This window comes from Ammospiza nelsoni, chromosome 18, assembly GCF_027579445.1.
Source record: "Ammospiza nelsoni isolate bAmmNel1 chromosome 18, bAmmNel1.pri, whole genome shotgun sequence".
Taxonomy (NCBI): Eukaryota; Metazoa; Chordata; class Aves; order Passeriformes; family Passerellidae; genus Ammospiza; species Ammospiza nelsoni.
The window spans coordinates 3421324-3543219 of record NC_080650.1 but is presented as its reverse complement, the minus strand read 5'-3'; the positions used below and the strand labels follow the sequence as shown (position 1 = coordinate 3543219).

The 121896-nt window shown below is 50.0% G+C and overlaps 4 protein-coding genes and 2 long non-coding RNA genes across 24 annotated transcripts; 3 read left to right on the top strand and 3 right to left on the bottom strand.

The window, feature by feature from the left end:
- The first annotated feature begins 1419 nt into the window (after positions 1 to 1419).
- Positions 1420 to 50915, top strand: ATXN2 (ataxin 2). 14 transcript variants are annotated; one of them, XM_059485127.1, is made up of 24 exons: positions 1420 to 1656; positions 8122 to 8158; positions 9691 to 9750; positions 10451 to 10522; positions 10729 to 10879; positions 17371 to 17495; positions 18697 to 18788; positions 21353 to 21550; positions 22053 to 22231; positions 23823 to 24032; positions 26208 to 26390; positions 27847 to 28035; positions 28796 to 28903; positions 29802 to 29872; positions 30547 to 30854; positions 31282 to 31345; positions 31463 to 31615; positions 32525 to 32585; positions 34488 to 34672; positions 35319 to 35451; positions 44599 to 44744; positions 45692 to 45919; positions 49225 to 49393; positions 50271 to 50915. In XM_059485127.1, the coding sequence occupies exons 1-24, from the start codon at positions 1544 to 1546 to the stop codon at positions 50297 to 50299; spliced, it is 3264 nt and encodes a 1087-aa protein (XP_059341110.1). In that variant the 5' UTR covers positions 1420 to 1543; the 3' UTR covers positions 50300 to 50915. The 14 variants fall into 14 exon arrangements, with proteins under 14 accessions (XP_059341110.1, XP_059341109.1, XP_059341113.1 ...); XM_059485126.1 differs by having other exon boundaries at positions 32525 to 32591; XM_059485130.1 differs by having other exon boundaries at positions 26208 to 26267; positions 32525 to 32591; positions 49225 to 50915.
- On the bottom strand, positions 2718 to 8266 carry LOC132081424 (uncharacterized). The gene is made up of 2 exons (XR_009419678.1): positions 8097 to 8266; positions 2718 to 4837 (listed from the first exon to the last, which is right to left on the bottom strand). It is a non-coding gene; the product is annotated as an uncharacterized LOC132081424 (long non-coding RNA).
- A 500-nt stretch (positions 50916 to 51415) lies between the features above and the next one.
- SH2B3 (SH2B adaptor protein 3) lies at positions 51416 to 75571 on the bottom strand. 5 transcript variants are annotated; one of them, XM_059485101.1, is made up of 8 exons: positions 75168 to 75571; positions 68301 to 69083; positions 57551 to 57652; positions 57218 to 57309; positions 57036 to 57130; positions 56644 to 56858; positions 56232 to 56403; positions 51416 to 55512 (listed from the first exon to the last, which is right to left on the bottom strand). In XM_059485101.1, the coding sequence occupies exons 2-8, from the start codon at positions 69054 to 69056 to the stop codon at positions 55217 to 55219; spliced, it is 1728 nt and encodes a 575-aa protein (XP_059341084.1). In that variant the 5' UTR covers positions 69057 to 69083; positions 75168 to 75571; the 3' UTR covers positions 51416 to 55216. The 5 variants fall into 5 exon arrangements, with proteins under 5 accessions (XP_059341084.1, XP_059341082.1, XP_059341080.1 ...); XM_059485099.1 differs by lacking the exon at positions 75168 to 75571 and adding an exon at positions 69374 to 69797; XM_059485097.1 differs by lacking the exon at positions 75168 to 75571 and adding an exon at positions 69403 to 69561.
- Positions 59005 to 64908, top strand: LOC132081404 (uncharacterized). Its single transcript, XR_009419677.1, has 2 exons — positions 59005 to 60356; positions 60991 to 64908. It is a non-coding gene; the product is annotated as an uncharacterized LOC132081404 (long non-coding RNA).
- Positions 75572 to 80265: 4694 nt separating the features above from the next.
- Positions 80266 to 82642, top strand: PHETA1 (PH domain containing endocytic trafficking adaptor 1). Of its 2 annotated transcripts, none has more exons than XM_059485379.1 (2): positions 80266 to 80342; positions 80839 to 82642. In XM_059485379.1, exon 2 carries the CDS (start codon positions 80850 to 80852, stop codon positions 81609 to 81611), a length of 762 nt encoding a protein of 253 aa, XP_059341362.1. In that variant the 5' UTR covers positions 80266 to 80342; positions 80839 to 80849; the 3' UTR covers positions 81612 to 82642. The 2 variants fall into 2 exon arrangements, with proteins under 2 accessions (XP_059341362.1, XP_059341361.1); XM_059485378.1 differs by having other exon boundaries at positions 80284 to 80548.
- A 2703-nt stretch (positions 82643 to 85345) lies between these two features.
- Positions 85346 to 110960, bottom strand: CUX2 (cut like homeobox 2). The gene is made up of 19 exons (XM_059485377.1): positions 110862 to 110960; positions 101264 to 101342; positions 96221 to 96361; positions 95992 to 96106; positions 95062 to 95138; positions 94913 to 94979; positions 94185 to 94233; positions 93380 to 93484; positions 92687 to 92878; positions 92490 to 92548; positions 92145 to 92392; positions 91326 to 91961; positions 90340 to 90441; positions 88941 to 89716; positions 88323 to 88482; positions 87620 to 87889; positions 87199 to 87387; positions 86813 to 87086; positions 85346 to 86412 (listed from the first exon to the last, which is right to left on the bottom strand). The coding sequence occupies exons 1-19, from the start codon at positions 110958 to 110960 to the stop codon at positions 85758 to 85760; spliced, it is 4293 nt and encodes a 1430-aa protein (XP_059341360.1). The 3' UTR covers positions 85346 to 85757.
- Positions 110961 to 121896: the final 10936 nt, after the last annotated feature.

Sequence of the window (121896 nt, the reverse complement as noted above, 5' to 3'; positions counted from 1 at the left end):
AATGGGAAAATTCTTTATGCTGAGCCCATTTTGGGTAGGAACTGTCATCTAGCTCATAAAGCATTAACCACAAGGTTACTTGGGCCTGTGAGGTAAAACAAAACAATCAGTTTAAAAGGTAAAATGGAAGGAAAATGCTAATTTAAGAAAGCTGTTCAATATTTTATCTTTTTACCATTGTGTGCTGCCGCCCACAACTCTTCCAACTGCATGGGAAAGCTGTTGCTTTAGGAGCAAGGTGTATAAATAATGCCTGCCTAAGAGCAAGGCTCCTTTTTATTCCATTGGAATCCTGTGGGATTTCTAGAGCATTTCTATGAATAGATTAAACTCTGAGCATTTCGAGTAACCATGGCTATAAATCAATTTAGCTTTTGGTTTTCAAGTTGCATCTGCTCTTACTAATCCTGTATGTGCATTTTTTTTTTAATAGGACAGACCAGGCTTTTATTTCTGTGTATGGGTTTGGGTTTGGTGAAATTCCCACTCTGCACTAAGCAGGTTCCACACACAACCACTGCACCCTGCGTTTCTGCAGGGAGCCTGCTGATGGTGGACAGGCAACACGGAGTGAGGGGAGAACTGGCATCTCGAGCTTAAATATTTTACACATCAGCACAACGCACATTGAAATTTCTTTACTACGAGGGGAAGCCCTGACTGCCCCGAAATCTGTAAGATGGAGGGGCACTGCAGGGAAAGCAGCCATCCTCCGGCCCCATCTTGCTTTCCCCCAGGAGCAGGGATGTGTTTGGCACCGATGGTTCGGGCTCTCTGCGGATCGGGGCCTGGCGTCCTCCACCGGCCTTTCGCAGCCGGCCGGGGCTCGGCCATTTTTCCTCCATTTCGTTGTCTCTCGACGCTTGGTTTCTTTTGAACGATGCGCTGCGGCCCGAGCCCGCCGCCCTCCCACTGCCGCTCGCTGGGGCCCGGGGAGGGGCGAGCGCGGCCAGGCCCCACCAGGCCGCGGCCTGCGGGGAGCGCAGCGCGGGGAGCGCAGCCCGCGGGGGCCGTGCGGGGCCGGCCCGCCCGGTGTCACCGGCGGGCTCGGAGGGGGCTGAGCTGGGCTCGGGGACTCTCCCGACCCTGCCGGGGCCTCACGGCCGGGCCGGGCGGGCGCTGCCGCCGTCCCGCGCCGCCGCCGCCTCACGTGTCCCCCCCTCCCTCCCCGCCCCTTCACCCGCCGCAGCACCGCCGCCGCGCCCTCCGACTTCCCGTAAAGAGTCCGCGCCGCCGCCCGCCCCGCGCCCGCCGCCGCAGCCCCGCCGCCCCCCACCGGCCCTGCGGGGGTGCCCCGAGCCCGCGGGTGTGGCCGCCGCTCCCCCCGGCCCCGGCGCTGCCCTCGCCCCGCGGCGCGGCCCGGCCGCCGCCCGCCCCCCCCCCCGCGGATCCCTCCGCGCCGCGCTCCGCTCCCTCCGCCCCGCTCGCACTGTTTGGGAGCAACCGGCCGAGCCAGCGGCGCCCCGGCCCCGCCAGCGCAGCGCGGACCGGCCGAGCGCACCCAGCCCGGCGCGACCCCCGGCGCTCTCCCTCCCTCCTCGCCATGTCCCTCAAGCAAGCGGCGGCGGCGGCGCAGCCCGCCGGCAACAACCGCAAGCCCCCCGGCGGCGGCGGCCCCGGCCTCCCGTCAGCCGCGGGGAGGCAGAACATGGGCAGGTGGGTGCGCAGTGCCGCGGGACCGGCCCCGGCTCCGGCCCCGGGCCCGGCGCGGGCGCCGCTCGCCCGCCCCCGCCGCCCCCCTCCCCCCCGCCCTCGCCCCGCACCGGCCTCCATGGGCGGCGGCGGCCGGGGAGGGGGGGCGCGGGGCCCGCAGCATGGCGGGGCCGGGGCGGGGGCCGCGATGGCGGCGGGCGCGGCGCTCGCGGCCCCGCCGAGGGGGTTCCGCAGTGCCGGGGCGAGGCCGGGCCGCGGCCGGTGCCCTTCAGGCGCGGGGAGGGCACGGCGCGGAGGCTCCATTTCGGCCCCCCGCGGGGCCCGGGGCGGGGGGCGCCGCTTCCCCCGGGCCGACGTGACCCGCCTGCTGAGGAGGGAGCGGGGGGAGCGGGGGGCGCGGGCCGCACGTGTCGGGGCCGGCGCGGGAAGGGCCGCGAGCGATGGCGGCGGGGCCGGGGGGCGGCCCGGGCGGGGAAGGGGGCGGCGATCCGGCCCCGCGATGGCGGCGCAGCGCCCTCGGCTCACCCGGGGTGGAGGGTGGTGGGGGGGGGTGGGTGGTGATTTTTAAATTTATTTTAATATTTAGGGATCGTTATTATTTGTAATATTTTTAAATTTTTTTTTTAATTTTTATGATTTTTTTTTTTTTTTAAATAATGGAAATCGCAATAAAATTCTCGCGGGAAGGCGGGCCGCGCCGCGCCGCTGGATGGTGGCTCCGAGCGCGGCCTCGCTTTTTCCCGGATTTTTGGGGCAGGAATCTTGCAGAGGCTGAACCCTCTCCTCGCCTCCCCCCCTCTCCCCGCCCCACGCTCGCTGCCTCTGGAAGATTGATCCCGCTCCTGCTCTCAGATCATTAGCTACGCAAATCCACTCACATTTTCCCCCTTTCTTTCCCTCAAATAATAAACTCTATAGTGCTGTGGATTTTTCCGGGGCTGCGGGGGTCATAACAAACGATCAGAGCAGGACGTTAACAGTTCTGAAGGTCACAGTCACTCAGAGCAGTTTCATTTCGAGTTTTATTCATCTTCCTCTTCAACTGGACGTTTATTCCCACTCGGTTTTGTGCACTGGCAATAAAACAGAATTTACAGTGGCCCCATTGTTGGACATCACTGGAAATAGGGTTTTACTTTGTTCCCAGCCAGTGGAACTGGAAGCGGAAGAGCTTTGGAATGGTATGAGAAGGACAAAATAAATAACAACAACAATACCTCAGCAGCTCAGAGCACCCATTTAATAGTTTTTACATATGGCATTAGGTGGGACATGATGTTTATTGGGCTCTGTCCCTGCCAACACACAGTGGCACTGTAGAGGGTAACGTGAAGGGCAACAAAACCTCCAGCTTATATTCTGAAATTCAGCCTGATGGCAACCACTTGCCCCCATAGATTTGGGCACGTGGGCTTCAAATTGTCTCCTAAGCTTAAGATTAAAGCCACTGGATTTCTCCAACCAGTGTTGCCTTTCTGGTTCCATTGGATAAATTCCATTTCAGAACTCCTTAGGTAGTTCTGATGGGGCTGCTGAACAACTGATGAACTCTCAGAGGTGTTGGTGCTCTTTCTTTCTTAATTTTTCAAGTTATTTCTGAATGGAGGATGTGTAAAATCACTGCTGGAGCCCCATGGAGCACCTTCAGAGAACTTCCCCTACACCTGCACTTGGTCTTTTGGGGAGTGCAAATTCAAAGATGGTTCATGCTGTAAATCTGGCCACGTGAATGATAAGCTGAATGGCTTTTCTGTTCAGAAAAATGAAAATTTAAGTGGCCTGCATCTTGGTATTAATATTCTTGAATAAAAACTTAAACATCTCCAGTGTATGTCAAGCTTTCTGCCCAGCAACTGGTTTCCCTGCAGCACTAACATTCCCATGCAGAAAAAAAAAATTACTTTTCATGGCTAAGTTGCTTTTGAAAGCTTAGTTTGGGCAGAAAACTCATTGATAATTAACTGTCCTAGGCCTAATTTTGTGTGTTGCTGGAAGAATTGGGCTGAGCACTTGTCCTTGTACCTCTGCTCATGAGGGAAGGGTCAGCTCTGCTCTCCATGGCTTCACACTGCTGCACATCTGTATTTCAGATCAGAAAAGGTAAAATCCTGTGTCAACAACCAGTGTTCTTTACCACCCTATTAATTGCTTTTAGACAAAAGGAACAATCAGGAATGAAGGCATCCTTGAAGGTGTTTGGGACAAAAAAGAAGGATTAATACCTTTATGATACAGAGGCCCCAAGTGAGATGCTGTGTTTGTTTAATGTGCACTCTGGCAGATGGGCTTGGGCTGCAGGGGAGATGCCAATAGCACAGCAAGCTGTAATTAGGGAAGATGTAGACTTGGTTCCCAAACTTGCTCCCTGTGCTATCAGAACATTATCTAACATCCACTTTCTGTGTTGGAGTGGAGTTTTGCTGTTATGCAAGCACAGGAGGGTTTGCTGTCCTCTGGCTGCAGGTTGCATCTATCCCAGCCTTCCTCCATCTCCATCCTTTTTTTGTTCATTTTTCCCCATTGTTATTTTATCTGAAGGCAAAACACCTTAGGGTCAGGGTTTGATGTTTCTTGTCTTGTTACAATTTTGGCAGAAGGGATTTTTCATTTTGGTAACTTGCTTGCCTAACTGGGCTTGGGGAAGAATACATGCAGTTACTGCCCTTTAAAAATGGCTTTTTCCCATAAAAACCTAAAACTGAAACCACCCCATTGTTCAGTTTTTAAAGAAAATGTCACAAACTTCTCAATTTATTTTCATTTTTCCTTGACATCCCTTTCTTGAGAGCATGGTGACCATCCTGTTCAGAGGGAAGGGAAGGGGAATGTTGAATTTCAAGGTGCTGGAATTTCAGGGCAGTGGCTGTTCTGGAGATCTGCTCACACGTGCCAGCCCCTGATTTTTGAGTTGCTTCTGACATCTTTGTGTGGGTTTTAGTGCAAGTGTGCTAAACTGCTGAGCAGAGTGACTGCTTAACCTGCAGGCCTCTTTCCTTATCACTGTGAGAGCACTTTGGGGTGGTTTTACATCCCTGGTTTTGAGTAACTTTTAATTTAACAACTGATTCATGGCCATGTCTGTGAAGGTTCTCCAGTGACTAAGCCCATCAAGAGGTTCCAGGTGTGCACTGGGCCAGATTTGAGTCAGGTTGTTCAATATCCAGATGCTGTAGGAGCTGTCACCCTGTGTGGAGACAGGAATTGACATTACTGATGTCAATATTGGGGAAAAACTACAGAAAATAAAACTGCAGGACTTCTTGCATAATCTTCACTTGACATCTTCGATTCATTTGACTTGATAGAGCCAAACACTGCAATGAAATAAAACCTTGCATTTCAGATTTCTCCCTTAGAAGAAAAGCTTTGCCAGCTCTCTGCACTAAAGTTCTTTAGAGTACCCTGTAAATTTGCTTTCCAAGCTGCAGCAATGTCAGTCAATGCTCCAGAAACATCCATTCCCACTTTAAATTCAACTCTTTGTAGCTACATTTCTGCTCCAGTCATTAATTGCAGCGTGGCTGCATTTATTTCTTAGTTTCAAAGTGCAGATGCTGCTGGAAGGAAAACTGGAGACTCTTTCCCATCCAGGAGTGACTTTGTTTCCCTTGCATTAACTGGGAAAATACAAATGCGTGACCTTGTTTTGCTTATCCAAACACTCCACTTGGCATGTAAACACTAAGGAGGGAGGTGAGGGATGCTGAGGAAATACTCATAAAAATAGAAAAAAATGTGCAAGTTGCTGCTGGGAAAAAAAACATTTATAGTGCAGCTTTTGGGCCCTGATGGAGACTTTGCTTCTTGGGGTGGAACTGCTGGAGCCAAGGGGTTGGCACTGAGTTTAATTGCTCAGTTGTTACTTTGTCCTGAGTTTGTGACTTTGCTACCCCCAAGCAAAGGGTTTCCAGCTTGGATTGCTAGGCTGTCCTGCCTTCCCCCAGGTTTACCTTTAACCATGTATCTGCAATGCAAAATGAATTCTTTTCTAAATTTTGCCATATTTACCCTAATGAAAATGGGGTTTTAGGTAGCAGTGCTAAATTGCTACTGAGCCTTCCTAGATTCCCCCACCTCCATTTCTTTGTGTTACTCTCCTGTTCCAAATGTTGTTAAACATCTGGCAAAACCCATCTACCTTCTCCTTTTGAAAGGTCTTGAGGGTTTTTTTTCATATGTTGCATCAAAGATGTGTCAAATGATACTTTGAACTTGATTCTTCACCTGTTGGAATATGAAACTCAAGTTGGTGGCCTTGGTTTTAGCAGAAGATACAGTTTTGGCTAAATTGTTGCATTGGTAGGATTGGTAAATACATTTCTTTTCTCATCTTGGTGAATGTGTTGGTTTGGGTTTTTTTTTTCCCCAATGGTTTGTGATTAACAGTTGTAGCTGGAAAATAAGAGGTCAGATCTATAAAGAGACCTGGTAGATCAGAGAATTTCTGCTTTAATTTTTGGCTGATGTAGAGGCTGGGACTTCTTGCTGATGTGGATGTGCACAATCAGTTTATTTCTTGAAAAAGTGTGGGTAGGAGCAGTAATTTTGGAAATGTGGTAAGAGATGGAAAATCTGGAATACTCTGGTTGATGCTTAGAGGGAATACTCCAAACTTTCAACCCAGTTATTTTCAGGTCTAAGAATACTTTGTCACTAAAAATGGGAGTGGTTTCTCTTGCAAAGACACAAAACTCTTTCACTTTTGATCTATAGCTGATGAAGGAAAAGGAGGAACTTCTAAAATCTGTGAGGGCAGCAGATGGAACTGGTAAAATAGTTTGAATTTGGCCAAGTTCTGAATGACCATGGTGATCACATTTCTGATTGTAGTAGAAGGACAAATCAAACTGGGCTGTGGGGGTTCCACATCTGGTGAAATTGGCTTTCAGATAGAGAAGGGTCTGAATATTATGCAAAAAATGCTGTTCCGTGCTCACAAAGCTTCACTTCTCTCAGAGGCCATTTAACAAATGTCAGATTTGGTAAATGGTGAGATTTGCTCCAGAGCAAGCCTGACATTGTGAAGCTGCCCTATGGAAAGTTAAGGTAGTTAAATAAAGGTTATTTGCATTAGAGCTTTTTTTTTGGGTGAGATTAGCTCTCTGCAATATCCTGAAAATGCCTGCTGGGCACCCCAAATCTGCAGTTCTGCCATCAGCCAATGCCCTCAGCATGTGTGATGCTCTGAGCCCACAGTTCTGATGCAGAAGCTTGTTGGAAATGAGTCAGGTGATAGTTTAGTGGTTTTTCATTTTTTCCTCATTAAGGCCTTTCATGGCTCTCTGATGGCTTTGCTTATTTCGGCAGAATTTATTGAAGGGTTATTTATGCTCACTGAGAGAAGTTCCTTTGATTTTTTGACTACCCTCTGAGCTCTCTTTTATAAGGGCCTGTTATTCTGGGGGGTAGGGTGTATTCAGCCCCAGCTTGGTGTTTTTAAAAGCATTTCAATGCAGTTGGCATCTAATGAAGGTGTTCAGGAGCTCTGAGCAGCCTGCTCTAGAGGAAGGTGTCCCTGCCCATGGGATGAAAATGGATCTTCAAGGTCCTTTCCAACCATTCCATGATTCTCTGACATCCAGCTGGATTTAGATTTCAGTGTTGTTTAGATAATACCAGGCATGATTCTTCGGGTGTCTTTATTGAAATGGTTGTGTGTCAGTAAGGTGAGTCTATTTAAAAAATTGAGGAGTTTTTTTAATAGAACAGAAGATTTATTTTTGCCTCACATTCCAGTGAGTGCTCCTGAAGTCATAACACAAATCTAAATCACTACAAGGAGTATTTGAAACTAGGACTTCTTGGTACAAGGGAGGAGCTTGGAATTAAGGCACACCAGTGGAGTTGAAGAATTGGAGCTGTTGGGGACTTTTTTAGCTGCAGGGATGATTTGGGGCTCAGGTCCTGGGGTGGAGGGCACAGACTGAGCCTTGTCAGGGTGTTCTGAGCATCCCCAGGTGTCCTGAGTGCCACACACTGACAGACTGGCATTAGGAGGAGCTGGTATTTCTGGGGAAATGGACAGAATTAGTTAGAAATGAGCTGTGTAGGTGGAACCTCACAGTCAGGGCAGGGTCAGTTGTTTGGGTGGCCCAAATCTGACACAGTGACAACATTTGGAGCCTCCTGGCTCAAGGATGGGACCCTGTGCTGTGTAGGGCTTGAGCCTGATCTTGCCTTTGTGTGCCATTTTGGAATTTACTCTTATTCTTCCTCTGATTTTATAAATTGAGTATTTTCTTCATTTTATCCTTTAAATTATGACAGGTACCCCGCTGCCTGCTGACAGGTCAGCAGCTTGGAGATAAACCCAATGGGTCCTTGTCAGGCTCTGCTCTCTGGGAGTGCTGCTTTTCCCAAACCCATTCTCAGCCCTAAATTGGGGTGGGTTTGGGCTTCTTGCTGGGTAGGAAATGGAGCAGTTTCAGCAGCTCTTTACTCACCTGCCGTGTGTGTGTTTCATTGCAGAGGCCGCAGCAGTGGCAAAGGACCCCCTCAGCCCACGGTGAGTTTGTGCTTTCTGCTCCTTGTGCCAGTGCAGGGTTGGGGAAACAACTTAGCAGAATGGCAGATACTGGAATATTCTCTCCATTTTTTCCTTGGTGGGTGGATACTTTAGAGTGAAATATAATTTTTTCAAGAGTAGCATCTCACATTCATTTAAATCGCCTGGGAGGGTGAAGGGGGGAAGGTTCACTTAAACTTTTGACTGCACTAATATAAATATTCTGCATTTTCTTGAAATTACAGCTGTAAATATAAATAACATTTAACTTAAGGCAGTGCTTTTTGAATTAGTTCCTATCTGAAAACTCTAACATTGGCTTCTCCAAACAGATGACAGTAAGGCAGCATTTAATGAAATAAAAATAACTACTTTGTTTAGCTTTACTATAAAATTGCTGAGCCATTGTTCTCAGTAGCTCCAATGTACAGCTTTAGTTGTGCATTACTGGAGCATAGATGTGACTTGACTTGCAGAACATCATTTTATCAGAGCTAAATTCATGGATCTTGATTGAAAGAGTGAATCTTTGAACTTCACTAATCAAATATTTGCCAATTTGTTGCTGGCCTGGTTTTCAAAGATGCCTAATTTTGGAGAATGGAGCAGAAGCAGGAAGATCTAAAAGGACTGCAGTTTGCTTACATAAATGTTTATTGAAGATACCAGGACACTTGAGAAAAACTAAAGAAGCCTTGAGGAAAATTGGTGGAAAAGGTCATAGGCAAACACTAAACATCCCCAAATGTTGGTCTGGAGAGCTCGAGCTGTCCCCAAACTTGTCTGTTCAGCCCAGAAAAGTGGGTGACAGTTAAAAATACATTATCAGTTGAAAAACTCAGAATGTGGTGAGATCCCAGGAGCTGTTTTAGCATCAACACAAAAAAGTACCAGGTATTGCAACAAAGCAGCTGCACTGAGGTGAACGTGTCCTCCAGCAGCCTGGGGACACCTGCCCAGCTCTCCCAGTCAGGATTGCAGGTCCTGCTGCTGCTGCACTGAGTTACTTTGGACTAAATTAATAATAGGCTTTGTGGCAATTTAGCACTCCACAATTTGATGGCTTTAGCTGCTGTTAATGTGTGTAATCAGGGCTGGGAGATGAAAGGATGAGCTTGAGCAGGCCTGAAAACACCTTTTTGCTTCTGCAGCTCTGCAAGTGCTTTATTCTCTTGATGGTTCTTAAAACCAGCAGGGCTTATTTTTTTGTTTAAAAACAAAGGCTTGCTGACATCCCTCAAATCTGAGCCTATCAGCTGCACTCAGCCAGCCAGAGAATTTCCTTAATGGAGTGACATTAGGGGCTCTCCTGGGATTTTTAGCTTGTTTGGGAGGGTGTTAGATCTTTAACTGGTCAGAAAAAAGTCAAAGGCCCTCTGAAAATCCCCCCTGGCATGTTTAATATTAATATTTAATAATAAACATTCCATCTGTCTTGCCTGAGTAAGTTTCTGAGATTTTCTGTGTGCTGGGTTGGGTGCTCTGGTTTTTGGAATTTCTTCAATATTCATGATGGCTTTCTTATTTTTCAGATTTCTTTTGATGGCATCTATGCAAACATGAGAATGGTTCACATACTCACATCAGTTGTTGTAAGTCTTCATATTTGGAATAATAGTTCCTAGGAAATTGTTAACTGATCCACTAATTGTAATATAAAGGAGTAAATATTAAACTTGAAACACTTTTTGCCAAGGCTGAGCTTTAAAGGATCACAGAAATTTTAGGCTTGGAGAGGTTTAACTCTGATTTGCAGAGCTACAGCAGATTTCTTAGGTGCACTGGTTGTATTTTGAATTTCCTGTCTTTGGAGAGGTTATGGATAAATAAAATTTATTTTATTATATTCATTTTATAGGGATTAGAAACCTTTCTCCCAAGATTTTAAGGGAAGCCCTGACTTGGCAAAATGAAGTAAGGCAGACTGTCCCACATCTGCTTGAGGCCAGGATAAGCTTTTATCCTTATTTGTACCCACACAGGCACAGATTTGGGGTTTGCACAAAACCTCCTTTGTGTGTTTAACTGGTCAAGAGTCTTGTGAGACCAAATATTCTCCAGTGAGTATCTTAAATCCCTTCAGAACTGCCCATACACACCCAGCTATTTGAATTTGCAGAGCACAGCAGTGGATTTATAAATGGGCAGATGCTGAATGAGGAAATTTGGCTAAAAATTGAGCTGTATTTTTACATTTTGGACCTATGTAAAGAACACATGTTTTAGAAAATCACTGTAATGTTATTTGTCATGTTGGTAGAAAGTTACATTTTCATTTTCCTTGCATTCTAGGGATCCAAATGTGAAGTACAGGTGAAAAATGGTGGTATATATGAAGGAGTTTTTAAAACCTACAGTCCTAAGGTAATTTTTTACATTTTGACTCTTCCCTGTTGTTAAAATTCCTAATACCAAATAACCAACATTTCATAAAAAATTAAATATTTACCCTGAATTATTTTTACTGTTCATGCCTAGATTTAAAGCAGATTGTAAAAACCTGGTTTTTGCACATTTTTGAGGGCATGGCTGTGCAATAAAGCAGTGCCCTGTGTTTGTATTTCCCACAGTGTGATTTAGTGGTTGATGCTGCTCATCGGAAAACTGCAGAATCCAGTTTGGGGCCAAAAAGGGAGGACATCCTGGAGAGTATCTTGTTCAAGTCTTCAGACTTTGTTATGGTGCATTTTAAGGATATGGATACCAATTATGCCAGAAGAGGTATATTTGTTTTAAATTTTTTGTTCATATTTTAAGTTTATAATTCAAAATTTTTCATAGTAGATGCTTTAGGATCCAAATACTGAAGTTCATATTTATATTTGTAATTCTTAAAGAGTACAAAACTTCAGCACCTTGTGAAATCAGAAATTCATAAATTAAAAAAAAATGTATTTTTGTGTAGCTGTTTTGGTGTCTGAAAAGCAAAGCCCTTAGTGGTTTTACATAATATTTTATAGATTCTATGGGAGGCAGACACATTTTTGGAAATGTCATTCTAAATTTCTCTGTTAAGTGTTATACAAGAATCTTTGAATACAAAAACTCTTTGGAAAAAGGTAATTTCTCAGAGTTAGGATATATCGAGTCTATACTGAGGTAACATCTATGTCTAAACATGCATTCATAGAAATATTCCATAAATACTCCTGCCAACAAAGCTAGAAATTCTTTTAAAATCCTCTATTTGTGTTTTAATTTCTCCTTTACTCCTTGTAGACCTGTAGGTAAAGCTCTTCAAAATACAGAGAGGTGAGAGACAGATCTTAAAATCTTGAAGACATTGAAACTGTTCAAATCAAACAATTTTGCAGGCAGTCTTCATACTTCTAATGTCTGACCTCCAAGCCCCTGATTATTCTTCTGGAACCTGAGAGCTCATGAGTCAGTTCTATTCCTTTGCAGATTTCTCAGGTTTTGGGCAGCAAATCTTCAGAGTCTTTATGCCTAATGTTGCTGATTTGCTGGGATAAGGAATAAAAGGAAATACAGGTTTTTATGGCATGGGGTGAAATTATCTCTGTGTACATTTACAGGCTGATTAACAACTGTCACAGGAGCTCAGTGGTTATTGGAACATAGGTTTTATTCCCATTAGCAGGGACTTAGAGATGAGGACATTTAATGAGAATTTCTCTCCTCACCTTGTGTTTGTACCTGTTCTTGCCTGATCTAAAGCTGCAGAATGAGAGGTTTGTTGTTTCAAGGAATTTTTTGCTTTTCCCAGATGATGATGCATAATGTCAGAGCAAATGCAGCATTGAAATGCAGATAAGTTCCAGGTTCTGGATGGGACTTGGAATTTAAATTACATGAGAGCTGTTTTATAATGGGTTTGGTATGAACATCACTTTAATGTAAATGCAAACTGGGCTCTCCCTCACCCAATCTTTATAGATTTTGAGCAGACTGAATGAGGAGTATGCTACTGCTTCTAGGAATAATTGCTCAATGGATATTTTCTAGAAGAAAATTACTGTTTCAGGTTGAACAATCCCTCAGTTCACTTTATTAGGTGGAATGACTGAGTCTAAATCTCTTAAATACTGGAGAGCTGAAATAAAGCCATAAAAACTTGGAGCATGATAAACTGGAAGGCTGCAGAACTTGATAAGTCAGAGTGGGTGAATTAATCTGCTTTCCATTTTGTCCCAAAAATACATTATCTGGAAATGACACTTGAAAGTGTACCTCAGTCTCTGATCACACCTTCACATTAGAGCAATGAGGGGCTCTCTGCTTCCTGGGAAATTAAATAAGGATTCAAAAGGTTGGAAGTTTGGGAATGTGCGTGAAGGAACTAGGAACATGAAAGGCCTTTCTTCTTGTAAATAAACCCAAGTCTTTGTGGTGCTGGAATGATTTAAAGTGAAAACTGACTCTGAACTCCTGCCTGAGGACTTGGTGCTCCTTGTTTTGGGGATTGTCCCTGCTTGGTGCTCTGGTTACACTTACCTAGGAACAGAGACTTTTGAATTGTCTAACCCTCAATGTTTTTTTGGCTTTCACAGACAGGTGAGGAGAATTTGGGAATACTTGGTTGGAAAGGCTTTAAAATCATAGTCAAATAAAAGATCTTTTCATCAGCTCTCCTTTGGGAGACTTACCTGGTGTCTGATGATCCTTGTGGGTCCCTTCCAGCTCAGAATATTCTGTGATTCTCTCTGTGTAGTTTCTTACCCTGTAGGAGACTTCTAGATTTTGTGGAGCCCTTGAACTAAATAAATTTCTGCAGAAGATACTGTTTTGAAAATTTTAATGCATTCTGGTCTCCCAATAAGTAGCTGTGGATTTTATTCTGGTGTTTGTTCTCTGCTGGGCTGGAGGAATGTGGGTAAATGGGTTTGAGGAGCAGAGATGTTCTCTGGAGACTGGAAGGGGAATGGGGAAGAGCAGCAGGTGGGGAGAAAGGGAGCGGGATGGAGTCTCCTTTCAGAAGAAGGAAAACAGAGTTGTGTGTGAAAAGGCTCTGCCAGAGGCTGCCAGGCAGCTCCCTCCCAGTGCTATCACAGCCCTGCAGCTTTGGGGCAGAGCTGATAACCCCCCCAGAGAGCTCAGGGAGGGAGCAGCACTGCAGGCATGGGGTGGGACTGGAGCAGCACAGTGGGGTTTGTGCCAAGCATGACTCTGCACCTTCACAGGCACCCCTGGGCAAAGCCTGGTCTCTTCCCAGATTGTACAAATTGGGAGAGAAGTTGGTAAGTCTGCAGAGAGAGAGGTGTTGTGGCTGTGGATGTTCCAAAATTCAATGTGTCCCTGTTTGCTGGGCCTTCATCTGCAGCTCTGTCAGCCTGCACAGGCCTTGCAGCTCCTGGGGTGCTTGTTTGGCTTCCAGGGGAAGGGGAGGGATCACCTGAGGGTCTCTCTCTGTGGAATTGAGGTTTGATGCAGTACAGGCAGGCTGATGAATGAAACATACACTGGAAAGCTCAGCTGAAGCTGTATAAACACCCATCATTCCCCTTCCAGACTGTTCTGTCTGCTCCTAAAGAGGGGCTGACACTGATTTCTGTATGATTTTAGCAAATCAGCTGCTAAAACCCCACTGTCAGTGCAGGCTGAAATCCTTGGCTGTACATTAATATCAGCAAATCTTTCTGCTTCACCTTTGAGTGCTGAGATCCTGCTGCTGCTGCTGGGAGATTTGGGCTCCTCATTGATGACAAACAGAATCAGGTTCTGTTTGTCCTGGTTCTACACCAGAATTGTTTCCTGGGAGCCCTGAGCACTGATCAGTCCTCAGAGCTGGTTTGCTTGGGATTCAAATTTCAGTCAGGCTTTGGAGTTGCCTTCTTGGCTTCTCTTTAAAGACAAGACAATTCAAACATCATAACTTACTGGTAAAGTAAAAGACTTCTGCAATGTTTTTATGGTTTTTTTGACATGCTGAGGAAAATACTACAAATGCAATGAAAAGAAAGGCAGAAGAGAATTAGCTATTTAAGTTTTTCCTTGAATTAGCTCTGAGAGTGGCATCCTTCCAGAGAAAGTGTTGCAAGGGGAATAGCAGAAGGCATCTTCTGAACAAAGGAAGGAAATGTTGGCTCTGCAGAGCCGGTGCTAACTGGTTTTAATGTTTCAAATCAGTAGTAAGGAGTTACAAAACAAATCAGAGTTTGCTGTTGAAACCTTTGAGGTAAAACCTCAGTTTACTTTGCCTTGATCAAAGCTTCAGTGGGTGCCATCAGCACCTTTGGCACGTAGCACTGATTGGTTTAATGGCATTTCAGCTGCAGACTGGCACTTAATTGCACATTTGTGCTCTTCACCAAAATCTGTTTGTGAAAACAAGCATGTTAGACATTGAAATTAATTAAACCCGGACTCTTAATTGCTCTGCTCTGGCACTTTTTGCTTTAACTCAGTTAGCAGCACACACTTGAGGAATTTGCCCCAGCTGAGTTTTTCGCAGAATGTGTATTTTTAATTTGCCTTAATATGAATTTCCATTGCATAGAGCTGTCCTTGGGATTTTTTTCCATTCATGAAAAATGATTTTTTTACCAGGCTTTAAAACAAGGTCTTTGATACCCAGCTCCTGAGCTTAGGAAATGTCACATTAAGCAGGTACAGAGGCAGTGGGGGCTAATTGAGTGTTACAGCCTCAGCCCCTTGTTTCACCAGGTCCCATTTGATCTTTAACTCAGGTTTTACCATGTAGAAAAGAGATTGATTAAAAATTTGGCCTTGTCAAGGTGTCATGTGAACTGCTCCTTCAACAGCTCAGAGATAAGAGGCACCAGATAAGGGAGAGCCTGGGCAGTGTCTTGTCAGCTATTGCTCTGCCAGTCAGCACTTCCAGCAGCAGCTCATGCTTTACCTTCTACTTCATTAATCATCCTAATTGCCACATTTTTGTTTTGGAAACTGTTATTTTTATAGATTTTTACATTCATTTTCAAGTTTGTTGCTGATTAATTTTGGGAGAGGCTTTGCTGGGTTTTTAATTCTGGTCTCCCATGTGCCTGCCCTGCTGTTTGTTCCAGGAAAATTCTGATCTGTGCCTTGAGGTACCATCCTGCTGCATTTAAACTTTGCCTGGATGCTCTTGAGACCACATTGTCTGGCTGGGAGTGCCTTTGTAACTTGAATTTCTCCTGTCTTTGGGTTTTCTTTGAGTTGTAGAGGTTAAACAGGCAAAGCCTCACTTGTGATTTTAATTGTAAAATGAGAGAGGAACTCAGAGCAGTGGAGCTTCCTGAGATATCCTGAATTTACTGGGAAACTCAGCAGTGACTGCACACATCCTACTCAGACCTGCAGCACTTGCTGATAGTGGAGTTTTTGTTTTGACTTGGGTGTTTTTTCCATCTGTATCATTACAATAACAGCGCTTCTGAATGTTTATGTGGCTGTTTAAATAAGAAAATTAGTGGGTTGAGTGGATGAGTCTTGTTAAGCTGGTATTTTATTCACAGTATCCAAAATGGCACAGTTGTGTGGAGTTTGCCTGGAGGAATTTAATAGAAATTAAGGAAACACCCTTCTGAAAAACAGATTGCCTTCATCAGGTGCTGCCATCAGTCTCCTAATTCATATTTATTTAATCTCACTGGAGAGGAGCTCCCTCCATTCCCAGAGACACAAAACAAATTTCAGTTTCCTAAAAGACATAAACAGCCTGCAACTTGGGTTTGGTGTGAAATGTCCCAGTCTGAGCAAAAATAAAACATGGAATTAATGATGTTTGGGGCAGGAACAGTGCTGGTTTATCTGAGCTAAGCCATGGGGTATTGATAAGGTAAATGCAGAGTTTACATTTTAAAAAATTCTTAAAAATATCCTCTTTAGCTAGTGCTTAACTATGAGTTATAGCACTGTGTTTCTGTGTAGTTTCAGATGACATTTGAATACATATATATAGTACATATTATAATAAAGTATATTTTAAAAGCTGTTTGTGTGAGCATTTCATGGGATAGTGCTGGCTGTTATTAGAAAGATCAAGCACAATGAATTTTTATCCAATTTATGTGCAGAATTTCACTGTGAGATTGGGTAAAACAGGAATAAAAGCAGTATCAGCAGTCTCTCTCCAAAACATGTTCAGTGATTGTGTAAAAGCTGTTACATCAGTGGCCAACTTCATATGTTGGGAATTCTTTTCATAATAGCTTTAAAGTTCATTTTATTTTTTTTCAGGCAGATTTTTAGATCTTGCCAGAAGTTAATTTAGGCCACGTTTTTCCTTATCTGGCACTGCCTGGTGGTTTGATTTCATCTTTTCTAAAGGTCTGCAATGTTTGCTCCTTATTTTATCAGCAGAATGATGATAGGAAATTCTGGATTGAAGACTTATTTATTTTAGGCTGATTTATTTATTTATGAGCTTACAACAAGCTTATTTGATTTTTTAAAGTTCTTTATGTAGTTCTGAGATCCAGTTGCTTGCAAATACAAAAGCTTAGTGAATGGCTTTAGATATATTTTTACAGCAACTGAAATACTCTGATATTATTCCTTTTTAAGTCTGGCTTGAATGAAACATGAACAAGTCAAAATAAATGTTTGTGATCTTTATTTTTTGATGTTTTTATAATTTTTATAAACAATAGAAGAACCTTACTGGTTATTTATTCTCTTATGTTGTTGAGAACAAAATATAGAGAGTTTCTGAATTTTTCTATGTGATTTGAATAAGCTGCTGCTTGGAAAAACTCTGGCAGGAGAGGAAACCCCTGTGTTCATGTCACAGGAAATGGGAGCACCAAGCTGATGGATAATTGCCCTGTGGTGTGTTGAGGAATTGTGGAAATAGAATAAATTTGGAAATAGAATAAATTTGGATATTTGAAAGGCAAATTGCATTTTGCCCATTTAGGGAATTGCTTTCCTGTTTTTTTGGTATTTCCACACCATTGTGGCGTGCAGTTGTGTGGGCTGGTTGGAAAAGAATTTTATACAAGTCTTTGGATTTCTAGAAGAATAGGGATCCTTGTGTTGTCTTTTTTTCTCGTTTTCTCTCCCAAATATACATGTAATCATAGAAAACACTTTGAAATAACTGAAAATAATTTTATTTGCTGATATGGGAGAAGTTAGTCTGGACTTTAATCTGGAACAGGCACCTTTCTCAGCAGCTCCAAGAGAAGGGCAATGATGATATTGTGCTGTGATTCAGCTGTGTTTGGGCTGTTCCTCAGCTCAAAACCAGTGTGCAAACTTACCCAAACTGGTCTCACTGGTCCCAACCCTCCCCATTTCTGTTGCAGATGCTTTTACTGATTCAGCCATCAGTGCTAAAGTGAATGGAGAGCATAAGGAGAAGGATCTGGAACCTTGGGATGGAGGAGAGAACACGGCCTCCGAGGAGCTGGAGGCGCTGGAGACCGATGTCGTGAGTGATGCTTTGATCATCTCTGGCCAGCAGTACAAAATGAGCTGTTTCCCTGGATATGCCTTGAAATAATTCCTTAATTTCAATTTACTAATGAGCTTTGGAGGAGCAGAATTGCTGTCCTGCATTGTGCTGGTGGATGTTCAGTCTTTGCCAGCAGCTGCCACAGCCCTTTGGAGCGATCTGGCTGAGAATAGCTGCCTTTCAAATGGCACTTCTGGCAAATTCTGAGCAATGGCAGCTGCTGTGGTGAGAGCTGTGTTGGACTCCAGGAGCCAAAGAGCAGCTTTTGTTAAGGACTCCAAATCCAGCAATGCCCCAAAGTGATTTATGTTTAATCAGAGCATTGCTGTCTGACTGTCATTGCACTTGGAAATGATGGGGAGATTGTGCTCAGCTCAGTGTCCCTGGGCTGCAGAGGGAGAGAATTGATGGAAGCCTGACCCAAGCACAGGGACAGACTCAGATTATGAATCATTAGATGGAGAATGTGGCCTCAGATGCCATCTCCTCATCTATCACAGCAGTCAGCTTTTCCTCAAGCAGAAATTCTTGTAGCCAGGTGTCCAGCCTGCAGTGTGTTCAAGGAGATAATGTTACTGATAAGAGCATATTAACTATGGATAGAACAAGTCTCCTGTCAGTTTGGGTGTCCATACTGTAGAGCTGAGATTTATTGGAATATCCAGTACTCTCAGTGCCTTTATAAATATTCAAAGCATTTATTGTTGTGCTTGAGTGCTGTGATAGCAATTTTACTGAAGTGGGGGAGTTGTGCAGATCAACAGGAGTCTTCTGCCTGTGGTGCATCTCAGGTAATTCCATCAGTGCTTTTGAAAAGTTTCAGAAGTGTTAATTTGCACTTTTTGGAAAAAGCAAAAAAGATATTAATGTATGTATATCTTGCTAGCCAGTAGTCTTCTAATACAGAGTGAGCATGTACTTAAAAAAACCTCAAAAAACAATACAGACTCACAACAAACAAAAAAAAAAGGAATTTTGAAGGTAGGATCTGTGCAGCTGGTGAACAAAGCTCCCTGAAATAAACTGTGGCATTAATAACTTTGTTATCTGGACAGTGAATTCATAGGCCCAGGAAAAAAAAAAAAGGGCAGAAGCTTCAACTTCTGCCATCAGCCCTTCATTTGAAGGGAATGTGTTTCCAGTGTCATTTTGAAAAACAAGCATCATTTTCTTCTAGTCTAATGGATGGGATCCCAATGACATGTTTCGTTACAATGAAGAAAATTATGGTGTAGTGTCAACTTATGACAGCAGTTTATCTTCTTATACGTAAGTTCCAAAATATTTTGTTATTAGATTTGTATTGAATGTTCTCCCTGGTTTGACAAACTTTATATTCTGCAGCTCCTTTTGCATAGTTTCTGAAGTTGTGGAATCAAATAACTGCAAAAGCAATGAATGAATGGTGCTTAAGAAACCTTGCCAGCTTTCTGTGAATAGTTAGATGTAGAAATCTTTATATATTCCCTTAAATGGGCACAGCTCATTGCCATTGCAGAGTTTTCTGAATTTAGCCATGCAATAAGGCTTGTTTCTTGCAGAAACTTCCAGGAATAGGGTGGAAAGCTGTGAATTAATCTGTATGTAGCTGCTATACCTACAGCTTTTTGTTTAACCTAGCAGAGCAGTTTGGCTAAACCCTGATTTTATTGAGACAATTGATCTGGAAGATCCTGGAATGCTGAAAAGCTGCTGATAACCAGGCTGGGGGTTGTGTGCTTGTTTAGCAGACTTGTCCAGCTCTTAACTAAAGTTTTAGTTAAATATAATAACAACTGGAATATAGAAGTAGTATAAAGGCTGCTCTGGCTACTCTGGCAGTGATTTATTCCCCAGAGTCTGCAGCTCTAATGTTCACTGCAACTGCAACACAAATGGACTGCAGATGTTCACAGCCATTGTGAAATGGCTTCAGTATTTCCCCACTCTTTTAACCCCCAAAGCAGAAATCTATTTTTTCAATATCAAGGAATAGCAGTGAATATTTTGATTTTTTTTCTGTGTGTATGCACTTCTCTACAATGTGGTTCAACAATGTGATTTCTGTGTTTTGTGCAAATGGACCTGTAACATGGTGATAATCAAAGTGTCCTAATCAGCTTATGTTTGAATCCTGGGGAAGCTGTTCTTTCCTTCCCTTCACTGCTCTAAGTACTTTTTGTACTTTTGAACTTTAGTCTTCCATCTTTCTGCTTTCTGGATATTAATGGAAACAGATTAAAAACATGAAGGTGGCTTTAAATTAATTCCATTTTCCCCCCTCTAGTCAAGCAACTTGCTTTGCATATCAGTCTGCTAAACTGGGAAGCTCTTTTGCTGATTTTCCATGAAATGCTTAGATGTGCAGCTGAAGGGTTTCTTGTTTGATTGTTTTCTCTTCCTAGAGCTAAGCAGTAGCAGGTAGAGTTTGTCAAACTGCATCAAGGTACAACTTTGTGTTCCAGCAAATGTATTGATCATCTCCAGGGTTCTGAACAATGTCATCCTGTCCATCCCCTTCCTCTCATCTTTAATGCCCTGGTAGAAAACATGAAATCATTCCCTGCCTCTTTAGGTTGCCATATATCCCTTCATTTTTTGCACTCACTTGAAATAAATGAGGATTATTGGCTGTTCTCCTTCATTTGTTATTAACAGAGGTGCCTGGGACCAGGTTTGCATTCTTGTAAATCTTATTTGAGCCAAAGCTTTATGCTGAAGGATTTTATTAAATATTCCTGCAGTTACCATTGATAAGGCCAGTAAATGTTTTGACTGGCCAAAAATGTGGGGGAAATCTTGTGCTGCAGTAGCTGAGTGCTGGATTGGAATCTGGCAAAGCCACTTGTTTCCCTTGTTCTGCCACCAACACTTGAGCAATTTTGCATGTATTATTCTATACCTGGCTTGGATCTCCACCCACTTTCTTTGTTTTTCTTCTTTATATTATTCAAAATATGGGCAGTTGTGGTTCTATAATGCCCAAGCCTCAGATCTGTTCTGCATTTTTATGTAGCTTATTCTGAAGTAAGGTTGGTGGAACAACTTTTGCAAGTTAAAATCAGGGAAAAATATTGTTTTTTTAAAACCTGAGACAAACATTAGGACAGGTAAACCCCAAAAATGGGTGGCAGAAGGAAGTGCCAGGTATGATCCCATCCCTGGTTGGGTTTTTCAGTGTTTCAGTGCTCATGTATTGAATTTTGACTTGGTAGCTTTCCTGTGGGGTGATTTTTGCAATATTCCATTGCCTGCCATAGAGAGAGACATGGAAAGAATGGGATTGAGGTCCTGGCACTCACAGATGATTCAGAAATTTCTGGTCCTGGGCTCTGAAGTGTTGCATCCATCTTTTCTGCAGTTCTTCAGAACTGGGAGAGCTGAAATTCTATGGCTGGAATTATCAAAGCAGTAAGGATGTCAGTCTCTAGTTTCACTAGGATTGTGTCTGCTGGCAATGTGTAAACAGCTCAAAAAAATTCAAATTTGGGCTCTTGGAGTAGTTTCTTATGTAAACAGCAGTCTGAGGCTTTTTATTCCTGATGTTCTCAACCATGTTAAAAGTTGGAGGCTTTGCACAGCTTTAGGGGCTGGGGATTTTACAAATCCTGTAGAAAATTCTACACCCTGTCCTCAGCTCTCTAAGCAGGTAAATGACCCTGAATTTGTCCATGATATCAAACCAGCCCAGGAATTTTATATTAAAAAACAGACAGCAAGTCTACTGGCTTAGGAGCAAGATTTTTTTTTTTCCTCCTCTGACTCGGTTAGAACTAACACTGTGTGATTTTTGTAACTCCTTTGTGCTTTTGAATGCATTTCAGAGATTCTTTTCCTTTCCATTGTCTTTTTAGGGTGCCATTAGAAAGAGATAATTCAGAAGAGTTTTTAAAGCGGGAAGCCAGAGCAACTCAATTAGCAGAGGAAATTGAATCAAGTGCCCAATACAAAGCTCGGGTTGCCTTGGAAAATGATGAAAGGACAGAAGAAGAAAAATATACTGCTGTTCAGAGAAATGCTAATGAAAGAGAAGGACATGGTGTGAACACTAGGTACTTGAGTACACTATGAATAGTATTTTTATTTAAATTATGGAGGTATTTTGGTGCTGTAGCAGTTTGCTCATTGATACTGGGCTTTTTCAGCAGGCTTGATTAGGTTTGGAGCCTTGTGTAAACAATCCTGTGCTGCTTTTGGCACTCAGGCTGACTTGGACACCTCTGCCTGGCCCTGTATTATCTCTGTAGTGAAACAAACTTCCCCATTCTGACCTGTCACCGTGGTGAATTTGTCCCAAATTCCAGGAAGGGGCAGTGGTTTCGGTGTGTCCTGGAGAATTTCAGGCATTACTGCTAATCCTTCAGTGCTGTGGGCTCATAAAGTGGACTGTGTGGCCATTATCAAAAGCCAATTCATGAGGTGACTCTTGGGTCAACATCTGATACTATTTAGACTTTCCCCCTTGGCTTGATGGGAGAAAAAGAGAGAAAATGGGGAGCTTTTTGTTGCCTCTCAGTTGTGTCTCAACACTGATAGAAATTTGGTGTGTTTCAGAGAAAATAAATACATTCCACCTGGACAGAGGAACAGAGATGTCCTGTCCTGGGGAAGTGGAAGACAAAACTCACCGAGGATGGGCCAGTCTGGATCAGGCCCACCCATCTCAAGGTCTGCATCCCACACTTCAGAATTCAGCCCTAACTCTGGAGCAGATCAGAGAGTAGTTAACGGAGGCAAGTATCTGAAATCTGAGTGTATGTACCTCATAAAACTGCAGAAAATCACCTCATTTTGTGTTGAAATGGTGTGGGATTGGTTTGTGTATTCCATAAACCAGGTTAGCATTCATCATTTAACACAGAGGTTGTGAGTTGGATTTGGGCTTAACTCACAAAGGAGCCCTCGTTGCACTGCTCTGTCTGTGGCTTTGCAGAGCAGAAATGTCATTTATCTTCCTCCTCAAACGCCTTTGTCTTAGATGATGGTGCACTGTGTGGTTTTAAAGATGAAAAACTGCATCAGCACTGCAAAGCTCTGGGTGGAGGAGCAGCAGTGCTGACACCTGCTGAAAGGCAGTGGCAGGAGGAAGCTTCTCTTCCTTTCTGGAAAAGAATAAAGCCACTTCCTTGCCTTGATGAAAATGGGAGGGGAAAATAAAAACACTGTTAGAGAAAATGAATCCAAAGCCTTCCCTCCAAATGGGTATTTGAGTATTTTCTGCTGGACACATGGGAGGTATTTCTAACCAGGCACTGCATGGCAGCAATTGGTGTCCCAGAAGCCAAAAACATTTCTGGAGATGGGTTTCAGCAGTGGCCTGTCCTCAAGGCATTATTTGTAGAATTTAAAAATGCTATTATAATGAATTGCTGTGAATAAATGAAAAATACATAATACTTGAGTGATCTATCTGGAGAGGGAGTCTGAGAAGCATCCAAAGGTAAGTGAGACTTCCTTTCTAAAGCCAGAGTCAGCTCTGTAAAGGATGGACAAACTGAGCCTTGCCCAAACAATGCTAACCTTGAAATTTGTCTGTAGTATTTGTGGTTTCTCTCACCCTATTCCTCTGCTGAATCAACATCATAGACCTAAAATATTCCGAATGGCTTGTAAATTCAATTAATTCTGCTTTGAAAACCTTGAGCCCTATATCCTAGATTAAAATCCTCCATCAATACCTCAGATAAGTGATAAAGGCATAAATGTCAGCATTCAGACACTGAACACCGCTGGTTTTTGTAAAGATCCAGCTCCTGGATGGATATTTACTCATCATTTGGTTTTTGTAAAGATCCAGCTCCTGGATAGATATTTACTCATCATTTGGTTTGAAAGTAGCAGTTTGTGTGGTCAGTACTGTTTGTGAACAGCTGTTTGAGAACCTCTGGTAGCTGTTAAGGACCTTGTGGAGTGCTGGGTGCTGTGGAGCATTGGTATGCCAGGCTAACAGATCAAACTTTTCTGTCTGTTCCTTAGTAGTGTTTGTAGATCCTAATTAACCCTTTGGGGAGCCTGTGACATTCACAACTTCAATTTGACCCCAAAAACCAAGGCAGACCCAACCGTGCAGAAACTTTTATCTCCTTAATTACCGCCTCAATCCATCCCCAAAGGGTTAAACCACAGAAAAAAACAAAAACAAAACAAAAAAAAACAAAAACAAAAACAAACAAAAAAAATCATTTTGTCATATTTTACTTTTTTTTTTTTTTTTTTTAAATTTCTGTTGCCCTCCCCTTCCCCCTTCCCCCAACACCCCAACCCCCCCCCATAATTTTTTTTCTTTAGTTTTTATACTTTCCTTCATATCATTTGTTCTGTCAGGTGTTGCCTGGCCATCGCCTTGCCCATCTCCTTCCTCTCGCCCACCTTCTCGCTACCAGTCAGGTCCCAACTCTCTTCCACCTCGGGCAGCCACCCCTACACGGCCGCCCTCCAGGCCCCCCTCGCGGCCCTCCAGGCCCCCGTCTCACCCCTCTGCTCATGGTTCTCCAGCTCCTGTCTCTACTATGCCTAAACGCATGTCTTCAGAAGGTACAAATATACCACGATTTGTTTTCATGGTTTTTTTTTTTTTAATTTATTTATTTTTTTTTTAATTTTTTTTTTTTTTTTGTTTCGTCGTTGTTTAACTCCTCCGTGAGTTGTTGTTGACAAGTTGTTTTCATTTCTTTTGTTGTTTTGTTGTTTTTTATTTTTTTTTCTCTTCATTACTTAACCTATAATTTGTGTTTAACTTTAGTTTATCAGACTATTTCTATTAACCTTTTGTTTTTGTTTCGTTGGTTTGGTTGGTGGTTTGTTGTTTTGTTTTTTTTCCTGTTTGTTTGATTTGAAGAGCTTTACAAAAACGAAAGAAAGCTGTGAAATTTCCCGAGTTTTGGTATGAAATTAAACTCAGCTTTGTAAACGCTGCTCAGTGTCTTAAATTAACCAACAGCAACATGCAGGACCTGATAACTTGATAACCTGATAACTAGGGAGCATTTTTAGGACTATTAATTTGTATAAAATACCAATTTAAATAAAATACCAATTTGTATAAAATACCAATTTATATAAAATACCATTTTAAAAAAATACCAATTTATAAAAAAGACCAATTTATATAAAAGGCCAATCTATATAAAATACCAATTTTAACACAATTATTCCACAAAACACATAACTAAATCATCGAATCACCTCTTGTAAACAACTAATGGTAATCATGATAATAAAAATGCTGTATTCAGAGAAATGAACTGTAGAATGAGGTAGGATGAACTGCTTTAAAGGTGAATTTGTAGGAAATGTTTATTCAGGACTATAAATCAGCTCCCTAGCAGTCAATAATATGCAAAGAAAGGCTGACCTGTGAGTCTTTGGTAGCTGTGTGCAGAATTATCCCAACTAAATTTGTCCTGGGAGGGTGCAGTAAGGAACGTGGTTTATTATTTTTATTTCAAGTGCATTTAAACTCTGCACAACATGGTGTAGCAAGCCTAAAAAATGCAAAGTAGTTGTACTGAGCTCCCTGGAAACCTGCAGTGGGTGCTGTACCTGACTCCACTGGAGCCATGGGAGAGAGAGGAATGATCCCTGAGACTCAGCAGGAACACTGGGAAATGCTCCTGACCAAAAAGTGGGGGGTTGCCACATCTGTCTGGCCTACTGTCCATTTATTGTGGGTTTTTTGTGGAGTAAGGAACTGAGAATCCACCTGCAAACTGAATTATTTCTTAGCACTTGTGGTTGGTTTGTCAGGCATGCAGTGAACTGGGAAATGTGTGTTTAAAATATTCACCTGTGTGAGATTTGCATTGAAGTGGTCTTGAGATTCATGGTTAAAATAGAGGCTGACATTTAAAGATTTATGTAACCAGGAAAGGTACTTGGTATTTTAGAAGTTTTTTTGAAACCTAAAAGCCATTATCTGAACTTGACCCTGTTACTGACCTGTGTTAAAAAGGAGCTGCAATCAGCCAGATTCTGTTCACACACAGTTTTTCCTCTTGAATATCAACATTTGAGTCTAATCCTGTAAAGAAAATGTTTATTAGTATGTTATAATTGTATTGCTGCTTAGATTTGAGCATGTAACCATGGTGTGGCGGCTGTGCAGAATTCCTGTATTCACTTATGACTTTGGCTTCTGGTGTTAAACATGCATGAGTTGAACCTTGGGATAACAATCCCTTGTTTAGTTGCAATTTTTGCTGACTTGTAAATGAATTGTGACCTGCTGCAGGCAATTGAGCCTGGCTGCAGAGAATGCTCTGCTGAAATTCCCCAAGAGCATTGGTCAGCCAGTGGTGGGATCACTATAAATGGTTGGGATCACTGAGCACCTGACAAAAACACTGGGAATTCTTTATTTTCTGGAAAAATGTTTGATAGCCTGGAACTGTGCTTATCCAGGGGCAGCTGCACCACTTTGTGGCTTGGCAGCAGTGGATGCTTGGATTGAAATATTTTAAATCCAGACCTTGCACACCTGTTTCAGTGCTGATAAAACCTCAGAACACCCAGGAGCTGCCCTGGGGAGGTGATGAGCTTGGCAGCTTGGCTGAACCAATGCCTTGGCCTTTTCAAGATATCATTGCCAATTTTATTGCTGCTTTGTTGAGAGTTTTAAGATGAAATGCAATTTGAAGGAGAGATATATTTGAGTTTTCTGTGGTGAACATCAAGCACTTATTTTGTGGGGTTGTCTTTTTTTCCCCTCAGGGCCTCCACGGATGTCACCAAAGGCTCAACGGCACCCTCGAGGTCACAGAGTCTCTACTGGTAGGGGTACAATTTCAAGTGGCTTAGAATTTGTATCTCATAATGCACCTGGGGAAGCATCTACTGCTGCAGTGGCACGAGGCAGCCCTTCAGGTGGGACGTGGTCATCAGTTGTCAGTGGGGGTAGGTAAAGCTTGGCTTATTGCAGATGGCTTGCAGGGGGATCCTTAGAGTGGGAATCTTGCCTTTTCCAGGCAATTCAGGCTCTGAATAATCATTTTCCAGGCAATTCAGGCTCTGAATAATCAAATATTGGGTTAAAGTTGGAGTGGGGATGTTCCCAGCTAGCTGAGTGAGAGTTGGTGCAATATTGTCCTTACTGTAGAGTCAGGTGTGGAGAGAAAGGAAGGAAAAGTGTGGGAATTAGTTGTTGAAAGGATTCATTTTTAGGGGATTTGTTGGAGGAGTTAGAGATTTGCCACTGCATCCCTGAGTTTGGTTATGGCAGCGTGGCTGGATTGTGGTTTGCAAATGAAGGAGGTGTTTGGGTAGAGGTTTTTGGTGTTAAAAGATGAATTGATACTCAGTTGGATGTACTTCTCCTTTAAAATTTATATGGATTTGAAGTGGTGATGCTGTTCTTGGCTGCTGTAGGAGCAGTTATAGTGAGTGTTATTTTTAATCTGTTAATATTTTTTTTTTTTAATATTTGACTTAAAGCTCAGTCTTGTGCCACAGGTCTAGTCTGGAGCTCTTGAGTTGAGGCCATGTTCTGGTGGGCTGTCAGGAGCTGAGTGTTTCCTTGAGGGCAAGAGAGCAACAGTTTGGTCCTTTTTGGGTATTTTTAGCAGTGCAGGATTCTAGAGGAGCATAGAGAACACATTTCTCAGAAAGAAGGTATAAATTAGACCCACATAGGCTTGTTGTCTTGTGGAAAAAACTTCAACTCTTCTATTGTGGCATTATTTGTGATTCACCTTCCCTGTTTATATATTATTAACATGCAAGTAGGACTGTTAAACCACTTACCTGCCTGTCTGCTCACTCACTGGGAGTTAATAGATGACAAAAAGCACAAGTGGGATGAGCAGGAAGCAGGAGCTACAATTTGCTGTCCAAAGAATACCCAACTTTCCTTGCTGCTTTAACACGGGGGCAAAAATATACCTAAAACCTCTCTTTTTTCAATAGGCTGTGTTGTTTTTTTTCCAGCTGGCAAACCTCCAAGAGAGGACACTGTAAAATGGATGTGTTTTTTCAGCCCTCTTAAAAAATATTTTACATCTCTTTGTATGGAGACCTGACCACCTTTTGTGTTCTGCCTGAAACTGGGTTAATGTGAGCTGGTGTAGTTGCACTGCTGGGGATTTGGGGAAGCATTTTGCAGATTCTTGCTGGAATTAGAGGGCAGGGATAAATTTTGGGGGACAATCTGCAGAGAAATCACCCCATTCTCTATGAAATGCTGTGCTGTAAAGAACTAGGAGATGTGCCTGAAAGGTAAACAGGTTCTCAGTTACCACATAATATCTCACCAAGTATTTCAAAGCATGTTTTGTAGCCATTTTTAAAACTAAAACAAACTGCTGAGCAGATGGGGAAGCTCATCCTATAACTGCTTTTTCCTGTTTGTTTCTAGTTCCGAGATTATCCCCTAAAACACACAGGCCTAGGTCTCCAAGGCAGAGCAGCACTCCCATGGGACCAGCTCTGCCTTCTCCTCAGCCTGGTACAATTCCCACTGAATCTGTTGCCATGCCTGTTCCAGCTGCCTCTCCTACACCTGCCAGCCCTGCATCCAACAGAGCAGTCACCCCCTCCAATGAAGGTAAGTGCCCCTCACTGCCTTGCAAATGCAATTTTTGCATTTCCCTAATTCCTGACAAGAAATGTGCCCCCCAGGCAGGAGCACAGCTGCTTGCTGAATCACAGGAAAACTTGGGATACATTGAATTTTACTGTGAGTTCCCATTTCTCCAGCTTTAAATTAAGGTTGGAGAGAGGCTTTTTGACTCTATGTTTAGTTTCTTATGCCCTTAAGGAATATGGGTTTATAGGTGTCTGACTTAATTTTTTTAATATTTAATTTTTTTTTCTTAATTTTTTTAAGAGGATTTCTTTTTCCAAACTGAATTTTTGCCTCTTTTTTAATTCAAAGAAAACACAGGCAACTGGTTTCAAGCACAGCAGAAGGAATGGGGAAAAAAAAACATTCAGGAGCACAGTCAAATATCTAAGAACTCTCAAGTCTTTGTAGCATTCTGTATGAAGAGCTTGGACTGCTGAAAATAATTGGCTCTAAGTTTATAGTTTGTTCAGTGTGGTTAAGGTTTTGTGTATGATGAGAGGGATGAGTTTAATTGGGTTTTTTTCATTAGACAGTGGGGTGGGGAAGGAGGATGAGGGAGGGTGATCCTCCAGGCACCAACTTGGTAGCAGAAAATGTGTAAAGGTTTTAAGGTTTTTTAACCTTTTAAAAGGTTTTTCAAGCTAAAAATGGTTAAATCTCTCCCATTTCTCTCTTGTCTTCTCTCTTTGGTCAGTTGGAGTTGTGTGTAAAAGAATAACTTTGGCAATTTCTTTTCCAGCTAAAGATACAAGGCTTCAGGACCAGAGGCAAAATTCTGTAACTGGAAACAAGGAGAATATAAAGCCAAGTGAGACTTCTCCTAGTTTTTCTAAACCTGAAAACAAAGGTTTGTATCCAAAGCTTTCATGTACTGGAGTGATGTAGGCATTGTGCACACTAAACCTGCTCTCCTGGCTGCTTTAGTTGGCATTTTAAGGAAGGCTTGGAGGCAGTCTGGTGTTCTACAGTGAAATTTGGTCATGCAGTTGTGAAGTGGCACTTTGAAATGTTGTTTGTGACTCATTCCATCAACACCAAATGTAGAGATGCTCATGTGAATGGTGTGATTTCACTTGTTTTTTTTCTTTTTTTTCCTCCTTTCTTTCCCCTGCTCACAGAGCTGCTTTTTAGCTGCCTTTGGACTGAATATGTTTCTGCTTAGAGCTGTGCTCACAATACTTCTGAGCATCGTGGTCAGCAGAGCTTTTCTAACTGTGCTTTTCCTATTATGCCTCACATTTGTTTGTCTCTGTAGAGCTGTTTGTTCATTCAGTTCTCAAAAAAAAAAAAAAAAAACCCAATCTTTTCATGTTGTTAAACTGAGAGCCAGATTCATTCATTCTCTCATTGGAGAGACCTTTAGGATGAGTCCAGCCATAAAACTCACCTTGGTCAGTGTTTCTCCTTCGCTTGGTGTGTTTTGAAATGCTGGCACAGGCTGGGCTGGGGCTTTTGTTGCATGTTCTTTGTGTTCAGTGAGTTCTGCAGTCCCTGCACCTCGGGGCTTCTGCCTTGGTGTGGTGCATGAGAACTAAAGATAAATCAGTTATGTAATGCTCTGCTTTCACAGAGAATTTCTGTGTGCTCACACACATAGGTCATTGGATTCTACCAAATTAAAACCCAAAATAAGGGGCTGGATTTCATTTTTATATCTGCAAAACCATTATATTTCTGCAAACTTAGTGATGTGTATAAAATTTGTGTTAGGAATGCTTGGACAATGTTGATCTTGTGTTTGGCAGGTGTCTCTCCAATTGTTTCAGAGCATAGAAAACAGATTGATGATTTAAAGAAATTTAAGAATGACTTTAGGGTAAGTTTGTCTCTGTTAATGGTGTCATCATTCTCATGTGCATCCAGATTATTTTAATGAATTGAACACACTGCCCATGTTAACAGGTCTTTATGCTTTTGCCTAATGTATGAAAATATCTGTAAGAATTCATGTTATGTATTGTAAAATCAATGCTGACTCTTGTTTGTACAATTGCCTAATGCACATAAATGTGAATATTGACTGCACTGAAAACAGGACTTGAAACCTGTTTGATCATTAGGCACAAATAATTATCTCACACTCCATATGGAGGAGCTGTTGCAAAATTAAATGAAGAGTTTTGCAGAGGAAAATTGAAGATGAATTCATATGACTTATTTCCTGGTTATAAGGGTTTATTAAATCAGGTTAGCTTTTCAAGTGGTGCTGTTAAATCACTCAGGGGATGAGTCCAGAGGGTTGTCTGGAGCTTTCCTGTCACTCATTAATCAACATACAGGTCACTTGAGTGGCTCAGCAGCTCCTTACACAGTGCCAGCTTAAACATTCTCAGTGCCCATGGATTTCTTTCCATGTAGAAATGGAAATGAGTGTTTTAAAAGGTCATTTCCCTTGTGGGACTGTGTTTTACTCTGTGTATGTGACAGCATTAGATGGTCTCTCCTGAGTTTTGTATCAATTTACTGAATATATCCCTTGGGTTTTTTCAGTTACAGTCCAGTTCCTCTTCAGATGCAGTGGATCAGCTGCTAAACAAAACCAGAGAAGGTGAAAAATCAAGAGATGTAGTTAAAGAAAAGACAGAATCCACCCCTAAAGAATCTATCATAGAAGCTGGCAGTAACACCAACTCCAGTGGTGGCAGTAGCAAACCCAACAGTCCCAGTATTTCTCCTTCCATGAGTAACAGCTCTGAGCAAAAGCGAGGGCCTGAGGTCACCTCCCAAGGTGTGCAGACATCTGGGCCTGGAAGTAAACAAGACAAAGAGGATAAAGAGGAGAAGAAGGATACTTCAGAGTGAGTAACCATGCCTTTTGGGAAAAGCACATCTTTATTAACAGCAGACCTTGTGTAGAAGTCATGGCTGGGTGACACATTCCTGGCTCTAGGTGCTGTGACACAGGAGGAGCAACAGGGGAAGGGACTGCCCTGAAAGTCATCTCCTGACTCAGTGCAGAGCTCTGCTCCTGTTGATGCCTAGTTCACATCTAAGAGCTTATTTCAATGTTTTCCTGGCTCACATGAGCTGTGGTATCAACTGGAAAACTTTTGTGGTTAGTTGTAGTAAGTCCCTCAAGGAGAGTGGCTTTTTGCATGCCATGAGGTGTTTGACTTCTCAGAAATGTGACTCACAGGTGGAAATGAGGTGTTTCTTAAATGATTAATTGCAGATACTCCTGTAAAAGAATAATGCCCAACTGAATTTTTTGTTCTTTATGTTTAGGCAAGTTAGAAAATCAACACTTAATCCCAATGCTAAAGAGTTCAACCCTCGATCTTTTGCTCAAGTAAGTGATTTGCTGCTATTTATCAATGCCTTTGAGTAGATCTTTATTGAACCAACCTTTTTTTTGGAGGATACTCAAACTAACCCTGCCATATCCATTGCTCACCTCTGTTTGCAGCCGAAACCTTCTACTACACCAACCTCCCCTCGTCCTCAAGCTCAGCCCAGCCCCTCCATGGTGGGGCATCAGCAGCCAACCCCCGTGTACACACAGCCTGTTTGTTTTGCACCAAATATGATGTACCCAGTTCCAGTGAGTCCAGGCGTGCAGGTAAAGTGCTGCAAACTCCTCAACACTTCACTGAGATCCTCAGGAAGCTGAGCAGGGCTTAGGAGTCATAGAATGGGTTGGGAAGGACTTTAAAGATCAGTTTGTTGCAGCTTGGGAGCTGGGAGTTAAAGCAGTGAAATAGTGCAGCTTGTATTGCTCTTGTAAATATAAATCATGTTGTTGTTAAATTTTGACTGTGTAAATACTGACTTTTCCCAGTGCTCCCCCAGTCTGGATGTTCAAATACTTCCAAACACTTGTAAATGGCAGCAGCCCACGTTTATTGTGGATCTGTGCAGGTTTCCTCCCAGTTCTCCAAGCATAGTCTCTCACTCTGCAACTGTTTCTTTGTTCCAGCTGTGTCCCCCTGGTTGTTGTAGGGATCACTGGGATTTCAAATTTAGCTCCATTATGGAATATCCAGGGGTGGAGGGGACCCACAAGGATCTTCATCCCAACTCCTGGCTCTGCACAGACACCCCAACAATCCCCCCTGTCCCTGAGAGCGTTGTTCAACCTCTCCTAGAGCTCTGGCAGCCTCAGGGCTGTTCCCATTCCCTGGGGAGCCTTTCAGTGCCCCAGCACCATCTGGGGGAAGAACCTTTCTCTGATATTTCATCCTAACCCTCTCCTGAGTCAGCTTTATACCAAAAAGCTGCTGTGAGGCTGTCAGGGAGAGCCCAGTGCCTGCAGTAGCAGCAGTAGCATTCCTGGGCTGGTTGTTGCCGACCATCTGGTCTGAGTTGTGTGTCCGTGCAGACTCAATGTCACTGATCCAAGAAAATCTCATAGGTTAGACAGAGTTCACTAAACCCTGTAGCAGAACACATCAAAGCTGAGTGGGGCCCCCATCCTAGCACACAATGAGTTTTTAAAGGAATATCATACCTTCAACTTGTTCTGTTTCAGCCTTTGTATCCTATTCCCATGACGCCCATGCCAGTGAACCAAGCCAAGACATATAGAGCAGGTAAAGGTGAGAATAATACTGCCTGTTTGGTTCTCAGTCTGCATGCAGCATGGCTAAATGACAAATGTTTGTGTGTTTTCTAATCCATGGCAATTTGGTTTCAATCAATATTTTAAATGCTATTTTTATTAAAGGGAAGTAAGTGGAAATACTAATGGATTTGTAGATAAACTAATTCAGCTAAAACATGCCAGGTTTGAGTAATGGGGGGTTGCTTGGTTTGGAATCTGATTTGACAAACAGGAAAACATCTCTGTTACTTGGAGCATTAGGGTGAGCTGATCATCTCCTGTATTTCATAAATATCACAGGTTTGTTTAAAGGGAATTTCTCTGCTGGTTTTCTGTACTGGTTTGCAGCAGTGCCCCAGTTGGTGCTTTATAGAACGGTTTTTAACAAGATGCAGAGTCACTATTTCTCCAGAAAGAGTTTGCTGTGCTGCTCTCTGGAAAGAGCTGGTTCCAGTTTGTTCTTGTTCATTCCTGCTGCACCAGTGACTGAGCAGCTGGACTAACAATGACAATGCCACGTTTTTAAGTGACACCCGTGGCTGTGCAGTCATGGTGGGTGGTGGGGTGTTCCGTGAGCTGGGCAGGGCAGTGATGGAGCAGAAAGTGCTGCTCTTGTTCTTGTGCTGCTGTTCCAGGGCTGTAACTGTGCCCAGTGAATGCTTCTGCAGTGGCAGCAATGCTGCAGGACAGCAGCGCTGCAGCTCCAGGCACTGCAGGAGGAAATTGTTTCCTGCTGGTCAGAAACAAACAAGGGGCCTTTATCAGCCTAGGGGAGACAAAACCCTGCAATGTATTTCTGTGTTAAAACACAGTGACTTCACTGTGGCCTCACCGTGAAATCTCCTGGTTAGTAACACTGTTTTAATCAGAAATACATTGCTGAGGGCTCCCTTGCTGGGTGCGGCACCTCCAATTCTGAGTTCCTTTTAAAGTTCCAATATTTCCTGCATATCCATCTGTGTGCAGCACAGCCCTGTGGGAGCTGCCTGGGTTGCAGCTCTGTGCCTTTACTCAGTTCAAGTTGCCTCCTGTATTTACTTCTTTCTGTTGTTGATCTGCAGTGTAAATAAAATCATCGAGTGAATTTACGGATGTTTTCAACATTTCCTTCTCCTCTCCCTAAGAGGTTGCCCCTGCAGTGGAGTTTAGAGGAGCTTGAGGTAGCTCAGTTAATAGTTGCAGGAAGCTGGAGCTCTCCTGGAGCTCCCATGCCTGTGCTTTATAGACTGAATTAGTTTGTTCCAAGTGAGTTGGGTGTCACCTTCCCATGACAGCTCAAGTGATCCCACACTGCTCTGCTTTTTTCATCTTTCTTCCTTCTTAATTATTCCTACTCCTTATAGATTTTATCTCCCTCAGTGTTGTCTGTGACGTAAAATTTGCTTTCTGCTGCCCTGAGGGGTAGCACAGAGCTCAAAAGATGTGAAAACCTTGAGTTGTGGCTGGGTGGAGACCTTTATTGTGCTCTCCTCAGCCATAAGCACAAGTCATTTTAACATAAAGTATCAGATTTCCAGCTGATGGAACAGTGGCTGAGTTGTTTTCATAGAAGGTGAAAAAGCCTTTTAAAGGGGGCAGGATTAATTGGTTAATGTAGGAGTCCTGATATAACCTTTCTCTTCCACTTCTGATTCTGGTCAGTCTTTCTCTCCTTCACAAAAAAGGCAGGGCTGGGTTTGTGGCTGTGTATGTCCAGCCCAAAGGCAGTGATAAAATCATGTGTTTCCTGGAGAAATTCTTCTTCATTTTTAACAGAGCTCTAACCCATGGCTAAAGGTGTGGGGTGAGGATATTCCACATGGTCCCAGTAACATTTTTATAACGTAGAACCTTTCAGAAAGGTTTAATTTTTAATCTGTCTTTCTTACATGAGACAATCTTTGTTTTGCAGTACCAAATATGCCCCAGCAGCGGCAAGACCAACACCACCAGAGCACCATGATGCATCCTGCCTCAGCAGCAGGCCCTCCAATTGTAGCTACTCCACCTGCTTACTCTACACAATATGTTGCATATAGCCCCCAACAGTTTCCTAATCAGCCTCTTGTGCAGCATGTGCCACACTACCAATCTCAGGTAAGAGTCCTTTCCATGCTCCTCATCAATCCAAGCACAAATAATGAAGTGGTTCAGAGCTAAATAACCCCCTTGTGTCCAGTCCTGAGTCACCCTGAAGAGTTTCTGTGTTCTGGAGCACACGTGGTGATCTTGGAATGTGCTTCAAAGCCTGTAACAAATTTTAAGGTCCTAATGAATTTTAATGTCCTAACGAATTTTAAGGTCAGTTTAGAAGTTGGCATTTATTATTGATATGGTTTTTTAGCTCTTTGAAGAGTTTCTTTAGGTCATGGCCAGCACATCTTCTGGTTAAGTGTTCTAAAAATAGCTTAACTTGGTGGACTGCTCTTACTTCAAAGGCTATTCAATCTACATGTGTAATTGGATAAATGTATAAGCTTAATGCATTATTAGAGAGGCAAAAATTGGACATGCCAATGATTGCTGTCAGTTTCTAGCCCTTAAATTTTGGAAACAATTGGGACAATCCCAGCAGTGTGAAATCACAACAGTGAAATCACAACAGTGAAATCCTCAGCTCGCTCTGCTTTGAGCAAGGCCGAGCTGCCGCCCTTCAATCCCGACTGTTTAAATGACAAAAATTTCTTTGGAGTTAATTGTTAACCCAATTAACTGTGTGGTTTTTCCTTTGTTCTGCCTGCAGCATCCTCATGTTTATAGCCCTGTAATACAGGGCAACGCTAGGATGATGGCCCCACCAGCACACGCACAGCCGGGTTTAGTATCTTCCTCTGCAACACAGTACGGTGCGCATGAACAGACACATGCTATGTATGGTAGGAAACGTTTTGTGTTATATGTAACTTTTTAAGTCCTTACCTTGTGCAGGGGATGTATTTAATCTCAGCCTTCCAACGTGGGTATCTCAGTAGATGTGGTTTATATTTCATAAAATGATGATGATGATGATGATGATGATGAGCAGAGCATTTGAAAACTGAGCCAGCTGGTTCAAATGAAAACTCAAGTGTGCTGATTTCGGTAGGATGCCAGTGACCAAGATGAGATTTCAACCTGGGAGCTGCTAAAGAATATCTGCTGAAAGAAGTTTGTTCAAGTTCTCTTGATGCTCTTGATACATCATCCCTTGTTTGTTCCTTGATTATAATTAGTACTTGTTTTATTGCAAGGTTATGACCTCAGTTTCAAACTTGACTTTAGTTCTGGCAACTAGTGAAATGCTGTCTTTATGATACTACTGGCATTATTAACAGTATGAACACTGCTGTTTAAGCAAAATAAACCATGTGTTGCTTACCTTTCTCCTTTGGTAAGTCAAGAATAAGTAAATGCAACAGCTCATGTATTGCTCTCACTTGGACAATTAGTCTCTAGCATTATCAGATGGGCATTTTTCACTCACAGTGAAGTGCTGAAAATGTGGGTTACCTTGTGACAAAAGTAAAATGTGCAAGAACTTTCTAAAGCATTATAAATGTATGATAAATCAAGGCCCAGTTTGGAGGAAAAAGAGCTCACTGCAAAACATGCTGTTGAAAGAGGTAGAGTCAAGGTTGTTTAAGGCTTGGAAATTGTCATAAAATGTCAAAACAGCAGATGGTCTCTTGAAAACATGGCATTTCAATACTTGTTATAGCATCTGAGGAGAAGTTTTATTGGGTCACATATATTATTGACTTAGATTCTAATAAAAGATTTTCTGTACCTTTAGACATCTTTGTATGTTTTCGGGTGCTTAGTTTTACACTGCTACTTAATGGAAGTCCATGACATGTCATGAAAACTTACAGAGAATCTGGAGTTTAGTGGGAAATTAATTCTGATTTTAAGAGGTGTCTTACCCGTCTGAAAACATCTTGTCAGCTCTCTGCAGTGGTGTGGTAACAGAGTTAAGAAACAAAAATAACTTATTTTGATGCTCAGAGGAAGAACATTTGAGCTCATTTGTGCTGAAGCTGAAATGGAAGTTACTTGTAGAGATTAATCTTTCTCTCACAGGTCCTTGCTAATTGTATTACTTTGATCTTTTCAACTCTTGTGCTTGAGGTGTCCATGTAAACAGATCTTCTGTTTGCTTTTTCATTAGATTAAATAGAATTCCGATAAAGAGAATGATCAAAGGCTTTCAGACCTTTATTGGTGAAAACCCTCCTCCCAAATTCTAATTAAAATAAAACCAAACATGAGATAATCTGAGATTTGATTCAGAATGGTTGCATGTGACTTTCTAGCAATTTCCCATTGTGCACCATCCTTATCTTCTGTGATCAGTGGGTTCTGCAGTACAAGCCTGTTGCCTTGCTTGGCTTTGATCAGATGTCTGTATAGGTTTTTTTCACTGATATTCTAACTTACAACTGTTAGATCTCATTTTGTGTTGGTTTTGCAGCTTGTCTGTTGTAGATATGTGACTACCTGCCAGTGCAAACAACTAAGTTGGGTCAAACTTGAGAATTCTTTGGTATTTCCTGCCATGTAATTAAATATTACTTTCCCAAGAGCACCTAATTTAACAGAAATGGCCTGTCCTCCTGTGTTCTTTCAAGTAGCTGCTTGGTGACTCTTCTAAATATTCTCCCACCTTCCAGTAAATGATGGAGTGCTTGAAATTTTTCTTACTGAAACCACTGAACCCAAGAGGATCATGAACTCCATGTGACAGACCTTTTTTAAGGGTGTGTTCTTGCCCCTGTGCAGACGTGTTCAGTGAGCATGAACTGTCTCAAATGTACCCTTCACCTTCCAAGGTGACAGTGACACATGGAATGACTCCTGATGTTCTGCAGCAGCCTCTCAATTCACATTTTTGCAAAGCTTGCATGTGCTGAGTGCCTGAAGACCTGGCCCAGATAGACTGTGCTTCCTCAAAGTGTGTCCAGCTGTATTGTGTCCACTTCAGCTTCCATTTATCCATGTGTGGGGAAAGGCAGGAATGCCAGAGGTGACCAATCTGAGCTGCTCATGGAGCTAAAGAACATCATGCTGGAATTGTTCACACCTGACTGAGTGACTATGAGAAAATACCCATAACTTATGTGCTGTCTATTGGAATCTTAAGTTTACCCACATTTGAACTAAATATACCTGTGCACTTTGATTCTGGTCCTCTCTTAAAAAATAATTTGAAAGTACAGAATTACAACTTCCTGAGAAACAACCACCGCTGCTGCTTTTGATTTTGCTCAAACAATTTCCTTTTTGGCTCTTAAAAATTGCTATCTGATTTTTAAAAGATACATTATTACTTAATTTTAGCACTGATATCAGGATTCAGTGGGGCCACGTTGCCCTTTTAACCCTTGAAGGTACTGGTGCTTGCTTTGAGTTATTCCTGCAAAATTCACTCAGTTTTTCTCCTGCATATGTGGTAGAGAGAAGATGTCTGCAAGAACTACTGTGCTGAGACCTGGGGGTTGGGGGGAAACTGCTTATCAAGTGTTCCTAAGGTGTGAAATGTTTTCTGGTAAGATCTGAAACTCCACCTTCACTAATGGTTTGGGACGAGTTGAAAATCTGTGGCAAATAGTAACAGCCTGACAGCCAAGAGAAAATCCTGTTGATTTAAGGGAGCCACCCTCACTGCCAGAATTTTGGGGTTGTTTTCCTTCCTGTCTTGTGAAGAGATAGCTGAATCCAAATTACATGCAGTGAGCTACACTTGGTGATAAGCACTCTTCCATTTTAAAGAAAAGTACTTTTGTCTGATGCCGTTTAAGGGGATATTCCTGCACTTCTGGGATTTCCTTGCCAGTTCACAGTGTCGCAACCCCGCTGTTGCCAAGAGAGAGAAGCAGAGCTGCATGGTCCCAGTAACCCCAGCCAAAGACAGGACAGAGGAGTGTTCAGATCTCTGGGGTTTTCCCCTCAAAATGGGGAAGGACAAAGTCCAAACAACTTTCATCCCAGCCAGACGATAACAACGTCTGTGACACTTCAGCTGCGGAGCCACCATGTCCAGGAGAGTTTGAGATGTGACACCTTTACCTGGAAATGTGACACCCAGCCCACCTGGAGGTGTCATCCTTCCCCTGCTCAGCTGCACCTTGGGTTCAGGAGGTTCTGTGTCTGTCTGGCAGCTCTGGCTCGGGGTGGCCTCCCAGTCCTGTCCTTGGGCTGCTGGAGTTTGCTGGCCACGGTCCCAGTTTGGCTCCTGTGTCACACAAAGCCCAGGCCAGGCTTCTGCTGCTGGTAGAGAATTTGGTTACCAAGTAGAGGGGTGGATCTGTCCATTCCTGTGACAACGAACTTGTGGTAGTTTTCTGTGTGGCTGATTTGTTTCCAGATAATTGGAGTCCTCTGAAAAACTCAACTTTTGTGTTTAAGAACTTGTGTAAAACCAGACCTTGGTTTTACACAGATGCATTTCCTGTTTTTTGTGCTCTCATTCCTGTCCCTGTTCTCCCTTCCCTTTTCCCCTTGTGCTATGTTTTACTGGTGTGGTGTTGTCTCTAACTTTATCTGGTTTCTGTCTCAGCAGTAGAGTAAATTCTATTCCCCTGGTAGTACAATGGTGGATATAATATAAACTTCAGAGGATTCTCCAGGGACTAAGAGTGAACCAGTCACCAAAATTGTCTTGGAACTGTTCAGAATGGCAGTGCTATAGCTGAAAAAGCAAGGGCCAGTTTCTGCTCTAGTGTTAATTGCATTTTAACCTTCTTGTTACAGTGGACAGTAACAGACCATGAATTGACATTAAGTTTCTTTTTGTGTTAATGAAGAACTGCAGACCTCAGTGTCAGAGTTAAGAAGGAAGGCTTACTCAGACTTGTGTTTCATCTCCACTCATTTGTAAAACAAAATATGTAGCTCTAATAGCAGCTAAGTGAATAAAAATATCTGCATGGTTCTAGAGTCTTCAAAAAAGAATTAAAAAAAATATTAAAACTGACACTGACCTTTCCAGAAGATGGGAAGTATGCACGTGGCAAGAGGCTAATTTACCTTTCTATTTCCCAAATTCAGCATGTCCCAAAATACCATACAGCAAGGAGACAGGCCCTTCTTTCTACTTTGCCAGTGAGTTGGGTTTTTTGTACTAATTTTGATTGTACAGAAAAGCACTTTCTAAAGAACCACATGTTAAAGGAATGGGACCTGTTGAGGGAACAAGTTTCCTTGCACCAAACCAGGATGTGGAAAATGCAGGAAGGTTCCTCTCAGTGGGCAGGAATGGAGATTTATATAATCACAGGAAGCTAAGTTGTTAAAATCTTCAAAAATTTATTTTGAATATGGAATAATCTCTGACTTCACTACCCAGTATTTTCATGTGCAGCTGGAAGTGGGCTCTAAAAATCCTTCTCTGTGAGGGTGCTGAGGCCCTGGCACAGGGTGCCCAGAGGAGCTGTGGCTGCTCCATCCCAGAGGTGTCCAAAGCCAGGCTGGATGGGGCTTGGAGCATCTGGGATGGTGGAAGGTGTCCCTGCTATGACAGGGGGTGGCACTGGATGATCTTGGAGGTCCCTTCCCACCCAAACCACTCTGTGATTCTGTAGCTTCTATTTAAACCTGTGGGAGCTGCCTTGCTCCCTTTCATGAGCCCACCAGGATTTTTACACCTGATGAGTTCCCAGCTTCCTAAAAGGAGAAGCAACCTTGGGTGTCATCCCTTTTGAAAGCCATGGCTCAAGTTCTGAGCCCCTGGGAGGAAATAACTCGAGCTGCAGCTGGGGTGGAGGAAATTTTCTGTAGAAATGCCACTGAAGGAGTGCTGGGAACAACTTGTGGTGATCCTTGTGTGACAGGGATGAGATGAGGGCTCCTTGGGACTTTCTCAGTTCCATTCCCTGGCTCAGGTGGGGCTGTGGTGGCATCACTGGAGGCACTGGGACAGGATCTGGTGCTCTCTGGACACAGCAGCCTGATCCAGCTCATCCAGGAAAGGCAGAAAGCTGCAAAATCCTGCCTTGTCTGCCCTGCCGGTGTTCAGCAGCTGCTTTGAGGAAGCTGAGGTTTGATTGAGGGGTGTGTTTGCAGGATGAACTCTCACCCAGGACATGGGAAAGGAGGAGTTGCAGTTTCAGGCTGTTTCTGTTCTTGCTCCTGTCCTGCTGTGGCACTTGTTGCTGTGTCTGTCTGTCAGTCTGTGCAGCCCATGCCAGGCACTCTCCTGGTTTGGTTTTTTTTTTTTTTTTTTTTTTTGCATTAGCTCATGCAAGAGGGATGTGAGAAAAAGCATTTGTTCTCCAAAAAATCTCCTCTGGAGCAGGTTTCCTGTGTTTCTTGTGCCACACTGGTTGTGCCTGTGTGGGGGCTGTAGGATGCTGCCCTGGGCTGTGTTCATGCCCTTGGTTTGGTGCACTGAAATTACTTCAATCACCTCATTCCTTTCTTGGATATCTTTGAAGTCAAGTCCACTCTACCTGTGTAAAATGACTTCTTGAAATGTTTGTATGATGAAAGAAACATTTGCTATTTCTTTGCTTCCTACCATTCAGGTCTTTTAAATGTAGTTATCCTCACCATCTTACTGGCTCTGGTAATGGTTCTGAGGTTTGTTCACTGGTCAGTTCTTGAAAATAGGCTCTTCAGTGCATCTTTGGGCCGTGACCAACACTGACCACCATTGGCACCATTGAAATTCCAGGGAAAAAAACAAAATTACGAAATGCCACGATGTGGTTTCACATATTCCCTTGTAGCTGGGAGTTCTGCTTGATTTCTGCTGCTCTGACCTCTTCTGATTTCAGCTCCTTCTGTGGCTTCTGTGGCTGACTGCTTCTTGTTTGCTCTCAGAAATGGGGTGCAGTTCTGTAGGGTTGCATTCAGTAATTCAATCCCTGTGATGTTTTTCTCCCATCCCGTGACTGAGTCCCTCCCCTCCCCGTGTGGCTCAGTGCAGTGAAATATCTCACATTAGAGCCAATTTGATTAGAAAGCTGCAGAAGTGAAGCAGGGCAGCCCAGGCAGAGGAATTTAAGGCATAAAGGCACAGAAACCCAGTGTATTTGTGCTGGAGAGAGCTGAGGTGACTTGCAGCAAGGTGTGTCCTTTCCTAGAGCTTATTCTCAGATAATAGGTGGCCATTTGAAAAATCTCCAAAATACTGACAACTGGGGGAAATGTTGGATAATGGGTCTTTTATTTGATTTTTTTTTTTCACCTCATGTCTTGTCTTATTTGCTGTTAATTTGTGTAGTGAGCTGTTTTGATGAGCAGGCAAAAATTCCTTTTAAAAATCCCAGGGAAAGTGCTTTAGTTCAGGTGAATTTTTCATTACTTTCACAAGACTCCTTTGACAGCCCTGCTGGTCTCAGAGATTTCATTGGCTTGGCAGGAATTACTTGCACTAACTAAACATGAAAAGCCATTTACACTGCTGGAGTTGGAGTCTGAGCTCTGGTTTTGAGCTGGGAATGCATTTCAGACCTGCTGAGTTGTCCTTGGTTTGTGTGCAGGGACTGGCCAGGATGTGAAGAAGTGCCCGGATAACATTTTTTGAAAAGCATTTTTAATATTACTATTAAAACATAATTTGCAGCAGCATCTGAAGTGGTTTTAAGCTTTATAAATTTGGCCATTAGGGTGACCTGCTAAAGACAAAACGAAGGAGAGGAGAAATTGAAAATTAAATATTTTCAGTATACAAAAATCCAGTGCTTCAAATCCAAAGCTGTGGATAAAATATTAGGTGGTTTTGGAAAAGCTGCCACTAAGACAAAAACCTGATCCTCCCCCTGGTTTATATCTGTTCTTTGGGGTGCTATTCCTTGGTTTAAATGGTGTCTTAAGAGAGAAATTCCTTATTGTGAAGTTTTATTGCAGAAATATCTGCTTCAGAACAACTGAGTTTATTATTCTCTTGGCCATAAAGAACCAAAAGATGAATTGCACAAATGGTTTAATGGAGTCCCACATTATTTTGGGGGCTCTTAACGAGTGATGTGGGAAGCCTTGAGTATCTTACAACTTGGAATTAAATTTCACATACATTTTAAAGCCTCTTGAATGGAGTTAAGTTGTAGTCAGGATTGCTGCCCTTTGGCAAGCAAGTAATCCCTCCTTCCATTTATTTCTATTGCTTTAACAAAGATAATAATTTCTGGCCTTCTTCAGAGTGTGTACAATAATGAGGTTGAGAAATTGTCCTCCTGTAGAAAGCCATAAACTTGGTACTGTAAAAATGATCAGTGTTGCATTGATAATTTTGGTGTTGTCAGAGGAGAAATGTCTGAAAGTCAAGTAGGAGCATGGCAGGGATGCTGCTGCAAAATACATTTTAGTAGTGATACCAAAAAAAAAAAATCAAAAATACTTGGATTTAAAGCATAACAAAATGCTGTGGCAGAAGATCCTGCTGGCTTTGACAGCGTGCTTAGAAAATATTGAGGTGTTTTTGAAACCCCTCTCAATCAGGAGGCCTCAGAGTGCACAACTGTGCTTGCACATGTGGATAAGAACATTAGGATCAACTCCAGGCTGCAGGAATTTAGTTCATCTGCATTAATAGCCTGAAACTGCTCATCACTGCAAGGCCATTTGCTCAGTGAAGATTTAATAGAGCTTGCCAGGGATTAAGTTAAATGTGGCAGGCAGTTATTTTCTAAAGGAGGAACCTGCACAGGGGAGAAAAACCTCAATTAGGCAAAAATATCCAGGCTCTCTGTATTCTGGTGAGTTGGAATGTGTCAGAACTTGGATTTTTAAGGTTTACAGCAAACCAGACTGGAGGAAAACTGCAGTGGCCATCAAGTTCTTATATAATACAAACCTCATTAAAAAATATATATATATCTATATATAACCTGGTAGATACTCATCAGTAATTAACTTCAGAACCACCAAAAGACACCAAAACAAATAAGGAACAGTTGAAGGAAATATTGAGGAGCAGGCTGATAATTTTCTTTGGCTGTTTGCTTTTTTAGCACTTTGTCAGCAAAACTCTCCTTGGTCTTTCAGGCTGTGACATCAGAGGGATTGACACGAGTTGTCACACACAGAAGTAGCTGCAGACAAGGCTTGCTTGTTGCACAAGACCTAAAAAAATAGGGGGAACATCCTCATTTTTAGGGTCCTGCCTTTGCATTGCATGCTTTGTGTTGAAAGGAAGACTTCTTGTCATTATGGCTTTTCATACTTGCTGAGATTCCCTGAAAAATTTAAAAAAAATAGGATTTAGTGTGGCCCATTTGAAGCAGGACAGAGCAGGATCCAAGAAGGAACTGGGTGTTTGTTGTTGGAGACTGGCACAGCTGTAGCAACAGATGTGGCTTCACTGGGGTAAAACTTTTCTGTTGTTCAGTTTCTTCCTTTTTGGGAATTTTGTACCTTATTTGCTTCTGGTTCAAGGAATGAAGAATTCCATGGCAGTGTTGGGGAGCTCACAGGATGGTGGTGATCCAGAACAGATTGGCCTCGAGGGCAGAGGCAAAACGGGTTATTTTAGCACAAGAAAGTGGCTTCAGCAAAAATCTGATGCTTGAGCAGCCTCAGTTTTGTCAGCTGTGATGTGTTTATTTACTCTGGAGTGCAAGGGCAGAGTTTGTGCTTCCCTCTGACTGTTCTGTGAGCAATTTCCAGAAGAGTAGCATGGTGAGGTTAGCCAGGTATAAGGCCAAAGAATTTTTTTTGGATGGTGGAAATAAAAATGGCTCATAACACCTTTGAAAAGTATATCTCAGGAAATCCTAAATTGTATGAAAATTATAAATTTGATCTGTTTGACAAAACAAAAGATGAAATACTGCTTTTCTCTATGTAGTATCTGTTACATTGTCAAATTAGGGAAGATGAACTGTCTAATTATGGTTGTTTATAGACTTTCCTGCCAAACCAAACTACACAAAAGCAAGGTAAGATCATCAGCTATTTGCAAGATAAATATATATTTTTTTTTTAGAAGGGGGAGGGAATATATTTACAGACTGAGTTGTAGTGAAATCTTCAAGTGCAGCTGGTGATTTGATAGAGGTGCATGTCCTGTACCTGGTGTTAAATATTCTTCTTTTTCATCCTAGTTTCCACTGGCTCACTTGCTCAGCAGTATGCCCACCCTAATGCTACCCTGCACCCGCATCCTCCTCATCCTCAGCCTTCTGCCACCCCAACTGGCCAGCAGCAAAGCCAACATGCTGGAAGCCACCCTGCTCCAAGCCCCGTGCAGGTAACACAAGCCTGAGTGGCTGCAGATTGTGTGGAAGGGATTGCAGCTGTCCAGTGCTTGTTGTTGATGTATTGATTTCTCTGAGGGGGAAAAGGGGAGGATGGAGCAGAGTCCAAGCACTCATTTCTCCCTGTTCACAGGGGATGGGGGATGTCTCAGTTTAAGGATTAAGGAAGGATCATAATTGTGTCAGTGCTTTCATATGAGAGAAGTGGAAATAGCAGATAAATGCTGAGAAATGTTTGATTGGATTTTGTCAAAGCAGCTGAAAACAAAGTGATCCTTGGATAGTGCTGCATTCCTTAATTCCCTCCTGGGAATAACTGAGGCACTCCCAGCTCCAGGTCCTGCATGGTTTTACCTGGCACTCTGGGTTCTGTGTGCCAGAAGCTGAGCCTGGTGGGTGTGACCGTGCTCACAGGGGTTTTCAGATGGAGGAAGAGATGAGGATCTGACTCCGTGTTGCAGAAGGCTTCATTTATTATTTTATGATATATGTTACATTAAAACTATACTCAAAGAACAGAAGAAAAGGTTTCATCAGAAGGCTGGCTAAGCTAAGAATAGAAAGGAATGATAACAAAGGCAGCTGTCTTGGACTCTCCATCTGAGCCAGCTGGGCTGTAATTGGCCATTAATTACAAACAATGAACATGGGCCAATCACAGACCCACCCGTTGCATTCCACAGCAGCAGATAACCATTGTTTACATTTTGTTCCTGAGGCCTCTCAACTTCTCAGGAGGAAAAATCCTAAGGAAAGGATTTTTCATGAAAAGATGCCTGCAACAAGTGGGGTTGTAAAGAGTTCCCCCACGAGCACAGCTGATCCTTACATTCACCATTTCCAAATTCAGAATTAAGAGCGGTTTCCCACCCCTTTCTCCTCAACAGAATCAATACAATTCCTCAGCCCTAACCTAAATAATTTTTGTGTTTTCTTGCAGCACCACCAGCACCAGGCTGCCCAGGCCCTGCACCTGGCCAACCCCCAGCAGCAGTCGGCGATTTACCACGCAGGTCTAGCTCCAACCCCTCCTTCCATGACGCCAGGCTCCAACACGCAGTCTCCACAAAACAATTTTCCTACAGCACAACAAACAGTCTTCACCATTCATCCCTCCCATGTTCAACCTGCATATACCAATCCGCCACACATGGCCCATGTCCCCCAGGTAAACACAGTTTAACAACCTTCAAGACTTAAATGTCTTAATGCCACAAAAGTTAGGACAGTCGGGCCTGCTGAAGTGATTGCCAATCTGTCACCTCTCAGCACAGACTTACCTGTTGTTGTTATTTAGGTTTCTGTCTGTACATTGCCTTTTATTTAGAATTTTGACAAGGTGTTCTTGGACCTCAGCTTCCAACACCTAGTGCATCTACAACTGTAGTTTAATGAAGACATCTTAAGCTGGCACTGCTACTGAAATAAATTGAGCTCTCTTCCCAGTTCCTGGCTCCCATCCTTGTCCCTGCCCCACCACTCTGCTCACAGAACTGCTTGGCCGTGGAGCAGAGCAGGCTGGGGACACAATTCAGCTGAAATGTGCCTCCCCTACCCCCTTTTTAGGCTATTTCTTGGTCACATCAGTTCCCTGCTCAGTCAGGTGCCTGATCCCAGGAAGAGCTGGCATACAGAAAGGTTGGAGGTGGGAGGTGAGTGCAGAAAGGCTGAATTGCTGCTTTTGGTGGCAGTTTCAGGCTCTGCATCCTAGACAAATTTTATACAAATACATCCAGAAAAGGACATGAGAGGATTTCCAGGGAGAAGCAAGGCAGTGCAAGGGAGAGAGGAAAGAGTTAAGGTGACTGCAAGACAATCCTTGCAGAAAGAAGCCTCTGTGTGTGTGGTGTGAGTGTGGTTCTAAATGAACTGCTTGTGCTGAAGCTCCCCAAAGATTGTTGGCTAACCTAAACAGTCTTGGCTTCAGAATCAGAAACTCACTTCTCTTAACTGCTCCCTCGTGGTCAGCTTCCTGAGAAAAAGGATTTGGGGAAGGGAAGCACATGATAGATTAATCAAGAGCTCCATGTAAAGCAGTGTGACACAGATTTTCTGATGTTTACTAAATCTCCTGGATTTAGTGTCCTTTGTCAAGGAATGGGCAGTTCAATCAATAATTTGCCTGCACAATTTTTTCTTCAGACCAAGAACTTGGTGTCTGGTTTCTGCCTTCTCCTACAGGTTAACAATAGTTTGGGATAAGGTGACTAACTGTGATTAGGGATGTTAATCTGACAGCTGTCCAGTCCCTTGCAGAATTCTGATAAAATCTTTGCTTTGGTCCCTGGGACAGTCAGTTAAGCCAATAAATCAATAGTTCTGTAGGAATCCTTTTACTGATGTTGAGTTTTTACCTTTTTGATTCTCTTAGGCTTTTGATTTCTCTGCTTTTTTTTTGGGGGGGGGGGAGGATAAGGAGAGGATGGCCAGAGCTGATGATTGCTGTGGCATCTTGGCTCATCCTCCCCTTCTCTGGTTTCTGCCAGAAACAAGACTCCTGCTCTGCTCTGGTGTGAGGACACTGCTGTGAATGCCTGGGTTGTGTTTAGAGCTTCTCAGAGGGGTCTTGGCTTAGTGGCATGTCCAGTGCTGTGATTTGAAACGTGAAACATTTGCTTGAAGGCCATGAAAGGGTAAAGCTGTGCCCTGGCCAGGCCAGGGGTGTGCAGGATTGTGACCATTGCCTTCCTTTCTGTGTGCCAAGCAAACCAAATTAAACAAATCAGATGCAATTTGGAGTCAGAACTGACTGCTCAGGCAGCATTTTTAGCAATCACAGACAAGGCTTGCCTTGCCCTTGATTTTAACTTGTGCAGTCTCTTCTGCAATTTTTTTAGAATGAAAGCTGCAATTTGTGATATTTACACCAAACTAATTGACTTTCCCAATGAAGTAGTTCCCTCAAAAATCTCTAGTGAAGGCATAACTACAGTTCTGTCAGAAATGTTAAATGCATGTAATTATTCCATCGTGGGGAAACTAATCACTGGATTTAATCATTTTTTAGCAGCCTCATTCCCAGCTTCTAAACACAATTCTGAAATACCACGTAGTAAAAATTTCAGTTAGGCCAACACAGGGGATCAATCCAATTTCCCTTCAGGTTATCAGATGAATCTTGAGCTGGTGGATATCTCACTTGAGAAGCAGTACTTTAAAATTCATTAGAGAGTGCTGTCAGCTGCCAATTTGCAAAATGTTTGAGCCACAGCAGAAAAATTTTATCCACTGTGTGTATTGACTCCAGCTGCTCTATGAATAGCTGCTTTATAATGATGGCTTCTACAATAGCATGTTTGTCAAAGTCAACGTGGAGCCAGTCCTGGGAGGTATTTCTGTTCCACAGCCTGATCTCCTAAAGCTTTTTTAGAGCAAGAGTGAGATTTGAATTGCAGTTCCTGCCTTTAAAGGCTTCTGGGGTGCTACTAACACGTGCAAGTCTGATCAAAGAGTTTGGGGAATGTCTGTGATGAGTCAAGTAACCCTTTTTGTCTTTAAGAAATAAAATTCTAGCCACTACCTGCTATTTGTCTTTACTGGCATGGGAGACCTGTGAGGCTGCAGTGCTGGGATATGGTAGAAGGACAAAGCAAACCTTAGGTACAAATGATGGGGTTTTGGGGCTGCTTTTTTTTTTTCCCAGGAGAAATCCACCGAGAGCTCTGAGTTCCTTTGTGCTTTTAAGAAATGAATGTTTGCTAGGTTTTTAAATAAAATAAATTGATGACCTCTAGAGACATGAACTGCTCTGAGCTAAAGAACCCACCAAGTTCCTGAAGTTGTTTGCCAGAGGTGATCAGCCATGGGAAGGAATAATCTCCTTTTCCACTGAGACTTAGCCCTGATTGCTCAGATTACACAAGAACTGCGATGAGCTGAACTGGAAGCAGAACAAAGCTGCCCTGAGAGTGTGAAGGGATGAAATCACTCGTGTCAGGAGGACTTGGCTGAGCACTGTGTGGGCACAGGTCACTGGAGAGGACAGGGAGGTTCCCAGGGCAGGGAGCCAGCACAGAACATGGGGTTGTGCAAGGAGAGAGCTGGGGAAGGGATGCCAGACTCCCAGTGCCTGTGAAGTTCCTATCTGTACCCTCTAGGAAGTGCTTTGATCTAAGGTGTCTAACAGAAATGTTTTGAAGATTTGTTGCTGAATTGTTTTTTATTTTTTTAATACCCCCCCCTGTTTAATGCTGGCAAAATGGCTAAAATTGAGAACGCAGCTCAGAGCCAGCAGTAAGGAGCGCTTTTTTAATTATTATTTTTCCTTTTTGTTGTTATTAATTTTTTTTTTGTGTTACAACTTCTGCCTTAATCCCTAGTTTAAATAAAAAAAAAAAAAGAAAGAAAAAATAATTTAAAAAAATCAAATAAATGAAGAGTAAACCTTTGCTGACGGAGCAAACTTTCGCCAGTCATGTGGCCAGGAGTTGCTGCCTCCTTGTGACCATGATACTAAAGAGCTCTTTGTTTCAGGCTCATGTACAGTCAGGAATGGTTCCTTCTCACCCAACTGCCCATGCTCCAATGATGCTAATGACGACACAGCCTCCCGGTGGTCCCCAAGCCGCCCTCGCTCAAAGTGCACTACAGCCCATTCCAGTCTCGACAACAACACATTTCCCCTATATGACCCACCCTTCAGGTGAGGAGTGTGTGCCTGGGAGACCTGCACCCTAACTGAGCCAGGTCGAGGAGTGAGGACTGGGAGAAACCAGATCTTTGGGGAAAAAAAATTCAAAAATAATAATTAAAAAAACAAAACAAAACAAAAAAACGACAAAGAAAACCAACCAACCTTAAGATGTCCTTGTGTTTCACAGCTGTGCTTTGGCAGCCTGGAGGAGAGTAGGTTTAGCTGAGATGTACCTAATTCAGGGAATATTCTTGATTTTTCTCTATCTGGAGTAGAGGAATGAGGAGTGTGAGGCCCTGGCACTGTGGGACTGAGTTTTCCGTGGATTTGCCGTGGGGGATGGAGTGTGTGCAGTTTATAATGATCAGAGGTTGGATTAAATCTTGAGGACAGCAGTGAAATGTTGTGTGGGGGTAGGGCTGTGCTAGGCTGCTGTTAAAGTAAAGTGACAACTGAAATCTAAACTTTAATTCAGAGTAACATTCTGCAGCTTTGCTTTGGGGGAAAAGTAGGAGTTGTGTGACTTCTTTCCGCTTTAAATTTAACCTTATTTAGGTTTCTTTGATTATTCAAGTTCAAACAGCCTCTGAACTTTTGTAGTGATTTAGTTTTACCTGATATTTCTTGGGGAATGTGTGAGCAGAACAAAGCTGCTCTCTGAGGGCTTTCTGAGGGCTTAGGTAGGGAAAAAGAAAAAAATAAAACATCCCAAGGACATCTTGATGTGCAGGGTTTTGTTTTGTTCTCTAAAAAAAAATAAAAGAAAAAGAGAAAAAAATAAAAATAAAAGAAAGTTGAGCTCAGTAGTTGTCCTGTGACCACTTTACTAGCAAACTGTTGTGTGGCTTGCCAATTTATTATTTACATTTGAACTTTTTTTTTACAGTACAAGCCCACCACCAACAGCAGTTGTAAGGCTCATCTGGAATAACTGAAAGGCTGGATACCTTTTGTAGGCCAAATACCCTCCTTCTACTGCTTCTGCCAACTGGAAGCACAGAAAACTAGAATTTCATTTTATTTTGTTTAAAAAAAAAAAATTTGATTTCTTGTAACATCCACTAGGAATGCTAACAGTTCATCTTGCAGTGGGAGAGATTCGGACTGAGTAGAGGCATTTAGGAACTTGTGGGCTATTCCATAATTCCATGCACTGTATCTGAGTCCTGCAAGTGCCCCAACTCTGCTTGCTGAAAAACTGGAAGTTATTTATTTTTTAATGACCCTTCAAAGTTATGAACTCGTCAGCTAGCAAAAGAAGTAACAAGAGTGATTCTTGCTGCTATTATCACTAAAAATCAAGACTTGGAGATCCCTTTTACTTCTAACTAAACTTGAAACAGGTTCAGTAAAAAAAAAAAAAATTCTAATCGTCAAACGGATGAGTTATTATTTATAAATCACGTTTGATGAGATAATCACTATCGTGAGACAGTGATGTAACTTTTAAGTTAAGAAAACTTTTACTTTGTAGATAATATAAAATAAAAACTTAAAAAAAAATTAAAAAATAAAAAAAGTTTTAAAAACTGACCCTCCTCGGTGTTTGTGTGGTGATTTTTGGATCGCTTCCCATACCAATCCCAGCTGGAGCCAGGGTTTGAGTCTGAGTCTATTGTGTGCTGCAGGGGCATTGCAGGAGTAAGGGAAAGGTTTGGGAATCCCAAATTCAGCTGTTTTCTAATGAGGTTTTGTGTCCAGGTGATTTTGTGTTGCTGATCCCTCAGCCTTGAGCTGCTCCACACGGGCTTGGGGAAGGTCCCAAATGGGCCTTTAAGGTGATAGAAGTATAAAAATCAGTGATGCTGCTGGAGAAGGAAAGGAAAGGTAAGAATTCCCTGGGAAAACACCTTATAAAATGGGGAGATAAAGTTATTCCTGCTCCAAGTGCCCTGTCCTGTTGCAGGCATCATCCCATGGGGATAAACCAAAGGATTTTCATGTCCAGGAGAGCATTCCTGCCTTTTAGCACCCAGTATCCACTAAAACAATGTCCAGGCACCTGGAGAGAACCAGACTGAAGACCACAAGTGAGAAACAAGTTCTAAAAACAGTTTATTAAGAGCAGATTTTTTTTTTTAATATTATGGTAAAATCGCATTATTCAAGAATAAGTTACTTGTACAGTACATACAGAAACAATATATAGAAAAAAATTTACTATACAAGAAGAACTTTTCTGTGCAGGTGAAAAGTAGAACTTTCAAATTAATACACTCCCAACAAAACTGTTGGCTTTAATCGTCCTGCTGAAGGCTGAGTTAGGGAATGCAGAGTGACCTCCCTGCCTCTGGGAGCTGCTGGGGAATGTTGGGGCTGTTGGGATCAAAGCTAAAAGTTTGGAATGCTGGATGACACCAGGCTTTGGTGGTCCAGATGAGGAATGAGAAGTTTGGCTTCTCCCTGGGTGCTTTCCTAGAAGTTTCACCCCAAAATCGCTTCAATCCAAAGGGGTGGGTGAGGAGTGGTGGTGTCAGTGTTTGGTACCTGCTGGGCTGGGAGGGAGAGAGGGAGAAATCCACTAATGCTTCGTGTCAGGAGCTCCTTCAGAACCTGACACCCCTGGGGACACAAAGGCCACCAAGCAGGAGTAGCCATCAGCAAACAGCAAGAGGAAGAGGAGGGGGAGGAATTCTGGCAGGGCCCAAGTTTTGGATTGTGCCCTAAACCAAGTCCCTGCTGTCACAGAGCAAAGGCACTGCTTGGTTTTCATTTTTATTGCTCAAAACTGTCCTGTGTAGCTGGATGAAGCGGGGCTGCCCACCCCCAGCTCTCCAGGGGGACACCTTAGGGCAGGGCCAGCTCCAAGAGCTGCTCCTGAGGCTCCTGCCTTCCTTAGGTGGGATCCAAACTCGTGTTCCATGTGCCCTTCTCCAGGGCCAAGGCACAAACTGCTGACTACACCTGACCAGGGGCCACCTGCCCTTGGCTTCCCCTCCTCCCAAAACTCCCACAAATGCCAGTAAAAACCCACAGGGGCTGGGGAACCAAACCTGCCCAGCCCTGGGCTCTTCTCTCAAGTCACAACAACATAAAAATCCTGAAAAATGCTTCTATTCCATAGAGTGGAATGGCTTTAATGCTGTTTGCCCACTGCTGTAATGCAGAGGAGTGAGTACCTTAGGGCTGCAGTAACGTGCTGGCAGGAGCAGAGCTCTGACCTGTGTCACAAGCCAGATGTTTTCTAGGAGAAATGAGATTTCAAACTCAGCTCCCCCTGGGAGCTTGGGAAATAGCCCAAAATTCCCCTGCAATGGATGTGAAATGAGGAGCTGGTGGGGCTGGCAGGGCTGGACAGCCCTCGGCTGCCTGTGGGTGAGTTTGGGGATGGAATCAGTTCAATAATTATTAAATTAAATAATCAGAGGGACTCTCCCTCCTCACTGGTGGCGAGAACAGGAGTTCTCCCCCACTGGAGTTTGTTTGCATGGGAGAAGTGGCTGGCAGGGAGATAATGAACCCAACGTGTATTTTACTAATCAAGCACAGCAATTTCCATTTAAGCTGCGGAGAACCCCCTTGTAATTAAACTGCAGGTTAAAAATACCACATGCACACGCGTGTTTCAGTTCTGGCACCGGAACAATAAAGTCCTGGCGTGCCAAAACAACCCACCCCAGCAGCATCTGATTTATCTGGCAAGGATTTCTCTGGATTCATCTGGCAGGGGATGTGAATAGCGCTGCCTTTTCCCAGCCCATCCTTTCTTTGCAGATGTCGGGAGATCTGGGAGATTACACCTCGCCTTTTGGGGGAAAACCCCTTTGAGCACAGCTCCCTGGAGCTCAGTGGGACTAAAACCAGCAATCTCAGCAAGATTTAGCACACCCCTGTGTTCTCCAAGGCTTTGGGAAGCAGGCAGCCAGCGAGGAAAGGAAACGACAACTTGTGCTGCGCCGTCCCCCCTTCCCTTCCCCATCCCCATAAATGCAAGAGCACGGGGAGTTATTTATGAGCCTGGGAGGGAGCTGCCTTGCCTGGCACAAGGCAGCCCTGGGGATGTGCTCCTGCCTCTGGCTGCAGCCTTTGTGCTGCTCCAGGGAGGAGAACGGGATGCGGATACAGCTGAGGAGCCCGGCGAGGACAGGGCTGCCTTTGTTCCTGCATCAGCCTCTCCGGGGCTGGCACGGCTGCAGGACCAGGGCAATTTGCTCTTAATGCTCCAGTTTCAGGCACAAGTGTAGAGAAAGCAGGGGGAAAAAAAAGCCTTTGCCTGCTCTAAATGCACAAAGCCCAGGAGAGAGCAAGAGCAAGCAAAGGGGAGGCACAAAAGGAAAACCTAAATGGTTTCTCCAGTTGATGGTTCCCAGCCTCATAGTTTGATTTATAAACCCACATTTGCTCTCATGGCTGCTTCCTGGGCTGTTTGCCTTTCATCTCCTGAACTTGTCTCCTTGAACCTGCAAAACCCTGTCCTAGAGGCTGGGTTTTTGTGCAATTCCCTAACTCAGCCCAACGAGGCTTTTGTGTTTGCTGGTTTGCAAATTAATTGCTAAATGTTAATGCTCCTGAGGGCTCCCACCTGTATTGCAATTTTAAGGAAAACAGGAATAAAAAAAGCTTTCTGTAAGGCAATCTCAAGGCAAGTTTTGCATCCAAAATCCCAGGGAAGGCTGTGCTGGGAAATCTGGAAGTTGAACACTGTGAACATCCCCTCCTGTGTGGCGCAACGGCTCCAGCCCTTCCTCTTTCCTAAAATAAAGGCAACTTCTCAGAAGTGCTTCCTCTCTCACGGCTGCCCCAGGCAGGTGAAGCAGCCCTGGGGGCTCAGGAACAGCAGCAAGAGTCTGGGGACAGTTGGGGGTTCAGGGGATGCTGAGACCCAGGGATTTGGACCCCAAATTTGGTCCCCAGGGACCCCCATTGCCTGCAAGAGGCTTTAAATGCCACCAAGCTCCTGGTGACAGGTTTTGGGGGGAAAAAGGCAAGCAAGAGTAGGGGAAAACTGACTTATTTGTGCCTAAAACCACTGGGATAAAACGGTTCCATCACTGGGATAAAACTGTTCCATCACCAGGATAAAACAGCTCCATCACCGGGACAAAAACGCCTCCATCTCCAGGATAAAAACCCATTCACCACAGGGATAAAAAAGCCCCCATCACCAGGATACAAGGGGATAAACCCCTCCCTCACCAGCAGGAGAGGTTTGTGTCAGTCTCTGTGTTAGTTCTCAGCTGGTGCCATGGCTAAGGATGGAGCAATTAGTGTTCAGTCTCAATCAGCTGGGAGAGCAGGGTGAGGATCCCTCTGCCTGGCAGTGACCAGGGCTGTGCTGGGTTAAAAAGGAAAAGCAAGAAAAAGCCAGTTTTTGCCTTAGCTATAAAAAAAAGCCCAAACCCTGCTCAGGTCAGGCTTTGCTGGTGGGTTCAGCAGCCGGGGCAGGAGGATGAGGCCTGGAGCAGCAACTTGGCAATGGATTTATAATCATTCTTTTGTTGTTATCCTGGGTTTTTTTTAACTTCCTCCAATTCCACGGGTGGAACACAAGCCCCTGGTTCCTTGGCTGGGCTCTGGGGTGTCAGGGACAGGCAGGACACCGGGCCCAGCGCAGGCACAAGTGGCATTGTGTAAACAGTAACGAGAAAGCTTCCATAAGAACAACAAAAAACAACAATAAGAGGCCCTTCAACAGGCCAACGAGAGGGAGCACACCCGTACAGGAGTGAAAAATTACCCCCTTCCTTGCAAAAAAAAAACCAAAAAAAAAACAAACAATAATAATCCCTAACCAGAAGGAAGAAACAGGTACATTCTTTCTCTCGATGGATCCCCCAGAAGGTCTCCAGGATTTCTCCACCCGAAAGTGCATCCCAGTGCCGGCCGTGCTGCTCACAGTGGCGTGTACTGGTTGTCAATGGCACGGACGTGGCCCCTGCCCGGTGCCTCCACCTCATAGTCCGAGTCGCGGGGCCGGGCCGTGGTGGCCGGGGTGGCCCTGGCCGGGCGCAGGCTCTGTGCCAGCTCGGCCGGTGGTGGCACCAGGTGGAAGATCTGCTCTGCTGGGGGACCCCCGGGGGGCTCGTCGGGGCCGTGGGGGCAGGAGGAGCTGGCGGGGATCAGGCTGAACTCGGGGCTCCAGCCTGGGAAGGGCAGGGGGAGAGGGACCGTGGTGCTGGAGCCGGGAGCTGCGGGCAGAGAGAGGAGGTGATGGTAAGGGGGATGCTCCTGTCACCCCCTCTCTGGGGCTGTGGCGTGCATCCCATGACCCACCCCCCCAAATGGTGGCTGGGAGCAGCTTCTCCTTTCTCAGAAGGGGAAGTTGGGAGCTTGGGAGTCACCTTTTGTGCCACTGCCACGAGGCTTCCGCTTCCCCACTCCAGGAGCAACCAAAGGGCCCGGGGATAGCACCCACACCCAGCCCGGGCACCCTCCATCCCCGCATCCCAGGGGAACATCCCTTTCCCTTCCTGAACACCTTGTGTCCCACAGGAACACCTTGTATCCCATGGGAACATCCCCTTCTCTTCCTGCACACCTTGTGACCCACAGGAACATCCTCATTCCTGCACACCTTGTGTCCCATAGGAATATCCCCATTCCTGCACACCTTGTGTCCCACAGGAGCCTCCCCCTTCCCTTCTTGAGCACCTTGTGTCCCACGGGAACATCCCCTTTCCCTTCCTGAATACCTTGAGTCCCATGGGAACATCTCCCTTCCCTTCCCTTCCCTTCCCTTCCCTTCCCTTCCCTTCCCTTCCCTTCCCTTCCCTTCCCTTCCCTTCCCTTCCCTTCCCTTCCCTTCCCTTCCCTTCCCTTCCCTTCCCCCTTGTGTCCCACAGGAACATCCCCATTCCTGCACACCCCCTGTGTCCCACGGGAACACCCCCTTTCCCTCCCCACACACCTTGTGCCTGTGGCAGCACCACGACGTAGCTGGAGAGCCGCACGTCGCAGGCGGAGCCGCACTCCAGCGGGATGGGGTAGCGGTGGAAGTGCTGCAGCATCTCCATGATGGAGGAGAAGCGCAGGTGCTGCACCCGGCACTGGCCCCGCTCCGTCAGCGCCAGTCTGAGGTGCTGTGGAGAGAGGCAGGGACCTGTCACCCTCCCTGCCACCCTCCCTGCATCCCCTCCTGGAGGGCACAGCGGGGATATTTGGGATGGGGGACACGCCGATGTGCTGCATCCCCAGCCTGCGCCTCCCTGGTCGGGGCAGAGAGCAGCAGAGCATCTCCCTGGGGTGGGATGCAGTGGGACAGGGGCTGTCCTGCCCCTGTGAGATTCCCCCTCCCTATCCCAGCCCCGTCCCGCCCGTACCTTGGCTCTGCCCTGGAAGTTGAAGGTGAGCACGTACTCGCCGCGGCGCGTCTCGCTCTGCCGCACCAGGAACACGCCGTGGCCCTCCAGCCCCCCCAGCTGCACCAGCTGAGCTGCCTTCACGCGGGAGATGGGCCCGTGGAACCAGGGGCAGGAGGAGAGGAACTGCTCCATCTTCGGCCCCGCCGCCTCCCCCGGGCCCCCCGGAGTCGCCCCTGCCAGGCACAGGGATGAGTGGCCCTGGGAAATGGGACCCCTGCCCATCCCTTCCCCTCTGTCCCCTCCCCTCGTGCCATTTGGGGAAGGCTGATCAGCCCAGCCATGGCAGGATGTGGTGGCCCCCCAGTGAGGGATGCTCTGTCCCCAGGGTCCCCTGGGTGTCCCCAGCTCACCTTGGCTTACAGGGTCGGTGCTGGTGGCGAGGCTGGCGGCCGTAGGCTCGGGGTGTCGGCACGTCAGGAGCTCAGGGTCACCCGTGTCAGACCTGCTGGGGACAGGAGAGGCCAGGCTGAGTGCTGGCAGCGGGGACACAGAGTCACCGTCCCCAGCCCCAGGGACATCCAGCAGTGCTTACCCCCTGTGCACACACTCCCGGATCTCGGCCGTCCAGCAGCTGAGCTGCTGCTCATCCCCTGCCTCAAACAGGATGTCGGTGGCATTGGTGACCTGGGGGACATCAGAGAGGTCTTCAGAGACAGAGAGAGATGTGCATCCCCCACCCACCCACACTCGGGACCCCAGCAGGGACAACTCATCCCCCCCCCTGCACTCCACATTCCCCTGTGCATCCCCTCCCGTGATGGGAAGAGGAACTGAAACTTGGCACCGGAGCTTTTGGGAGCCACACGTGCCCCAGGGGCTGGGAAAGGCCTCGGGGGTGGCTGCAGACCCTCCCAGCAGGTCCTACCTTGAGGACAAAGGTGTGGAGGTTATCGGGCATCTCCAGGCGTGTGCACCTCCGCACCTCCTGCACGGCAGAGCAGGGCACGAGCAGCTTGGGCTTGGAGCCCTGTGGGGGGAACACGGAACCTGAGCCAAGCCCCAACTCCCCCAAACCCCAAAATACTCCCCCAAACCCCAAAATACTCCCCTAGATCCCAAAACACTGCCCCACACCACACTGCTCTACCCAGTCCAAGAGCCACCCGAGGCACAGCAGCCAGCAAGGAAATACCCTAGGGAAAGGGAAATACCCCAGCAGCAAGAAATACTCTGTGTGGTGAGGAAATACCCTGTGTGGTGAGGAAATACCCCCCCAAAACACTGCCCAGTCACTGTCAGGACACCCCAGGGGGGCTGAGTGACATCCAGACCCATCCCAGGGGTCCCAAGGAGGAGAGGAGGGAGAAGGGGTTCCCAGCATGGCAGCACGTCCCAGGGATGTGGCACCAATGGGGAAATTGGGGTGCAGGCAGGGAACGTCCTGCTCATGGCTGAGAGGGTCAGTGGCCTGCCAAGAGCTCCCTGGTGGCTTTGGCACCGACACAGGCACGTGACAAAATGCTGAGCAAGCACTTCCACAAAGGCTAAAATATCCCTGCGGCAGCTTTCGGTTCCTCAGGAGGCTGCGGCACGTGGCACAGGATCCGGGGTGCCAGGGGGGCAAGAATTCCCTGAATTGGGCAAAAAAATCACCCAGTGGGGCTGGGTGATGGAGCCAAGGCTCTGTGCTCAGCTCCACGGCCAGAGCCACCCTGTGCATCCTGGCAATGCCCAGGCAATGCCACCACGTGCCAGACCCTGTCATCCCCCTGTGCCAGGCTTGCTGCACCACATTTGGGCTGGCTGTGATTCACACAGTGGCTTCATCACCCCACGGGATGCTGGTTCCAGTGTCCCTCCTCACTCACACTGTCCCTACACAGTGACAGTGTCCCTACACCCTGTGCTGTGGCACTTCAGCAACTGCCAACCAAACTGCCCTGAGCTCATGAAGCTCACAGCAAACCCACCCCAACCACCTGAATGACACTCAGAATGTCCCCACCGGACACTCCTCAGTCACCCAACCACACCATCTTTAGCTTTGCTTTTTTTTTTTTTTGCTTTTTTTTTCCGTCCCCCCCTCCTTCCTCCCTCCCTCCCTCGAGCACTCGGTGTTCTCTGGGGCCGGAAACGCAGCGCGAGAGGGATCAGCCCTTATCAGCTCCGAGCTGCACCGAGAAGAAAGTTCTTAGAAGTCGCTCGCGTACGGCGTCATGCACGGGGCTGGTGACACCGCGGTGGCTCCGGCAGCCCCGGGCCCGCTGGTGACAGTGATTGCAGCTGTGCTGTGCTGCAATCACTGTCACTGGGCTGCCGTGGGGCGCCGCCGCTTTATCCCGAAGGAATTCGATTTTTCTGCCACCTTTGGAACGTAACCGTGCCCCGTGCAAAGTCCTGTGTGTGGAGAAGGTGACAGGATCTCTCTGGTCCTGGCCACTTTCCCACACAAGGAGCTGTGACGTCCAGCGTGACCCTGAGAGGGTTTTATCAACATCCCAACCACAGAGCTCGGGGTCGGCTTCTCAGGAAACGGAGAAATTCCAGGAAAAGGGAGTTCGGCGAAGCCCCCCGCGTCTCTCGGCGCAGGGAGCGCAGCTGGAGCGTGGAGGGAGAAGGAAATGATGCAGCACAGAGATTAGGGTGCCCAAAAACCAGGCTGGCTTCGGGGAAGTGCCTGCCGCAGGCACGGTGCCCCCGCTGCCGCACCTGACCGCAAGATGCCCGGCGCGATGCGGCCGCTACCGGGAAAGGGAGTTCTCAGTAAGCAAAAGTGCACACTCAACACACCAGGGGTTCACCCACGGGCTCCTTCTCGGCAAGAGGTGCCCCAGCAGCGCCGCAGGGATGGGTAAAGCCTGCTGCTGCCTGGCTCAGGATGCTCAGGATGCTACAGGTGTTGCTCCAGTTTAACCCCAAACCCCACCAGCATCAGCTTCCCCACTGAATGTCCAGCAAGGGCATTTGGGATTGACGGTGTTTTTCACAGCAAAGCTCCTCCCAGCTCGCCCAAATGTGCCAGGAATGCTCTCCCCACGAAGCTGCGAGCTGCTGCCACAAGGAGCACGTCCTGCCTGGGTGCTCAGGGGACACTGAGGGTGCTGGGGGAGCTTTTCCCACTCAGGTGAGAGGGAAGGCGGCTCTCCAAGAACGAGAGTGGCACGATGACGACAGCGGTGGCAGTGGCTCGGTGATGATGGCAGTGAGGAGGGTGGTGGTCTGGCAGTGGTGGCACAAAGATGACAACAGCAATGACGGCAGTGTCGTGGTGATAGCGGCAGTGGAAGAATGATGATAACGGTGGCACGATGACGACGGTGGCATGGTGATGACGACAGTGGCACGTTGATGATGGCACTGACAGTAATGATGACAGTGGCAAGGTGATGATAGCAGTGTCTGGGCCATCAGGCCAAGTTCATGCAGAGCAAATCCTTCGAGAGCAGCAGGAGCTGCCCCCGGCCCCTCCACGCTCCGGGGTTTCCCCAGGCCGGCTCTCGGCTCTCGCTTCCACTCTGAGTCACCCACGGGAGGTGGGGAAGTGCCTGAGCCCTTGTGCAAGGTCCCCAACGGATACGGGCGAGATTTGTCACTTCTTGTAAATCACTGTGGCCCTTACGCAAGGGACAAACCTCAGCCAAGCTGCAGGGCCAGGCCTGGCTGTGCTGGATGGACACAAAACCGTATCCTGTGCCTGCAGCCATGGGGAAGCTGTGAAGTTTTCCAGGAGTGTGGGTACACACAGCTCTTTTCCAGGGAATGCTGAGTGAACTGGGTGGGAAACATCCCCTGGTGCCAGGGCAGGGCAGGGGGAGGCAGCAGGGCCCTGCAGGGTTCCAAGGGTTCTGCTGGAGAGTCCAAAGTGTCTGCTGGAACAGCCTTCATCCTCAGGAGTTTGCACCAAGGGTAATCCCAGCCTTCATCCTTGGGGATTTTGTGTGGCAGGAAATACCACAGGTGGTTTCCCTTGGGAGTTAAACCCAAGGCTCACCCTTGAGGACTTCAGCACCATAGATAATCCCAAAATGTGTCCTCAGGGTTTTGCACCAGAGCTAATCCTGGTGTTCATCCTCAGGGATCTGCACCATGGCTAACTCTGGTGTTCATCCTCAGGGATCTGCAGCTGACTAATCCCTCTCTCCAGCAGCTAATCCCAGTGCTCTGGGGGAGCTGACAGCACAGTTAATCCCAGTGCTCTTCCTCAGGTGTTTGCACCACAGCTCATCCCAAGGGCAGAGATCCACCCTGGACAGCCCCTGCCAATGCTGGTTTTTGGGACAGGCACTGGAATCCCATTGATTTGTGCCTGCTGCAGGGACCCCTAGCTCAGGGTGACATTCCCAAAACATTCCTGCCTCTCTGCAGGTGCAGACTGCTCACTGAGAAACCCGACAGCAGCAAGCACCACCCTGGGCTCTGTTCTGCATTTGGGGAACTGGAGCCTGGACTGTCAAACAGGAACATGGGAGGTGATTCCCGCTGCTGTGTGAGCTCAGCACCCCCCATCCAAAAATCCCCAAACCCCTCCAGCATCCTCCACCCAGCACACAAAGGAGCCCCCAGGACGCGGTGTCTCGGAGCATCCCGCGGGCTGGGCAGGGACAGCGCTGTCCCCAGCGGTGACAAGGGACACCGTTGTGCTGGCCCTGCCACAAAGACCCCTCTGTTCCTGCTGGGTGAACGGCGACGGGAGAAAGCACAGCCCCGATCCCAGTGCTCCCCGAGCCCCCATCTCCTGCTGGATTCACCCGGGGGGCTGCGAAACAGAGCCCCAAAACCACGGGGGGAGGCTGGGGGTGGGATTTGGGGGGTGCAGGAACCCCCACCCATCCCTGGATGGTGTTCATGGATCATCTGTTCATGGATCATCTGTTCATTGATCGTCCTCCCTGCTCTGCTTGAGTGAGCCAACGTTCCCAAACTCTCCAAACCTCTGCAAAATCCCAAATCCCTGCAAAGCCCCCCAAAGACCCTGCAAACCTCCCCAAAACCCTGCAAAGCTCCCCAAATCATTGCAAAATGCCCCAAAACCCTACAAACCCCCCCAAAACCCTACAAAACTCCCCAAAACACTGCAAATCTCTTTAAAACCCTGCAAGGCTCCCCAAAACCCTGCAAGCATCTCCAAAACACCCCAAACCTCCCCAAAACCCTTGAAAGCCTCCTAAAACCCTGAAAACCTCCCCAAAACCCTTACAAACCTCCCCAAAACCCTTACAAACCTCCCAAAAGCCCTACAAACCTCCCCAAAACACTGCAAAGCTCCCCAAGACACTGTAAAGCTCCCCAAAATCCTGCAAAACCCCCAAAAACCAGCGAGCCCAGCACCTCACAGCAGGGCTGAGGGCGATGGGGGGCTATAAACAAGATCTGTAAACAGCTTTCGCCAGACCCTTGATTTTTTAAAATTTTTTTAAAATTTATTTTATGCCAGATTCGGTTCCAGCGTGGGCTGCTTTAATAATTTCCTGGAATAAATAACGAGCATGGAAAGTAAACAAGGTGTCTGCGTGCAAGTGGGAGCTGCTGCAGCCAGCACTGAGTCACCCCAAACCTCAGCCCCACGGGAATGAGGGGGTCCAGCACAGGCTCTGCAGGATCCCCACAAGCCCTGGGGTGTCCTGGGATTTTTCCCAAGTTTTTGCATCACCCAGGATGATGGAAAAGGTTCAAAATTCCCACAGAGGGTTTTTGGTCCACATAAGAGCGTTCAATCCCACTGGATGGGTGTTTTCATTCCTGCCCTTTGCCTGGGGCTGGGGGAAGTGAGTTTGCCCAAAATGCTAATTTTTAACACAACCCCAAAATGAAATTGAACATCACAGACACTGGATTTGGGACCTGCCTGGTGGGAAGGAGCAGGGTCCACCCCAGCTGAGCCCCCAGCAGGGCTGGGATGAATCCTTGAATCCTTCCAGAGCCGGTGCTGCCTGTGCAGGCTCTCATAAATATTTACCTTTGAAAGAAGCAGCTCTCAGCCTCGAAACAACCACATCCTGGGCCGTGAAAAAAGAGAGAGAGAGAGAGAGAGAGAGAAAAAAAAAAAAAAGAAGAAAAAGGGGGGAAAAAGAGAAGCAACCACCCAACAAAACCCCACTAGGCTTTTCACATCAGCTGCGGGGACGCAGCACCCACAGCTCTTGCGGAGCAATGCATTCCCTGAGTGCTTTCCCAGCCCTTTTTCCTGTGGTTTGCCCAATATCTCCATGTTTTGCATTTTTTGCCCACTTCTCAGCTGGCACGTGGTGCTTTCCACCCCGAGCAGCTCTGCAGCATCCCTGTGAGTGACACTGATAAGCAGGGGCAGTAGGACAACAGCTCCGGGAAGGGCAGATTTTAAAGGATGGGGTTAAAAGGACGGAATCCTTCCAAGCCCAAAACCCCAGAGTTCAATGAAGCAGATATTGGGGTCCATCCTGCACCCCTCCCCTCCCACCCAGGCCCTGGCAAGCCCCCATCCCAGCAACAGTTTCCAAAATAAGAAACTCTGCTCTTCAGCAATTAACGCCGGGGCTGTGGTTACGCTGCTAAAAGTGTTTTTTCCGTGCATGACCAAGGATGGAAAAAGTTGTGGTTAATAAATGACAAATAACCTTTGTCTCCTCGCCCTCCTTCCCACCCCCCCTCGATACCCAAAAACAGAGCTGGGGGGGGAGGGGAAAGAGAGCAAAAGTCGCCACCAAAATCTCACAAAGCCCCGAGGCCGCCGGTGCCTTCGAAGAACAGAGAGGATGCGCCCGCCCTGCCCCGGGGAGAGGCTGCTGAGGGTTTTGGGACAGCTCCAGGGCAGGTTTTGCCTCTCCCAAGGGATTTGAAGGACACCCAAACCCCTCCAGCGTCATCATAGATGTTTTCCCAGCTCCTGGCTGTGTGGTCTTTGGGGTTGCCAAAAGAGGGATGCGATCCTGGAGGATGCTGCTGGGAGCAGGATCTCAGAATCATAGAATGAAATGAGTTGGAAGGGATCTTCAAAGGCCACCCAGTCCCACCCCTCTGCAATAAGCAGGGACACCAAGCAGATCAGGCTGCAGCCCCTGGGAATGCCAAAAAAGGGATGCAGTCCCTGGGAATGCCAGGAGAGGGATGCTGGGAGCAGGATGCTTGGAGAGGGATCATAGAAGAACAGAATAGTTTGGGTTGGAAAGGATCTTGCAAAGGCAACGAGTCCAACCCCCTGCAGTGAGCAGGGACATCTTCAGCTGCACCAGGACAGGATGCAGCCCATGGAGATGCCAAGAGAGGGATGCAGTCCCTGGGAATGTCAGGAGAAGAATGCCATGAACGGGATGCAGCCCATGGGGATGCCAGAAAAAGGAGACCAAGAGAGGGATGAAATCCCCAGGAATGCCAGGAAAAGATGCCAGGAGAGGGATGTGATCCCTTGTGGATCCAGATCGGCACAAACCTGCCCTTTCCTGGACCAGGGATGGGATGATGGGACACTGAGGTGCTTCCCATCACTGGGAAAACTCTTCCCAAGGTGCTCCGGGGAGGAAAACTCCCCCTCCACCACTGCCCTTCCTTGGCTGAGTCACTCAGGCCAGGTTTGAGCAGCTCCAGGAGGAGCAGGGACAGGGAATGGGGACCAGAACACTGGGATGTGCCCCATCCCATGCCTGACCAGCTGCCACTCACAGCCCCAAGCACCAAAAATCGGGGACAGGAACCTGCTGGCTCAGGAGGTGGCAGTTCTCAGAAACCAGATTCAGGTGAAAGGTGTAAAAAAAGAGAAAAAAAAATTAAAAAAAAAAAAAAAAAAAAAAGAGAAAAAAAGAAAAAAAAGGAAGTCAAAGCAGGCTCACACTGAGCACAGATAAAAATACTGCTCCTCCCGTGGCTTCAGCAAAGATGTTTGAGCTGGGGCAGAGGCTCCGAGGGCTCTCTCCGGAAGGAGTCTCCGGGCCAGCCCCGGCGTGCCATCAATTTGCGGGACGCGCTGGATTTCATTAAAATGCTGTAAAGAAGGCAGCACAAATGCAAATCCCATTTCCCTTCCCCTTCCTGTAAAAACATCTGGTCAACAGAAACGGCTCGGGACATTTCCGCTGCGAGTCACGGCTCTCGTGGAGTTTGGGATTCGGCCACAGAAAAGGGATCCGGGGCTGGGGCTCAGCTGAGGAACAGCCCCAAAGCTGACAAAGCTGGGTCTGCCAGCTCTGGTTGAAATTTATCAAGGTGGAGAGACCTCAGAGTTACTCTAAAGGGTACCCTAAAGTAGTCCTAAAGGTGGCATGGGATAAAATGGTGTGGGAGAGGAGAAAACTCTTAATGCCTCCAAGGAAATCAGGGAGGATTGGTGAGCATTGCCCTCATAGCAGAGATCAGAGAATCCACATGGGTGCAACTCCAGGACCATGCCCAGGTTTCCAGGTTTTCCTGTGGCACATACATAAAAATGAAAAAATGTGTGTGTGTGTGTGTGTGTATAATAAATATATATATAATAAAAATATATATATAGCCTTATATAAAAATATTTTTATGTATACTATATTTTTATATATTATACATATATGTGTGTGTACATAATAAATATATATAATAAAAATATATAATATATAATAAAATAGTATATATAATAAAAATATATGCATGTGTATATATAATAAATATATATAATAAATATATATAATAAATATATATAGCCTTCTATATAAATATTTTAATGCATAATATATTTATATCATATTATAATTTTATTATATATATATATATATATATATAGCCATATAGAGAGAGAGAGAGCGCCATATATACAAGTCTGGCCTCCAGAATGTCCCCAGGGTAGGGTTGCCCCCCAATCCTGTGCCCTGCAGCCAGGCACGGACCCTCTCCCAGGAGAGATCCCATCACCCCCAAATCCCTCCTTGGCAGCATCATTTTTCCAGTGCTGGAGGGAGGAGGGAGCGATGCCAAAACCAAGCCAGCTGTGGCTGTGAGCACGGGAAGGGGAGCTGCTCCCTCTCCCAAAATCTTCCCAAATCCAAATCCTAAAGTCCTCATCCCTTCCGGCACACACCTGGGGCAGGGGATGCCCACTCCAGGCAGTGCCACAGGTGTTGCCCCATTCTCCAGCACAGCTCCCTGACCCCTTCACCCAGCACAGCCACCCAAGCAGCAAATGGGATCAGGGCTCTTCAAAGCCCCCACTCCCTTTGATGCCAGGCACGTTATGGGATTAAGCTCAGAGGCCCCATTGGAGCACCAGGAGAAAGGGGGGAAAATGAGATAAAAGCTGCCAAAAGCAGCAGGACCCCCCTCCTTTCTCTGCACACCTGCCTTTTCCAGGGTCATTCCAAGGGGATGGATATTTGGGGGCTTGGTTTGATACTGTAAAGCTCTGAGGCTGAGATGAAATTTCAATTGCATCCTATTATTTATAGGGTGAAAGGGGGAAGGAGGAGGAAGGGGAAGGAAGAGAAGGAAGGAGGAAGGAAGAAGAGGGGGGAAGGGGGAAGGAAGAGAAGGAAGGGTGTTTCCAGAAAAACTGAGGGTAACCAACCTCACAGTCCAGAGATCATTTGGGGTTGAAAAATCCCAAGAACAGATTTTACAGTTGCTTATTTAAAACCATCAATTTTCTATGGTGATCAACAGCATCCACAAATCAGACCCATGAGATGGGGAAAAAGCAGTGGAAAAACCCTGGGAGCATCCTGGGGCAGGAGGATGGCAAGGAAGGGGTTCCTCACAGCCGAATATTCCCAGGGGGTTGTTGAGTGTTATTCAGTTATTTTAAAGGAAAATAACCCCCCAAACAAACTGTTCTGTTCTCACTGCTCTGTGGTTTGCCCCGTGCTGGGTTTGGGGAGTGGGAGCCACCAGCACCGTGGGGGATTTTCCACCGCCCCCAGAATCCAACCGCAGTGACTGGGAAAGGGTCAGGATTGATTGTGCTGTAAAGGAGAAGGGAGCTGGCCCTGGCCCAGGGAATTGGAAAGGAAGGAGCCGCCCTGAGAATATTTGCACAGGAAGCAATTTAATCCAGAGACTCGCAAAAATCCAGCAAGGAACATCCCCCCCGCTTCCGCAGGCCTGGCTGAGAAACCCCCCCCGCTCCAGGCTCGGGGGTCTCCAGCCCTGTGGGGATGTGGAGCTCCAGGAAATCTCCATCCCATGGAGACTGCAAGGAATAATGCTCAGAGCACGGGGGGAACATGGTCAGTGCCTTGTTTGAAGCGTCTCCCACCCCTGGGTCACAGCTGGGCAGGCAATGTGGGGAGAGGAAAGGAAGAATGTGCTGGGCTTGCTTCCCAAGGGGGAGGGAAACAAAGAAAGAAAAAGGAAGGAGAGCAAAAAAATAGGGGGGGATAGGGAGAAAAAGATGGGGGTAGTTAAAAAAAAAAAAGTGTGGGGGAATTGAAAAAAGAAAAGGGGAAGTGAAAAAAGAAAAAGGAAGGGGAAAAAAAAAAAGGGGGGGAAGAAAAAAATAAAAGGGATTTTAAAAAAGAATAAGGGATTTTAAAAAATGGGGAAAAGGGAGAAAAAGGATGAGGGAGGGGAAAAAGGCAGTGCTATCCAGCTGCTGGAGGACCCTCCAAGTGCCCCAGAGTGCCTCTGACCTCCTTGTGCCCCAGGATGGGGACACACACTCCCACGGGGACAAACAACTGCAACCCTTGACATGACGGAGCAAAAGCAGCTTTTACTTTCAGATGTTACAATTTTGATGTTGTTTCTTTTTTCAAATATTTAATATTGGAGCCGTTTGACGGAAATAGCAGGAATTCAGCCAGCTGCTCCCTGACCCTGCTGCCCTGAAGGCAGGGACAAGGCTCCAGCTCTACCGGAGGTTTCCTCCTTCCAAAGCACAAGTTTGCCATCAAAGTTAAACGAGAACAAAAAAAAAAAAAAAAAGAAGAGAGAGAAAATTCATCCCATCACGGCCTGTGCAAGTCCTGCCATGTGGAGGAACCATCTTTTTACAGATTAAACACCCCAACTCCCCCCACATCACTCCCCACTCCCTCACATCCTGCATCATCTCCACTCCAGCCACGTCTCAGCACCACGGGAGCTCCCTGCAGTAGCTGGGAGCTGAACTTCCAGTCACAAAACTCACAAAAAGCAAAACTATGGGTCCCACAGGGAGCAGAGAAAAGCACAGAGCCTAATTCCTATTTTCCCTTTTCCTCTCCCAGCTTGCCCAGGCGAGCAGATGCTCAGGCTGCCAAAGGCACAGCACAAGGGACAGGGTGAATTTGGGGTTCATCAGACTGGTGGAATCAGGCTGGGATGAGTGGGATGGAGGCCACCAGCCTCTATCCTCAGCTCAGAAGGCAGGCACTGTGCTTCCAGCTGGAAAATTCAGTTCTGGATTCCCAGCAGGGAGAAATGCAGTGACACATTGACCGACTGCAGCAATTAGCACACCTTGGTCTCAGCATCTCTCACTCCCCAGACAATACTCACAGGGGCGTCTTTGTTTCTTTCCCAGAGATATTAAACAAACAAGGCCCAGCCTCGTGTGGCTGCAGCAGAGGGCGAGCAGTGGCAGAGCAAACCCATCCAGGCCCCTCGTGGTGAGAAACCCTCGTGGTACTGGGTGCACCGTGGCCCGGCTCGTCCCTGTGGGATGCACTGGCACCCAGGCATCATTCCCAGCCGAGGGACCCTCAGCATCACAGGCAGACCCTCAGCATCGCAGGACCAGGCGAGAGGCGGCAGGTCCTTACCTTGGGCGGGTCGAAGAGCTCCAGCACGAATTCCTCGTTGTCGGGCGGCGCCGCTCGCCGCAGCACCAGGCGGCAGCGCTGCCAGCGCGTCCCGCTGTCCAGGGAACGCTCGTCCAGCAGCCCGTACTTGAGCAGCCCCTCCTTGCGCACCTCGGGGGGCTGCTCCCGCGACAGCCCCCAGGGCAGGATGCGCTTCCCCAGTCCCGGCTTCAGCGCCGCCTCCGCCGCCTCCCCATCGCCATCCCCGGGCAGCGCGTCCGAGGAGCGGCGTCGGAAGAGGCTGCGCCAGCTCCGGCGCAGCTGGCTGAGCGAGAACGGCCTCCGAGCCGGCCCCGTCAGCTCCTCCGAGCTCCAGGACTTGCGCAGCCCGGAGGGAGCGGCCTCGGAGGCCCGGACGGGCTGCTCGGGGCGGGCGCCGGGCTCTGCCTCGGCCTTGGAGGCCACCGTGCCCAGCGAAGCATCGGTGTGGCGCCGGTGCGTGTCCCGGTAATCCCGCGCCGGGCCGGCGGGCAGGATGCGCAGCTGGTTCATGGCGATGCCCTCCTTCACCTCGTGGCAGAAGTACTGCTGGAAGAGGTCGGTGAACTGCACCGAGAAGTTCTCGGCGGCCAGCAGGTCATGGTGCGGGTGCTCGGTGGCGAAGCGCAGGTAGTGCCGCGCCAGCTCCTTGGCCGTGCTGATGGCGTGCAGCTCGCAGAACTCATGCCAGCCCCGGGGATGCGCTGGCGTGCCGGCCGGCAGCGAGTGCCCATTCATTGCCGAGGCTCCAGCGAGGTGGCGGCGCTGCAAGACAGAGCACACGGATGGTGAGGGCAGCCCAAGGGTCCCCATGTGTCCCCCACCCTGGCTGGAGTGGGCACACCCCACTTGGAATGTGACTCCTCAAGGGAACGCTATGGTCAACCAGGCCCCACTTTAAGCTACCTCATTCCTATGGATACATTGGTCAGGAGACGCTGCTTCCCAGCGAGCAGCATGGCCCTGTGACCAACCACTGTGACCAACCACTGTGGCCACCAGCAGTGGCCTTGCAGACCCTGAGCCCCCCAGCCCCTTTATACGCCCATCCCCACCTGGCTGGGCTGTGCCTCAGTTTCCCCACCTGCGCGGTGGGAGCGGGCAGGTCCCGGCTCGGGGCGTCTGCGCGGCTTCCTGCCAGCACAGCTGCCTGCAGCTGCCCGCCGCCCGCGGGGACGCCTGGCCCGGCCACATCCGCTCGGCTCCTGCCAAGGCTCCGCAGCGCCGATGGGTTTCCCTCCAGGGACCGATTTCAACGGAGTTGATAAAACTGGAACGGGGGCGGGAGGGGAGGAAGCGACATGAAAAGCTGCAGAAATCCAGGGATGGAGCTGCCTCGCTGCCAGATCCTCCCGGCCCCAGCGGCCGGAGAGGAGGCGGCCCCGCTGCCCGGGGTGAGCAGTTCCTGAGGGGATGCTGTGCTGCCTGCGGCACCGAGGAGCTGCCGGGCCCTGGCAAACCACACCGTATCTGTGCCCCCAGCAGATTTCGCAGCCAGGCTAATCTGGCAGCACCGTGGCTGGCGTGCAGCCGGCCCGGCGTGCCCGGCTCGGCCGGCAGTGGTGCTCCCCAGGGCCGGCCCCGCTGCTCACCAGAGAACCTCGTGCTCGCCCGGGGCACTTATCGGGGCCGTGCACTCCGCTCAGGAAGGAAACATCGGCCAACCCACCCGGATCCTGCCGCGCCGGCAGAGGCGTTGCTGCCTGCCCGAAACTCCTCCAGCAGCAGCACCCCGGCTGCTGGGAGGGGAGGAAAAGCGGATTTGTCATGGGGAAGAAAAATAATAATTAAAAAAAAAAAAGACAAAACAAAAGCCCTGAGGGGCCAGGAGGAAGCGAGCGGGCGATGAGGAACGTGCGGGCACCGGGGATGGTGTTTGCAGCCGGGGCGGCGATAACGCCGGCAAGCGGAGCTCTATCTCTGCCCACCCGCTGCCCTGCCGAGCACGTCCCGCCAAGGTTGCAGGCGAGGGAAGATGCTATCAGCCCTCCGCCAGCCCCGGCTTCTCAGAAGAGCCGCCCAAAGCTCGGGGCCGTGCGGCGAGCCGGCAGCGCGGGGCATGCGCCCGCCGCAGCCCGGCCGAACCCCGGCAGGGCCCCGTCTATCAGCGCCGCCAGCCTGCCGGTGACTCAGCATCCCCCGCCGCTGCTCTCCCGCTTCCTCCCGGCACCCGGGAATCGCCGCCGCACCGCCCCCGCCGCCGGCACGCTCGGCGGGATGCTCCGCTAAACGCGGGGGGAAGGAAGCGAGGCGCTTATGGTGAGAACGGCTCCTCGGGCAGGTGGGAGATTCCCAGGATAGGGAATTCGCCTTCCGAGATACCAGGCTCGCTTTGCACCAGCTTTGGGAGAGGTTTGTGGCGCGGGAAACGCCGGGCTTCGTCTGGGCCACGCGGTGGGAAGCAGCCGAAGGCCGTCACCAGTGGCAACGCGCTTTTCCAGCCCGACGATGGGAAACGCTCCCCAGCGCTTCCTCCGCCCAGCACGGGCACGATGCCGACCTCACTGCTTCTGCCTGGCACACTTCCCGCATGGAAGGAGCTATCCCGGGTGAATCCATGCTGGAGTTACCACAGCTCTGCTCTGCCCCAGGTTTCAATAGTGACAACCACAGGGATGCGAGTTCCTGCTGCTGGGTGAGCTTCCCCCTGCTCCAGCCCGCTGTGCTCCACAAAGCTGGAATGCAGCAGCCAGAATTTACGTTTTATTCCTCATGTGTTCCTGTGAGGAGCTCCTGGCCATCCTGCAGGTCGGATGAAGGACTTCTGATCGCTTTAACTTGCTCTGAGTGGAGAATCCTTGGATACACCTGGACTAGTTGGGGCTGGGGGCCTTCCATCCCCTGCTGACTGCTGCAAGAGCTGTACTGCACCAAGCCCGCCCCACCTCGGGGCTGTTTGCGGCTGCTGAGGTTGTTTTGGGGTGCTGGGATTGTTTTGGGGTGCTGGGCCAGGAACTCGAGGAAGAGCAGGACAGGACAGACCAGCCACGGTGGCTTTGATGCGGGCTGGGACGGCGAGCTGGGGCTTGTGCAGGATCCAGCCCTGCAGCCCAGCCACCCCCAGCAGCTTCCCTCAAACTCTTGCCCAACCTGAGCGTTGCTGCTGCTGCGGTGCCAGCACCGAGCGGGACGGGAATCTGGCAATGGGTTATTTGTCCCAGTAAATGCATTTGTTGTTTGATTGCAGCCACAGGAGCTGCCAGCACCAAGCAGTGCCAGGAGCCAGCGCCGCAATCCTGCCACCCTCTCCCGGAGGATGAGCATTCAGAGGCAGCTGGACTCGCCACAGATCCAACTCGCCACCTTCCCACCACAGAACAGGCACCCAGGGGCGTGGAGGGCACCCTCCAGCCCCCAGCACCACAAATCAGCCTCGAGGGGAAGCGTGAGGGAGCAGAGCCCACGTGCCCTGTGCCCAGCCCTGCTCACACGCTCTGCATGTGCAGCAGCACCACCTGAAAATGAAACCGGCCCCACTCGCCACCAGCTCCACGGCAGGAAAATGCACACCAGTGACGTGAATGGGAAATGTGATTGATGCCCTCCCAGAAATAACTGTTCCCAGCTGGAGGAGAAGCATCCTGAGGCATTTTCAGCTCCCTTTATAAGCACAGAAATACTCAAAACTCATCCCAAGGACTATTTTCAGGAGACGGCAAAGCGAGGGGCCGGGAGACGCCCTGGTCGGGCCCTGGAGCTCCCCATTTCCTGAGTGGCAGAAATACAAAGTTCCCACAATCCCAAGAGCGGGAACATTGTTCCTTCCCAGGATGTCCTCCATGAAAAGAGCTATTCTGAGCCGGCTGCAGCCTTTCTTGGCATGGCCCCGCGGCCGCTCCGAGGCAGCTATAAAAGGCCAGGTTACAATGAACGGCGCTTCTCAATGGAGCTGCATCTGGCACGGCGAGCTCGGGGGGATGCAGCTCCCTGCAGGGGGCTCAGGGGGATGCAGGCCCCTGGGGGATCCAGCCAGCCACAGGTGGGCTTGGAAGGGCTGGGGGATGCAGAGCCTCCTGCCAGGATGGGGGTGGTGCAGCTCTGCATCCCAATCCCCCAGAGATGGCAGAAGAACATCTGGATGCACCCCTGGATTGAGGGGGACAAGCGGGTGCTGCAGCCATTTGGGGGGGGCATGGAGATGCTGCCATTCAGGAAGGCTGCAGGGGTTGGTGCAGGGGGAGAGGTGGGGAAAGGGTCTGGCAGCAGCCTCGGGATGTGGGAGACACCCACACATTCATGGATACACCCACATACTCACAGCATCACCCACACATTCACAGCATCACTATAAACCAGCCAAAGCCAGTGCCAGCACAATCCACAGCAGAAACTGCCCAGCATTCTCCTCCTCCTCTTCCCTCTGGAGCAGCCCCCTGTGATGGTGAGGATTCTCTGGGTCTCACAAAGGGTGGTGGCACAGCACCATCGCTGCCTGTGACCCTCTGGCTGTTTCCACTCAAGCTGGAGAATCCCACAGGGTCTCAGGAGTTTCCTTCTTTCTTTTTCGGCTGAATCAAACCAGCCAGACAAAAAGCAAGAAAGGAGCAGGACAGAGAGATCCCCCAGTTCCACATGTCCATTACAGGCTGTAGGAAATCAGTTTAAAAGCCAGTGTGGGAAGGCAGATTTTGCCCTCCTTCTCCCCCTTTGTCACAGGACGTACACACTCCTCTCATTTCACCTCCTGGCACTACACAACTTTCCATATTAAAGACCCAAACCTGCCTTAATTTACAGCTCCATGTGGACTGAGCAGCACCACAGACCTCTGGGCATGTGGGTGATGTTACAGCACTTCAAATCCAAGGAAAGTTCACCCGTTTGGCTTTCCCTGACCACTCCAACAGGACGGAGACAACCCAAACCCATCTCAGGTCAAATCCAAGCTCCGCTCTGGCTCGGCCCACAGCAACCCACCAGCACAAACAGCTGTGGCCAGCCCAGCTCCCCAAAAACCCCTGAGCCTGCCTCCATACCGTGGTGTCTGGCACCTTGCAGCCTGGTTTACACCATCACACTCTCCTACACCCACTGCCTGCGGGGAAAAGCCCGGCAGCGGGGTGGCCTCTTTCGACAGGGCTTGTTTTGTTGCATGAAATGAATCGCTGCGGTGTAGGCGTGGGAGCACCCGGGTGCAGGGAGTGCTCCTGGGGGGGAGCAGCTGCCCGGGGGTCCCTGGGGACAGCAGGGAGCAGCTGAGCTCCCAGGCAGCCTGGCTGACCACAGCAGCCCCCGGGGATTGCTGGATTTGGGCCTTTCTCCTCGGCGAGCTGCGGCGGCACCACAAACCCCAGCAGCGATGAGCGCTTGCACTTTCACTTTGTGTCACCCACTGGGATTTGTCACGACACCTCCACGGTGCCCAGCAGTCCCATGGGTGTGTGGGTGGGGAGGATTTGCTCTGGCAGAGGATGGAAGAGCCCTCAAAAGCCGCTGGCACTCGCACCCCAACCTTTCCAACACAGCACAGACCTGCAGCCCTGTAGGCTCTGGTGAAACCAAACCAGACCTTACCAGAGGCAATAAATATATAAAAGTTAGAGAAAATAGAAGAAGCTTTGGGGAGGGGAAAATGCACAGGGATGAGTCTCTCCTGCCCCAAAAACAAGTTAAAAAGAAAGCCAAAGCATTGTTCTAGTCCCAAACAAGTAAAAGTGAATTTGCCACTAATTCCGTAGGCCTTAAAACAGCAATCCTGCCAGCAAATCCAAGTGCAGTGAGGACACGCAGGAGCTGGCAGTGCCAGGTCCCCTCACAGGCCACCTCTTCCTCTGGCTGTCGCTCCACTGAGTCTCCAGGCCACCAGCCCACAGCTCCAGCACATCTTGAATCAATTTACAATAATATCGAAATCGCAGCTCGGCAACTCATCCCGGTTTCCTTGACAGTAAATCCCAGCCCGGGCTGCAATGACCGTGTCACTGCCATGAGCCAGCGGCTCCAGGCTCTCCGTGGGTGACCCTGACGGGGTTTGGCACAGGCAGGACCGGGCACGCTGGCAGGGCATGGGAGGGCTGCGGGGATGCTGACCGCGGGTGCATCGGCCCCGTGCTCCGAGCCCCTGCCAAGCGGCGGGGCCAACAAAGTCTGCAGGGAGCAGAGAGTCAGAGGAGCTGCCTGGCAGGCTCCAGGTGCCAGCTCTGCTTGGCACTCGCGGTGGGCACGGGGGCAGAGGCGAGGCACGGCCCCCTCGGGCAGCGCAGGGCCCCACAAATGGGGCAGGTGGGCATCACCCCACTGGTGCTTCACCCCCCCAGAGGGGTCACCCCCACGGCAGGGGCTGCGGGGCTCCGAGGGGAGGCAGAGGAGAGGAGCAGGGCTGGCTCCCTGCGTGCTGCACCCCGGCTCTGGGATCACCAAAATGCGGATGCTGGGAAATGGGGACATCGAGAGATCCTAAAAGAAGGGTGCTTTGGGGTCCTGTGCTGCTAGAAGGACGGGGGTCCCCACGATGGGGGCACGCACAGAGGAACAGGGAGTGCCCACGAGGAAAACGGGACCACGGGTCCCCACGCGTGAGCAGTCCCTGGAAAGAGGCAGCCCGAGGAAAAGGCACTGAAAAGGGGTGAGGGGGACGGGGCTGCTGTGCGAGGAAGGGGCTCACGACCCCGGAACGGGGGCACCGGAGTTCCCCGGTGAGCGAATCCAGCCCGGGGCAGCTCCCGGGGGCTGCACAGGCGGAGCGGCCGCCTCGCTGCTTCCTCCCGCCGCTACTTTCGCTTTGCCGCGGCCGCTTCCCGGGGCCGCCCGTCCCGTCCCGGCGCAGCCCAGCCCGTCCCGGTGCGGTGCAGCCCAGCCCAGCCCAGCCCAGCCCGTCCCGTCCCGGTACGGCCGCTCGGTCGCGGTTACCTGCAGGAGAAGGCGTCCGGCTGCCGCTCGCCCATGATGGAGCGGCGGAGCGCCCGGGACGGGGCGGGCGGGACGGCGCGCACGGCTCAGCACAGCACGGCTCAGCACAGCACGGCTCAGCACGGCTCGGCTCGGCTCAGGCAGGAAACCGGGGCAGGCGGCTCCGCATTTCCGCCGGGCGGAGGCGCGGGGCGCGGACCCCGGCCCCGGACGGGTTATGTAAAGCGGAGCGGCGCGGCCGGGGGCGGAGGCTACGCGGGGGCGGAGCGCAGGGGCCGCCCCGTCCGTCGGTCCGTCCGTCCGCTCGTGTGACTGTCCCTGTGTGTGTGTCTGTCCGTCCGTCCGCTCGGGCTCCGCGGGTGCGCCCGGCTCCGCGCCGCCCCTCCCCGCTCCTGCCTTTCTTATCTTATCGCATCCGCGCCCGCGGAGCCAGCGGCACAAACAGCCCGGCCGCGCTCCCCGGGGTGGATTTAATTTTAATTTTTACATATATCTCTTCAGTTTTTATGAATTTCTAGAATGTTTTCTCCGTGGATTTGGGGGTGTCCGCCCCAGCCCCCCGGGAGTCGGGGGGGAGCCCGAGCGTGGGGCTCTTGGAGGCTTCTTGGAGGCTCGGGAGGAAAATTCCCCTTTCCTGCTCCTGCTCCACCAGCTCCGCGGGCTGGGACCCGAGGGACCTGTGCGGTGGAAACAGTGGGCCAGGTGCCGTCTCAAACCCCACTTCTCATAATTTTCCCAATTATCTTGTGGCGAAAGGCAGCGCGGGCTGCTGCCCACGTCCAGCCAGAGCGGATCAGGACAGTTGTCCCACAGCTGTCCCGCACGGTGGGCGAGGGGCTCGGCCGTGACAGAGCGGTCACAGCCGAGCAGGACTGGGGACTGGTGTGGGTGGGCAGGGGTCAGGCTCAGCCATCCCGGTGCCATCTCATCCCAGGGGAGCAGGGCCCCCACGGCAGAGCCGCAGCCGCCCACTCTGCCGTGGGAAATGGAGCAAAAATAAACTTCCACTGCACCTTTTTCCAGTAAAGCGCTGGACTGTGGTCTGTACTGTCACGTCTGGCCCATTGACATCCCCCACTCGCGTTACTGATGGTTCCAAGAGTTCCTACAAAGCCTTGTCTGGAATGGCAGCAGTGGCAGGGACAGAGGGACAGATCCCCGCGCAGAGGCCACTCACACAGGGCGGGCAAAAGTCACGGCAGAGCCCAGGATGTGGCACTGGGATTTCACACACACCACACAATGGATTTGCGGGTGGTGCGAAGGTGGAAGCTGCAGGAATTTGCCCTTGGAGAGTGGGCTGGGACACACTGAGCCGTTTGTGAACATTTGTGAGGGTCCGTCCTCTGTGGTGCTTTAAATACACCTCAGTTGTTCACCCCATCCATTCCCAATCCATTTCCAGCGAAGAAAAGACTGAAATGCGAACTCGCTGCTGGAGCTGCGCCACCCCTGGACCGCAGCCGGTTTGGACAGAAGAGCCCTGCTGCCCTTCTGCAGCCTCAGCAACCCCCCGGATCAGATTTGAGCCATAACCCCGCACCCCTTCGGGCATCGCCAGGGATCCAGGTGGCTCTGCGTCCAATCAGCCCTTCCCAAACCCCACAAGGAAGTGGCTGGGAGCAGCTGACACGATAAAATCTTACCTTGAAATCAGCTTTTTAATTCCTCCCGCCGTTGCTTTATGCATAATTGCCCCTTCTGGCTCTTTTCCTGAGAGCGGAGGAGCGGCCGGCGGATCCGGGTGCCCGCCCCCCTTCCCGCGGGCGGCTGTCCCAGCTCCCAGCGATCGCACTTTCCTTTATCAACTTCATCTACGTCAGGTCATTTTCACATCTTTTCCCATCAAAACGCCCTCCCAGCGCCCTCAGCCCCAGTGGCCTGAGATTTCTCCTTTGTTTTGCTTCCTGTATGGATTTTTCTCAGTCTCCAACTGCTAATTCACTACCTCCGACTTGTGCTTTTTTGTTGTTTGTGTGTGTGGAGCTGCGCAGATGCTCTTACACTCACTCACTCAGGCGCTGCTGCTTCCCTTCCGCTCTGCACTGCCCTCAGCTTTTAACCATTGCTGCTTTCTTCTGCTGCGTAAAACCCTTTACCAGCCTCCAGCCTTCCCAATTCCCTCCTTAACTGCTCTGCTCTGCCCCATTCTGTTTGCAGGATGGGTGGAGTGGTTTGGAAGTGGCTCATTAGCACATCTCGAGGTGCGATGTGAAGGGTTTCAGGTGACCTCTTCCACCCCACTCTGAGGTCTTGTTCATCCCAAGCTGCCCGGAGGGGGTAAGGACACCTGGAAATGCTTGGCTGTGAGGGTCGGTGACGAGCTGCAAAATGCCCCCCAAAATCAGCCTGGCTTTTACCGAGGTTGGGTGTGGGGGAGATGGTAACGGAGGTGATTTAGGGATGGTTGGGTTGATTTAGGAGAGGGTGTTGATGGGCAGGGCGGTGATGGAGCAGGATGGAGGCGGTGATGGAGCGGGATGGAGGCGGTGATGGAGCGGGATGGAGGCAGGGATGGAGCGGGATGGAGGCGGTGATGGAGCGGGATGGAGGCAGGGATGGAGCGGGATGGAGGCAGTGATGGAGCGGGATGGAGGCGGTGATGGAGTGGGATGGAGGCAGAGATGGAGCGGGATGGAGGCAGGGATGGAGGCAGGGATGGAGGCAGGGATGGAGCGGGATGCAGGCAGGGATGGAGGCAGGGATGGAGCGGGATGCAAGCAGGGATGGAGTCAGGGATGGAGGCAGGGATGGAGCGGGATGCAGGCAGGGATGGAGTCAGGGATGGAGGCAGTGATGGAGCGGGATGGAGCGGGATGCAGGCAGGGATGCAGGCAGTGATGGAGCGGGATGGAGCGGGATGCAGGCAGTGATGGAGGCAGTGATGGAGGCGGACACAGGCAGTGACGGGGCTGGCTGCCCCCGCCGCGCTCCGGCCGCCGTGCCCGGGCTCCCGCCGCCCTCTCCCGGCCCTTCCCCGCGCTGCAGCCGCCGCCTCGGCCCTTCCCCTGCTCGGAGGGGCCCCGGTGCCCGGTGGAGGCGGCGCGGGACGGGAACCCCGCGTGGAGCGGAGCGGGGCAGGTCCCGCACCCCCAGAGGCGCCGGGAGCGCCCCACGCCCGCGGTCTGTGACACTCGGGACTCGCTCGCCTTGAACGCCGAGGCACGGCCTGGGATCCATTTGGGTTCTCCGGGAATGGCTCTCTGCACAGAGCCGGGTATCCGAGAGCCCCCGGTATCCCAGCACCCCGAGTTTCCCGGCACTGGGGGTGACTCAGAGGCCCCGCTCTCCTCCCTGAGCCTTCCAGCACTCGCTGCTGTGTAATCGCACCCAGTCACCGGTCATGGGAGCAGCAGGAAGCGGGGCCCAAGGGCATCCCACGTCCAGAAATGCTCCTGGCACCCCTCACCTCCTTTCAGACCCTTTTCTTTTCCCTTGTCCCCAGCTGTAGGGCAAGATCAACATGAGAGGTCATTTTCACATCTTTCCCATCAAAACTTGATGGGGAAACTGAGGAATGAGGTCTGGGCTCCTCCTGGGGGACAAAAGGGAAAATATGGAGCTGCTCAGAAAGTGAAGTCCTGGAGCTTGTGCAGCAACGCGTGGCTGTCCCAAGAGAGACTCAATGGGAAGCAAAAATCCACAGGGGAACTTTGTCGGTGTTTTTGAGGAATTGGGATGATTTTCCAGAGCAGCTGTGGAGGAGGAACAACTTCTGCTAGATGAACATGTGGCTTTGGAGTCCCAGGAAAGGAAAGCAGAGCTGAGAGCGCTGCTGCCTTTTTCCAATTACCCGAGCTACTCTAATAAAGATATTGCTTCTCCCCACAGCCCTTCCCATCCTAATCTTGCCGTGTGAAAAGCCATCTCTGAGCTAGGCAGGGAGATAAGTGCTGCAGAGCCCCAAGAGCTTCCCACCAGCGACCTTGAACAGAGCTGTTCTGCTCAGGAGGGAAGATAAAGCCCAGATGGTTTTAGTGCTGGTTTGAATCCCTTTTTATAGCCTGAAAGTGAAAGTCTGCAGGTGACAAGGAAAACCCTCGGTGAACTGAAAACCTCTGACACAAGCAGAAAATTGCAAAGTCCCGAGCAGCTGTGCAGGGAAATGAGGGCGTCTGTGGGTGGGGATGAACCACAACCTGTGGCAAAGGTCAGGGACAGCAGGGTTTCTGGGATGGGGACCTGTAAAATTGTTGCCAGTGCCTCGATTGCCAAAATGCACACATGGCTGTGGAGCAGAGCAGGGGGATGAGGAAACTGGAAGAAAGGGACAGGAGATAAGGAGATAAGGAGAGCAAATCCTTGATGCTGGCATTCACTGGGACGTGGCGAGGACAGCAACACTGCCAAGGTGGTCCTGTGAGCCTGGCAGGCCAACCAAGAGCAGAAGTCAGACAGGAGGCTTGTCCCACTCAGCTTCTTCTGTCCCTCTGCCCTGAGACCACCCCACGCGTGCCTGTGGCCCGAGGATGTGGCTGGAGGGTCAGGAGAGCAGCCAGAACTTGCAGCCTGGTCCCCTGCAGCATCCCCCACCCACACAGGACCAGTCCATATCCTGACATCAAACCTCCTTGTGGGGCTTGTGTCGTCCACCTCATCCACCACCTCTGCCTGTTCCCCGCCAGGTGTTCCCAGAATCCCAATTCTTTCCCTCCAAAACGTGATCAAAAATTCAGCGTTGCGCAGCCACCTTCAGGACTGAACTCCTGGGTTTCCCACACACGCGCACATCCCTGAGTAAACCCATACATTCATCCTGGGATGTGCATATCCCCTGCATCCTCCAACGCGTGCCCCCATCTCTCCCCCATTCCCCCCTTCTTCTCCCCGCTGCTATCCCAGTGCCCATAACCGTGACCTGCCGCGGGTTTTGGGCCGAGCCAGGATCTCCCTGCCCTGGGGCCGAGCTCCGGAGCGCTTTTCCAGCTCCTCCCTCCCTGCCGGCCGCGGGGATGGGCGGTGGCGGAGGCGGGCGGGAGCAGCGCTCCGCCCGCGGGGCCGGGCGGGCCGGGCCGGTGGGAGCCGAGGACAAAGGTGACTGTGCGGGAGCCGTGCCCCAAAGCCCCCTCAGCCCCCTGGCATCATCCCACCCCGGACCCAGCGCTCCCACGGCCACCGCGGCCACTCGCGCGTCGTTGATGCTGGTGAGCGTCGCACACCGCAGGTAGAGCCCAGGTGAGTGCAAAGTCTGGCACGGCGAGGCCACCAGCGATTAGGGGACAGGAGCAGCGGTGGCCTTGCCCGGGTGGCAGGGTTCATGGCCAGGGCTCTCTGGAGCGGCAGCCAGATCGGCGGCGCCGGCCAAAGCCTTCCGTGCCGCCGCGGGGAGGAGCGAAGGGACACGGAAAGCGCGGCGCCGGCGGGAAGGTCACCTGTGCCAGGTGAGGCACCGGGACAGGCCCTGCCCGGGGCTCCTCCCTGGGAAAACACTGCCGGGGTGGCGGTGGGAGGGTGAGCCTCATCCCTTGGGCAGCCGGAGCCCACCGGCCATCCGCCGGGCTCAGCCCCTTATCAGCGAGTCCTCTTATCCCGGCTATCCCGGCGTTGTTTATTCAGCAGCTCCATTTCCTGGGCGCCAGGGCTGCTGCTGCTGCCGCCAGCACGAACAAAAAGGCGCTGGTTCGTTTCCGTGCCATCGATGCGCGGCGCTGAGCACCCGCTGTCCCCGCAGGGCGCGCAGCCATGAAGCTGAACGAGCGCAGCTTGGCCTTCTACGCCACCTGCGACTCCCCGGCCGACAACTGCGGCTTCCTCTACAAGCGCGGCGAGCGGCACACGGCCTATCACCGCCGCTGGTTCGTGCTCAAGGGAAACATGCTCTTCTACTTCGAGGAGCGCGACAGCCGGGAGCCCGTGGGCGTCATCGTGCTGGAGGGCTGCAATGTGGAGCTCTGCGATTCGGCCGAGAACTTCGCCTTCGCCATCCGCTTCGGCGGCAGCAAGTCCCGCACCTACGTGCTGGCGGCGGAGAGCCAGGAGGCCATGGAGTCGTGGGTGAAGTCGCTGTCCCGAGCCAGCTTTGACTACATGCGGCTGGTGGTGCGGGAGCTGGAGAAGCAGCTTCAGGAGATGAGCCGGGGGCTGCCCGGGGGATGCTCCCAGGACGCTCCCGACCCTCGGAAGCCGAAGCCGTCGGGGCTGGAGCAGTGCCGGGAGCGGCTGCCGCCTCTGCCCGCTGTCCCGCCGAAGGAGAACGGCTGTGCGGTGTGGAACAACGTGCTGGAGGCCGAGGAGCGGCCGCCCGACACCTCTGGGCACGATGAGGAGGGGGCGCCGCGGCCGCCGCCGCTGCCGCCCCGCCGGAGGGTGTCGAACGGCAGCGGGACAGCGAGCGCCGTGGCACAGAGCCCGTCCACGTTCTGCCGCCTCCACGAGCAGTACAGCCGGGAGGTGGCCCGGCTGCGGCAGGACTGGCAGCAGCAGCGGCGTGGCTCCCAGCCCTGAGCGGCAGATGAGCACTGGGAACCTAGCAGGAGATGGGGCAGGGTGGAGGTGGCCGTCCGTGGTGATGGACGTGTCCCCTCCTCGCCCCGGGGTGTGCAGACCTGGCTGTGGTGGTGTTGGCGGTGCCAGCGAGGGCTGGGCACCAAGGGACACCAGTGATGGTGAAATGGGCACCATATAGGTGCCCTCCAGCCATCCCTCATGTGGGTTTGGGGTGCTCCACTCAGCACGAGCAAACTACAAACCACTCACTGCCTGAGTGGACATCGACCTCTGCTCTGGCTCTGCTGGGGCCTCTGGGTGCTCTTGCAGTGGGATCACACCCTGACAACCTCTGGAGGAGGATTGTGATGGGATCCCGCCCGCCTGAGCTCCCGTGTGGGTTCCACAGTGGAGAGCCTGCCACCGACTTCCCCTCCTGGCCCAGCACAGGGCTGAGGTCGGCTGAGCTCTGCCAGATCCCTCTGCTCCAGCAGGATGTGGTTTGAAATGAAAATATCAGTGAGTGCAGCCCTTCCTTAATGGCAGCAGCAGCTCCGCACGCTCCGGGGAGCTGGTGACGCCCAGCCCCGGGCATTTCACAGGGAGTAATTGCTGCTTGCAGCCTGGATGGTGAATGTGGAGGGGGGATCAGACCCTGGGGGAGTTCAGCAGCTGCAGGCACTGCTTTGCTGGTGGGTATTTTGGGACAGCACATCATCCCCGTGCCAGCTCACTAAGGGGAAGCATCGCTCGTGGTGGCAAATGGGAACGTGTGTGTCAGCAGCAGAGCGTGAGGAATGATTCATGTGCCAAACCAGAGCAAAGCTGGTGTCTCATGCCTGTGTTCCTATCTTATTTCCACATCAGAAACTCAAGCTGCTGGCCCAGAGGTGGGGTGACCCACTCTGGAGCACGTGGGAGCAGTCAGGGTGCCCTGGCTCAGGGTTGGGTGGCTCGAGCTCCCTTTGCTCCCTTGGGACAGGCACAGGATTTTTCTACAAGAAAAGTTGTAGATTTTTCTACAATAAAAGTTCAGAACTTCCCTCCCATCCATGGTCCTTGTTTGTGCCTCTGAGCCCCTGGGCACAGGGGTCCAGGCGGGAATTAATGATTTATTTTACTCCTCCTTCTGTCCCCACCATGTCTGTGGGGCTGGTCAGGGACTGTGTCACCCGAAGGGGACATGGCCAATGCCAGGGTCTTGCAGTGCCCTGGAGCCCCATATCTGCCTGCAGGGATGGGGTGAGATGGGATGGAGTCACCCTGGGGACATCAGGACACCCAGTGCCAGGGTGGTCCCATGTCAGGGCACCTCTTAACCAGGACAAAATATCTGTCCCCTTGTTGATGCCACACAGGGACCAAGGACTCTGCCCTTGTGAAAGTGGCCAGCACATCCCCATGTCCCTGCCCACACATCCCACTTCATGAATATCTCCAACTTCTCTTTAATACAGGGTCTGGCAGAGGCTGGGCAATCACTTATTGGGGAAACTGAGGCACGAAGCCAGCCAGGGTCACCTGCTCACCGAGAGTCCTGCAGAGCATGGAGCCTGTCCCTGGCCAGGCATGGCATTCCCCTATGGAATGTGGCATTTGGAGCAGTGCCAAGGGCAGCCAGGGTGCAGCTGCACCCAGATGGTTCCGTGGCTCCGTCCTTTGCCACAGGGAAGATCCTGGTTTCCATGGCAGCTGGCACAGCTTCGCCAGACGTTCAGATATTCATCAATAAAAGTCCTCCTCAACATGTTAGCTGACAAACAAGCTCAAACAGATATGCAACATATGGATTTATTAATTCATCAGACACAAACAGCCCTGCCTGGTGTCAGGAGCTGCCGACTTGCCCAGCAATGTTGGCTCTGAACGAGAGCCGTGCTGGGGCACGGTGCCACTGGCACTGCCAGGCTGGACAGGGCTTTGGGCAGCCTGGTCTAGTGGAAGGTGTTTCTGCCCATGGCAGGGGGATGGAGTAAGATGATCCTTAAGGTCTCTTCTAACCCAAACCATTCCAGGAAATGATGATTTTATGATAAACTCACGCTGGAGGATGCTGAGCTACCCCAGGGGCAGGAGCAAACCTGCAGCAGGGATGAGCACAGGAATTTTATGGGGCAGGATCACACCCTGAGCTGGACTAACCCCATTTAAAACCCTCTTTTTTTATCCCCCACTCACAGGAATAATGAGAGCTCTTGCCACAATCCCAAAGCAAAGCTGAGACTTCTGAGGGTGCCAACACTGGGCAAGTGTGAGAGGGGTTCCCATTCCATCACCTCCAGACAAAACACCCCAAGGCCAGAGTCGTATCCAACTTCTGTATTTAGTGGCTCTTTACAGAACTTGTTCCTTCCAAAATTGTTAAACAAAGTTCATCGATCTCATAGAAACTTTTGAAGTACAGAACATGAGCCTAACAAAAACGTGACCGGTGTGTCCCGCTGGCTTTCATACAACAGGATTGCCGTGCTCAGGACTGTCCCAAGTGCTTCCTCAAATCCCGTTCCACTTAAAGCTCCCTCTAGCACACAACGGAGAAGGCAGGCAGTGGTCACACCTCCACCTGCCACAGCACGGTGGCAGAGCAGTCCTGGGGTTTGTCAGGGCAGGAGAGGCAGGCAAGGAGAGCTGTGCCCTCACCCAGCATTGCTCCACTACCACCCGAGTACAAAAATACCCTTTTTTCTGATAAAAACATCTGCAGTGGAAAATCAGTCAATGGGAGCCTGGCAGGGCCTTGGTGGGCAATGGTTGATGCTGTGTGGGCAGGGGACAGGGCAGAGCAGGCCAGGGTGGGACTCCCCACATTGTTTAAAGGCATTTTGTTAGCAGAGGCTGGCTGGAGGTGGTGGGGTCAGGGAGGTGACAGGGAGCACACTGGGATTGTGCCACCACTGAGCTCCTGTGTCTGCACAGGATCAGCCCTGGAATGCCAAAGCTCCGTGGTGCTTTGCCCAACTCAGGGCTGAGCTTGCCCAATTTAGGCAGGAGCCTGCTGTGACACCCCAGAGCTCATCCTGGCATCACTGACACCCACCACCTGGGACATGGCTGTGGGAAGGGGATGCTCCTCCTGCCCAGGTGCTCTCCCTAAAAAAGTGCTGGGCTGTGATGCTGGAGCAGCCCTGAGGAGGGCTCAGCCTGTGAGTGGGTGGCTCACGATTTTTGGGTGCTCACCTCAAGCACTGCTGCCCCAGAGCCAAAGCTCAGAGGCTCCATCTTTCTCTTTCCTCAGTGGATGGGGAATCAGGATGCCATGGATATCCATCCCCAGTGAGCTGGTACCATCCTCAAGCACCACACCCAGGGACATTTTCCCATCCCAAGCTCACTCAGGTTGCTTTCTTTGCTTTTGCCTCATTTTCTCTCCTCCTTTGGGAGCTGGCACGAGCTGCAGATGGCAGGTGGGAGCTGCCACCGGCCGCCGGCCGGAGGAAGCGCGAGGGACGGCGTTGGGACCATGCTACATCTTGTTCCAGAAGGCTATTGCAGACATTTCTACAACATATACAACCGCACGGGACATTCTGTGTTACAAAGGCTTCCAAAAACATAAACCACCAGAACTAAATACATACTCGATGGCGTCGGGGGCTTTAGAGTCTTCAGGGACTAGGACGCAGTCTCTGGCTGGGGCAGAAGCGATGCAGTGTCTTACAGACAAGGGTGGAAACTGCAAAAGTTTCTTAAATTTGGTCAGTCTCATAGTGCTTCTTGATGGCTTTGCTCAAAAAGTCTTTTCTGTGGGTTGATTTTTTTTTTTTGTTTATTTGTTTTTAATCTCATCCAGTGGCAAACTACAAGACTTCAGTGTACATTTAATGACACGACTGCTACATCATCTTGATTTTATAGCTATCTTTAATATCAAAGCAGCTTAAGCTGTTAATAAATTCCAAAGTATCCTTTTATTAAAATATCTAAAAGAGGTCTATAAATATTTTTTGTTTTTTTGTTTTACTTTTCTAAAATTGTTCCCAGTTTTTCACATTTAAAACAAAGCCAGAGGGGTGGGGTGGATTCATAGAGAGGGGTCCCCTCTTTTTTCACGGGCGCTCCTCTTCCGTGGCGCCGGCCACTCGTCACCTCTCGGTGCACACTGCATTTATCAAAATATATATATATGTGTGGGGGTGTATATATATATTTGGGGCGTCGGGGGGCTCAGAACTCCCACTCGAGGGCCTCCTCGCGGTTGGCAGCCCGCTCCAGGCGGTGGATGATGTTGTTGAGGTTGGCCATCTTCTCGTGGCGCCGCTGCACGCTGGTGCTGAGCCGGGGGCCGGCAGCCGGTGGCAGCGCCGGCGACACCGGCCCGGCAGAGGACGGTCCTGGAGAGGCTGAGCCGGTGAGGCCGGGCGAGGAAGCTGCCGAGGGCGACGTTGGGGACACCACCAAGCTGCAGCGGGACGAGCCCGCCGAGGACTGGGAGCTGTCGGGGTGTGGCGGCGGCGGCGGTTGGGGTCCCCCAGCGGTGGCACCGGCGCGGCCTCCCCGCCGCAGGAGGCTGGGGGCAGCGGCGTGGGGGGCTGCCCCCGGCTCCTCGTGGGGAGGTCCGGTGCCTTCGGCCGCGCCGGCCGGGCTGCGTGAGTCCCGCCGGCGGCTCCAGCCGCCCGGATCGCCCTGCTCCTCCTTCACCTTCACGGGCGCAGCAGCACAGGGGGGCTCGCCCCCCACCAACACGGGTTTGTGATCCTCGGGGTCCGAGTCGGGGCTATGGGGGGCCCGGCGCCCGGGGATGGCCGTCCCGCCGCTCTGCTCCGGGTCCGTGTCATTGTCCTGTGCGCCCTCCACCAGCATCTCTCGGCGCATCCGTGACCTGCGGGACACAACCACGGAGGGGTGGCAACAACCACCCACTGCCCCATGCCACATCTCCAGCCAGTGGATGAACTGTCCACTGCAATGTCACCTAAGGATGAAACCTGTGCTGCTCCCCAGGGCTGGGCTGCTGTGGGGATGGATCCTGTGCTCCAGCAGCCTCCGTAAGGCTCTCCCCCTTCACAGAGATCCCGCTCTGGGGTGAGCAGGTGGATGTGAGCATGGAAACCACTTTAGATGCTCAACATGACTTGGTCAAGGTAGCCAACACCACCCACCAACCTGGAGACCTCCAGTGGGTCTGCACCTCTCATCTAGTGAAGAGTGACATGGAAGGCTGGAAGGGGAACAGAGACACTCTGTGTCACAGTACCCCCAAAGCCCGAGAGTGCCCATACCTGTAGTTGTGGAACCAGTTGATGACGGTGTTGGTCTTGAGGTTGAGCTGGAAGGAGAGCAGCTCGATGGTCTGCTGGGAGGGATATGGCTCCAGCTGGTAGGCTTTCTTTAGGGCTTCCTTCTCCTCCGGCGCCAGCACCACCCGCGGCTTCTTGATCTGGAGCAGGCTGAGGTCCTGCGGCGGCGCGCTGGGGCTGGCGCACTCGGAGCGCGCGCTGGGGGACTCGCTGTCCGAGCCAGCACTCATCAGCCCGTATCGGCGCTTCAGGTAGGCTGCAGGAGAGGACACCCAGCTGGCACCGCTCGCCCCGCAGCCCAGGAACCCCCCCCCAACCAGTGGGATGTGTCACCTAACCCAGCAGGGCCGTGTCACCCCGTCCCTCACCCTTCTTCTCCAGCTTCTTCATGTCGCGCAGCTTCTCCACGTTGTGGGGGTCGTTGAGCCAGAGCTGCATGCGCACGAAGGGCTCCCTCCCCTTCAGGCTCAGCTTGTGCCACGGCTTGGGCCTGGAGAGGAGATCGGACACCGAGCCCTGCGTCAGGCCCAGGATGCTCTCCCCAAACAGCCGCTGGCCTGGCGGAGGAGAAGCAGAGGTGGTTAGCGGGGTAGAGCGGTGGGACGGGCGCTGCAGTCCCCCTGCAGAGCAGGTGCACCCCATTTCCCAGCCAGCATCCTCCTGGAATTCCCATGAGCACCCACAGAGAAACATCTGGAAGGGGGGGTTGCACCTACAGGAACTGAGGTGCTGGATCCATGCAGTCTCACCAGCAGCTCCCAAAAACCTGGGCAGAGAGAGGGCCCGCACCTAAATTGTTGTCTGTCAGGACCTCCTTGACCTTCTTGGTGATGGAGTAGGTGTCCAGCTCGGGGGACATGGCGACGATCTCCTGGATGCCCATGGGGCCCTGGCTGTTGGGATACATCTTCCCGCCCAGCGCAGGCGTCGAGCGGCTCTCGGGCTGCTGGTTCTCCTTGCTGCTCTCCAAGGCCAGGGTGAGGGGCTCCTGGCAGCCCTTCTCGTGCTCAGAGGGGCTGGGGGGCGGCGAGGGGGACGGCTGGGGCTCCGCTGGGCTGGCTGTGTGACACCAGGGCACAGGGGTCAGTGGGAGGGGACGGGGCAAGGAGCAGGAAGGGCATTTGGGGGATGCTTGTGGATTTGCCCTCTAGAGGAGAGGGATACCAGCCAAGCTTCTCCAAAGTGGGAGATGATGGTGGTGGAATAATTAAAGAGAGAAAATGCCACCAATATAACACAAAAAATCCAGTTATTGCTTTACGTCAGGCACGAAGCCCAAGGTTTTTGATGTGGCTTTCCTTTTATTTTTGTTTTAAATGAAGGAGGTTGGGGATGGAAGGGACTTCCCAGGATGTGGGTGCTGGTACTGGAGTTGGCAGGGACAGTTCTTCCCATGCTGGGGTGGGAGCAGGACAAACTCCCTGGGATGCAGGGGATGGACACAGAAGTGGTGGGGACACTGATGACACATGGGGACACTGATGTCACTTACCCTGGGAGGGTGTGGGCTGCTGGCTGATCCCCTGGCCCAGCTGGTCTGTCAGCCAGAGCTGCATGCGGATGAAGGGCTCCCGACCCTTCTGTGTCAGCTTGCTCCATGGTTTGGGCCGCGACAGCATGTCACTCACACTGCCCTGGGACAGTCCCAGCACCTGGGCACCACGCAGGTGTCACCCTCTGAAGGTGGGCTGCACTCCCCCAGTGCTGGGAAGCCGCCTGCCCTCCACTCCCCTGTCAGGGGAGGGGGAGCAGGATGCCACCCACTGCCACATGCTGCCACCCGCTGCCCCACAGCATGTCTGGACCCTCTGTCCCCAGCCATGGGTGCTGATGGTGGGCCCCCCGGGATACCCAGTGGGGTGGGAGGCTGGTCCCCGAAGGGCTGGGTTGAGGGGACTGTGTGCTCTTGGTGGGAAGTGCCACAACCAGTTAGCGGTGGCCACTGGGAGACTGGGCTTGGGTCAGACCTGAGGACTCAGAGTCCTCCAAGGAGAAACAGACCAGGGAAAAGGAAGACTCTGGAAGGAGCTGGTGAAGGCCATCAATGAGCCCCAGGCTCTGGCTCATGGAGCAGAGGGGGACACCAGACCCCCCTTCTCCAGGCTGGTACCTTCTCTCCGAAGATCCTCTGGCAGATGCCGTTCTTGGCCAACTTCTCCTTGACCTGCCGGGTCAGCTCCAGCGTGTCCACCTCCCTGTACATGTACATCTCATACTGCTCTGGCGTCAGCGGTGGCACCGTGGGCTTCAGGGTCCGTGGCACGTACGTGGGGTAGTAGGACAGACGCCCACCGGCCGCCGGCTCCGCTCCAGCTCCCTCCGCCTTCATCTCCGACAGCCGCTGGGGCTCCTCATCCGCCGGCTGCGGCTCGTCCTCGTTGGTGCCGCCCTCACCGGGCTCCCCCCGCGGCCAGCCCCGGCCGTTGGCCATGCTGGAGTAGCTGGAGGAGGAGGAGGACAGCGAGGGCGACACGGAGGTGTAGGGCCGGCTGAGCAGGCTCCGCTCCGACGCCCAGTGCTGGTCGAAGTAGGAGCCGGCGTCGCCGATCTCCGACTTCACCTTGCGGATGATGCTCTGGACGAAGGCGGCGGGGGAGAGCACGGCCAGGGGCGTCTGCGGCGGCCCAGGGCTGGCCCCGCTGCCCTCCTCCTGCTTGACCAGGGCGGGGGTGATGTTCTGGCTGACGGTGCCCAGCGTGGAGCGCTCGGAGGGCACCGTGTCCCCTCCGCGCCCACCGGGCCCCGACTCCATGTCCAGCAGCGCCTGCTGCTGCGCCTGCATCTCCCGCCGCGCCTGCTCCAGGATGCTCTTGATGGCGTCCTCTGAGCTGCTGCTGCTCGCCCCGTTGGCCACTGCCTGTGATGCTGATGGTGTTTTGGGCTCCCCTGTAGAGAAAAAGGATGAGGGCAGCCCAGAGGAGCAGCAGACATCGTTTACTGTGCGGCCACAACTCAAAGTGTGGGAGGAAAGTGGTTTATTCCAATCTGGTTTGGACCAGCAGCATTCACAAAGCAATGGCGTCAACAGCCCCAACTCAAAGCCAGCTTCTTTTTTGATGATTGCAAAATAAATCCCATTACCAACAATGCGATAGACAAACATGTTTGTTTTCCCTGCCTGTTTTTTCCACCGTTGCGGTCTAATTTAATTCTCCGGGATTCTGCTTTCTCAGCAGACTACCTGTTTTAATGTATTTCATTTCTTGTAATTGACTGTGAGAGCAGCTGCTTTAATGGTTCCTTGTGCCAGATGGATCCTGAATACTCATTTAATCATCTGGTTTGGGGAAGGGGGGAGGAAAAAGAGTGCATCCAAAGTTTCTGAAAGCCCAGATCTGAACTCTGCTGCACAGGGACTCTTCCATCCCACACGGCATTTTCTTCCAACATGCCCTAAAATTCTACATGGATGTCAATGGGTGAAACACCCCCCAAAAAGCCAATTTTTGGGATGGGTGCTGCTGCCACAGGGCAGAGCAGGGATTGGCCACCCCTATGGCAGCACCTACCTCCCTTCTGCGACTCAATCTCCTTTTTTGCCTGCTCCAGGATGCTTTTGATGGCGTCGTCGGAGCCGGTCTCCGGTGTCCTGATCCGTGGCGTGATGCTACCTGATCAAAGAGGCAGGATAACAGCTTTGTCACCAGCGCTGGTTTTACAAGCTCCACTTGTATGTCAGGAAGTATTTACTGCTCCTCATGTTCAGTTATTTTTAGGGATGCTGGTTTGAAGACAAATGTCACTCCCGATTAGTCGCTACCGGAGCACAGGGAGCCCTGGTAGCCCTGGCTGCCAGCTCCTGCCTCTGGCACAGCATCTCCCACCACCTTGCTCATCCCAGCCAAGGGCACCCTCTCCCCACCAGGAGCAGAGACACGGGCACAGAAACCATGTCCCCATCCCTGGCACTGTGCCCTCCTGGCTGTGCAAGAGAAGTGTTAATGATGGATCAGATCCAGGGGATAAATCAGAGCCCTCCAGGCTTAAACCAGCAGGGGCATGAGCCATGGGTCTGCATTGTCCACTGCTGGTGCCACCATGGGGACTTGAGTGACCCGCTGCCACTGCTGAGATGTGGCCAGCAGCCACTGTCCCCAGAGATGGGAGTCACCATTCCACGACAGTGCCAACGCCGCGCCGAGGTTCCGCAGCACTAAAACTTCATTATTTTAATGAAATATTCCCCAGCACATTGATTCATACAGCACAGAACAGCCTAATGAATAATTAAATGGCACTTGTCAGAATAAATGAGTAAAGCACGTCCGGGGATGCAGTTCCACAGCCATGGGTTGCTGTTAATTGCTGCCGTTTGCCAGCGTTCATCCCACCCAGCAGCCAGCTCCATCCCAGCAGGGAAAATCCTGGGGAACAGCATCCCAGCACATCAGGCTCTGGTGAGCATCCCTGCCACAGCATGAGGCACCCCAGGGTGAACTGGGGTGCACTGGGAGGGGGACAGGACCCGTTGGCCAGGGCCACCCCAACCACTCACCTCTCTGGCGCACCTGGATAGTCCTCAGGGCCAGCACGTTCTGCTCGTCGGACAGGAACTGCTTCATCTTGATGAACGGCTCCTTGCCCTTCACCGTCAGCTTGTGCCAGGGCTTGGGCCGCGCCAAGATCTCGCTGACGGAGCCCTGGGACAGCCCCAGCACGTAGTGCCCGAAGACCCTCTGCCCAATGTTGTGCTTCAGCAGCTGCTCCTTCACCTGGAAGGCGATTTCGGCCGTGTCCAGCTGCTCCTCCTCGCCGGAGCTGCCGGCGCTGCCCTCGGAGGGCTCGCCGGGCGGGCTGGTGGCACTGGTGGCCGGCACGGGGACGGGGTGCACGGTGCTGCTTTTGGCCCCAAAGAAGGAGGAGGGGAAGGGCGGCGCCCCGCTGCTGCTCTCGCTCTTGTAGCCGGGCACAGGGAGGTGGGGGGCCTTGGGGTCCCCTGAGAGCCGCTCAGCCCCTGGGAAGGGGGACAGCGAGAAAGTCCGGGGACCATCAGGGGCCACGCCGGGGCCAGGCAGCGGCGGGAGGGGAGTGGGGGACGCGGGGTCGTCAGCTGGGGCGTGGTGAGGAGATGGGTACGGCTGCTCCATGCCCAGTGGATCCTTCCCTGACTCGTCTTCGGAGTGATCCTCCTCTAGAGATGAAGGAGAGAGAGGGAGACACACTAGAGTCCCCCTGACCACGGCTCAGGCACAGCCCTGCAGCCAAACAGCTCCTGCCTCAGTTTCCCCAGGCAACATCCCACCCCACCACAGCCGGGCCACACACATTCCCACGGATATTCCCAGCAGGATGGCACAGAATCTAACATCCCTACCAGTGCTGGCCAGCAGACTGGGCTTCTCCAGCAGGTACTTCTGGGAGGGGTAGAAAGCCTCCTTCCCCAGCAGCAGGGCCTCCTCTGCCTTGGAGATGCTCTGCAAGGAGCCAGGGCGAGATGGGGACAGGCGGCGGAGGCACCGTCGGCAGGGCTGGCTCAGCCCGGCCAGCGCCTCGGGACGCGCCACGCCACTTGCCTGGGGCAGGCTGCAGCCAGCAGAGGCCACCTTCATCGCCTTCAGGATGCTGGCAGGGAGACAAGGAGGTGACATGGTGGCTGTGTCACAGCTGTGGTGCTGGGACACCAGCGAGGAGGCAGCCATGGGCGCCGGTCAAGCCATACCTCAGCTCGGTTTTGATCTCCTCATAGTCAGCCTGTGCCTGCAGCTTCTCCTCCAGCTTCTGTGGAGCAGAGGAGGGGACTCCTTGCAGCCAGCTCCTGGTGGCCACACGGCATGGCTGGACCCATGTCCCCCACCCCTGGCATGGCAGGACCTGTGTCCCCCACCCTTGGCACGCCCCAAGCCCCCACGGGCGCACCTCGATGGCCTCGTTCTTGGCGGCCAGCTGTCCCTCCAGCTCGGCGATCTGGGTGGCAGAGGACTCCTCCAGCTCCTGCAGAGAGCTCTGGAGGTGCTGCACATCCTTCAGGAGCCGCAGGATCTCCCGGTCCTTGGCAGCCAGAGCTGCCTCCAACCTCGACCCTGAGCACATGGAATAGTTCACTTTGTCCTGCTGGGAGAGGGGACACTGTCAGCTCCCGGCCACCCAAGGTGGGGACAAGGGCCACCCTCCCCATTGGACATGTCCCTGCAGGAAGCAGGGCTCAGCTTAGTGCATTTGGGACATTGGTGACAGAGCCCTGGGGAGGGACAGACATTCCTTCTGCCCCTTAAAGGTCTCCCAGGTGCATTTCAGTGCTGTGGGGGTGCGTGTCCCCTTCTCTGTGAGAGGCTGACAGGCACAGCCAGTTCTACTGCCTCAGGGTGGAAACACTCCTCAGGCATTTTGGGTTTCCTCCCCTCAGGCATTTTGGGCTTGCTCCCAAACACAAAAAGGTGCTCCCTGCATCAGTGAGGCGCTCCCAAGTGCAGTGGGACGTTCCTGGCTGTGACAGATGCTGCTGGCCCCAAAGGATGCTGCAGGCCCCAGGGCTGTCCCTGGCCCTGAGGGGTGCTCCTGGCCCCAAGGGCTGTTCCTGAGGGGTGCTCCTGGTCCCAGGGATGCCCTCACCCCCGTGGTGCCTGTCGGGGAGCAGCAGGCCAGGCGCAGGGAGCTGTTGACGGCCGCCAGCTGCTCCCTCAAACTCTCCACTTCCCTCTGCGCCGCCTCCGCCCGCTGCAAGGGAACAGAGCAGGAATCACACCAGGCACTGCAGCTCAGCCCACCCCACACAGGGCCCAGGATCTGCCCCAGTCTCTGCCTCTCCTGAGCATCCCACTCCCACCTCCAGCATCCTCAGCCCAGCCCAGATATTTAAGTTCCCCCCATGTATTTAAGGTCCCCATGTCCTAGCACAGTTCCTGATCCCCATCCTTCAGCACTGGCTGCAGACCATCTCCAGGATATCTTTTTTCCACCCAAAAGGATGGTTTTATTTACACAAATTGTTCTTTAGACCTCTTGTATTATCCACATGCATTTATTTGTACCTACATTTTCAGAATTAAAAAACCCACTAATTAAGAGGAGTGGAGAGACCAAGAGAGATTTCAACGGAATCTACCACAGGAACAGTGTGGGTTGTGCCCTAAAACACCCATGGGAGGCTGGAGGTGACAAGTGCCAGCTCCAGCAGCCAAATGGAGCCTGGCAGAATCCCAAACACACCCTTGACCCCATACATGGGGCAGGGGGTCCCACCAAGGGGAGGAAACTGAGCCCTCCTTTGTAGGAATTCCCAATCGTGGTGCCTGTCAACCCCTTATCAGTTTTGGGGACAGACACTCAGGCCACACAGATGCTTGGGGTGCATGCAGCACCTCGAGTTCTGCAGGGCCAACCCCACCAGCCCCTGCCAAGTCAGCTCCTGGCTCACCTGGTTGGCTTTCTCAAGGTTGGTCATGATCATGGCCACTTCATCTGCCCTGAGACAGAAAACAAGAGATGTCAGAGGGTGTGGGGGCACAGACACAGCCCAGAACATGGGCAGGAGGCTGAGGGATTTTGCCTTTGCCCAGGGGGAGGAGAACTGAAGTTTCTCCTCAAAAGACTCCCGGGGAAGAACTGGGAGTAGCCGGGAGATAACAGGAGATAAGAGAACATCAACAAACATTTCCTCCCTGGTGGGTCGGAGACACCTGGTCTGGGAAAAGATCGATAAGAGAGCCCAAGGATGAGGACCCAATTAAGATCGAAGGTGAAGAAATTAATAACCAATAGGAGATGGAATACTAAGGGTTGTGTCATTTGAGATCAATGAATGTGAATTTCTGTGGGGCTTTTATGTACTAATAAATAAAGGTCTGGTACAAAACCAGGTGTGGTTTAATGATTTTCACTGCATAACCCGGGCATGAGTGGATGAAACAATTTCTGTTGCACATCCCGGCCAGAATAAAGCAACACCTTGGCTCTCCAACACTTAAAAGATGTTGTTGGAGAGTTTGTGTTTCTCTCACAATTTCGGTGACACCACAACTGAGGATGTTCCTGCAGGGGCTTGAAGCGTCTCAGCTCCTCAAGCAGCACCACAGAGACGTCCCAGTGCTGCCAAAGGTGTCTCAGCTCAGCTCTGAGCACAACCCAGCCCTGCTGGGCACTTACTTGGACGCCGCTTCCTCGTCGTATTTACAGCGCAGCTCCAGCAGCTCCGTCTGCGTGGCCTTCAGCGCTGGCAAGAGGAAGAGGAGGGTGAGCTGTGGGGTGGGGGCCAGGCCCTGCACGGTCAGCAGCCCCTGTCCCGGCCCCACTACCTGCGTGGAGCACTTTGATCTTCTCCTCTGCCTCCCCCAGCCGAGCGGCCAAGGTGACCTGAGCTTCCTGCAGGCCCCTGCGAGAGACGGGCACCAGGGATGGACAGGGGGCACCGCCGACCCCACAGCCCCCCAGAACCACACAGAGACCCCTCAGAGTCCCCTCCTCTACCCCATCACTCACTGAAGCCAGGAAACTCCCACCAGTGGATACCAGGATGTGTCCAAGCTGTGTTACCCCTCAGTAAAACATGTTTAATGTTTATTGCCCCAAGTGTAAAAAAAATTCACATTGGGTTGAAAATGGTCCCTGATCCCTGAGGCTGAAACCCCTCTGAGGGGGGCATGGCAGCCCACCCCCACCTGTAATTAACTGGAGGAGGGGGAAGCAATCAGGGCAAAGTTATTCTGCATTATTTATAGCCTGCACTTGCCAGGAACTTACTCGCAGAGATCTGCAATTTAGGCTTTAAAGATTCTTCATTTGTTTCCCTGGTGCAGCGTGTTAAGGAATAACAATGAAGGCACCAGAGTATCCGAATTAAAAGGTCATCTAATGAGGTTCACACAGTGACCTGGATTGAGCCCACTAGTCCGAGCAAAGCCATGAGCCAGGGATTCCGTGGAAGGGGACAACAGGAGGGACCTGTCCCCGCTGTGCCTGTGCCTGCTGCTTCCCCAAAACCACCCGGGATGGGGATGGACAGACAGACAGACACTGGGAGAGTCTGGTATCGAGTTTCTGAGCATGGTGTGACTGCTTCAAACTGGACAGCAAAGGGAAGGAGAAGATGGATGGATGGATGGATGGATGGATGGATGGATGGATGGATGGATGGATGGATGGATGGACATCCCCGTGCAGGAGCGAGGACAGAGCCACGCGTCCTTACAGCGCCCCAAACCCACCCCATTTGGTCTCTCACATACTTTTGCTTGTCTGCCTCATGTCTCTGCAGCGGGGTCTCTGTGCCGGGCGCTTTGGCTTTGCCGTCGGGGCCGGGCAGCGGGGGCTCAGCTGCCGGCGACCTCGCGTCCCTGCGCTCTGCGGGGACACAGGCACACACACACGGCTGCGGAGGGGACACAGCGGTGGCCAGGGGGCAATCCTGGCCCCGCATGCCAGGGATGCTCCCAGGGGCTGCCCCTGTCCCGGTACCTTTGGTGCTGCCGAGCTCCGGGTGCTTCTTCCAGGGCCGGCTGAGATCCTTGAGGGGCGGCGGCGGCTCCGGCTCGAGGCGCTGCAGCTGCTGCAGCCGATCCTCCAGGCTCCGGGCAGCCTCCAGCACAGGAGCGGGGTCTGTGGGGTGTGGGATGGGCGGTGAGAGGCAGGGATGGTCCTGCACAGGCCCTCTCCCACCTCCCCGTGCCGTGGGGACACCCCAGATCCTGCGTTACCCAAAGCTATGGGGACAACACACCAGGTCCTGCCTTGCCAAAAGCCATGGGGGGACACGCCAGGTCCTGCCTTTCTAGGAGCTGTGGGGATATCCTGAGTTCTGCCATTCCAGGAGCCATGGGGATGCACCAGGTCCTGCCTTTCCAGGAACCGTGGGGATATCCTGAATTCTGTCATCCAGGAGCCATGGGGACATGCCCCGAGTTCTTCCTTTCTAGGAGCTGTGGGGACATGCCACCTCCTTCCATTCCAGGTGCCATAGGGACATGCCAAGTCCTGCTTTTCTAGCAGCCATGGGGACATCCTGCCATTCCAGGTGCCATGGGGACACACCCCAAGTCCTTCTTTTCTAGGAGCCATGGGGATATTCTGAATTCTGCCTTTCTAGGAGCCATGAGGACATGCCACCTCCTTCCATTCCAGGTGCCATAGGGACATGCCAAGTCCTGCTTTTCTAGCAGCCATGGGGACATCCTGCCATTCCAGGTGCCATGGGGACACCACCCTAGTCCTGCCTTTCTAGGAGCCATGGGGACATGCCAAGTCCTACTTTTCCTGCAGCCATGTGGGCATCCTGTCATTCCAGGTGCCATGGGAACACCCCCTGAGTCCTGCCCTTCTAGGAGCCATGGGGACACGCCAGGTCCCGCCTTTCCAGGAGCCGTGGGGACACACCAAGTCCCTCTTTTCCAGCAGCCATGGGGACATCCTGCCATCCCAGGAGCCACAGGAACATCCCTGCCTTTCCCCGCCAGCCCCGCGACACGGAGGGACGGGCTGGGGACATGGGGACATCACCTCCCCGGGCACGGTGGCTCCTGCAGGGCTGCTTTGGGCACAGACAATGGAGGTTTGTGCCGAGGTAAGCAGGTGCATCCGGAGCCGTCCGTCTTCCCTCTGTCAGCATTACACCATCATTAGCTGGTGTCTGCTCAGCGGGGTGTGCCATTATGTCTCCCAGGGCTGATGTAATTATACATTGACATAATTAACCCAGCAAGCCCATTAAGCAGGCCAGCTAAAAATTCATCTATAATTATTTGTTGTGTGCATGCTAATGAGTCCATCTGCACTGCCATTGTACAACATGAACAAATTAATTTACAAGTCTGGGTTTTTTAATAAGTTCAAGAAAATGCCTCCTATTGAGCCAGGTTAATGTAGGTTTGGGGGATTTTTTTTTTTTTTTTTTTTTTTTTAAAATGGAAAAGAAGAGGAGAGAAAATAGATTTGAATTCTCCAGGGTCAAAAAGTTAGGCAAACAGGGAAGTGGGGTGGAGTTGGGCATGCTACTGTACGGCACGTGGCAGGCATCCAAGGGTAAAAGATAATAACAGTGGGTGGTGGAAAAAAATTCCAACAACTGGCTGCCTCCACTCAGAACGGGACACAGAGCAGCTCTGCTGCTTGGCAAGCCCCTGGCTGAGATGGAAGAGGGATGAAGGAGGTCAAACATGGGATTTGGGGGTCAAACACAGCACCAGATGATTTTGGGGGTGAACCCGCCCAGGAGATGCAAGATTTGGTCCATGCCCATGTGGATGCTCCTTGCAAACAAGAAATGCCAAGGCTGTGCTCCTCCAAATGGGATTTGTGTGTCTGTCTGTCCCATTGCTGCCATCCCACAGCATCACACCCCACAGCATCCCCCCAGGATTAGTGCCTGCCAGACCAGAGCATCCTCCACAGGGAATGTTATCCCTTTTTTCTGCTGGACATCACAAGTGAATGGATGGAATAAGAGGTTTGTGCCAGGATTCTGGCCACAGGGATCCAGAGGCATGAGTGCTGTCAGCTTTGTCACTGAAACAGGGACGTGGCTCCAGCTGGGACCCTGCTGGGGATGCTCACAGCATCCTTCAGCTCCTGGTGTGTCTCACTCAGCTCAGCATTCCCCAGGCTGGTTCCCCACCCAGGGGTGTGGGGTGGCAGTGATGCAGCACAGCCCCAGCCAGCCTGGATGCTCCCACAGCCATTAATAACTCCATAACGACATGAGTGGAGATAAGGATATGGATAATTAAACCCTGCACTCCGGGGGCTGCTGGGATCCCCCCTGTCCCCCCCAGCCCTGGGGGTGCTGGCAGGAGGCTCCGTGCCAGCCTGTGAGCTGCCTCCATGGAGATAAACACTGGGACAGGCCCTGTTTGATACAGACCAGCAGCTCCTCCTGCCTCCAAGATGAGAAATAATATGGGAAAAACGGGTCTGAGTGATAAAGCACCAGGGATTTTCCTTGGGTCAGCATTTTCCTTCCCATGAGCTGCAGCTCTCCGTGTGCTGTTCCCTGTTTGGAGCTGCCAGCCTGGGATGAAATGGTGGGAACAGAGCTTTGGGAAGGGAAGAACAAACCTTTACAACAGCCAGGGCAGTGCAGATGCCAAATTCCGGACTGGAATAACTGCACTGAGCTAATGCCACACTGCCCACCCACTGGGAAACACCATCCTCAGCTGTGGGGCTGGCTCTGCCACCACCTGTGAGATATTGGGGTGTAATCCCTTCCTCCATGGATCACATCTTCCACTGGGACAGGTTAGACCTGACACTGGCCAGCAGCACAGATGGGTGACACGAGGGACACGTGTGCCTAAACAGGATCTGAGGGCATCACTCTGGGGCCATGGTGCAGGCAGCTCCCCTGGGAAACAAGTGTGTCCCTGCCCTGGCACGCTGATCTATCCCTCCATACCCTCACCCATTATATATGCAGTTTTTATATATATTAATTAAATAAATAAATAAATACAAATATAAGTGCCACCACTAGCTGGCGTCATTGGCCACCCTTTAGTGGCACCAGCAGCGCTGCAGCAGGATCACAGAATCACAAAATACCCTGAGCTGGAAGGGACCACAAGGATCCAGGAGTCCAAGCCCTGGCCCTGCACAGACACCCCAACATTCCCACCCTGTGCGTTCCTCAGAGTGTTGTCCAAGTGTTCCCAGAGCTCTGGCAGCCTCAGGGCTGTGCCCATTCCCTGGGGAACATTCTCTCTGGGGGAGAACTTTTCCCTGATATCCAACCAAAAACTCCCTGACACAGCTCCAGCCATTCCCTGGGTGCTGCCCCTGCTCACTGAGATTGGAGCTGTCCCTGCACTGCCCCTCCTGAGGATGCTGTGGGTTGGGATGAAGGCTCTGCTCAGTTTCCTCTTTTCCGCATTGAACAAACCAAGTGCCCCCAGCTGCTCCTCAAATGACTCCTCCTCCAGACCCTTCTCCATGGCACTCCTTTGGTGGCTCACTAACAGGGACAGGGGCAGTTCTGAGTGCTCCTCACCTTCTCCTGAGCAGACGAGCACCTGTATCCCCGGGGATCACCAGCTAATCCCGGTGCCAGGGCCATTCTACCCAGCCCACCTTCCATGCTGCTGCTGCTGCCTGGCCCCAGGAGGAGCACAGGTCACCCTTGGTGCACCCATGGGACACCCACAGCACCTCCATAGTGCTGTCACCTCTCCTCTGCCACCCCATCCCAACCTGCTCCAACACATCCAGCAGCGCCCTACGAATCCCTCCACGAGTCAAAGTCAGCCTTAAATCAAATCATCCCCAACAACAATGACATTAATTATGCTTTTAACACATTTTACTGCTTCCCCCCCTTCCCTTCACGCCACATCTGTGTGAACAATATCCAAAAGATTTACGGTTTTCTCCCGTAATTACAGACACACAGCCAGCTCACTTATCAAAATACTTGCTGAGCAATCAGGCTCCGTTACAGTCTCTGCCAGAGATTTGTGTTGACAGCAGCCATTCAAAGCAAAAAATGTCGAATCAGGACTTATGTGGCGCTTGGAAAGTATTCACAAAGAGTTTGCCTGTCGAGAGACATGTGGACATGGAACAGACGGGGATGAACCGCGGGAGGGAGGATTTGGGGTGCAGGAGAGGAGCCAGAGATGCTGTGGAGAGCAGGGAGAGGAGAAGGAGGAGTGCAGAGAGCACAGGGAAGGAGTTTTGGGGCGTGCATGTGTGTGTGCATCCATGTGCAGGCGGGAGGAGCCGGTGGGTGAGTGCGGGGAGGTGGGGAGGGAAGATAACTGGGTTCTGCAAGCCGAGCTGACATTTGGTTCTCGTAGCACAGGAGAAAATTTAATGAGGACAAAAATATGTCTCCCTAATTCCCCTAAGAAATCATTAAAACATTTTGTTATTCCTAAATGTCTGGAAAATGAATTAGTGGCCCTGCAGGAGCTTTTCCGCGCGTTTCCAGCCGTTTGCAGCTCTCAGCCCCCGACGTGCCCGGGGACGCTCCGTGCCTGGCGCACACCAAATCCCCCAAAGTGGGGAGCAGCAGGAGGAGGCTCCCAGCTCCTCACCCATCCCTAGGACCAGCTCTGCCAACACAAACCGCAGGGCTGCCCCGTGCCTCAGTTTCCCCCACCCAGGACGGGGTGACAGAGGAAGGATGTCCCCGTGGCTCGTGCTGCGAGCCGGAGCTCGGCCGTTTCGCTCAACTTACCGTCAAACAGACAAGTGGGAATAGCCGCAGTGTTACTACACGGGCTGAGCAAATGTATTCCTTTCCTAATGTCAAGATGCATTTGGCTCAGGGGCTGAAACACAGCGATGGCAAAAGCTGCTTCCTCTCCTCTCTTCGGCTGGGATCTCCAGAGCACCATGCGCCGGCCGCGGTGGGCGACGCCAGCCGTGCCAGGGACGGTGCCAGCAGTGCCGGGGACGGTGCCAGCCGCGCCAGGGATGGTGCCAGGGATGGTGCCACGGTCCTCGCTGGCTCCTCGGGGCACTGGCACGCGACTCGTTAGGCAGCCAGGTCGCCACCGCGCTGCTTACCTGGAGCTCCGAGCAATTGCGCGCAAACGCTCAGGAAAGCCGTCTCAGCCTCCTTGCTGCTCTTACTAAGTGCAATCACCTGCGGGGAGAGGGATAAAGGGGTCAGGGATGGGCTTGGAGGGAGGAACCGGCCGAGCTGGTGGGATCAGCACCACCGCAGCCACACACGGGTCCCCCCGGCGCGGCTCCGTGCCCCACGCAGCCGTCGCTGCCTGTGGCCAAACTCCTCGTGCTGCTGCCATGTCACGTCGCCCTAAATCATTGATGTGCTCTGAGTAAATGAAAATTATAATTTAATGTCGGCGCTTAAATAAGGAATAAAGAAGCGCGCCCGCTGTTGTGCCCGCCGGGCCGGATCCGGCGCGCGGCCTCGCCCGGAGCCCTGCCAGGCTGGTGCTGGGGGTGGAGGGGATGCTCACATTGGGAATGGGACATCTTCTCCTGTCCCTGTCCCCCTTGGCTGTTGGGGTACCAGGGTGCTGGTGACCCTCACGCCAGCCACATCCCAATAACCCAACAACGTTAATCTGCTGTGTGTTCCCATCCAACATTTATGAGCATGAATCATTTACTCCCTTTAATTTTTCAAGGCACAATGACACCTCAGGGCAGGGGCTGCTGCCCACCAGGTCATCGTGGTTACCCCTCACATCCAGCCCCACCTGGAGTGGACGGGATGGGGCAGCAGAGGGACACGAGGGCACAAGCATCAGGGATGGAAGTGACCCATTCCCAGCTGGAAAGAGCCAAATTGGGCACTCACACCAGCCAGCGATGGAGGAAGAGGTGCCCACCCAGCAGATACACTGTTATGACAGGGAAATAATCAATTAAATTGCTCTTATGCCACCGATGGGTTAATTATGAAACAAAGCCTGAACTTTGGGCCTCAGTCTGATGGCATCTCCCACACTGGAGCATTTCCCCCTCCTGTGTGCCAGCAGAGCTCCTGGCTCACCCCTGCAGCCCAGATTGCCATGGCTTGTCATTGCAACCCAAAGCAAACGGCTCATTTGTAATCCAGCAGCCACCTGAGCAAGCCGCCTTCTCCTCCGGAGCTCGCAGGCACTGGAGCACAAAGATCATTTTTCTATTGTTAAAATTGTATAAGCCAGGCTTTTTATAGCAGCTCGTACACAAACCCACTTTCTCAGCACCGCGGCTCCAGCAGAGGAGGAATTTGGGGGCTTTTCTTTGGCGTTCTGCAAAAATGCTTGGCTTCAGGGTGCTTTAAAACAATAATAGTGAAGAGGGGAAAGGAGGGAGGAGGCAGCCAGGAGCCAGCACTGCCTGTGTGCTGGGGCAGGACAGATCCATGCCTGATGAATCTGCCAGTGGGGTGAGCCCTGGTGGGGCATTTGTAGGGATGTGGCACCCGCCCGGTGTGACCTCCCCATTCCCAAACCCTTTGGAATGCACAGGAGGTGGAGCAGGAGCAGATATGGGGCCATGAGGATGCCTGGATCTCTCCCAGCTGCTCTGAAGAGCTGCATCTCCCCTGAGCTGGTATCAACCAAAGGATGCAAGGCAAAAATCCAGCCCAAATGTTCTCCATTCCCTCTCCATCACCCCGTGTCTGTCCCTGTGCACCCCCAATCAATGCCAAACCAAACCAACTCCAAACCAAGCTGTTTGCACTGCATCTCCTCCCTCAAGTCACATCTCAGAGACAAAGCATTTTCCAAGGGGAACCCTTCCCTCTCCTCAGCAATCCCTGTGGAGGTCTGAGCACCCCCATTGAGGGATGGGAAGGGGCCTGCAGCATCCCCTGTGCTGGGCCCCAGCACATTCCAGCCCATGTCAGTGCCAGGGCACCACCAGTGCGAGCAACTGGCACGTGCTGAGCCAGACACCCACTCCGCTCTTCCACAGTCCCACTAAACTTGTAGGAAATGTCAGCAGAAAAAAAGATATTTAACATTTTCAGTGATCTTTTCCAGATGGGGGATAATTTACTCAAATGCCAGGGGGAGATTCTTGCTGGAGCAGCTCTGAGTCCCACACAGGGATGGCTCAGCCAACACCGAAACTGCTGTAATTCCTCACACAGAGCTGAATAAACACCTGGAAAAAGCTCACATCAGCCCTAAAATCAAGGTATTATAATAAAACACCTAAATTCTCACTTTCTTGAGGCAGAACCAAACCCTGCATCCACATCCAAAAAAGCAACACCTGAAAACATGCTGAAAAGAGGAGGAAATGGCTAAAAGTGGGGGAGCTGGGTTCAGTTCAGGATGGCATCGCTCCCGTTCTCCCCATCACCACGATGCCCATGAGTGACACAAACCCAGTGCCCACTCTGAGCAAGCTCTGCCTGTGCATGAAACACCCAGGTACTCTTAATTCCCATTTTTCCCCCTGCACAGCACCCGTGGGCTCAAGGTGAGGCTCGGCACGGGATCGCCGCCGTCTGATAAATTACATTTCCGCGCCGGGTCCTTTTCATGGCTGGTGACTTTCCAGCAAAGCAATTATCACTGCAGAATGCGTAATAGCCTAATTAATTACTATTGTCAGGCTGGCCTCTGTGCCATGATTATACCTTCCGAAGCCAACTTTTTAAACATTTGGAAGCAGAAATATTATTATAATTGAGTGACAAAAATGGTAAAACTCCCCCGGCGCTCGGAGCGTCTGAGCATCCCCGCTCCAGAGGCGCGGGATCTGCGGAGAGTTTATTCTTGCATCCACCAGATCAAGTGCAGGATAAGTAGTGGGTTATTTCCATCTAAATACTGGTGGCAGTAAACCACAAATGAGCTCTTTTTCAGCGTGGAGGAACAGCTGTCGGGGGAGAAAGCGGCAGCAGAGACCCCAAATGTTGAAGAAAAGTGATGAAAAAGAAATTAATTCAAGGCTTCGCTGTTTTTTTCTTGGGTGTTTTTTTTTTTTTGCTGATGTGTAAAGAAGTTGGGGAGAGAGAGAGAGGGTGGCAAGGAGGGGGAGGTTGGGAAGGAGGCAAAGTCCTGGGAGAGCTCTGGGTGATGGGGCTGGACCACCACGAGGAGCCAGACACACGTTGGGGTCTTTTGGTGCCTGAGTGTCCAAACAACCCCTTAAATCCACCACAAGTGTGCGCAGAGCCCTTGTGCACCCACAGATTCATCCCACGCCCCCACAGACCCATCACAGACACACACCAACCCCTCACACACATCCACAGACCCATCAAACACTCACAGACCCATCACACCCCCCACAAACCCACTGCACACCCACCCAAACCCATCACACCCACCCAGATCCCACAGCATCCCCCCACTCCCACCATTCCCCCAAAGGCAGGAGCAGCTCCCAAGATTTTCACAAGGCCAAAAAGCAATTCATGTCAAAAAGATCAATAATATAAAAATAAAGCCTGAGAATTCTAGTTAAAGGGAACATCACAGAAATATGTTGTTCACGTCCATGATTCGGAGATTAAAAAAAGAAAAGAGGGGGGGAAAGAAGAATCAATAAAAGTTCTTTAGATGATGTTATTTCTAATGAGAAATACACCAAGACTGCTGCAAATAACTGCTTAACGGAGGAAAAAAAATGCATTAATAATTTACTTTCTAAAGCGCGGGATCCCGAATGAGAGAAAATTGCTGCTGGTTCTTAATTTTGTTGTAATATTGCCTGACAAGTTCAGTGATGTTTTGGCAAAGTTCTCAGGAGCAGAGACGGAGAATACTCAGTTCATTAGGTTATTTTTCCTCTCTTTTTTCCCACATCATCCTGACCCTGCTGCCTCTGGGAGAAGCTGCCCAAGCTCTTTCCTTCCTGTGCACCACAGGATTTTTTGGGTTGAGCACCCACACCAGCAACAGGGAAAATATTTCCAGCTTATCCACCCTCCCCACCATAACCTAATCCATGTTTTTTCACTGACTGTTCGAGCTGGTTCTTTCCTTCTTTTTTTTTTTTTTTTTTTTTTTTCTCCTCCATTCTTTTTCCCTGAATTTACTTTTTAGTGCATTTGCTGACAGTTGGCAGCTCTGAACCATCTGCCACCACCACAAATCTCAAAAATCAAAGTTTTCAGCACCCAACCCAACGAGGAACAGGCTGATTTCTGACCACCACCAGGAAAAGGTGCCACCTGGGCAGGTTAATTCCCAGCAAGGATTTCTTGCAATGCCCCCATAATTACTTTTCATGAAAAATATTTTCCTGGAAATTTACGCTTGTGAAAAAATATTTTCTTGCAAAAATAGGGAAAATTGTGAGGCTGACAGCAGTGGGCCAGGTTGGTGTGGGATACAGGCAGGGATGCTCAGGCTCTGCATCCTTGGCATGGATTAAGGGGGTGATGAGGGGGTTCCCACTGATCCCCAGATTTGGGATGCAGCCAGGCTGGCCCCGCACCCCAAGGATTGCAAAGTTTCACCTCCCACTTAGCAGAACAAAACTTTTAATTTAGATGTTTTCATCTATCTATCAGAGTAAAAAAAAAATAAGTTTAAAATAATGACTGTAATAAATGAAGGTAATTAATTGTAGTTTGTTCCTTTACTGTCTAGTCAGCTTAATTTTACCTTTTCATCTAATAATGAGAAAATAATTTTTGTGCTCTGAGGGTTAATGATATGTAACTGCAAGAGCTGCTAATTGCATGTTGCAAACTATTCATCAAAATCCCCATCTGCGCTACTTGATTATGTTTGCTAAATTATTGCTTTGAATTATCTTTCATAAAGCAACTTTTGTAATTAGCAGGGCTTTCGCTCTGCTCTTTTCTCCGGCACAAGGATATTCAAACTTTGTCCCTCTCAAGCTGTTGCCATTAAACTGCTTTTGGGGAGAGAAAGGAGCTGCCCTTTAGTTGAAGAGGGGGGAAAAAATAAAAGCTGGGTTTATCCTCTGTGGTTACAACTTCTTCTTCTGGTCCTGCTACTCCTTCCTCGAGGAAAAAAAATTGTGTAAGGGCCTAAATATTTAGGAGATGTATTCAGGAATAGGAGAGAGAAAGGGCCTAACAAGCCCATCCACACCCCTCCAGGTTAATATTTAAAAATTATTTTTTCCCCTTTTTTCCTTGCCATTTAGAGGAAGAAGCAGAGAGGGAATGTTTGCCACACTTATTTTATGGGGTGATGCACTTGGCTGTCCCTGCTTAATATTCATGGGGAGAGAGGAAAAGTGGGGTTTGAGGGGGAAATATATGGGATAAATTTGAAAAATAGGAAAAAAGGCAAAAAAAAGGAAAAAAAGAGGGGGAAATGGAAAAAAGAAGAAAAAAGAGGAGGAAAGGGAGAAAAAGGTAAAAGCGGGAAAAGTGAGGAAACATGGAACAAAGAGGGGAAAAGAGGGAGAAAAGAAAAAGGAAGAAACGGAAAAGAGGAAAAAGCATAAAGAGAGAAAAGAGAGAAAATAAGAAAAAGATGAAAAGGAGGAAAAAGGAAAAATATTTGAGAAGAAAAGGAAAATAGAGAAGGATTAAAGGGAAGGGGGAAAATGATAGGGGAAAAGGAAGCGGAAAAAGGGAAGAGAAAAAAGGGAAGGGAAAAGAGGGAAGGGAAAAGAGGGGAGAAAGGGGGAAAAGGGGAAAAACAGAGTCCTGATCCCCCTTAACCCTGGCTCCAGGAGCAGCAGCACCTCACTTGTATCCACCCTGCACCGCCTGGCACCAAAGCAGCCCAGAAACCCAACCTCAAGGCAGCAGAATACATTTTTTGGGCTAAAACCCCCCCAAAACCTCCTGTGGAAAAACTCCCTGGTGGGAGGAAGGAAGGTGGCAGGGCTGGGTTTGCAGCTGCTGCTGGGCTGGGAATTGCATCCTGTGCTCCCTGACACCCCCATAAATCCGGAGCCACTTGGGCGGAGGGGCCGGCTGGGCTTCCCGAAGGACATTGCTCACGTCCCCGGAGCGGATCTAATGAAGACTATTGGAAAAAATGCAGTATTTAAGAGACTGAAAATGTATTCCTATTGTTATCACTCTCTTTTTATGTGTTTATGCACAGTGCATCGGAATGAATCAATACTGGATTGCTCTATAAATAAATGAGCATATCAGTAAACCCAGTAATAAAATGAAGTGATGAAAAATATGGAATCAGCCACATTTGTGTAAATCCACTTATTGTTTACTTTAATATTTTCCTATGCAGCTCCGTAGCTCCGAAGAGACAGATTTAAAACCAGGTAATGCTCAGCAGATGACAGATCCTAATGTGCCACTGCTGGCGAGCTCGGAACACCAGCAGCTCTCCAGGGGTTTCCATCCAAGCACATAAGAGGAGCAGGGGAGGCAGCCCCTGAAGAAAACACTGAATTGCCAGGGAGAAAAGAGGGTGTCCTGAAGTGCCATGCATCAAGGACCAAAGCCAAGGCTCACGTGGATGTGGAGCACCTGGGGCGGGATGGAGAAGCCTCCCCTGGCAGCATGGTGGGCTGGGACCATGTTGTCCCACGCCAGTGGCTTGGTTCCTCCTCAGATCCCCCACTGCAAGCTCATCCTGGGATCCTGGATGTGCCACAGCCCCTCCACAGCATTTCCCAGTTACATCGAGGCACTTCCCAGGCATGGCATCTCACTGCGCTTCCTGGTCGTGCTTTGGCAACTCCTGAAAACGTCATGGCATCTCCAAACCACACCTGGCCATCTCCAAACCACACCTGGCATCTCCAAACCACACCTGGAATCTCCTGGCCACACCCTGGCACGTCCCAGACACACCTTGGCCCCTTCTGGCACCTCCCAGCACTGGTGGCTCCTTGCCCTGCCTGGAAGCTCTGTCCACTCTGTCCTTCCCAGGGCTCTCCCCATTTCAACCCCCCAAGAGCCAGCAGGCTGGGAAAGGCCTGGGATCATGCCCAGGAGCGTGGGTGGCAAGGGCAGGTCCTGATCCTGTTGCCCAGCTCTCCTCTGAGCATTCCCCACAACGCTGCCAGTTTTCCCTCCCACCCAGCCAGGCTGGTAGAAACACCCCTCCCCACACAGCCTCCAAGAAAAGCTATTTTAGAGTTGCTCTTTTTTTTTTTTCCTCCCCACCCTTTCTCATCTTTTTTTAATTCATTTTTTTTCTAACAAACAACCCATCTCCCCCCATCTGGGCTGCGAGCTGGGTGCCAGCAGCTCCGCGCCAGGCGCTCAACGTTTGCTTTTTATAAACGCCTCGAAACCCAAAATTCCCTCCCGCGCTGCTGGGATGCTTCCAGGTGGATACTGCGTCCAGCAGGATGCTGCACCCCCCTCAAGGAGCCCCTTTCCTACAGCTCTGCCCACCCAACAGAGCCACCAGAGGTGGCAAGAGCCAGAAATCCCCAAACCTCAAGGTTAGGGGCTAAAAATTGCCTTTGTGGCCATTTAACTTCCCTTTTGTTAGTCACTCACATCTACAGCTCCCAAAAATCTCATTGCTGGGGAGGAAAATCCGCTGTCCTGCCGAGTTAATTCCCTAACAGCAGATCTCCTGAACCTCAGGTGCATTTTTTCCTAAATTCCCAACTGAGTTCAATTAAATGTTTATGAGACTCTGTGCTTTCCCCCCACCACCCTGCCAGCACCATGAAGCTCCTTCTGGAACAAAACTAAAACAAAAGGTGGACAAAAACAACAAGAAAAATAGGGGGAAAATAAAATAAAGGGGGTTTAGGAGGGCTGGAGTCTGAATTTAAGGAATACAATTCCCCTGGACCAGTTCTGCTCGGTGTCGCGCTGGCGGTATCGACAAGGGGGTTCACATGAATAATTGAAGGAATTCTGTATTCCCCGCAAAAAGAAAAGGCAAGCCGAGAGGGCTGTTGAGATAATCAGGAGCTTGCTAATCAATATTCTCAGCCCCAGCCTCCTCCTCGCTTCTCCAAAAGGAGCAGTGCCATAAGCTCATCAGTAACTGTAAAAAAAACATCGCACTCCGAGTGTCAAAATAGTCAAGCACAGCATATTGTATTGCCAGATTTCCCTCCCGGTCCACCTCGGTGCCAGATTCCATCCATCAGCAGGGAGGGAAGCCGTCCAAAGATGACTTACTTACGCTTAAGTGTTCATAAATAAGGTTTTTAAGATATAGATGGCTTTTTAATTTTGGTGGAATGTAGGGGAAAAAAATAAAATCGAATTAAAAAAAATCACGGGGTGGATGCGGTGGGAAGAGATCTCTTGGGTGCTGCCTGGTAAATTCCACAGCCCAGGGGATGTCCTGGTCCTTGTCCAGCTTGTACCAGGGTGAAAACAGCCGGAAAAAATTTAGGTTGGCACCATAAACTGTGGCAAAAGCTTTGTCTGGTGGGGAGATATGGCAAGAGGACGTATTCCCGCTATGGAAACCTCATTAGACGGACTCTAATTACTGCCCTGCAGTCAGGGGGGAAGAGACAGGCACCATAAAAATCTGGGCGGGGGGGGGTGGCTATTAATTGCTTTTTGATAAATTGGGGGCTGAGGTGCTGCTGGCCGAGGTCAGGAGGTGCCTGCCTGAGGCTCAGCTGTGCCCCAGGCTCTGGCTGCTGGTGATTCAATCCCATCCTGCTCCCAAAACGGGCATTTTTGGGGCAAATTTGGTTTGTGGCGGAAGGAGCCGCCTCCCTCTTTACCAGCAGCTGGTCCTGGCCTGAAGAACTTGCAGTTTGCTCCATTTTCACGTCCCAGCAAAACCTCAAAACTCCCATGAAACCAGCCCTGCACCCCAGCATCATGGGGATTTAAGCTGCCTGAATCACAAGGGATTTGGCTCTTTCCTCTCTGGCATCACCAAAACCCACCTGGCAGTGCCATGATGGGATGTGGGGCAGGACACGGGGCACAGGGGGCCAGCAGCCCCCTCTGGCCATCCATCACCCCCTTCCCTCTATGTAAATCCCTGATGCCAAAGATGTATGGAGCCAATTACCAGGGGTCACTGCTGGGTGGAAAATTCAGACAACGAAGCTCCCGGTCTCCGATGAATTTGCGCGAGATTGCAAGTTACTGCCTTTTATTGGACAATATAAATATTTCACTGTTATATAAAAAAATATTGGCGAGAAAGCAGATAAAGCCGGGTCCTGTGTGTATACAGAGAAGCAGGGAGTGAAAAACGGCCGTCAGCAGGTTTTTAACAGCCTCTGGTGCAGCACAGGAACGGCTGCAGAGGGGCTGGATGGCCACGGTGGCACCACAGGACTGGGGCATCTCAGGGACCCCCCAAGGATACAGTGGGAATGGGAATGGTGCTGGAATGAGCCCAGACACACAGCAGGGTGGTCAAAGGGGTTCTGTCCTGAGCCAGCAGAGAGCAACACACAGGATGAAGAAGCAGACACAGAAACCTTGGAGGCTCAGCGCCATTCCCAAGAAATGGATTTGTCCCCAAAGCTGTGCCTACCACAGAAGATGCCCATGAAGGCTGGGGCAGGAACATATAGATGAATCCCAAATGCATTTTCCTAAGTCTTTCCCAATTTGTCCTTCTGCAATCCCCATCTGCAGATCCCGTGCCAGCACAGGACACCCTAATTTCATGCTCACCAACACATCAGCACATTCTGTGTGACAATGAAACCAGAGGAGAGAAAAAAATAAAAAGCCTATAGGAATCAATACCTCTTTCTCTCTTTCCCTATATTTTATTAAAAACTTTAGCATCAATATTAATGTTTAAATCCCCACCAAGCTGAGTTTAATTACCTGTAAACTGCATCCACAGCTACGTGGACTTTGCTCCTCGCTGCAGTAAATACAGCTGAGAAGGAGCAGTGCCAACACCTCTGAGCATCCCTTTCCCATTCCTGCAGGAGGGGATGAATCCAGCACCCCCCACCCTCAGCAGCATGTGCAGAGGGGATGGTGGGTGATGGAGCCAGAGCCACGACCCCATCTGAGCATGGATGGAGCTGAAAGGAGAAAGGGGGAGAGAAGGGAAAAATTGAGATCCCGGGAAGAAAATGATGCGTAAATATAAAATATCTGGGACTCTCACTGCCGAAAGGAATCTGCTTCCAGCCACTACATGAATCACACTGGGGGGGGACGAGGGAGAGGCAGTTGAATGGAGTCCATTAGTGGCTGAGGACGATGAATAACTCGCAGGCAGCAGAAGCCGCTCCGGAACGCGGCGAGGGCACGGAGGGCTGGGAGCTGCCAGGGAAACCAAGAGGGACTGGAGCAGATCCCCCTGAACCCCCACCAGCAGCCACCTCCTCCCTTTGCCTGCTGTGCCAGGAAAGAGGAATACATGCTTGTTGTGCGTTCCCAACTGCTCCCGCCACATCTTGAACCCTGGCATCCATGGGCACACAGCAAATGGCACAGCAGCCAAGGGAGCAGGGATTGGTCCCCACTGGTGCCACTGGTCACCCCAGGGCCATCCCAGGGCCACCAGTGGTCCAGGGCACAGATGCTGAGAGTGAGGTTTCAGCATCTAAAATGGAATCAGGGTTTACAGAGCGTTATCAGAGGAGCTGTAATGGGATCTCGCAGAGGGCAGAGATTTGAGACCTGCATCAGATTCCCATTCCCGGGGAGGCAGGAACAGGCTGTGTGTTTAAAAAACCCATCTATCAAGGGATGCTATCACAGGCTCTGGTGTTCTGTTGGTGCTCACAGGCAGCTCCAGAGTTTTGCCATCCTGCTCCTTTGAGAGGCCAAAGAGCCCAGCCTGCTCCTGCCCCTCCAGACCCCACATCCTGGCAAATACCCCCCAGGCTTCTCCTGCATCCCACAGCTCCCCCCAGCCAGCTTCTTTAAGGCCCCTTCCGTATTAGATCCACCCCAGGCAGCTTCCCAGGGCCAGGGCTGGGACGGGCGTTCGAGGGCTCCACTCCCACAATAATATTCATTTCCATATTCATTCCGTGTTTATCTCGCAGATGTACGGATCCGTTACAATGGAGAAAAAAGAGAACTCAGAATTTGTTCTCAAAAGATATTCAAATTAGTTAATCAAGAGTCCTTTTATCACGTGTCTCCTGTACCAGCAGCAACTATCCATCGAGATAAATGATCAGCTGCTAATAACTGATTACACTGCAGCAAGTGTTTTCTTATCCCCATTACCACCATGTTTAAAGACATTTTATAAATTTCTAATTATCGTAAATTGTTTCTTCTTTGGAAAACATCTTCCCATAGTCATCAGCTGTCAATTTGCTCTGAAAATCTCTCTTTGAAATGAGCTCATTGCAAGATGCTTGGGAAGCAGAGAAAACCCTTCCAGGCTCCTGGCTGGTGGGATGCAGCCTGGACACCTCCACCCCGGGGCACTGGGGCACTGGGATGTTCCTCCATCCCCTCAGAAGTGGATCAGACTTGAAAATAAAATAAAAGCATCCATGAGTGGGATCAATCCTGGATGAAGGTGCTGCCTTTACCTGGCTCATGATGCCCAGGAACTGTGTGGTGGAACGGGCCGTGGCTCCAGATGGATTCGCTCTCCAGCGAACCACGGAACAATAAATAAACCAACGGTTCATAAAGCAGCTCTTGGCAAGCACCAGCTCCTTTCCAGCACTGGCATCCCAGGGTGGATCTGGGCTTGGGAGGGCCCTAAATAAGATCCTGCTGGTTTTCTGTGTATTTTACCGACGAAAGCTAAAATAGTGGAGAGGGTTTGAAGCCAACCAGGACTTTAAATCCAGCGGTGGCCTCGAGCCGCCGCTCCAGCTGATTTCTGGGCCCCATTCATTATTGCAATCAATCAGCTAAAAGAAAAACAACCGCATAAACAACAATAAACCAACCTCTAAACTCTCTCAGGCACTTTAAGGGGTCCTTCCATCTTCCCCAGCCGTGACCACAGGGCTGGAGCTGCCATCTATGGGCCAGGATACAGATGGGAATAGGAACACGATGGCACAGGCAGAGCATCCGTGTGCTCCTGGATGCAATGAGCTCCCCTGACACCCATCATTCCCCAAAAGCACCAGTCACACAACCCTCCTTGGGTGATGGTGGCTCCACTGGTGACATTCAATGCCTGGGGATGACCAGGACAGGCACATCCCTACTGTCCCCCATGGTGTATCCAGACCCTGGAGATATTTGCCAGGGTTTGGCCAAGTGCCTCCGTGCCGGAGCTGATTGAGCCAAAGCTGCCGGAGGCAGAGACAACACAGGATGGGAGGAGGAGGAGGAGGTGGAGGAAGGCTGCCCAGGATAAGCTCCCTGCAGAGGATCAGGGTGTCCAGCCAAGCCTGTCCTCCAGGCAGAGCAGGGCCCGTGGATGCCAGGAAAGGGAGGAGCAGCCGCCGGGACGCGGAGCCTGGCACGGAGCAGCCAAGGTCCTTCCCGGCTCCAGGGGGGCTCAGACCAGGGGAGGAGACGCCGCAGGCACCAGCCATGCCATTATATGCTTTATTGATGCTGTTCTGAAGAAAGCTAATCAATATATTAGATTTCCCAAAGAAAGAAAACACCAGCTGCCAGCAGCCCATAACTCCTCCGCCGCCGCCGCGCTGCATTTTTCCATCAAGCCCCAGAGCCGCGCGTGGCTGCGCAAGATGAGGTCACGTTCAAGAGGAGACCTTGTGCTCCTCTGGCCACCAGGTCAGAGCCAGGGCCACGGCCACTGGGCAGCCACACGCCAAAGCCCACGGCCCCTGCCTGGGGTTGAATTAAAATGTGGGATTTTCCAGTTATTTTGCACCAGCATCGAGTGTGGGGTGCGGGGAGAGAGCCCAGCACCCAGCAGGACAAACCCAGCCTGGTCCAACAGGGCTCCCCAGGGAACTCCCAGTCCCAGTGCCTGTATGGACTCACAGCCCCCATTTGCAGCTCACAAGGGTTCCCCAAGAGCTTTTCCCACTGGGAAAAGCCATTTGGAAACTGCCCTTTCCCAGCCACATTTCCCTATAGAGACATTCCCTCCACATTGATCAGTCCCAAGCGTGGCCACTCAGCCACACACCAGGACTGGAGGGAAGCTGGAAAGCACCAAACCAATGGATGCTCCTGGGATCCTGGCACACAGAACCCTGGAACACCAAACTGTGGCACCTGATGTGCCCTGCTCCCCACTGCCCACTCCCAGTCACCACTGCTGGGAGTGACCATTTCTCAAGCCATTAAAGCCTGTGCTGTGGCAGCTCCAAAAGCCATTTAAAAAGGACAGGATAAATCCACGTTGGACAGGCAGGAAAGCAGACTGACGTCACAGGGAATTGATTAGTGCTTTAATAGAATTGGATCATTGGGAGGGCTGCAGACCCTGTTTCAGAAACCCAAATGTTATGCAGATTCACATTGAAAACCCTAAACCAGGGCGCATTTATTTAACCAAGGCAGAGTAAATGTCCCACATTTCCCCAGGATTATCTGAACCATATCAGATATAATCCAATGATCTGTAAAGTGATTATACCCAACTGAATATACGAGATCTCTTCTGGTAATGCAATATTTCATCCAGCTGCAGACATTAGGAGGAGGCAAACAAAGGAGGAGATTTAATAAGTGGAAATAAAACTATAGGCAGAGATAGTTTTAAATTTTTCTTTTTTTTTTTGTATCGCATCTAATTGCAATCAACAACAGACATCTGACACAGTGACAGCATCAGCAAAATTGCTGCTGAGAGCACAGAATCTTTGTCTAAAAATAATCAGACATTCAGCGCACCACTGTTTGTTATAATGGTAATCGATGCTGGAGGCTTTGAATTCCATCAATTTATAGATCTGCTCTGTTCTGCCTGGTGATTGTGTTCTGCACACATCCCCTCCCGCTCGGCGCAGGCAGCGCCGGGGCACTGTGTGATTAAGATAAGCTCAGATTCCTTTCATACATTCCTTATCAGCTCTAATTCTCCACCAGGCAGAGATGTTCACAGCAGTTAAAGATTAGTTCAGCTTCTCAGACGCCAAATTTGAGGGTATTGATCAATAAATCAAATCACGGCAATCAATCGCCCGATCCAAGTCTAGCCGATGCATTATTACTGGCGCCTTCCAAGCCCAGGCTTTTTCATGGGTTTCATCAAAACGCCGCTTCCCTGGCTCCCCGCCAGCTCCTGGGCTGCCTAATAGACTCCACAGCAGAGGAGCTCCAGCCCAGCAGAAGAGCAATAAATCTCTCATCAAACAGCCGATAGAGAAACAAGATGAACATCTGTTTTGCTGCAATGAAACTCCTGTGTTCTTCAGAAGCTGCAAACCAGGTCTGACAGACCACCCCAAAGGCAGCTTTGCCTTCAACAAAGCAGCAAAGCAGAATATTTGCCGGTTATTTCAATCAGGTAATTTAAGAAGACTTTGCATTCTCCTCTCTGCAGCTGCTGGAGCTTTACAGACAGGATTCCTGCTCAGTCGATAATAAAAGCCATCCTGGGACCCTGTACTATGAAGGCAATTTTATGATACCCATTATGTGGCAATGTAACTTCATTAAAAGCTGTTTATTCCCTCTAAGCATTTTAAGCACTTTCCCTCACCCATAAAGAAGAGCCCTGGGAAGGTTATTTGTGCCGGGAGCTGCTTTTTGGGGATTTCTGAGCGGGATGAGGGTCGTGCCAGCAGCAGGATCCTGGCAAAGGGGCTTCTCCTCCCATCCAGCAGCGAGTCAGGAGCTGTATATTATTTTTATTATCCACTCCAGATGAGCTGCACTTACTGGAGCTCCATTCAGGTGACATTCATTATTTCTTTCTTTTAGAAATTATTAGGGACGAGCGCCCCAAAAATCTACCTTCACTGCAAGGATGGGCTGGCTCCTCTGAAAGTTTGCTGCACAGCCATTTGCTCTTCCATTTGGGATAATTTGGGGTGTCTCAGCCCATAGGAACTTAATTTTCTAACCCAATGCTATAATTCAGCATCCAAGGATGGAGCTGTAACCATGGCAAAGCAGGAGCCAAAGCCCATCCTGCAGCCAACTGCATTCCAAGAGTCACCTTGCTCCAAAGGAGGGACAAAATGAAATCCTTCCAAACATCTTCACCAATTCATAATTAGAACAACCGTTGGCACAAATATCCATGCTTCAAGGAAAATAAAACTCCCTCCTTACTACCTTCAAAAAAACCTGCACCTCTCTCCAAATAAATGGATGCAGAGACCTTGCATGGCTTGTGGGAGGAGCACGGGACAGGACAGAATCCAGAGCTCATCACTGAGCACCAAACTCAACAGCAACAGCTCAATATTCTCCCATAAACACACAAACAAACGTGGAAAATGCTGTTAATGGCTCAGTATTTCTTTAAACAGAGTCACCCAGGAAAAATAGAATTACTAGAATACATTTTAATTGATTTACAACAGCACTTAGTAACAGTGATAAAAGAAAAACTTGTTTTATTGGACCTCCTGCTAATTAGCTGGAGTGACTCTGGGTTGGAAAAGTGTATTCCTCCAACCTGGCACGACCCCGACCAGCACTGAACACCAAACAGCCTTTGAGCACAGAAATTCCTTCAGGAGATTCAGAGCAAACACACAGCCAGGTGGTTACAGCCAAGAGATAGAGGAGAAAAAAAGGGCTGGAGCCCCTGACCAGGATACACCAACCCCTCCAGCAGATTCCAGCATCCTCTTCCCATCCATAAATATGCCTCTATCATGACTTTGATATATCCTTCCCTTAATGACTTTTAAGGGCACCAGATAAAGTCGAAAGGAGTGCACAGGCAACAGGCAAATGTTTAATATTCAATAAATGTGTCAATTTTACATACGGACGCAAATGGGGCTTTATTGAAGAATTGGTAAACTTCCTTGGAGGAAAGTAAGTGCGTTTTAGCCTTCAAGGGGTCCCCGAAGAATAGAAATGGAATGTGATTTGTGATAAAACTCAGCTGCTCTATAAAAGACGTTAAATAAATGTTGCTGTTTCACTGGGGATATACAGAATTGATTGCATTATAGACCCATTGGAAGGCGCGCGATCCCGCCCGCCACCCGCTCGCTCCGCGCAGCCCCTTTCCATCCTCTCATGTTGGCTTCCTAATTCCAGCACAGAACTTTCTGGAAATGCTTTAAAACAGCCTTTCTCTGTGGTTTTGCCTGGTATGGCACCCCAAGCATCAGCTGGGCTGGATCTGGCTGATTTCCCATTTCAGGGAAATGCCAGATTTCAGTGAGAGCCACCACGGGTGACAGAACCATGGAATGGTCTGGCTTGGAAAGGACCTTAAAGATCATCTTGTTCCAACCCCACTACCATGGGCAGGAACACCTTCCACTAGACCGAGTTGCCGCTCTGGATCCATCCCAGGCTGCTCAATTCCCACAAAACCCCAACATTCCCCTATTTTTGCAACACCACATCGACAGCGCAGAAACCGGAATTACCGCCAAACAGAGAACAGGGGAACAGAAACAATTAAAACCATTTTCACCACAGGGACAACACCAAGTCCCCAAGCACCCCGAGCCTCCTCTGCTGGCGCCAGGGGACCCATCAGAGCAAGGAGCAACACCCGGGAAGGGCGAGGAGAACAAACCAATCTCCGACAGACAAATGAGAGGCCAACGGTAGCACCGCGGCGAGCACAAACTGTGATATAATTGTGCTGCTGCTACATCATCTTTAATCAATAACATGATTGTGCACAGCCCAAATCCCAGCCTCCGCCAAGAAACAGCATGTTGTTAAAAAGCCCAATAGCTTTTTTTTCCCCCGCTAATAGGTGGCTCGTTCCCTCAACCCTGCTGATTTTTTAAATAAAGCTAAATTCCAATAATTGTTTAATGTTTATTTTTATTTAGCTCTGGTTCACCTACCCTGGGCTCTGTGTGTCAGAAATTGATATTTTGCTCCGGTGACTGGGGGAAAAAATAAAATAAAATTAGGAAACTGGTGGTTATGTCTTGTCATAGTTAGAGTGTGGTGTAACTGCAGCTTGGGGCAGCCTCCTGGGTTGTCAGAGGATCTGTGCTGTCTAAATTTGTATTTGCTGTGTTTCCCGGGGACCAGCTTGCCCCAGGACCCTTGGGTTTCCAGCAGACAAGGGCTTCCTCATAAACATATTATCATTTTTTTCTTCTGCCTAACAAAAGGCTGGATTTAAGCCCAAAGGAGATGTTTTTGCTTTCCAGGTGGATTCATCCCTTTAAAACCCACCAGTGCCACACAGCAGTGCTGCTGCCTTCCTGTCCCCAACCCCGAGCAGGGTTGAAGGTGATCCTGGAAAAGTACAGGAATGCTACAACCAATTCCTTTAGGAGATCCATCATGTCAGATTAGCAACTTAGTTTCTTATTAGCTATTTTCCATCCTATCATATTAATATTTGTTTTCACTATACAATGCAGGAGTCTTATCATATTAGCAACTTTCACATCACATTAGTGAAAACAAATACTAATACAATACAATACTAATATGACATGATCTGATGGGAAATTGCTAATACAATAAGACTCTCCTACCATATTAGCACAGAGACATGGTGTGTCCCACTTACAGCTCTCTCTGAACTGGGTGAATACCTGGAATTCCCAGAACCAGCCACCCTCCTGTCCAAAGGTGCCCGTGTGGGATGGGAGGAGGTGGAGGGTTGGGCACTGGGGACCCTGCTCTGTCCCCATGGTGCAGAGGACCCACTGTAGATGCATTAAATTGCAGTGAAATTCTGGATTTAGAAATGAATCAGAGACATTTGGGTGCTCTCTCCGCAGGACTGAGTGTCCCGGCCAGGGATGGAGATCCAAGGCAGCCGCCACAATCTGGGAATGCCACATGGCTCTGGGAAACATCGTGGGCTGAAAACTTGTACAAGCACTAATGATTTGAATTAAACCAAGATCAAACCAAAAGTTTCAATTAAACCAAGAGCCTGATATGTAGTTCCTGCAGCAGCAGGACTATGGGGAGCCCCAGTCACGTCCCCAAGACAGGGATGTTGCCCTGGAGCTTGGGGAGTCCAAGCTCAGCACCAGGCCAGGAATGAGATGTGATCCATGCACTGGGAAAAGCAAACAGCTTAAAACACCAGCTCCATCAGGAGTTCATCCTCCCACACCAGCTTTACTCCCCCTTTCCCACCAGCACCTGGAGCCATTTTCCTGCGCTCCTGCTTCGGCTCTCACACAGGTCCCAGTTAACATCTCCCAGTCCCTGATCACAAGTTACTGGATTGAAAGCAAAGGGGGGTTTCTCTCCCCACCTCCAGAGCCACTCTCTGGCTCAGCTCTGGCACTGACACATCCTGGCATGCCCCGTGTCACCCTGGCCAACATGCCACAGCCACTGAGGAAAGCTCTCAGCACAGGCAGCGCCTCTCCTCCCAGCCATGCCCAGCTTCGGCACGCTCAGCAATTTTCTATTCTCTCAGCAATTTTCTGTTCTACTGAATTAGTAGTTTGTATTGAATTAGTATTCATTTTCCCTAATATGATATATAAGCATAATCATGTTAGTGACTTTGATACCGCATTAGGCTGCAAAGCAGGAGCGCGTCCCGGCCCCCGCAGCGCCGGTGGGGAGCCCCACGGCCAAGGAGGAGCCTTCTGTGGGAATACTCCACATGTGGGGCTGCATCCTCCTCTCACCAACCTCCCCCAGCCCCGTGGGGCCAAGCTGAGGTCAGGATTTCCCTGCCTGTGGTGGCAAACCAAGCTGAAGGATGCTGCATCCAGAATGAGGAGCTCCATCTCCAATACAAGATTCCCAAAGGTAAAAGCAGCAGCAGCCAGCAGCAGCCATCCCCAGGGACATGGCCCTGGTAGCACTGGGTGCTCCTCACCTCACAGAGCCATGGAAATTTGGGAATTCAAGCTGAGCCAACAGCAGGGTGCAGGAGGTGGATGGGGGTCACGGCAGGGATGGGGGATGCTCAAGGGCTGGCATTCCCATGGGAAAACCCCAGCCAGCACTGAGCCTGCCTCAGTTTTCCCACCAGGATGACACCAGGGCCCAAACCTTAATTAACTGATGAAATTGTAATGAGCAGAAGCAGCCAGAGGGAGCTGGGGGGACAGGGGAGGTCCCTGCCCTGCAGGCAGCAGACAGGTCTGGAGGGAGGGAAAGGCACCAGGGCCAGCATAGGGACACCAAGGGGCACAGAGCCCATCCTGCCCAGCCCCAGGAGCCTGGCAGCAGGACAGGAAGGGGCTTTGTGTCAGGGTGAGGGGTCCCAGAGCTGCAGCACCAGCACACAGCTCCCTGCTGGCCACCTGCCACCTCCCCAAGAGCTCCTGGGCGGATTCAAACTGTCCTCACATCACCATGAAACCGCTGCCCACAAGGCTCTGACAGCGCCACACCTGTGCCTCTGACCAGGATTCCATCTCCCACCACAGCCTTGAGCAGTGCTGGGAAGAGCCAAAACAGTGCCAGGACCAGAGCTGAGCTGCCCAAGGAGCAGCAGCCAACATCAGAGCAAGTCAGGCTCTAAGAGCTGAACTCTCACTATGCACCTTCTACATGTCAAAATTTATTTTTATACGAGGTAAATATATTTTAATATAGAAACCCCTACCTGCTGGTGCCCACACAGACACCCCTGGAGGGCTGGCAGATCTCAGCACTGAGCACCCACCCAAGAGCCCCAAGGTTTGCAAGGAAAACGTTCCTGGGCATGCACAGATGTGCACACACGCGTGCAAACACACACAGAGGCATCTTTTAAAATCCTAAGAAAACCCTGAGTCTTCACTGTCAGTGCTGTATATCACTTTGAGATATATACCATATTAGCAAAAAGAACTGAATTATATTGCATTCATGATGCAATTAAACACTTCACTAGGAATCAATGTAAAACTGATGAGGCCTGAAAGTAGTGCATATGGCTTAGAACATTATAAAACATTACCTTCACTCAAATCCTTTTCAGTAGCAATTTAAATCTTCTTACAGTTACTGCTGCCAATGGTAAACCATCTACTGATTCATAACAGTGCATGGGAACGAATGAATTTTTTTAAAAATTTATTCAACTACTAAATTACCCATGAAACCGGAATAGCTGACAGAAGTAATCTGAATTATTATTAGCTCTGCAAGTATTCTGCATTAGCCAATTTAAAACCACGGCTCACAGGCAGAAACCAGTTAGTACAGGCAGGGTGTTAAATGACTGCCATAGTTCTTCATTTTACTGCTGCTTACGTTTAAAGGTCAAGAGATAAAAATTACATATGACTGCAAACACAGAAAGGGTGTTTATCTTTTATTTTTTTTTTCTACGAATCAGGTCAACCAGAAACTTCCAAAACATTTGGAGAGATGAGTGTGTAAAGCACAATGCTGCTCAGCTACCTCAGGATTTAGGAGGGGGTTGTGGAGCTGCAACAAAGGGGGTTATTCTTCCTCTTCATCCTCATCGCTTTTCATGGGAGAAGATGGGAAAAATGGTCCTGAACTCTGAAACATGGGCACGGTGTGATGACCTGACTGCCAGGCAAGCTGGGCATGCAGGGATGATGATCCCCACAGTGACCCAGGGTCCGGGGTGAGGAGCAGGGGTGGCTGGAGGGGCTTTCCCACCCCTCTCCGTCGACTCCAGCACCGGGAGCTGCTCGCAGGAGGATGAGCAATTCATCTCCAGCTGATAGCCCTGCTGGGCTCCTAATCCAGGGGCTGATTAATCAGAAAGCAAAACTACCTGGGGATTTGGGCACCAGCTGCTCCTGGCAGTGTCAGGCCCTGGTGCTCCTGGAGCAAGGGCAGGGGGTGGCACCTGGGGACAGGCGCTCAGTGTGCCACAAACCCTCCATTTACAAACCCCCTCAAGGTGAAAGCAGCCCCTCAAGTGCCAAAAGTGCCCCAGATTAATTTTCCTCTC

Bases quoted from the DNA above. Each gene is read 5' to 3' on its own strand.
- ATXN2 (XM_059485124.1), top strand. From the start codon at position 1,544: ATGTCCCTCAAGCAAGCGGCGGCGGCGGCGCAGCCCGCCGGCAACAAC. The intron at 8,159-9,690 runs GTGAGTTTGTGC...CTTATTTTTCAG, and splicing joins AAGGACCCCCTCAGCCCACG to ATTTCTTTTGATGGCATCTA. The intron at 17,496-18,696 runs GTGAGTGATGCT...ATTTTCTTCTAG, and splicing joins AGGCGCTGGAGACCGATGTC to TCTAATGGATGGGATCCCAA.
- SH2B3 (XM_059485101.1), bottom strand. From the start codon at position 69,056: ATGAATGGGCACTCGCTGCCGGCCGGCACGCCAGCGCATCCCCGGGGC. The intron at 57,310-57,550 runs GTAGGACCTGCT...GATGTCCCCCAG, and splicing joins TCCACACCTTTGTCCTCAAG to GTCACCAATGCCACCGACAT. The intron at 56,859-57,035 runs GTGAGCTGGGGA...TGTGCCTGGCAG, and splicing joins CACCGACCCTGTAAGCCAAG to GGGCGACTCCGGGGGGCCCG.
- PHETA1 (XM_059485378.1), top strand. From the start codon at position 80,425: ATGGCCAGGGCTCTCTGGAGCGGCAGCCAGATCGGCGGCGCCGGCCAA. The intron at 80,549-80,838 runs GTGAGGCACCGG...CTGTCCCCGCAG, and splicing joins GGGAAGGTCACCTGTGCCAG to GGCGCGCAGCCATGAAGCTG.
- CUX2 (XM_059485377.1), bottom strand. From the start codon at position 110,960: ATGGGAAAGGGATGCTCAGAGGTGTTGGCACTGCTCCTTCTCAGCTGT. The intron at 89,717-90,339 runs GTAGGTGCTGCC...TTTTCTCTACAG, and splicing joins GATTGAGTCGCAGAAGGGAG to GGGAGCCCAAAACACCATCA. The intron at 87,890-88,322 runs GTAAGTGACATC...GGTGTCACACAG, and splicing joins GCAGCCCACACCCTCCCAGG to CCAGCCCAGCGGAGCCCCAG.